We start from the raw sequence: 143365 nt of genomic DNA, 5'->3' as shown, positions 1-143365 counted from the left end.
CCCTTCCCACTCTGTGGCAATAAGGGGGTGTGAGCGGTGATATCCATCGTATTTTATCCATCGTATTTTATTAGTTGCAGTCAATGGCCAGCAAAATTTAAAAGAAAAAAAAAAGTACAATCAAGAAATACAATAATAAACGACAAACTAACAAAATATATCACATAATAATACAGCATTCACTCTGCCATTACTGTATTAATGCATTTGTTACCTTACGGGGTGAGCCTAAAACATTAGAAATTATACGGTAAGAAATTATAAAAGTAAAAATATATATCCCCTGACAATTTATCAATTAAAATATTTCTAATTTAAAAATACGTTTTAAAATAGGGAGTTATTTCTTTGTCTGGATTTGTCTTATTTTCATTGCAGCAACACAGAATTTGGCAACTGTACACGTAATGTAAGGTTTTAAATCCTGAAGTAGATAGTTCATATAAAAATTAACTGGATATCCAGGGAGTTTTCCTATTAGGGGCAAAATGTAAATTGACCTGATATCCCTATAAAATTTACAGTGTATCAGTACATGTAAATTGGTTTCTACTTCCTCTTCACCACCTGGGCAGATTCGCTCAGCTATGGGGACCTTGTTGTATCTGCCTTGGAGTAGCGCAGATGGGAGAATATTAAATCTGGCTTTAAAAAATGCGATTTTCAACTTAGGAAATGTTAAATTTAGGAGATATCTTGCTGGTTCCCCTACGCCCCTGTTTATCCAAATTCTGTTATGTTGTGGGAGCCTATTAAGTTCATTCTGGAACTCCATGTCCTTCAATCTTTGGATGACTATTTGTTTGGCTTGATCATAGCCTAATGATGTTAAGAATAGAGGAGAGAGTCCGTACGAAGCCAGCTTGGTGTGAGCGTGTGTTCAGGGCTTAATCAGTGACATTTTAGGTAGGGAACTTGTGATGCTGAGATTCTTTCGAGCTATGACCCTCAGCATCCCTTTTGGGCCCTCTGAGGCTGCTGGGATTGCCACTTCCCAACCCTTTGGAAGCCTTTTGAACTGGCATTCCGTCACCATCACCCTTGGCAACGTCGGAATGCAGAGAACACCTGGGCAGCCCATGAGCCAATCGGTGCTCTCTCCAGATGTAATGGTCTGTGGGAATGGCCTTGGGAGACAGGAGGGAGAGCCGCAGACTGTACAACCAGCATGTAAAAGATGCCTCAGCCCACAGGAGGAGGAGGTCATGGGAAGCGTTTCAGAAGGGACCCTCCCGAGTTTTCTGGAGAGTAAAAGGAAAGGAGGGGAGAAATATTTTCAGTCTTGCAAGATTCTGTTAATGGAACCTTACAATGAAGACAGAGCTGGTACTCCTGGGTGTGCTTCTAGTTTGGACTACCTCACAGGGCTAACAGCAGCCAACCAATGGGTCCATAGTATAGAAGGGCCATAGTGAAGACCCCACCTCCATTCAAAGAAAGAAAGAACCAGAAAATGGCTATCACGTGCATGGCATTCCATGCATGAGAACCAGGGTGGGCCGGGTGTTGGACTTAGAAGATGCCTCTTGCCTTCCGTGGTCCTCAGCCACAGAAACTCACTGGCTGACTTTGGACTAGCCAACCCAGTCTCTCAGCTTGACCTACCTCACAGGGTTGTTGTGGACATAAAAGAAACAGAGACTTCTCTTTTATTTATTATTTATTCGATTTATATAGCCGCCCATCTCAAACCAGTGACTCTTATTTGTTAAAGTTACATCCAGCCTTTCCTCCAGCAAGTAAAGAAGGTGTCCACAGCATTCCTTCCTCCATTTTTTACTCACAGCAACCGAGCGGTGGAATAGGTGAGGCGGAGAGAAAGAGTCGGGCTCAGAGAAAGAACAGGAAGACCAATCTGTGTACCGTGGTTAAATTTATGGTTGCTAAGGCTGGGAAAAAGGATTGAGAAATTTTAAGATTGCAAATGGTGGCAGAGAGGTAGCGGGTCATCTGTGATCTGTTGCATGGAATGGATGGTTGTTGCAAGAAGTCGAAATGGCTGTGTTTAAGAGGAGGTTTCTGCCTGCTTTGTTATATGGAAATTGAATGCAGTGGGAATGGGATACTTAAGAAGTGCGTGTGATGAAAATAAGAACGAAGGGCAGGAATAAAGGGGTGCTGAATGGATGGGCATTGAATGCAAAGCCAGTGGCCAGTAGAACAAACAGCATCATGCACTTTGGTCATGCAGAGCAGGGCTGGGGAATTCTGGGAGTTGAAGTCCACACAGCTTAGAGTTGCCAAGGTTGAGGAACCCTGGTGTAGAGAGATCTAATGGCAAAATAAACATATGAAGGAAAAGTGAATGACTTGGCCAGAAGACTGAAAAATGAGACAAACATGGTTGGATGGAGTTGATGAGATGCTGAAGAAGAGAGAAACGTAAAGGGCAAAAGGGAGTGTAGGAAGAAGTGGGTGGAAGCAAGGTTGGATTGAGAAAGATAATGGAGGGGCAGTCCCTCAGGGTAAATTGAAACCTCAGTTTAACAGACCACTTGGGGGAAGGGGTGCATGTCTGTTAAATTGCAGATTGTGTCATTTGCAGTTATTTCTTTCCTTTGCGTAATTCTGCTGTTACCAGTTAATGCTAATGGCTTCATTTGCATCAATGTGTGTTGTTTGCATATGCAAATGACTCATATCTCAAATCTTGATGTAATTTTGTATGTTTTATGTAATGACACTATTATACAGATGATGTAAAATTAATGCAAAATTAACATAACAACTAACTACTTCATCTGTCTGTTACTTTATGGAAGCGTCTGGAACGAAATTGGATCCATGGGCATCCAAAGTCTGCTTTGTGGGCTGTCTATTAAATTAAGGTTTTATTCTATTTCTTTTTCTGATCTCATATTCTAATTTCTTTGGCTTTGCAATCCGTACTTCTTTTTTTTCCACTTTGCTTAATGCTGCTTAGCCCAAAATGGAGTAGTATGATGGATATGGATATATGTAAATCCCTATAAAGTGGGATCAACTACAGTGAGCATCACAAGAAATAACAGAGTGTTTCCATTTGTCTAACCAATGAGACTGATGAGATAATCTTTTCTGTGTGAAGTATTAGCCATTCGCCTGTCTCAGAAAACCATAATCGTATATTGAAAGGCCTTGCGGAAGGTCCTTAGTAATAATAAAATATATTGCCTTTACATTAGCTAATGCTGCGTAAGAAAGATGCTTCCTATGACCATAAAATATTTGACGAGAGGAATCCAAGATCGGGGTGCAATTAATCCTGCATGCTAGGACAATGCCTGTGTAATATGGTTCCTGAGGGTTAGATTGGAAAGAAACTTGCAAGACACAGAGTGAAAAAAAGATGAAACCACAAAATTTAACAATTTATCACACATGAAATTAAATATGCATGGTTTGAATTGATCCAACCAGTTCAAACCAAAAGATTTTTGCTTTCCAATTTATGACCTGTCAAACACTGATTTGGCACTTCAGGGTGCAAGAAAGAGACACTGACAAGGGGTGAATTAGAATTTGCAATTTATTTATGCAATTTATCTGTCTCCACATTTAATGGGACTCTGGAATAGTACTAATACTCTTCCTTTGTTTCTTTTGTTAGATTTATATCCCACATTTTCTCCGGCCACTCTCAATAGCTTATTTATATGGGCATCACCCTTAATGTTACGCTCATAACATCAATCCCATGAGGTAGGTCAGGCTGAGAGGGAGGAACTGGCCCAGAGTCCCACAATCCCCCTTCCCCCTTCTAGACTTAATCCCTTCCCACTTACAGACTTAACCTCCATACCACTGATTCCTCAGCTCTTTAAAATTCAGTCATGCATATTTATTAATGCAATGTATATAATTCATACTAAAAACCTATTACAGGTACTTTTCGCTTAACAACCACAATTGAGACCGGAATTTTGGTTGCTAAGCAAAGGGGTCATTAAGTGAATCCGATCTGATTTTACAACCTTTTTGTGGTGGTCATTAAGTGAATCACCATGGTTGTTAAGTGAATCATGGTTCCCCATTGATTTTGCTTGCCAGAACTCAGCCGGGAAGGTCAAAAATGGTGATCACGTGACCACAGGATGCTGAGATGGTCATAAATGTGAATCAGTTGCCAAGCACCCAAATTGTGATCGTGTGACTGTGAGGATGCTGCGACGGTTGTAAGTGTGAGCACCAGTTGTAAGTCAGTTTTTTTCAACACTGTCATAAGTCTGAACCATCACTAAAAAATGGTCATTAAGGGAGGACTACCTGTATTCCCCAGCTTCCAAGCTGAAGTATCCCAAAATTTTCTCCCCAAGCATCTCTTGAAAAGGGGCTGATTCTACCCTCCAGCTGTGAATCCCAGTGGACCTCCAACTGACCTATTCCATGTTCAGGAGCTGGAGATGGCTTCTTTTTAGTGCATTGGAAGCATTGTGGGAGGAGAGCCATGTGGATCTACCAGTGTTTCTCAACCTTGGCAACTTTAAGATGTGTAGACTTCAACTCCCAGAATTCCCCATGCCAAGGTTGAGAAACACTAGTCTAAGGCAGCCAAAAATCAGAAGACATCTGGCAGCACCTTTCAGACTAACAAACGTTATGAAAAGGCATAAGCTTTTGTGAGTTACAGCTTCGTCAGATGCACGGAGTAGCTAATTTGAGATGGGACGGGGTTGGGGGAAGGAAGGACGATCACAGGGTGATTATGCAGGTTCCACGTGAGGGAGATAACAAGTGCCTTATCAATTAACAATTGTAGGGTGCTAAAACAATAGTGTGTGTTGGGATCTTCAGGTGATCTCAGATTTTTAGTGTATTAAAGTGAATTTTCTTGCTCAGAAAGAAAAAGACTCTGAGGTGGTGGGGAGCCACCTAAGAAGGTTGAGATGGTGGTGGGGAACACCATCTCCCTTCTGAAAAAGGCCCATCCACCGCAGAAGCCATTAGCTGAAAGCAACAATTGCATCCGCTCCAAATTCAAAATGTACCCACCAGCCCCCAAAGACTGGGGGTTGTCTTCCTCCTTTTGCATAGCCTCCTTGCTTTTCCACGGAAGGGCAAATTCTCTTCAGACAGGGAAGCAGTCCTTTTAATAGCTGTCCAGCAGGCAGAAATTCAACCAGTGTAGCTTCTCTTCAGCCTTTCTAGCCCATTTTTAAGTAGTTGCCAACCAGGAGAGGCTCCTGAGGTAAGGGAGATTTGTGCTTGAGTCAGACCAACTTGTACACTTTATGTACAAGTTAATTTTGAGAATAAAAGAAGTTTCTTTCTTTTCTTTTTTTTTGTTGCTTCTTGCCTGAGGGATCGATAAACCTTTCACAAACTGTTATCTATTTAAGTCCTGGCTCCAATAAAAGGAATGTAGGGAAAAAAAGAGGATTTATCCCCTTGATTGTAGTCAAAGAACTCAGTCCCAAAATAACAGCGCAGGCCTCTTTCGTGCATAATGATTTGCTGGGGAAAAGAGCTTAATTTAAAAGCTCATTGCAATTCAAACCCATCATCCCTTTTAATTGCAGAGCTAGTCTCAGTCCTGGCAATTGAGGTAGTTAAAAGGGCACCTCTGAGTATGTGTGAAGTTACGTTCCTCACCGCTGCTCAATTACCCTTGAGCTTTCCAACATCCAGGGAAGCTTAAACTCGATGTGCATGTGTGAATCATCCCTTTTGACCCTTATCTGCTTTAGGGGGCAGGCAAACACGCTTCCCCTCAAAACCTGTGGTGCAAAGTTTTGAGACTGCTCATTCATCAGGAGAAATTAAGAACCATGTACCTGGCTGCCAAGTTTCAATCCAAAACTCCCTGAAATAAACTCTCTCTTTAAAGTTTAGGTCCCCCAAAATTGGGACAGGGGATATTTGATTGATCGATTGATTGATTGAAAGAACTTACATGGCTGCCATTCATTCGTTCATTGATTGATTGATTGAAAGAACTTACATGGCTACCTATCATTCATTCATTCGTTCATTCATTCGTTGAAAGAACTTACATGGCTGCCTATCTCACACAGTGATCCTAGGGGGCTCATAACAACCAATAAAAGCAACAAGCTAAAAATAGAACAGACCCTTCCCACCAGGTACTAGACCACCTATACTATTCACCCCCTGACTTAACCCCATCCTAGCCCAATGTTTGGGGGAGGGTTCATATACAGGTGGTTCATATAAATATATTTTTACAGGCTGGTTTACAGGTTACTGGTGATTCATATCATTATATTTTAAGTTTTAAGGGAACTAGAATGTGGGTCTCCCCACTCCTAGTCCAGCACCTTCCCCACTACGCTTGATTGGCTCCTGAGCTGAGAGGGAGGGGCTGGCCCAAGTCAGCCAATGTAATGGTATGTGGGAAGGGCCTTGGGAGAAGAGGGGAAGAGATGCTGCCAAGGGAACAATCTGGTAAGAGAGGGCATGGCCCACAGCAGCATCATGGACAGAGAAAGAGACTCAGAAGGGACCTCCCTGCCTTCTCTGGCAAGCTCCCATGGGAATGCAGACGCATTGGCTGAGCCGCCGTCTGTTGTGCTGCCGCGAGTTGAGGCAAATTCTGCCCCAGCTGTTGCATTAGTTGTATCATGGCATTCTGCAGATTGGTCATCTGTGCATTCGCTTGCTGCTGGCATTGCAACAATGCTGCTGCCAGATGCTCGGCGGATAGTGGCGTTCCTTGAGGATTGGAGGCCATTCCTGAAATTCCTTTCTTTAGTAGAGAATATGAGACTTGCAAGATTGATGTCAGCCTTCCCAGGCAGACCAGATACAAAACATGACCAGATGAGCTAATTCTACTTCATTGTAAGGCTACATTAACAGAATCTTGCAAGTCTGAAAGTACAGATCTCCCACCGTCTCCTTTATAGTCTGAGAAATTAGGGAGAGCCCCTTCTGAATCTCTTCTCTTCCCATTATGCAGCTGGGGCTATGCCCTCTCTTATCTGATTGTTCCCCCAGCAGCATCTCTTCCCCCCAGCTCCCATGACCTTTCCCACATACCATTACAACCAATAAGCTTTTGTGGCTGAGGGGGGACTAGAACCTGGATCTCCTAGTCCAGCCTCTTCCCTACTACACCTGATTGGCTCTTGAGCTGAAAGGGAAGGACTGGCCCAAAGTCAGCCAGTGAGTTTCTGTGGCTGGCGGGGACTAGAACCTGGGTCTCCCAACTCCTAGTCCAGGACCTTCTACTTTAGACCACACTGTCTCTAGAGCTGAGAAGGAGGGACTGGCCCAGAGTTCCTCAGGGAGTTCCCTTCCCTGCTCCTAGTCCAGCACTTTCGCCACTACCCCACACTGTCTTTTGGACTGAGAGGGAGGAACTGGCTAAGTTCTCATAATATATTGAACCATGGTGACCTAACCCTATTTTAGTCTATCTTAAAGTAATGGCTGAGCCAAGCCAGTACAGGTAGTCCTCGACTTATGATGACAGTTGGGACCGGAACTTCTGTTGCTAAGCAAGGTGGCTGTTAAATGAGTCACACCTGATTTTATGACCTTTTTTGCCACAGACATTAAGCAAATCTGGCCTCCCCCTTTGACTTTTCTTGTTGGAAGCCAGCTGGGAAGGTTGCAAATGGTGATCATGTGACCCTGGGATGCTACAAATGTTGAAAATAAATGTCGGTTGTCAAGTGCCTGAATTTTGACCACATGACTGCAGGGATGCTGTGGGGATGGTCGTAAGTGTGAGGACTGATCACATATCACTTTCTCAGCGCCATCGTAACTTTGAACAGTTGCTGAATGAATGGTCATAAGTCAAGGACTACCTGTACTGCTGTTTCCTCATATTAGAGCCTAAGGAATTGCCTGTTGGGATCAGACTAAGTTCAATTTAGCCCAACATCCTATTTTGAGTTACTAGGTAGACATGATCTGGAAATCTACCAATATCTCCTCCTTTCTCACTTGGATTTAGCATCTGGAAAAACAAGGCAAAATGCTGCCTAAGGTCGAGTCATTTATTTATTTATTTATTTATCACATTTATGTAGCTGCCCATCTCATAGAACGTGACTCTGGGCAGTGTACAATAAAAACACATAATAAAAACTAACAATTAAAAAACATTCTACAATTAAAAATACCAATCAAACTTACTAGTGATAGAGTAGCAGAGAGAGTTAGTATCCTAGGCAATACAGCCATCTCAGTAATTCACCACTTCCTGGAGTCCCCCAAGCCTGATGACACAACCATGTTTTAAGGGACTTCCAGGAGGATGTCAAGGATGGAGCCAGTCTCATCTCGGGGGGGATGACGTTCCACAGACTGGGTGCCATGGCAGAAAAGGCCCATCTCCTGGGTCCTGCCTGTAACAGTATGTGGGAAAGACCTTGGGAGATGGGGTGAAGGGAAGCTGCCTAGGGAGTGGTCAGAGACAGTATAGCCCACAGCTGCGTAGTGGGAGGGGCAAGAGGCTCAGAAGGGACCCTCCCCAGTTTCTTGGGCTGAAAGGAGACAGCAGGAGAATTGTACTTTCAGACTTGCAAGATTGATGTCAGTCTTTACCAGGTAGACCAGAAAGAAAACACAACCAGATAAGCTAATAAACTTATTACATTAACAGAATTTTGTAAGTTTGAAAGTACATCTCTCCCCCCACCCCATTTCCTTTATAGCCCAAGAAACTAGGGAGGGTCCCTTCTGAGCTCTTGCCCATCCACTATCCAGCTGGGGGCTATGCTGACTTGTACCTGACCATTCCCTTGGCAGCATCTCTTCACCCCGTCTCCCAAGGTCTTTCCCACATACCATTACACACCAGATGAAACTCCTTCATAGGTGGGACCCGTAGCATGCCTCTTCTGTCAGACTTGATGGGACAGGCAGATGTAATCGAGTGGAGGCAGTCCCTCAAATAATACAAATTATAGCCAATGAATTTGTCTTTGCCTTTTAAAATAGTGCCAACTCAAAGAAATCACTGAGTTGCCGTGAGTTCCCTAAGTTAGGGATGCCAATCCAGTGAGTTCCAATTGCTGATGATGACTGTGCACAGTTTTTCAGTGCAGGGATTTTGAGTAGGGGGCATAAGTATATAGGATATTCCCTCCCCTCCCCACATCTTCCCTGTCCCTGTCCTGCTATCATTGCAAAAAGGCAGCAGCTGCTCCTGCAAAAGGAAAATCAATTACAATAATAGCTGCTTGGGGGAGGGGGTGAATAAAAATTGCCAAGTACCGACTGCTGAAAAATATTGATCATCCCGCAGGCAAATGTAATGAGAGTTACAATGAGCTAATGAATTCCGTCCTCGCCAGCATGGAAAAATTTGCTTCTCTTTTTAAACGGGTGGGGGTGAGAGAACAAGCCACTAAAAGATGAAAGGCTTTCCAAATTAGCTTTGATGTCTAGGGGGGAAAAAAAAACTCTCAGTAAATTGATGGAGGAGAGAATGAGACTAGCAGCGCTTGTTAAACGTAACAGCTAAATGGAAACGTCAAGTTCAGAGGCAGTCTACCCTGGCAGGCTGTTGCTGTAGAGTCCTTCAGCCTCAGGACCTCCTTGTATTCTTAAAAATGATTGAGGACCCCAGAGAACTTTGATTTATATGGGTTATATCTATCAATGTTTACTGTATTAGAAATTAAAGCTGAGTGTCATGTTCATCGTTTCAATGTTAAACGTACATTGTAATGTTTCGCATGTCATTTTGCTGATGCGTGTTTAGGTTGGGAGGGGAGGAGGATTCTGTCTCCTGGGATGGTATCTGTATTCAGCTGGATTGGAATGTGTTTGGGTTATTTCGTGTGTTCAAGGTTTTCTTCCCAGGACATCAGCAGAAATTGTCACCAGCACCTGCAGTGGGGAATTTGAAACGGTTTGGGCGAGGGGTGGGGTGACGTTCGCACCGAGGGTTTTTAGTTTGTATTTGGCATGCTTTTGCTCATTCTCAGCTTTCTCTGTATTTGCATAGTATTCTTTAATAAATCAGATATCATTAAGCCTCTACTTGTGAGTCTGGTTTTGTTAGGGTAGGCAATCATTACATAAAGCTGAGAATCTTAAAAAATTTACCGTTAGCCCCTTTCCGGATTTATCTTGTGAGGGAGTAGCGCTAGCGATGACCGAACCAAAACCCCAAACCGGGGAAAGCAAGGACACGAGCGATGGGGAACCCGACTTCACGGTGAGGAGAACGGAGAGGGTCCCTACTCGGGAACTATCTGAGGTACAGGAGATTTCGTGTTCCAGTCCGGAGGAAGAGGAGGTTGGAGGAAAAGGAGCCCCTGAGCCTACCGAAGAGTCGCCTGGTGAGCTGATCACCTGGGATGAAGCACAGGGACCCCTACCAGGGACGTCCAAGACGTCTTGGAAGCAGCGGTACCCGATGTCCCCAATCGTTGTGAGGCAGGACGGGGGAGGGAAAGAGGATTCTCAAACCCTGAAAGGATAAGACTATTGGAGGCCAAATTTGAGTCGATGGAATATATGTTAAAGAAATTGTCAATGGACTGGGGGCCCCGGGAGAGGGGGAGAGGAGAATCAAGCACCAGGTATTCATCCCCTTCTCCTCCTCCTCGATCGGCGGAAAGAGGAAGGAGACGGCACAGGGCTGAGCCAAAATCTCACAGAGTGAGAATTTTGAGGTCCCCTCTTCGAGAGCGGAGATCTCCAGTATCCAAAAGAAAGACCGACCGCCCAGATGTGGCGAGGGGCCCGCCTGGAGCAGGGGTTAAAGACTTTACAGTCAAATTTGACAGGGATCCAACTAAGCTGTCATTCTTTCTTACCAATGCAAGTAGTTACATGGATGAATTCAGACCGTTTTTCCGTTCTGAAAGGGCCAAGATAAATGCCATTGCCACCAAGCTAAAGGGGCGGGCTGCTGACTGGTTTGTCCAGTTAAATGAGGCAGACGCTCCTGAGCTGGAGGATTTCGAAGAATTCCTGTGGGCATTAAAGTTGCACTTTGTAGACCCATTAGCCAAAGAAAGGGCGAAGAGGGCTCTAAAGGAACTCAGCCAGGGGCAACGGTCCATAGCCGACTATGCCCTGGAATTTAAGGCTTTGGCTGGAAAGGTTGAGGACTGGTCCCAGGCCACCTTAGTAGAGCTGTTTAAGGACGGGCTGAACATGGAGGTCCTGCGGTGGTCGTTGGGGAGAGATGACCCAGATACTTTGTATGAATGGATACAGTTGGCAGGGAAGGCTGAACATGCCCATGAGACTTTCGCACACAGTAGGAAGGCGTTGAGACACGCAGCACTCAGCAAGGGATCCCGACCCACTGCCATGACTGGGAAACCCGGGCAACGTGTCTGGGAGGAGGAGAGGGAGCGCTGTTATGCCAAAGGGCAGTGCCTTCGGTGCGGGAAGGAGGGCCACAGGGTGGCTGCTTGCCCAAAACCCAGGCCAGACGATCGGTCCAGAAAAGCGGTGGGCAAATCGCCCTCGCTGCCCAGGAAAATGAAGACAGCCAAGGCAGAAACCGAAGTGGAGGAGGTTCCCTACTTCGGGGGAGAGGAGGAAAACGATCTAAAAGAGCCGGCGGGAAATGCCAGCCACCTGCTCTGAAAAGCGCCTGTGGGCAGGTGGTGGATGACGGGCGCGAAGATGTTTTGGTGAGTGCAAATTGTCCCACGCTGAATGTGAAAGTGAAGTTAGGCTCCCGCACTAAGTCCGTTGAGGTTTGGGCTTTAATCGACTTGGGGTGTTCAAGATGTTTAATGCATCCCGACGTGGTGGCTGCTTTGGACTTACCCAGCTTCCCATTGCAGCGGCCCATGATTTTCACCCAGCTGGATGGTTCAACGGCGGGAGGGAAACTGGTGACTCATTTCACAGGAACGGTGGCGTTGCAATTGGGCAGCCACCATGAGGGGTTACAATTTGTGGTAGCACCTGTGGGTCATCCCCTCGTCATCTTGGGGATTCCCTGGCTAGTCCAGCAAAACCCCTACATAAATTGGGAACACAAGACTTCGACTTTTTCCGATGGCTTTTACCAAGCTCCTGCAGCGGAACAAGTTCCGTCTGCTGTGGTGGGGAGGGCTGCGGCAGCAACCCTGCATTTCAATGTGAAACCACTGGAGGGCTTGCCGGAGAAATACCAGGACTTTGCGGATGTGTTTGGTGAGATGGAAGCGGACCAGCTCCCGCCCCATCGAAAAACTGACTGTGCGATAGAGTTGGTCCCCAACGCTCAACTGCCCAAGTCGAAGATTTACGCCATGACTCAGAAGGACCTTGCGGCATTGAGGGAGTTTGTGGATAAAAACTTGGCCAGGGGATTTATCGAACCAGCAAATTCGCCAGTTGGCGCCCCCGTGCTGTTCCGGGGTAAGAAGGATGGGACACTGAGACTCTGTACCGATTACCACAGATTAAATGCGGTCTCAATATCAAACAAGTATCCTCTGCCATTAATAAAAGACATGTTGGCACATCTGGCAAAGGGGAAGATCTTCTCTAAGCTAGATTTGCAGGAAGCCTATTTCCGCATCCGCATATGGGAGGGGGATGAATGGAAAACTGCTTTCAATTGTCCACTGGGTTCTTTCCAATATAAAGTCTTACCTTTTGGATTGGCGGGGGCACCAGGGGTGTTTATGCAATTAATCAATGAAGTGTTACATGAACATTTGTTTAAAGGTGTACTGGTGTATTTGGATGATGTGTTGATTTATACTGAAACTGAAGAGGAGCACGAACGCCTGGTGAGACAGGTGCTTAGCAAACTGAGAAACGCTGAACTGTTTGCCAAACTTTCCAAGTGTGAGTTCCATAAGACTCAACTTGACTACCTGGGTTATAGGATCTCTGACAGGGGCATTGAGATGGACCCTGGGAAAATTCAGGCTATTTTGGGGTGGGAGCGCCCACGCACCCGGAGACAACTCCAAAGTTTCCTTGGATTTAGCAATTATTATCGCCAGTTCATCCAGGGGTTTGCTGAAATTGCATTGCCCTTAACTGATTTGTTACGTACCAAGGGGTTGGGGGACACGCGCAAAGTAAAGAACCCGGGGGCACTGCTGAATTGGACAACTGACTGCCAGGTGGCTTTCGACAAACTCAAAAGCCTGTTCACTGCTGAACCGATTTTGCAGCACTCTGATCCCGCTAGACCGTTTGTAGTTCAGGTAGACAGTTCTGATTTTTCAATTGGAGTGCTTTTATTGCAAGCAGGTGCTGACAGTCACTTGAAGCCTTGTGCTTATTTGTCTTGGAAGTTTTCCGAAACTGAGCGGAGGTGGCATGTCTGGGAAAAAGAGGCTTTTGCAGTCAAGGCTGCTTTGGAAGCGTGGCGGCACCTCCTAGAAGGGGCTAAATGCCCTTTTGAAGTGTGGACTGACCATAAGAATTTAGAAGTGCTCCGAACACCCCGCAAACTCAGTCCTAAGCAGATTCGCTGGGCTCAGTTTTTTAGTCGCTTTGATTTTCAATTGAAGTTTGTCCCGGGAAAGAAGAACTTCCTAGCTGATGCGCTTTCTCGCCTACCCCAAGATTCGGTCCAAGCCCCTGAAATTGTGGGCACAGTGTGGACGGAGCCCCAACTGGGGTTGCAGGCTGTCACACGCAGCCAAACCCGTGTGCAACTGCCTCCAGCTTCGGTTTCACCGGCTGGGAGGAGGACGCCAGTTCCCTCTCAATTGCAACAACACTTTCTCCAGGAACTGAAATCCGATACTTGGTTGCAGGAAAATAGAGACAATGTTACTTTTGCTTGGAAGCAAAACTGCTTCTATGTGCCTGACAACTTGCGAAGGGAAATTTTAACCAGGTCTCACGATGATAAAGTAGCTGGTCATTTTGGGTTTGTAAAAACATTGCACCTGGTACGGCGCCAGTTTTGGTGGCCTACCCTGAGACGTGATGTGAAAACCTATGTTGCTTCTTGCCCTGTCTGTGCCATGTCAAAACGGAAGGGGGGTAAGCCACAGGGGCTTTTACAGCCAGTTGCGAGCCTATCCCATCCATGGGAGGAGGTTTCTATGGATTTTATCATGGACCTATCTCCTAGTCAGAAAAAGACTGTGATTTGGGTCATCAAGGATTATTTTTCCAAACAAGCCCATTTCATTCCATGTGCTTCTATTCTTTCCGCCCCACAATTGGCACACCTTTTCCTAATACACCTCTACCGGATTCACGGTAGCCCCTCCCGCTTGGTCACGGACCGTGGGACACAGTTCACTTCCCACTTTTGGAAATCATTTTTGAAACTGGTTGGCACCAAACAGGCATTGTCCACTGCTTCGCATCCGGAGACTGACGGATCTACAGAGGTTTTAAATTCGACCCTTGAACAATATTTAGGTCATTTGTCAACTATCAGCAAGATAATTGGGTTGATCTGCTACCTTTTGCTGAGGTGGCTTACAACAATGCTGTCCATCAGAGCACAGGGCACACCCCTTTTCGGGTGGTTTCTGGGTGAGATTTTGTACCCATTCCTGAGTTGCCACAACCTTCTACACAGCCCTGTTCTGCTTCTGATTGGGCTGCTCAGCTGGCTGACTCATGGCCGGTGATTCAGCAGGCATTGGCTGATGCCCAGTCTGCTTATAAATTGCACGCAGATAAGCGGAGAGCCCTTCAACCTGATTTTAAAATTGGTGATCAGGTCTACTGTCCTAACTGCCAGGAAACACGCTGAGACAAGGAACTGGTCTTAAAGGCTAGAAACCTAAAGAAAGAAGCCCAATTTTCATGCTGCTGAATTTTGCATCCATATTTTTCAGATTTTTACAACACATTCACAAAAATCGTGGCCGAGACCGAACCAAAGAGGGCTGCGACCATGTGACTTTGTTCAGAAACTTTCCTTATTTTGTGGTGGCTTCTTCTGATGTATTAATTTTCTTGTGCTTGAGTTTCATGCATTTTGCCACATGTTCTCATTCCTTTACTAGCTATCTTTATGTTTCATTTTTCCTTCCACATGCTTTCGTGCACCCGAATCCTAAATCTTTGTGTTGGATGGAGAAAAGACAGGGACATACAAACTGCAGCTTGCAGAAGGACGGAGAAAAGCTTAAGATTTAGCATCGCTCATCAACAGCCACTATAGATGGGAGGGTGATGTCCTGTAATAACCGTGGATGTTGCTGAAGTGAAGGATGTATCTGTGCAACCACTAGTGTTTCTCAACCTTGGCAACTCTAAGCTGCGTGGACTTCAACTCCCAGAATTGGCTGGCTAGGGAATTCTGGGAGTTGAAGTCCACGCAGCTTAAAGTTCCTAAGGTTGAGAAACACTGAACCAGACTATTTCTCCAAAGATAAAATTTCCCGACCCACCCCCTTTGCTGCTGCTGCTTCTAAATCATCCAGATTGTTTGCAGTTTGTTGAGATGGCCTTTATTTGTTACCAGGTAAGACAGAAGGGAGGAGAGATGGGGAGGCTGTTTCTGTCTCCACTTCTCAGGGCTGCATGGACATCTTGATGGAATACATATGGAACGGCAGGATTTTAATTTATTCAGAAGGATGAAGGCCATCGGAGTTTTGTCCCAACTGAACAGCAGCCGTGATGTTTGTCCTGCAGTGGCAAAATACAGAGGTGTGAATCCAAGGACCACGATGCTAAAGGCAAACTCGTAGGGAGCGTTTAGTATTTCAGATCATCCCTTTTTTGGGAAAGAGCTAGAGAAATGGGTCTTTGCAATTGGCTACCCCCAGCAGAGCAGCTGTGCTGGGAATGGACCTGCCATCCCTAAATATAGGTAGTCCTCGTTTAGCAACTGCCTCGTTTAGCAACTGTTCGCAGTTACAACAGTGGTGAAAAAGTAATTTTATGGCCAGTCCTCACATTTACGACCTTTGCAGGTCTGTACAGCAAAGAAAAGCTGAAGTAAGATCATAAGCACAGTTGCGGTTTCGCTTAGTAGCCGCTTCACTTAACAACCAATTTGCTGGTCCCAATTGTGGTTGCTAAACGAGGACTACCTGTAGGTCCTATGATAGTATCTCAGCTGCTCCAATGTGTCAACCAGCCTTCAAAGGTTGGAGAACCTGTTCTGGGTGTATTGTGTTACATTCCTCCATCTTGTTCCCCTCTGGTCCTCTCTACCCTCACCAGACATGTATGATCCTGGTACGATTCTCCAACATCCTGATATGTATAATCCCTCTCCTTATTTCCCCACCTTCCCCATCTCTCTGGGGATGTCACCCTCTTCCCTACTTTCGGATAGCTTGCTTGAACCTTCCCTAATGGATCAGCAGAATGAGTTAAATGCAATACATTTCCTTCCTTCCTTCCTTCTGCCATCCAATTAACCATAAGGGTTGAAGCTGCTGGAGTGGGAGCCAACTATTCTCAAGTCTCAAGCCAGGCAGAACTGTTTTCAGCAGATTGGTCTGACTCTGAAGTCCTTCTCCATCACAGGGCCAGCCCTATGGAGCAGCCTCCCTGCCCTGAGATTTGGAGGGCCCCAATCTTCTTGTCCTTCCGGAAGACTTGGTTTGTCCTCCAGGTGCTGGGCTGGGATGTCAGAAGAGCCCAATACAGGTGTGGCTTGTGTGGTTGAGCCTGTTATACAGTGCATTGGTGTTGGCCCTTCGAGGTAGCCCGGACAGGAAATCAAAACCAGGAGTACTAGCTCTATGCTTATTGTAAGGCTACAGTAACAGAACCTTGCGAGCCTGAAAGCCCTTCGCCCCTCCTTAGTTTTTACTTTCCAGAGAACTAGGGAAGGTCCCTTCTGAGATGCTTTCTCTACCTCCCTTTCTTCTGTGGTCTGAGATATCTCTCGTCTGAGTGGTGCCTTGGCTGCGGCTGTTCCTCCTGTCTCCCAAGGTTATTCTCACAGTCCATTACACTTGGCTGTTGTATTATGATTATTTTAATTCTGATTTTGCTTGATTTATAGAGGTTTTTATTAGTGTTGTTGCTTGCTGTGAGTCGCCCAGAGAGCCAATGTAAAATGAGCATTTTAAAAATAAAATAAACAGCCCAATCAGGGGTGTCTGCAGCAAAGCAGGATGAGCTATGACAAACCCCTCCTGCAGTGATCTCATTCTGCAAGGCCTTCCTTTACATACCTGTTTTGTGACACTGCTGCAGGGCGGGGCTTGCAGAGGGACATCACAGCCCATGCTCTGATGCAAAAGCACATCTTGTTCCTTGCTTGCCAGCAAAAAACAGGCCAGACTGCCAATATGGAATGTGCTTTGTTTAGCTGGGTTTTTCAGGAGTGATGTCCTCAGGAGGCTTGGCCCAGAATAGAGGCTGGGGTCCCTACCCAGGGACTCCTGGGGAACATGTGCTACATTGCACTAAGGCAGTGTTTCTCAACCGTGGCAGCTTGAAGATGTGTGGACTTCAACTTCCAGAATTCCCCAGCCAGCAAGACTGACTGGGGAATTCTGGGAGTTGATGTCCACACACCTTCAAGCTGCCAAGGTTGAGAAACACTGTACTAAGGCAACATGGAGGTGACCTTCAGGATGGAGAAGGAAAGAGTGAGCTTTTAAGAGGTGATTTTCAGATACACAGTCCTGAGAAAGAGGTAGGTGTGAGAAAGAAACTCAAAATAACCCCACCTTGATTTTTTTTTACCTTAAGATGGGACAGAGAGAAACACAGACAGGCTTTCAAGATTTTATTAATCTGCCCTACAACAACGAAAGGCAATCCTGGAATCCCTACTGGGTCTTGCTTCTTGACTGGCCTACCTCACAGGGCTGACAATTGCCCTCTGAAGTTTGCGCCTGCTGATCAGGGGGCAGAGCTACAGTGTAGGGGCACATTCCCCCCCGAATGGTTAGCAAAGGAAGAGTTCCTTGTGAGTAACTGAAGGGCAAGTAAAAGGAGGTGTAGACCTCATCTCAGATGCCCAAGGTGCCCTCAATGGACGAAGCAGCAGGGAGATGTTCTCCCAGGAGAAAGATGGCAAAGTGCAAGGCTGCATGATGACTGCTACGTGAATGTCAGCCTGCTTCCCGCCACGTTCCTCGAAGTCAAAATACTGGGATGACATTTGGCACAGATGCATAGGACACATTCAGCATTTCCAAACAATAGAACGGCACTCGATCCCTGCTCTGATTTCATGAAGGGGAAGGAAAGTGTAAAATGCATTACCGGGCAATAAATATTAATATACACAGTAATACTGTGCAATATTTTATTACTGACAACCTTATGGGTTAGAATCTTACTTTGTTTCAATGCCAAATTCTTTAGAAATGGGGATTTCCGCACATTTTTACCCTGAACCGGAACGTACGTGGAATCATTGAACAAAAAGATGTTGGTTGATAAAGAGGATTTGGGTTAAATATTAGAAGGAATTTCTTTGTGATGTGAAGGGTTGCAGCTGTGTGAATAGTATGAACTCTTTGAAGTAGGAAGTGGTGGAATCTTTTTCCTTGAAGATCTTTAACCAGAGACTGGATGGCTGCCAATCAAAAGGCTGTGGCATCAAATGTCCTGGGTCAGCAGAGGGCTGGACTAGATGACCTTTGAGTTCCATTCTCACTGCGTGATTGTATACACACACACAACGTTGGCTGTTGGAGCTCCTAGTGTATCTTTCTACCTGCCACGAACCCTTCTGTTTTATTTAAACGTGGGCAAATAAAAGCTAGCGGAAACCGATTGCCATTTGGAGAATTAACGTCCGTGGAGAAAACCGTGAAGGACAGCATATTTCAGCTTTTCTGGTGTTTACCTTGAAAGCATCCCAAATTGTTTTTCAGACATTGTGATGGCAGAGATCCAAAAGTCATGGAGGGAAGAAGCCTGAAGGGGGATGAAACCAGAGAGGCACTTTCAGAGCTTCCTAAATATCTCAAGGGTGGGTGAATAAATCAGAAAGATGGCAAGCTCTGCAGGTTCTGGGAGGAGGGAGCAGATCCAAAATTTCTGATCCATGAAACTGAATGTGTGGTCCTGAGCCAACCTCTGTTTTCAGCCAACCTCACAGAAGTGTTTGGAAGACATGGAGTGAAGCTGAGACTCATCTAGCTTCAGTTTCCTGAGTATAATAATTGTTTTGATGGATCCAACTTGTGGCGCCTCCCTGAATAGGTGCAGTCTACTTCAGAATACCAGATTCTAGGGCAAAAAAAGTGAAAAAGGGTATTGCTACTGTATCCTGTTCATGGATTTCCCGATTGCCCAGTGCAGGGACACCCACATGTGCGCATGTCAAAAAAGTCAAGACAGCAGCTTGCTGTCACATGTACAAAAAAGGTGGAGCTCCAATAAGTCGGTGGTGGCTGCCATTTTACTGCCCGCGCCCCGTCCTGCTGCCCCTGTCTTGATGTGTGGTGCACAGTGCAAATGATTTAAAATAAAGGACCTGCACGACGCAATGTCTTTTACAACTGGTTTGGAGAGGAGATAATTCCAAAGAAGCTGAATTTATGTTTGACAATCTTAGCGATAGCCTTGCCCACAAAGATGCAAGCTTCCTTTCGCAGTGAGAACTAGAGTTGCGTTTATTTTTTTAAAGGCGCATGCAGGTTCTTCTTCTTTTTTTTCCTGCAGTACGAAATAGTTACAAGTTAATGTTTTTAAAAGATTGTTTTTGTCCTTCCGATATTTTTAGTGCCACTTTGAACAGCTCCTGTTTGGAGGAAGGGAAGTACGTAGGCTAGAACCTTCCTTAATCAAGGAGGTGCTCGGTGCTGCTTCACTGATGAGTGCTCATCAAGCTGGGAAGCATTAACAAGGGGGCGGTTCTGTGTTCTGCTTGATTAGGAGTGAGTGGGCGGCAAATTCGATAAACAAACAAACAAACGTAAGTGAGACCAAGGCTGTTCCATGTTTTTATAAAGGGTTGGTAGAAGAGAATGGAGGAAATGCTCATACAGGTAGTCCTCGCTTAACAACCATTCGTCTAGTGACAGTTCGGACTTACAACAGTGCTGGAAAAGTTTACTTACAACCAGTCCTCATACTTACAACCATCGCAGCGTCCATGTGGTCATGTGATCACAGTTGGGCGCTTGGCAACCGGTTTGCATTTATGACTGTCACAGTGTCCCATGGTCACGTGATTGCCATTTTTGACCTTCCTGGCCGGCTTCTGGCAAGCAAAATCAATGGGGAACTATGTGATTCACTTAATGACTATATGGTTTGCTTAATGCCTGCAGTGATTCACTTAATGACCTCTGCAAAAAAGGTCATAAAATTGGGTTGGATTCGCTTAATGACCACCTCGCTTAGCAACCAAAATTCCAATCCTAATTGTGGTTGTTAAGTGAGGACTACCTGTACTATTTTTAGATAATGCACAACTGGGTGATATAGTTAGTATCTTCTCCAGTGAAATGAACAATTGGAATATCCAGTTTTGGGAAATCAATGGGTCCAAGTTTTAAGAAATGTAAAACATACCTCTCATGATTTAACAATGAAGTTAAGTCATCAGAAAATCCTGTTTTGTATTTATTGTACTCCTCAAAGAATATTTTAAAAAGGATGGATATTAAATGACATTCCTGGCATTTCAAAAAAACTCTTTGACTCATGTGATTTGGTCTTGTCTAGCTATTGTTCCCTTTTGGTTTCAGGCTTAATATGGTGCCTAAAGATGTAAAGGCAATGTTGCATTACACTCCTAAATATGGAATTTAAGATTTGATGAAGAACTTGGTGCACAGGAAAGAGAATTATTATATATAGATGGAAAGAAATGTATTCTCCTTGTGTTAAATAATGGATTCAAAATAGGTTTTTGTTACGAAGTTTTGATGTGTTTTTATATTCTAAAAATGAGAAGGTGAGAGCATTTTTCTATATGGTCTTGATTTAATGATGAACTTAAGGATCGAATTAATCTTAAACTGATATTCTATGCCTCTTATTTTTCTCTTTTTCCTAATTACCTGTCCCCTTTATGCTCACTTTAATCACTTTAACATCTTTAGGGTTTTTGTTTCCTGTACAGTTGCTGATGTATCATTTTTGTTTATTATACATCATTTTCAGAGGTTCTTGTAGACCAGTGTTTGTCAACCTTGGCAGCTTTAAGATGCTGGCTGGGGAATTCTGGGAGTTGAAGTCCACCCATCTTAAAGTTGCCAAGGTTGGCAAACACTGTTGGAGACAGATTGCTTCTGGACAGCATTTGGTGGGTGAAGTGGCCCTGTCTGTGTTTCCTTGTTCTCTATTGTGCTGCTCTGAAAGTTTATTCATAACTCTATTTATTTCAAGTCTTCATTTTTTATTAATTTATTTTGCTTACCCTGAATTGGAAACTTACAATGGAGGTTTTTACTATGTTACTGTAAACTGTTTCAACTGGCAGGAAATCTGAGTAGGTTAGAGCATTACAATAGATCATATCCTCACACATTTGATAAATATAGACATCAATAACCAAAAGGCAGAAGCAAGGTTAAAGAGGATCTTAACTTTATTTTTACCTTTATTTTCTCTTCCAAACTTAAGACCTGAACGCATCGACTTCCAGTGACAAAAACAGGGATTAAGAAAAAATCTACTGGCCTGATGAGCTTTTCATCAATGGAGCAGGTGGTCTTGAAAAATGTCTGGCTCTTTTAGAGGATTTTAAGCACAGGCTAGGTAGCCACTGTAGGAGATATTGTGGCACTACATGCCCTACAGTGGCAGGGGGCTGGACTGGATGATCTCTGAGGTATCTTTCAACCTGATGATATCATAAGGCTGAGTAACTAATGCCTGGCGCAAGCCTCAAGGGGGAAGCAAAAAGAGTCGCCCCCCCTGCCAAAAAAAAAAAAAAAAGACATAATGTTGGAACAGCAGCCCTGGGAGTTTGCCTTAACAAAAAATTAGCAACAAGGCCAAGTAAGCTATTAAGCAAATTCTCAGGATGGATCGTTGATCTGCCCAGTGGCTGACAGTTAATTAAGGAGATCGATTGCAGCCGGGTTCAAGCAATGGATCCCCCTTCAGTTTTCCTGGCACCATCAAATAGGCCAGGGAAGCACTGTGCAAACAACTAATCATGACTCAGGTTTATCCAGAATATATTGGTGGGGAGAGGGAAGTAGGGCTCCTGGGGTGAGCGAGTGCTGCCTGTCTAGCAGAAGAATTCATGTCAGCAGAAATGAATCCTTCACCCCCTCCAAGCTGCAATGTGCAGTGTATCCTTAACCTTTAGGATCGCGGCATCCTAAAGTGAGACTGATGAGGTATCCTCCTCCAGGAACTGAATGGAAAGAACCGGGGCCAGGAGAGAGTGTCTCCTGGAGAGATTCCTGCCTTCATGTCTCTGGTGTATGGAGACAGAGAGCATCATTCCTCAACTTCTGTCATCTGAAGGGAAGTTGTTATTTTATTTATTTATTCAATTCCTATAGCTGCCCATCTCAGCAAGTGACTCTGAGTGGCTATTATGGAAGTAAGTGATGCTGCAGAAAATAGAAAGAAAGGCATCTTTGACTCAAGTTTGGTTCCTGCTCTCTCTATGCAACTTTCTGGGCAAAGGTGACTTACCGTTTAGGTCTGGTGGTCACCCATCCAAGAGCTAGCCAGGCTTAACTCTGCTCAGCTTCTAAAGCTAGACAAGCTCAGCCTTGCTGAGACATTCCCTGCACTAGTATCTAACCCAGGGAGGGAAGAACTTACACACACACACCCACACCCACATATCTATGGGCAATAATAAATAAGTTGTGGTTGGATGGAGTTGTGAATATTGTGAAAAAAGAGGCAATACGTTTAAAGAAAAAAAATGTATGAAGTAGTATATGGAGGTGGGAGAAAAGGACAGGGTTTCTGGGATAGAAAGGAATAGACAATTAGAGTGTTCAGAGTTGCTATAAACTACCTTTAGCTCACTTCCTTTTCTTTAGTTCAGAACTTTTGTTTTGGGGGAGGGGGCTTCAGAGTTCTTACTTTGTTGATGGACATTGCATAACACACACACACACACACATCCAGGGAATAGTGTGACAGGCAGGTTAAGGATGCTCAGCTTAAGCTGTGGTTTTGTCTAGGTGCCTGATTGAAAGCACATGGGCAGCTTAAAGGGCATTTTGGCAAAGGGGTCTGCTCTTCTCTAGAAGTGCCTCCCTTCAGGGAGAGGTTTGTTTATTATACATCATACATGTGATGATAGGGGAGCTCCATCTTTGCCCTACAGCTAAATTATAGGATCAAAGGATCTAGCAGGTTGCTTTACTTTTCAGCTGGCAATGTGGGTCCCCCTGGGATCAGAGAGAAACTTTAAAAGGGCTGGATGCATTGATTTTCACAGCCATACCCCCAAGCTTAAAACCTAACCAAGCTTAGCATGTTACAAGAATCCCACTGCTAGGTTTGCACCTGATCTTGTTAACGTCTTGTGAACATAGCTGTGAAATCACTACAATAGGCATCCTGGATGAGAAGATCGGCAGAGACCCTTGCATTTGGGTAATTTTCCCCATGCTTGCTGTTTTTGAACTGCGTCTAGTTTCGTGATTTGGAGAAATAATTTGGCAAGCACAATTTATCCCTGTCATAAATGGCAATTTTACCTGCAGAGACCTGGGTTCGAAGCATGCGGACATGGTCAGCGGAACCTGTGCCGGTACGAGCTGTGTGTTCTGAGCAACGTCTGAGGAACAGAATAATTCAGAGCTCAGATCAATGGCTTGAAACCTGCCCCTGCCACAGTACATGGAGCCCTGGGTTTAACTTCACGTACTCCTAAACCTAATTTCCACCATGCTCTGCAAAAAAAGAATTCAGATCTGTGGCTAGAGCAAAGCATTGCAAGCCTGCTGCATGGGAATAAATAAATGAAAGATTTTTAAAGAGCAAGAAAAGGGTTATCAAAAAGAAAACGAGGCTCCCAAGCCACTTTTGGCTCCAGTTCTGACCACTGCTTGCTTTAGCCCCATCTGTCATTGACCTGTGTCCCAACTGATTTTGCTTGCCAGAAGCTGGCCGGGAAGATCACAAATGGCAATCCCATGATGATGGGATGCTGCAACAGTCATAAATGCAAACCAGTTGTCAAGCACCCAAATTGTGATCATGTGACTGCGGGGACACTGCAATGGTCGTAAGTGCAGGGACTGGTCGTAAGTTGGTTTTTTCAGCACTGTCGTAAGTCCAAACTGTCACTAAACGAATGGTTGTTAAGCAAGGACTACCTGTATTAATTTCAGCTGCTAAATGGATACAAGCCTGTGACAAGTAGCTTCTGAACTGAACATCTGAAATGCTACTAACTTCTTCCTCGGAGTTGTGACCTGCCCAGCGTTAACCTTGCAAGCCAAGCATTGAAGGAAGCTCACCAAGAGCGTTATGGCTATATTTCACAGCCCGGTGGCTACACTGGGCTGCCAAGAGGAACTGTCAAGTTAGCCCAAAGTTCTCAGCACACAGCAGGGAGAAAACATTACACTGGGTGCAACGAAAACCTTCAAAATCTCCAATATGTGTGGTGATACAGTCCAAGCACTGCTCCTTTTGATATGCAAAAAGGGTGGGGCTGAATGCATCCAGCCCAAAGCAACTTGGCTGCTAAATCTCAAGGAACTTGGTGTGCCAGCATCCTCTCCCAGCCACGGACTGGCTGTTTTCAGGTCTGGGGTAGAGATGGAGAAATCTAGGATCAGAGATTACAGCAGGGAACATCTTGCATGGTGCAAACCAATACAGAGGCTGATGTTCGGTCATGCAGAAGAGAAAACCACAGGGAAATATGACAGCTGTCTTGTGTTTATCGTGTAGCAGACAGGACAACATTGTTCAGAGTTGTTCCAGAAGACAGGAAAGCAATGCGTTTCAATTTACAAGGCAACAGATTGGTTGGACATCAGGAAAAAATTCCTACAGGAAAGAGGTGTTTAATAATGAAACAGACTGTCTTAGGCGGTGGTGGATATTCCTTCGCTGGAAAGATTTATTTGCGGCTGGACGGCCCTCCATCAGAAATACAGTACTTTAGTAACAGATGGCTGCACTGGCAGAGTGTTGGACTAGATGATCTCTAGAGGTCCTTCCAACCCTATGACCCTATTTGCACAGATCTGAGGATGGGTAAGGCCTTTTGCTAGGCCACAGCTCTAAACCAAGGCGAAACACTGCTGTCCCCACCCCTGCAGCACTTTCTAAAGCTTGCTTCTTTGTAATTTTGAATCCAAGGTATGTATATCTGTGTGCATATACTATATAGATGTAAAGATTCTCCGACGCCAGCTCTGAGGTGGAATACACAACAAAGGAGAAATGACAGTTATTAAACTAAAAGCATTATCTAAGGATCTTGGCTTTCAAGCAGGATGCGGAGCCCAGAGACTCTGGGTTATTAAACTACACTTTAAATCAAATGGGTTTTCCTTTGGGGCTATAATCTGGACAGCTTGGCTGTTTTGTTTTAAAATGTGGCTGAGGAAGCGTCTGTGCGTGTCGGGGGACGCAGTTCCTTGGAGGGGATGGAATTGTCCAGGGCAACCTGTCCAAGTTTCTCTGTCCCACCTTATCCAAAACAGATCAAGGTGGGTTTATTTTGAGTTTCTCTTGCTTCCCTTTCTGCACTCTCGCTCGTTCCTTCCCTGTTTGCAAGGTTAGCTCTACCTTCCTTCACAATAACCATCTAAGCCCCATCAGATTTCCTGTCTGAGGCAGCCGCTGCCCTCTGCCTGATGGTTGAGCCCACCGTTTTTAACTCTTGCTCCTTCTTAGAAGCTGGACTGCAATGGCTATCTTTGCACCCCTTTCCTCTCCTTCTTAGGTCTGAATTCCTCCCTCCCTCCAGTCCATCCCCATTTTTTCCTCCTCATCCTCCTCCTTTCCCATGGGGACACACATCATGTGCAGGAAACTAGGTCAAGGGCTTCCAACTGTCCCCCCATTTTCTGCTTGCAGGAGAGAGGAGAGGATTTTGAGACGAGCCTGGTGCTGAGTCGCAGCAGGTAAATTACCCCCACCCCCTCCTTCTATATTCCTGCAGCAGGGGAGCCTTCTCAGTGGACTCTCAACCAGGGCAAGGTGCCATGGTTATCCTGCCTCAATTACCTTAAGACCTCACTTTAAAAAGTGCAAAGCAAAGCGGATGCTTCAGGCATCCTCCTCCTTATTCACAAGGACCTGAGTCCAGCAGCATCTTAGAAAATTAAAAATGGGTGAGCTGCAGCCCAATATTTCATTTACCCAGTGGGTGGTGGGGGTGGTTTTTCTTAAGTATTCGTCCTGCTTAGCTTGCACCGCGCTTGCCTGGTCCTTACCATCAAGCTTATCCATGCATGATGCAACAAAGGTTGTTAAAAAAGCTGGCTTGTTGCAGAGCCTCACACCAATTTGGGCTGAGTGTCTGGCTCAAGGTCACCCAGCTGGCTTCTGCAACTAAAGAAGAAACTAGAACTTGGGTCTTCCTGCTTCTAGTCCAACATCTTCAGCACTAAACCATACTGTCTAAAACCATCCATCCACCCTCACCCACCTACAAAAATAAATTTGGAATGGGTGGGAAGTAATCTCATGGGGTTCCCTGCTACTAACCGTGTATTGGAAGTGGCCAGAACACTCCCAGCAGTCATTATTTTAAAACTAGAAAATCCCCCTTACCCACCTATGGCAACCCTTATGTGAGAGAACCTGCAATTCCCTCCCCCCCAAATGTGCCCAAATTAAGGGGTGATCCTTCATTGAGCCCCTCAAATTGTTTCCAACAGGGACTGAGGTGCCTCTAGAAGGCTAATTAATAAATGAATTAGCTGTCTCCAACTATTCAAACAACTGATATTGCGAGTACAATGCCTCTAAACATTGGTAAAGCTTCGTTCAAGGAGAGATGCAAGAGGACAAGGCTAAAAACAGGAATATCCAAAAATTAAACAACCAAATTAAAAGGGAAGAGTATTTGCACTGATTTTTACATTTGAAAGCAAAACAGGTGGGTGGTGAGAGTCAATCTGTGGATTTCTTATCGCCTTCATTTTAAAAGGGAGTTCTACCAATCGAGGGGAAATTTATCTCTCCATCTCAGAGCTGCTATTGCAAGTCAAGTCAATACCAAGCTACCTGGATAAATAGTTTGAAGAGCTCTAAGGCAGCATCTACTATTCCCACAAAGACACAGCTCAGCAAAGAGCTTTGCATGTGGAATGTCCTAAGTTCAGTTCCTGGAGCCTTCAGGTGAAGAGGGAGGAAGCGGGAATTCTGAGTCAGGCTCACCATCCGTTTCACAAGAAGACAAGGCAGACGAGTTGCCCAGTCAGATACATGGCAGCTTCCAACTTTCCTGGGTCTGACAAAGCTATGCTGCAGGATCCTCACAGAAGCCCTAAGTGAAAAAGTTGGTCCTGCCATTCCGCTGCAATGGAAGGCAAGAGATGGAATTCTTAGCCACATAATACTGAGATCCACGCCTTGATAAAATAAAAATAGTAAAACCCTGATAAGACTGAGTGGCTTTGGGTTTTGGGTCCTGCTGGTTCCAGAACTATGCCGCCTTTGGCGCTGGATGGGGTTGTATGGCCCCAGACAGGCCTGGTGTGCAATCTGGGGGTCCTCCTGGACCCACAACTCCTGCTTGAAGAGGAGGTAAGAGTTGTGGCTAAGAGGAGCTTTGCACAGCTTTGTGTTGTGTGCCAGTTGCCAATAGCCCATTCTTAGATTGGGGGGCTCTGCTCACAGTCACTCATGCCCTGGTCACATCCCGACTGGATTACTGTAACGTACTCTGCGTGGGGCTGCCCTTGAAGAGTATTTGGAAGCTTCAGCTGGTGCAAAATGCAGTGGCATGGGCAGTTATGTGGATTTCCAGAACAGCTCATGTCACACCACTGCTCTTGGTGGGCCCAAGGAGGTGGGCCTTCTCTGCCGTGGCGCCTGCCTTATGGAACAGTCTCTCCCCCCAAGTGATGTCCTCTCCATCCCTACTGATTTTCTGGAAGTCCCTGGCCTGGGGGTCTCAGGGGACCAGCGCAATATTGAGGCGGCTCCCTTGCTGATCTAATCTGTTTTATGCTTTTTAAAATTTTTAAATTTGATTGTTTTTGACATGTCCACTGTTCTTTATATTTTTTGCTGTACACCGCCCAGAGTCGCTTCTTGTGAGATGGGTGGCCATACAAATCGGATAAATAAATAATAAATAAAAAATGGGCACTGGGCTGGGATGGTGGGGAACAGGCAGCTACTGCCCAAAAAGGGAACTTGCTGCTTTGATCAAGAGCTGGTGGGGTTTCGTTCATCGCTCTGGGGGCCCAAAGGAGAGCCCGTTGTCTGGCTTTTTCATGCACAGTTAGGAAATGAAGGGGGACAAGAAAGCTGGCCTTGCTAAGCAGAAGGAACAGCTGTAGTTCAAAGCAAATGGTATTATGTTGCCCATGCCAGATGTCTTTGCAAATACTGCAACCTGCCAATTTGGGACAGTTCAGCCCTGAAAAGGGTAGAGTCGTCATGTGGGAGAACAAGCTGAGGACCAGGGGTTTCCTGCTCCCCCAAAGGGCCTGCTAAGCACAACTTTCTGCCTCCTTTCTTCCTCCCATGCAAAGCATCAAAGCTGAATTCACTTTCCACACAGTTAAGAGAAATCCCTGCCTTTTCTTCAGTTTGCAAAAATAGAGCCAATCGTTCCTGGGCAACGATGTATGGATACAGATTGTGCTTGGCTGGACCCACCCTGTTTCCAGCCACATGTTGCTGGGAAAATTCAGCCACAGGCCATATGTTAAAAGAAAATTTATCTGCCATTTCTCCATGGAGGAATACTGCCCCTGAACATGTAGGCTACACTGTCTGTTGTCATTTTAGGCACTATTAGTAAGATCACAAAAATCAGCTCACTGGATAAATTATCACCATCTAGAATTACCCACTCAGTACTTCTAAGAAGTCTGTAAATAGGTCTGAAAAGCTACACACCACTCCTTTTATCTGTGACCCGGTGATTGGTGTTCTGAGATGGACTGTTCCTGAAGGTGAAAATTTCACTTAATTGTCACTCCACCTAAGCCCAGCATCCTGTCTCCCGTGGTGTTCAGCAGATGCTGTGGAAAGCTTCCAAACAGCGTGCAACAGTAGGGGCCTTTGCTAGGAGACTGACAATACCATTAAAGGGAAAAAAAGGGAGAACAGCATCAAACACTTAATGGAGTTAACAGTTGTTGGTGGTGGTGGTTTCTCAAAAATGTATTACAGAAAAGGAAAGGACCATTTGGCTGAAGACAGAAGCAGAGGTTTTTCTCTAAAGGAAGTAAAAGAAAGAAAGATAATACAACGAAAGTACATTTGCTACATGACAAACGCATCCTGAGGCTGGTGCTGGAATTTGCAACTGTACAGGACCCAAAGCAGAAGAATCCTGACTAGACATCCTGTTGGCTAAAGGTTTTGTTATGATATATTGCGCATAGATTGGTAGAACGATGGATAGACCAGCACTTCGGACCAATAAAAACTCCACAAGTCTTCTGCGTGAAGAGTAGCACGTCAGTTAAAAAGACCCGATGAAAATTCTTTCTTATTACGCCAGCTTACCACTGCAGGGAGTGTTTTCCCACCCTTTTCAAATGAGGAAAGCAGGAGGAAATACGATCCTCCCCGTCTCCCCCTTGTCTTCGGCGGGGTCTCAAGGACAGGAGGCCTCTTTGCTCAGCCCAGCTGCACAGGTGGTTCTTCACGCCAGTTTGCTGTCCCCCTCCCTGGCCAAGTACAATGCACGGGATGCGGGTGGCTTCGTTAAAGCCCAGAGTTGTCTTCAGTCCCCAGAAGTCCCCAAGTACAGAAGGAGTTCTGAAGCAGCACCTTGGTTTCCAACCGGAAGAAAGGGGATGATGGTGTCGTGAGGAGTATCTACGGTTGCTCTGTTTGAGGAATGAAAGGACTTTGTAGGGCGGAAGGAAGCTGCTCTGTACAAGAAAAAGGGCCACCTCTTTTCCCTGCCAGATTATTCTCCTTCCATACTGTCCGCTGTCACCTGTAAAGCTGTGTTGCTGTTGTTTTTTGCAGGGCTCCTCCCAACCCAACCGTACAAACTGGAGACTTCCGTGTCTGGCCCTGCAGTCAGAGATGTTTATGAGTGGGCATCTCTGCAACTGCAGACGTTCCTTTTGCACACTGTCATGAAGGAAATGGCTCTGCATGTCCAAGGTGAGTCCTGGCCGGCTTGTCTCTTCCTCTGCTTCTAGCCAGGCTTTGGAAGCAGTTCTATTTGGCTGTGGTGATGATGCTGCTGGAGAAGTCGAAGAGGCTCTTGTTGATCTTCCGCAGGGTGCGGACTTCCTCTTCCAGTTCCGTCACCTGGATTTTCAGTTGCTCTTGGTCCCCCATCAAGTTCTACGGAGACAAGATAAACCACGGTAAGAATGGAATCTGGAAAGGGGGCACAGGTGACCTACCTTTCATCTACCTTAGTCCTTCTCCATCTCAGCAACTTTAAGATGGGTGGACTTCAATTCCCAGAATTCCCTTCCCAACCCCCTGGGGGTTGAAGTCCACCCAACTTAAAAGTTGCTGAGATGGAGAAGGACCGACCTACTTGCAGTAAGATTAAGCTCTGGAAGAACTGAGTCAACCGTGTCACTTTAAGGCCAGGAAAATTACCAGCCTGTTAAGACTAAAAACGACTTCTCTTGTGTGGCTGAGGGAGGAGAAAGCAATTATTTATACTGTTTTGGACCTTCTTCTTTACTGCAACCAATTTGGGGGGTGGCGCGAGAAAGACAGATTGGGAGAAGTCTCTTAATAAATTCAGTGATGAACCTTCCTCTAATCACATTGTCTATTTGGCATTTTGTTTTATTAAGGTGCTTTGGGACTCCTAAGGGACAATAAAGCAGGTGAGCAAGTTTCGCTCCCACCCACCCAGATCCCTGTCCAATGTGGGCAAAGCATCTGTTAGGATGAATGGCTTTTCCCAATGTACTTGAATGTTCTTTCTTAAAAGAGGTATTGCAAACCAGGTTGGCCAAGTATCCTGGGTCCCAACACTTCCGCAGGGTTGCAGGTAGGAGGGAGGATGACTTAATCTATCGTTGGGACACGGCGCCTCACCTTTTCTCTCGTTGAGCACATCTGCAAGTATAAGCGCTCTGCTTTCTCCAAGTAACTCTCCCCCGAGCCCTGTGGAAGACAGGAAAACAGAGTGAAGGCATCAAGAGAAAAACCCCTTAGAGCTGCTTCAACTGAGTAATGCCAAAGGGAGGTTTAAGTCAAAGCTGCACACCTGTTTAACAATGAAGCTGTACTTCAGCCTGGAGAAAGGAACAAGCGATCTTTAAGTAGTTCTTGACAAAAGTGTGACACTAAGGAGTGGATAATCTCTTAATGGAACAGCCCTGGACTGCTGGTTTTAGAATTCAAGAAAAGAAAGGAACATCAACCATGATAAAAGACACACATGGGTTTTAAGAACGGCTTCACTTCTTCAGAATGGACTCACAGGATAAGTGGACTGGACAAAACAGACCATGCTAAGGCTAGCTTTTATCAGGGTGAACCCACCTCCTCAGATTTTATCAAACTCACCACTGCCCATCAGAATGCCTGCAGCAGCATTGTGGGAACACAAAGGAATTCTTGTGCTCTCATGCAGCATGGGGCAATCGTGACTGATATCAAAAAAGCTAAACCTGGTGAGTACCTGGGTGGGAGATTGTAATGCGGTAAACGATAAGCACCAACAGTCTTAGTTAAAAGCACCTTGTGTGCTTGACCATTAGAAATCAACAAGACTACCGTACTAGATTGGGGCAGGGAGCACAAGGAAGTCACCAGAGATAAGTCAGAGACTCAGATGTTGGATGAATCCCTTGTGAGGCCATGAAGGCAGAACTGAGCACCATGCTCACAGTCGCAGGAATAAGGAACATGAGAAGTTGTGTTCCTTCAATTCAGCGAACAACCTGCTATCTTAGTACTGTGAATGCCTGATTGCTGGCTTCCATTGGGGTGGCTCCTGTCCCTTCCTACCTGGTTCTCATAAGCACAGACATCTGTGAGCAGCAAAGGGAAGAGTTGTATCCTACCCAGAACACTGGGGTTTCAACAGAATGGAGTATCTGTAGCTCAGGGTTGAACTGCTGGGTTCTTGGTGCTCTCTGAGCATGGTTGTTTTCTTGCAGATGTTTCTCTACCAGGCTAGGTAACATCAGTGTGAAGGAGAGTGGTGTTTGCAGATGATGACGTTACTTAGCCTGATAAAGAAATGTCTGCTGAAAGGACCACACTGACACACACTTTATTATACCACCTCTGACAATTTTACAAAAAGAGGGAATCTTGAGTGGGGGGATCTCATCCAGCGGGGCAAAGCTCTTAAGCTTTGGATCACTCTTCCTGCTGCTAAACCCAAACAGCTATTGCCCAATTTATGGATAATTTGAATTAATCCATCTCCTAACTTGCAAATGGGAGGGGTCAAGAAGGAAAGAGGCTGGCCTTCGAGCCCTCTTCCAAATTTGCTGCAGAGACCAAAGATACTCAACTTGCTGGGAGAAGGAGAGAAGACCGCCCCCCCCACTTTGCACCCCCCAGTGAATGACAGTAATTCATTAAGAACTCCAGACACGCAACCTTGAGAGCTGCTGTTCTAGTTTAGAAGTAGACATGGTGGTGATAAAAGGCGACAGGAGATCTTTATCTTGCAGGCTGGTTCCTGGGATCTGCAGAAGCAATCTGGCCCTCCAGCCACAACACCCCACCTCCCCTTAGAAAATCCAGCAATTGTTAATATTGCTGTGTCTCCTGAGATAAAGGCAGAATGCCACTGAGGTCTCTCTTATGAGCGACAGACAGCACAAGGCTCTTAAGTGCAATCAACACTTTATAGCCAAGCAGCAGCAGACAGAAGTCTCGGTTGTTGTTTTTTTTAAAGAGGCCAGAATTTACCCCCTGCTTTCCAAAACCTTTCCCTGCTCCCTGGGCCATGGGGCTCAATCATGGGATTGCCTTGAAAAGGGCTTCAGTGATTGGCATGTAGTCTGGGAATTTATTAGCAAAGTTGTTTACTGCAGTAGGCGAAAAGCCCACCTTTTCTAGCTCCTTGTTCCCTCTTGCTCAGAGAGATTTACAATGAATCCCATCTCACACTCCCCTCCTGGACCCACATTAATACACCCCTCAAGCAGACACCCCTCATGACTCAGCCTTACATTAAACACGTACAAAAAACATCCCGCAATAACAGCACTTTATAAAGTCATTAAGTTGTGCCCAAGAAACTTTGTCTTGGATGTACAATTGGAATCTTTTGGAAAATACCCACATTGCCTTTCCTGGAAACTATATTTGAATCACCTCGCTATTCTCGGTGAAACATGCATCTTTGCTTGTCTGACAAATTTGGGGAAATCTCAGGGAACCCCCTGCAAGCTCATCTGGTAAGTTATTGTCAAGGATAAAATACGATTCTTGATCAATTTAGCTGGCTGTGACTTACTTTTAAAAAGCAACAGACCATTTCTGAGCCCTCTCTGCTTGGTTCTTTAATAATTGTGGTCAACTGGAAACTGTACGTGATGTAATTCTTCAGCCCAGCCTGGAGAGATTTTAGTCGTCTACAAGCTGCATCTTCACCAAGTTGTTATAGGGGTTGGTTGAAAGCTTTGGAAAGGGGCCATTTCCTTTTTCCTGGGGGCAGCCCATTGATTGGATGCTTGTCCACTTAGTTTTAGAGTCTCTAGTACAGTGTTTCTCAACCTTGGCAACTTTAAGACGTGTGGACTTCAACTCCCAGAATTCTCCAGCCAGCAAGGGGATGGCTGAGGAATTCTGGGAGTTGAAGTCCACACGTCTTAAAGTTGCCAAGGTTGAGAAACACTAGTATCTCCCTCTCAGAATCTAGCAGCCTGCCCTGCTCTGCATGCTGAATCTTAATCCTGTTAGTCACAATTCTCCTTTGCCATCACATCAGAGACTGCTCAACAGACCTCTCTTACCTCCCTGTGAAATGGTCTAATTCTACTTCAGAGGTGTCTACCTAGCATTTTGAGGCAGCAAGTCTCGCAAATTAATCGCTGTCTGTGCAACAAAAGGCTCTTTTGTCTCTCCCTAAACTACAATCCATAGATTTGATTTTATGAGCTCCCCTCCCCCCAATTTGTGTTATATGAGAGGAAAAAAGATTCCCCACCTACTTCCTCCCACACCATGCGTAATTGTATCATAAATAAATCATAATAATGCATACATTTATGCATAAACTTATTTATAGGCTGCCTTAATTCAACCTATAATCCTCTAAAAAGCTAGCCTTTTCTTTCCTGCTGCTCTCCCGAAATGCTGGGCTTCAGTTCCCCATCATCCCCAGCTCTGTGGGCTGGGGATGAAGAGAGCTGAAGGGTAACACATCGGGGGACACCAAGGACCGCAAGAGAGAGATTCCACCATGCTTTCTGTCAGTCCTATGCCTCTTGATATTGAAAGTACAGCTGCCACTCCCCTTGCCTGCAAGGCACGTGCCCTCTTCTATGAAATACTCTACTCACCCCACCTTTCAGTCCCCCAAACAGTCTCTTTTCCTTTCTGAAAACATCATATTGCTGCCATTAGATGTGGAGTGAGAGAAGCATTATTTAATTGGAGTTATCACTTATGAAGGCAGAGGAAGGCTGGGAAGTGGGGGGGAAGTCCCTACATTTCCGAAAAGAAGACATTTTAATATCAGGCTTGAGCACACAGCAGATAGGGGTGGTGATACCATTATCTCTTTGGGAACCACAGGCAATCTGGATGTTCTGAGACAACACCTCCTTCTTTCCAACGAGATGCCCCCATGTATCCAGGACTTGGGATGTAGGGATGGACTAAAGGGCCATCCTGAATTTCTCCAGGTTGGAAGGTCACCCAGTTGCAACACCTAGCATCTAGGTATGCTCTGGAGATGGCTGATGGGCCCCCACACAGCCACCCAGATGCCACCCGGGACTGGGCATTGAGAAAGCACCTGGGTGACATTTTAAGGACTTAGTTGCTTCTGGTCTGTCTCGTGCCACAATGAAATGTGCTGTTACTTAGCAGTGTTCCTCAACCTTGGCAACTTTAGGATGTGTGGACTTCAACTCCCAGAGCATGCATCTTCAAGTTACCAAGATGGAGAAGCACTGAGCTAGAGCATTGCATGTTGCTGAAGATCTGGGCAGCAAAGGGACTTTTCCCCTTCACAAAAGCTTATCTGTATGCTAAGATCATTACTGAAGGTCCTCCCAAGGGAAACCTTTTTCCAGTGGAGCACCTCTCTTAGGGGCCTCTTTGCTCTGATGACCCAAATATATAAGGCAAAGGTATTTTTCTCCACTTAACTTTGAAGCTGACATAGGGGTCTATGCCACATCTGTTGGCACCCTTAAAGAAGCAGCTTCTTTCGCTGGGCTCACACTGTAGCCATGTGATCCCAGGAAAATGCACATTTGAGTTATGGAGGCGCCAACGCCCACAGAGACACAACCCTGCTCCATCCTATGGGCATCTCCTAGATTCAAAGGTGAATTCTTCCTGGGATCATGTGGCACCATGAGTGTTCAGGAAGAGACAGTTTCTTCAAGGAGCCACCAACAGGTGTAGCATGCACACCCATACACCATCCCCAAGCACCTTTTTGACTTCAGACCCAAAGTGCTGCATATCCCTAACTGAACACTTCAAACTGGCTTGACGGCCCTTGTGCCCTCCACCCGTGCTCATGAGAGCTAGCTCTGTCAATCTCATGGGGGAAGGCGAGAGATAGGCGAGAGAGATAAGATGGAGGTGTCCTTGAAGGGGAGGACAGGCAGATGAGTCAACAAGAGGCCTATGCAGTTAGTGATACGGAACAGAGCCAGGCAAAGAAGTGGCGGCTGTCCCCTCTCCATGACGGTTCTTTCCTCCTTCACCCTCAAGCTCAAGAGGAAGAAATCTAGTCCAGCACTGCTTCCTAGCGGGCAGATTCAATCAAGGGCCACGCCACAGAGCAGTGGTGGCAAGGAGAGAGATATTGTACAATGTCACAAACTCGTATAATCCGGCATCAGGAGTCTCACAGCAGCCAGCTGGAGGCCTCTGTGAAGCCCACAAGAAGGGCACAGGAGCATCAGCCCCAGCCACAGCCCCAGAGCTCTCCGCTATGGATTCACCCAATCCCTCTCTAAAGACATATGCAAAAATGAGAGACAAATCTCACAAAAGTGAGTACAGAATTGTGGAGCCTGTTTTTTAAAATCCTAAATAGATATAATATGTACGTAGTACTAACAGCATACTTTGTTCCACCCCACCTCGTCTCATTTTCAAAGCCTGCTCTCCAGAAAGCCCGCAGCATCGATTTCAAGATCAAGATAATGCCAAATTTGTTGTTTAACACTAGAGACCCTGCTTTCCCACACAGCCATGGGCTGTCGATGCTATCGCTTCCGCTCTGGACAAGCAAATCTGATGCTCTGCCATTTTTCTGATTCTGTATTGGTGGTGAAACTCCCACTCTGCCTGCAGCATTTGTTGATACAGAATGACAAAACAAATACATACATCAGGGATTTTCAAGCTGTGTTTTACTAAGGGCAAAAACAAAACAAAACCCTTCACTCAAATGCAGCCAATTTTCTATCACTAGTACTTTGTCTTTTGATCAGGGGGAATTTTTTTGCTTTAACTAACAGGTTCTGTGTCCTTTAAAAGTTTGAAAACCCCTGCCATAAATAATCTCTTCATTCACTGCAACTCCACCAGAAGGGTGGTTAAGTGAAACATAAATATAGGATACCAACTCTTTATTTATTTTAATCCTGCCTTTATTATTTTTATAAATAACTCAAGGTGGTGAACATACCTCATACTCCTTCCTCCACTTATTTTCCCCACAATAGCAACCCTGTGAGGTGGGTTGGGCTGAGAGAGAGGGACTGGCCCAAGGTCACCCAGCCGGCTTTTATGCCTAAGGCGGAACTAGAACTCTCAGACTCCTGGTTTCTAGCCCAGCACCTTAACTACTAGACCAAACTGGCTTTGTTGATCCTCACCCCATCTTTTCTCTCTGTCATGAACAGAGCGAGTGCTGAGAAATAGAGCTGGAAAATGATGGATTACAGTTGCTTGGAATAAAGAATGGAAGAAAACAGACTTCTTCCTGATCTCTTTCTGTCTACTGTGACAAGATCCAAGAGATCCTGTTTAAGCACCCTTTGGAAAATGTGGATGAAGGTGAAAGTTGCCCCGTGTTCTATCCCTACTATCTCATACTCGGGGTAAATTGCCTTTGAACGTGGAGACTCTATTAGGATAATAATTTTTGATAATGCAATGTAAGAACCACCTTGCTGCATCTGATCTAGCCCAGCACTAAGATACCCTAAGTGGTAGGTCAAATAAATTCTAGGGAATTCCCAAGTATACCATGGAGACAATTATTTTCCCCTTGCAGAAACCCTGTTTGCTGAAAGTGAAAGTCCTGCTTATTTATCAGAGCTCTGGATTAAACTGTTTCCTCCTTTGTGACACCTAATTTCCATTTACAGCTCACCCCAAAGCAAGCACCGGTGATTTGAGTGTGTGGTTGCCAAATTCAATTCTGAACATTTATGATCCTTCCCAGCGCAGCGCGCACAGTTCATTTCAAATCCCAAGAAACACAGGTGTGGTGGTGAAGTTTCAGCTTATTACTGCTTTAGTACCCATCAAAAGGATATAACTCATACAGATGCTCACCAGCCCCTTCCTTCATCAGAGGAAGAACTAGACCAGAATATTCAGCTAGGCCTGTTTAAGATCGGCATCACATCATCAGGGACTAGCCATCTGCTGAGGCTGCTCCTGCTTTGGCTGGAAGAATAAATGTCTCACATACTCCACATACGGCTGGCCAACTCAGGAGACGCATCTCAAGCACCTCTCACCAATTCCTTCTGCTTCATTTCCATACCTTCTGATGCAGCCCCAGACACAGGGTCAGCCCCTCACTGGCAGAATTTTCCACACTCTCTGTGCTATGGAGATGCCGGCTGAATTTTGGCAGTGGGACGCGGGGCTTGCTGTCCGGATTCAGCATGTTGGCAGGTGCCAGGGTTATGAAAGCATTTGTGATCGGACCTACAGGAGCAAAAGGCACCATTACATGCAACGTACTTACACAGCTCATACGAACAGCTTTTTGTGGAACATAAAACCTTATGTGATAATAAAGGGTCAGCCTAAGACTCCCCAAGAGACTGTTGTTGCTGTTGCAGAAGACTCACATGGCTGCCCCTGTGGAAAGAGCTCATTAGCACAACTCAACATCCTTCCATAAACCGGACTCATAAGCATCTCTTACAAAGGGAGCTGCTTACAGGGAAGGCTTAATTTGCTTGGCCAACCTAGCGATCTTGGCTGATCTTAAAGAAAGAAAGGAAAAAAAAAAAGCTGAGCACACTCAGCCCTACTAAGTACTTGGGTAGAGAAAGACATTCTAAACATCTGTGCATGGAAGTTGCTGCCATTATGCAATTAGGCTTTAAAGGAAGGTTAAACGTCTGACCAACCTAAAACCAAATTTATTTAGGCTCAGACCTAAATATTTGATGGGAGACTTACAGGAAACCCCAGAAATGTCAGGTAGACCACCAAGTTGGAAAAAACAACCAACCAACCGAAAGAAGTCAGCGGCAAGCTGCCAAGAAAATGTCTGTGTCCGTGTAATCAAGAGGAATCAAGCTTGACTCCGAGTTTTTACTTCTCTTTAGCTCCAAAAGGATCCTCCCTGAGGATCTTCCTCACCACTTGTTACCCAGCTCTTTTAACGCAGGCCTTCCCGCATGCACAGCAGGTATTTCATGGCCCCTGGAGCTGAATTCAGCTGCAGATATCCAGACTTGGATGTCAGTATAAAGAGACCTGTCTGTCTATTCAAGCTCAGGACTCACAAGATGCAGTTCAATATTCGGTCATGGATTTCAAGGCACAAGAGGGAAGCCGTTAGTAGACAGCTTGACTTGTCAGGCAGAAAATGACTAAGCTCTGAAAAGGCTCAGAGTACAGCCTCGTGGGTACGGTGTTGGAAATATGGCCTCGAGATACACACTGAGAGAACAGGTATGCTTATTCACGTAAATCTCTTCCTATCTGCTCCCAGCCTTTCGGGAGGGAAGCTTTATGAATGTCTGAAAATGTCCTGTATCGCTGTCTTGGTATTTACTGTTGTGTATTTGTTGTTGCTCTTCAGCAAAGGATCGTTACCTTGTCGTGGTGCTGGAGCTTGAGCACCTCAATGATGCCATGAGCTAAACCGTGAAGGGCCACCCAAGACGGGAAGGTCATGACAGAGAGGTCTGACTAAATGCGATCCCTGGGGAAGGTAATGGCAACCCACCCCAGTATTCTTGCCGTGAAAACTAAATGGATCAGTACAACCAGAGATATGTCGGTATACCATCGGCAGATGAGACTCCCAGGTCAGAAGATGGTCGAAATGCTATTGGGGAGGAACAGAGGATGAGTTCAACTAGCCCTAGACATGACGATGCAGCTAGCTCAAAGCCGAAAGGACGGCTAGTGGCCGACGGTGCTGGTGGTGAACGGCGAATCCGATGTTCTAAGGATCAACACACCATTGGAACCTGGAAGGTAAGATTTATGAGCCAGGGCAAATTGGATGTGGTTATTGGGGAGATGTCAAGATTAAAGATAGACATTTTGGGCGTCATGAACTGAAATGGACTGGAATGGGCCACTTCACATCAAATGACCACCAGATCTACTACTGTGGACAAGAGGAGCACAGAAGAAATGGAGTAGCCTTCATAATTAATAGTAAAGTGGCTAAAGCAGTGCTTGGATACAATGCAAAAAACGATAGAATGATCTCGATTCGAATTCAGGGCAAGCCATCTAACATCACAGTGATCCAAATATACGCCCCAACCACAGATGCTGAAGAAGCTGAAGTAGATCAGTGCTATGAGGATCTGCAGCACCTACTGGACAGCACGCCTAAAAGAGATGCTATTTTCATCACAGGAGACTGGAACGCTAAGGTGGGCAGTCAGATGACACCTGGAATTACAGGTAAGCATGGCCTGGGAGAACAAAACGGAGCAGGACACAGGCTGATAGAATTTTGCCAAGACAACTCACTCTGCGTAACAAACACTCTCTTCCAACAACCTAAGAGATGGCTTTATACGTGGACTTCACCAGATGGACAACACCGAAATCAGATTGACTACATCCTTTGCAGCCAAAGGTGGCGGACGTCTATACAGTCAGTAAAAACAAGACCTGGAGCTGACTGTAGTTCAGATCACGAACTTCTTCTTGCACAATTTAGGATCAGACTAAAGAGATTAGGGAAGACCCACAGATCAGCTAGATATGAGCTCGCTAATATTCCTAAGGAATATGCAGTGGAGGTGAAGAATAGATTTAAGGGAGTGGACTTAGTAGATAGGGTCCTGGAAGAACTATGGACAGAAGTTGGCAACATTGCCCAGGAGGCGGCAACAAAATACATCCCAAAGAAAGAGAAAACCAAGACGACAAAATGCCTGTCTGCTGAGACACTAGAAGTAGCCCAAGAAAGAAGGAAAGCAAAAGGCAACAGTGATAGGGGAGATATGCCCAATTAAATGCAAAATTCCAGAGGTTAGCCAGAAGAGATAAGGAATTATTTTTAAACAAGCAACGCGTGGAAGTGGAAGAAGACAATAGAATAGGAAGGACAAGAGACCTCTTCCAGAAAATTAGAAACATTGGAGGTAAATTCCAGGCCAAAATGGGTATGATCAAAAACAAAGATGGCAAGGACCTAACAGAAGAAGAAGAGATCAAGAAAAGGTGGCAAGAATATACGGAAGACCTGTATAGGAAGGATAACAATATCAGGGATAGCTTTGACGGTGTGGTCAGTGAGCTAGAGCCAGACATCCTGAAGAGTGGGGTTGAATGGGCCCTAAGAAGCATTGCTAATAACAAGGCAGCAGGAGACGACGGCATCCCAGCTGAACTGTTCAAAATCTTGCAAGATGATGCTGTCAAGGTAATGCATGCTATATGCCAGCAAATTTGGAAAACACACGAATGGCCATCAGACTGGAAAAAATCAACTTATATCCCCATACCAAAAAAGGGAAACACTAAAGAATGTTCAAACTATCGAACAGTGGCACTCATTTCACATGCCAGTAAGGTAATGCTCAAGGTCCTGCAAGGTAGACTTCAGCAATTCATGGAGCGAGAATTGCCAGATGTACAAGCTGGGTTTAGAAAAGGCAGAGGAACTCGGGACCAAATTGCCAATATCCGATGGATAATGGAAAAAGCCAGGGAGTTTCAGAAAAACATCTATTTCTGTTTTATTGACTATTCTAAAGCCTTTGACTGTGTGGACCATAACAAATTGTGGCAAGTTCTTAGTGGTATGGGGGTACCAAGTCATCTTGTCTGCCTCCTGAGGAATCTGTATAACGACCAAGTAGCAACAGTAAGAACAGACCATGGAACAGACTGGTTTAAGATTGGGAAAGGAGTACGGCAGGGCTGTATACTCTCACCCTACCTATTCAACTTGTACGCAGAACACATCATGTGACAAGCTGGGCTTGAGGAATCCAAGGCTGGAGTTAAAATCGCTGGAAGAAACATTAACCATCTCAGATATGCAGATGATACCACTTTGATGGCTGAAAGCGAAGAGGAACTGAGGAGCCTTATGATGAAGGTGAAAGAAGAAAGTGCAAAAGCTGGTTTGCAGCTAAACCTCAAAAAAACCAAGATTATGGCAACCAGCTTGATTGATAACTGGCACACAGAGGGAGAAAATGTAGAAGCAGTGAAAGACTTTGTATTTCTCGGTGCGAAGATTACTGCAGATGCTGACTGCAGTCAGGAAATCAGAAGATGCTTAATCCTTGGGAGAAGAGCAATGACAAATCTCGATAAAATAGTTAAGAGCAGAGACATCACACTGACAACAAAGGCCCACATAGTTAAAGCAATGGTGTTCCCCGTAGTAACATATGGCTGCGAGAGCTGGACCATAAGGAAGGCTGAGCGAAGGAAGATCGATGCTTTTGAACTGTGGTGTTGGAGAAAAATTCTGAGAGTGCCTTGGACTGCAAGAAGATCAAACCAGTCCATCCTCCAGGAAATAAAGCCAGACTGCTCACTTGAGGGAATGATATTAAAGGCCAAACTGAAATACTTTGGCCACATAATGAGAAGACAGGACACCCTGGAGAAGATGCTGATGCTAGGGAGAGTGGAAGGCAAAAGGAAGAGGGGCCGACCAAGGGCAAGATGGATGGATGATATTCTAGAGGTGACGGAATCGTCCCTGAGGGAGCTGGGGGTGTTGACGACCGACAGGAAGCTCTGGCGTGGGCTGGTCCATGAAGTCACGAAGAGTCGGAAGCGACTAAACGAATAAACAACAAAAGCTCAGTGGAGGGAATGATATTAAAGGCAAAACTGAAATACTTTGGCCACATAATGAGAAGACAGGACATCCTGGAGAAGATGCTGATGCTAGGGAGAGTGGAGGGCAAAAGGAAGAGGGGCCGACCAAAGGCAAGATGGATGGATGATATTCTAGAGGTGATGGATTTGTCCCTGGGGGAGCTGGGGGTGTTGACGACCGACAGGAAGCTCTGGCGTGGGCTGGTCCATGAAGTCACGAAGAGTCGGAAGCGACTAAACGAATAAACAACAACAATTTGTTGTTGCTACTGCAATTAAAACAAAACAAAAACTGTTGTGCTACATTGCTCTTACACATTACCTTGGGTTAAACAATGTGCTGTTGCTGTTTTAATTTTAGCTAACGCAGTGTTTCTCAACCTTAGCAACTTTAAGATGTGTGGACTTCAACTCTCAGAATTCCCCAGCCAGCCAGAACAGCTGGCTGGGGAATTCTGGGAGTTGAAGTCCACACATCTTAAAGTTGCTAAGGTTGAGAAACACTGAGCTAATGGGTGAATTTATCCATTATGGTTTCTCACTATGGACCCCTACAGGACACATGTGTGATAAATACTACATCAAGCTCTTATTTTTTTAAAGCTGCATGATGGATTGAAGGAGGAAAGAGGGAGAGGGCTGTTTAACCCGTGTTTTGGGGACATTTACATGCAGGCCAAGACAACTCATCCAAGTACTGTACTGTGGACTAAAGCACTCACTCTTCCCCATGTTGACTTGAGGATGATGGGAGCTGTATTCCAGCATACTGTACCTGGAAGGGTCCAGAGTGGGGTTGGCTGCCTTGCAGCGTGAGTCCGAAGAGCCGTCCTTTGCGTTATCACGACAGGCTATGCAGCTAACGAGCTTGACCGTCATCCTGTAGGGGCCAGGGTCATCAAAGAGGCAGCCCCTCTCAATACATTAGGATAATTTCTCTATTTATTTATTGCAGTTATAGTCCACCTTCTCTCTAAGAGGTCTTCCCTATTTTTATCTCCACAGCAACCTTGCAAGAGAGCTCCACGGTCAAATATAAGGATCCGAAACGGGCTCTTCCCGATTCAAGTCATGCTCCCCTTTTATGTGGAAGCCAAAAATAGCTCTGCACCAAGTTCTCCATCTGTCAGCCTGCCTCTCCTTTTAACCAGGTGCTGGAACAATTGCTCAGTTCAGACTGGGCTGTCAGGAAGTGGCACGCTTTCAAAATCGTTGCAAATTGAATGTCTTTTCCCCTTTACTGTGGAAGAGCAAGATTAAAAGACACTCCTGCTGCTAACAAGATGACTAGGTGGTACACTTATCCCTACAACTATTTGTGCCTGCCCAATTCTGCAACTGAATTTTGAGGCCGGAGCGTACGCTGGCAAAGCAGACGAGCCAATTATATAAGTAGTAATGGGTTCTACAGTCTCTGCCCAGATTGATGTCCCAAATTGCACTGGTTGAGCAATCCAAATCCAGGACTCCCTCCTGCGTGTATGTGTATTATTTTCTTCCCAATTTACTGGTCAAGTTAGGTATCCAAAACTAGCCAGAGGAAAGATCCTCTGCGATCTCTCTGGGGCACCTGGATGTAATACTGAATTATGGTCTTGCTATCGTCCCCTGAGCCAGCCATCCATCACTGTGACTTTTGTAACTGCCCACGGTAATGATGCATCCCCCCCCTTCACCAGAGTTAATGAGTGCTTTAATTACTGCATTTACCCACACAGCTGTTGGCTGCTGTCAGCTTCTCCCTTAGCCTTAATTCACACTCACTCTCACATGCACGTGCACACAAGGCAAACTAGTGATAGGGAAGATCCAGGAATGGCTTGTTGGATGAGCAAACCGGGGTTAGTATTGAATGGATACAGTCCTGAGAAGATCACAGTCATTTGTCAAGCAAGCAGTTACTTTGCTTCTGCCTGCCCCACCTCCCTTCCAGCCAGCAAGTGGAACAAACACCAGGCTGAACCCCATTCCAAGGAAAATGTCTGAGGATGCCAGTCCAAATTGCTGGTTCATTGCTGGTTGAAAACTGCCGATCTATCATCTCCCATCTCGATTGTCTTTTCTCAAGGTAAACCACATCCAGCTCCTTTAATCACTCCTCATCGGGCTTAATTTTCCTGGTTGCCTTCCTTCTCTGAATCTGTTCCAATTTCTTGAATCTTTTGTAAAATGTGGGGCCCAGAACTCTGAATGGTCAAAGTGGGGTCTGACCAAGTCAAAAGGAAGTGGAATGATTATTTCTCATGATTTGGAAATTAAACTTTTGCTGATGCATCCTGAAACTGCATTTGAATTTTTTGCAGCTCATGTTATACTCTCCTTAAGCACATCTATTGGACTGATATTTATGAGCTGATAATCTGACAAAACCACCTTCTTGTCAAACCATAAAATATTATTTTGCCAAACATTCTTATCAATGTATATTTTTCTGTGATCTGTTTCCATAAAGCAATGCTCCCAACCTCTGCAATATCTACGCAGTGCCTTTAATAACTTTTGTATCGCTTTCCTGAGGTCTGCCTATATAAATCTCCAGAGCCAGATGGATCACATCCCAGGGTACTGATGGAACTTGTGGAGATGATTGCTAAACCTCTTTTGGTAAATTCTGAAACCTCCTGGAGGCCATAGAAGACTGGAAGAGAGCGGAAGGAGGAAGACAGGTCTAAACTAGGCAAGGTGTTCAAGCAGCAAAGACGGATTGCTTGAAAAAGACATCATGTTTGGTAAAGTTGAGGGCCAGTGGAAAAGAGGAAGACCTTCAATGCAATAGACTGATACAATTACCACAACAATGGATGCCAACATTGGAACAGTCAGGCATATGGCGCAAGACCAAACAGCATTTCGTTCTGTTATACATAGGGTTGCCATGAGCCGTAAAGGACTCGACGGCAACTAACAACATGTTTAGGAGCCCTTGGCTAAGCACAGTACAATTAAGAAGAACCTCCATGGATATTTTCCACACAAATTATGCCAGACTAACTTCATCTCCTTCTTTGATAGTTACTAGTTTAGTAGAGAATGCTGCAGACACAGAATACCTGGATCTCAGCAAAGCCTTTCACTGAGTGCCTTATGATATACTCCTTCGTAAAATGGGCTGGATGGTACTACCTGTAGATGGGTACAGTTAGCTGAATGACTGCATGAAAGAGTCTTCACTAATGGCTCCATTTCAGCTTGGAGAGAGGTATCAAGTGGCATGCTCTAGGGCTTTGCCTTGGATCCTGTGCAGTTAAACAATTTTATCAATGACTTGGATGACAAAGTTTAGCAAGCACTTATAAAGTTTACAGATGACAAAAAAACTGCAAAGGGTAGCCAATGTTTTAGATGAAAGAGAGAGGATGTTAAAAGATCTAGAAAGCAATGGGCTGAAATGAACAGGATGGAATTTAACATGGAGAACTGCATCTACAGCTGAACAGGAAACATGTAAGGCACATAGGATGGGAAGACCTGACTAAGCGGTAGTATGTGTGAAAGGGATTTGGGTGTTTTTGTTTACCATAAATTAAATGTGAGCCACTAGTGGGATAGCTAAAAAGGCAATGCCTATCTTTGCTTTAACAGGAACACATTAACAGGAACACAGAGTCCAAATCATGGGAAATAACTATTTCCTTCTACTCTGTTTTGGTTAAGATATGTTTTGGAGAACTGTACCCAATTCTGGGCAACACAGTTCAACAGGACAGTGACAAACTGGAGCAAGTTCAGAGGAGGGCCACCAAGATGGAGAAGGATCCGGAAACCAAGAGCTTTGAGGAACAATTAAAGGATCTGGGTAGGTTTAGCCTACAGAAAAGACTAAGAGGAGATATGACAGCAGTCTTAAAATATCTCTCACATCAAAGAGGGAGTGGACTTATTCTCTGTTGCCCCAGCAGGCAGGATCAGAACTAACAGGTTATAACCACAAGGAAGAAGATTGAGGCTAGACACCAGGAGGAACTTCCTGGCTATGAGCTGTCAGCCAGTGAAACATGCTGCCACATTCCATGGTGAATTCTTCTTCACTAGAGGTCTTCAAACAGAGGCTGGTTGTCTGTCAGAGATGTTGTGTTCGATTTTGCACTGAGCCGGAGGTGGACTAGATCAGTGCTTCTCAACCTCAGCAAGTTGTGTGGACTGGCTGAGGAATTCTGGGAGTTGAAGTCCACACATTTTAAAGTTGCTGAGATTGAGAAACACTGGACTAGACCATCACTCTGTGGTCATTCCAACTCTGATTCTATGACTTTAAGAATTAACAAATAACTTATTACTGTAATACCCCCAATTTTATAGCCCTTCCTGGCTCTGAGTTCTACTGATAGGGTGACACTGAATACCAGGGTAGATTCAGAGTAAGGATGTTGTCTCTTAATTTACCTGTAGGGTTCTCTTCTTCCCACAATCTTTTCTCTTCCACTTGCCTGTGAACAAATGCTTTTTATTGGAGATTTTCTGTATCTGATTCACTAATATTCTTTTCTACTCCATTCCAGCCTCGGGTCCCCAAAATATAATTCTCATCAATCCTGAGCACCGTGCTTGAGGAAGGTAGCAACTGTAGTCCCAACATCTGAGAATCACTGGGACTTTGCCAGGCTCAAGGCTTCCATTTTACTCCACAGGCATGCAAAAAAGTTTGAAAATGCTTGCCCTATTCACTCTAGTGGTATTTTCACATCTTCATCTGGAATAGCTTCCCCACTGAGATCCATATGGCTCTCATCCTGACAATACTAAAGAAGTCTCTGAAGAGCTGGCAGTTTCCCCAAGCCTTGGGTTAGGGTGAGTGTTGAGCCCCTTATAGGATTTTATCTATTAGTATCACTGAATGCCTTCTTCTGGATGCACATCATTCTTTTCTTATTCTTACTATTTTTAATGTTGTACGCCTCCTAGTGTCTTCATGGAGTTAGGCAGCCTTCTAAGCTCAATAATTTATTGTAAACCGCCCAGAGTCCCCCATGAGGGGGAGATGGGCGGTGAATAAATTTATAAATCAATAAAATAAATCAATAACAAATAACAAATGAATAAATCAGGAGTGCCTACCACCTTCAGAAGCTGAGAAAATGCAATGCTGAGGACCTATCCTAATTTTTATGCAAATTGCCTATTTGGAAAGAGAAAAATCCAGAGCACTGACTTCAGAACAGGGACCACTGGGAGACTTTTCTGCATTCTAGTACACCTATACCCTGGAAGTGATTGAACTTCTCAGAAAAGTGAGAGAATTACCTATCCCTAGATAAGAGCAATGACTCATCCAGAAAATCAGCGGACAGGCTTCCATGTGGTGAGCGTTTTGAACGTACAGAAAATCGGGCCTATTTAATTCAGTAATTTTCCATGGCCTTAGTTTCAGTGCAAGAAAATGAATCTAAATGTTCGCCCAAAATTGAACATAGGGCATGGTGGCTATTGGTTGTATACTGGTTAAAGTTCAGATTTTTTTCCCCTTACAGGGTTGCTACCGCTAGTCTTAGCTGACAATTACCTTTCACTAGGGACAAAGGTGGTAGAGCAGAAATTCAGAACATCTGGGTGCCTGCAGATTCCTTATTAACTTCATTCGTATTACGTTCAGGCCAAAAAGTCGGTGTTACAAAGATGGGATGATGCTGAATGATCAATCTGAAGTCAACTCATTCCCTCAATACCCCAGAAGTATGCAAGACATAGGCTCCTGAGAACCTGCACAGTGTCTATGCATCCTTATTTCTTCTAGCTTCAGGCAAGGATTTATTGGTGCCAGGCAGAACATCCTTCCATCCATGCTATTATTTTGCAGGTATGCCAATATTTCCCAGTCTCAGTGCATTTGCCTTTGTGACTCTGGGGAATCAATTCAATTCAACATGCCCTATTTTACTACAACTTTTATAAGAATCTTTGAAAGGACATCATAACCCCTCTTTTACCAAGTGTACTTGGGGAGAATGGATGGTTTTTACATCCACCTTTTTACCTTCAGACTCAAATCATGAAATCACTTACATAGTAGCCAAATTTATTGTTGCAGCAGTTAAAACGAGGCAACAGTTAACATCAAATCTAACCTAGCAATCTTTTCTCTTTCCTTTCCTTTTATCCGATTTCATTTGGCTGTTTCTACTGCTCATCTCGGATCATAAATTAAGAATTTGATTTGATGTGAATCTAAATGACTTTTTTTTCCCTACAAGCAAATGCTTAAACCCAGCCCATGCGTATTAAACAAACCTTAAGATAGATCCGTTGGGAGCCTGGTGGAAGAAAGATACTATCAGATCTGGCAGTGTATTAAAATGACAAGCCTTACAGCTAAGCTTTGAGCCTTGTTATTAGGACTGTCTGGGTCTTTTTTTCTGCTAAGAGGGTTTTTTGGCTCCTGTCCTGCAAGAACAGCCTCTAAGCTGATGCTGTAGAAGGCTGGGGGGCATTTAGGAATATGGAACAGACGCAGCCAAGCGGTTCTTTGAGGGGTGGGGTGCGAGGGATTTCCAAGAAGGCACAAAGATCGCCAAGGAAAGAGGTATCACTGCCTGAGCTGTCACTGACAGCTTATCTCATGTTCTGCTAGGCTGAGATAAAGGATGTTAATGGTGTACTTCCCAAGGGTAGTGACAACAGCACGCAATTGCCAGCCAGTGGAAGATTCTTCAGCAGCAAGCAGAGAGGAGGAAAGTCATTAGACACTGCAAGAGGGAAAGAGTCTTGTTATAAACCACGGAAAGTGAAGCTTCCCTGACCCCACTAAATTAAAAAAAAAAAAAAAAAAATCCCAGAGAGGCAGTTAACCAGCTGGGTCCAGAACAGCTTTGTACTCCAGCGAAACCTCACAGCTAGTTTGGAGGTTCCTGCCTGGATGAAAGGTCAGTGAGGGAGCGACCCATCCCAGCTGTTAGGAGGCTGTACTCAGCCGAAGTAAAGCTAATAAATAAGGGTGGTGGGAGAGACTAGTAAAGTAATTCACCGAAGGTACAAGCAGTGATCGGACAGGCTAGGACAAAAGTACAAATTCAATTTATGTAACTGCAGCAGCCATCCAATGTACCTTTTCATCTTTCTGAATCAGAAAATGAATGGAAGTTCCATTAGGCACCAAGTTCGTTATCCGTTTCTGAGCTGAAGGATGTCCCTTCAGCATAAAAGCAGCTGTGAGCTGGAATGAAGGCTATGGATTCTCAAAAAGAAGGGAAACATCCTAAATATTTATTTGTGAAATAATCCCCTATTTTTGGACTCTTAATTTAAATATTCCCTCTGAATGGTTAATTATCGCAGGTGATCACCACGGATCTTTTCTCCACCATGGATTTTATCTGACCTCTAATTTAAAGCCCCCATTTGCATCGACTGCAATTATATTAACAGTGAGTTGTGCAGAGGCTTCTTTTTTTTCATTTATTTTTCACCTACTTGCCAATCAAAATAACTACCCTATGGGCAATTGCCTTGACCTCCAGGATTTGTTCTGTGCCCTGGTTTCTGTTCTGATGCTTTTATGGAGATTTTGTAAATGTACTTCCACTTCCTTCATTTGTAACTTACCTTAGAAGTGTTTGAATCTAAGAATGGTGAACATAAATTTACTAGAGCAAATCAGAAAAATGTTCTCCACGTCAGATATATAAAAACCTCTATCATGCTTACAGAATTTTGTCATTTTTTATATGGAGGGAAAAAAGCTTCAAATGCTCAATTTGCACAGACAGTATTATTAGTCCTAGATCATTTTGTCTCCCCACCCCACACCCCAGCTCTTCACTCTACTACATACTCAAGAGATGGACCAGAACACTGCATATAATTATTACTGACTTCAACTTGGGGAGGATGAAAGTTGGGGGGGGGAGCTTTGAGCAGGATCTCCTTACTGGATTAGCTCACCACAACAGAATGCTGGACTAAAGAGGTGTTTGGTTTGCTTCAGCAGCTAGGACAGTCCTATGACAAACATGTCCCTGTCTGATTTATCCACTATTTATTCTAACCCTCTCCAGTGCAGATTCTTCTGGACTGAATTTGCACAGAACCCCCAAATGGTCAAGGCAAGGGGAGGTGCAACGTTTCAGAAAGAAGGGAATCTTTCAAAGGGAATCCTTCAAAAGAAGGAAATCCTTCAAAAAGAAGTGAATTACCCAGAATCATGGACCTCAGCAACTTCTGCCTCACTACCTACTTTCAATTTGATGGACAAATATACCAACAAGTCAAAGGAACACCTATGGGATCTCCACTCAGGACTCATAGCAGAGACTGTAATGCAGCGTCTAGAAAAGATAGCACTCTCATGCATACAACCAAAAGTATGGATCCGTTATGGAGATGACACCTTTGTCATAATAAAAAAGGAAGAAGACACATGAAACCATCAACATCATCTTCAATGGAATAACATTCACAAGGGAGGAAGAAAACAACAACACTGGACATCCCTTCTTGGACATCCTCATCAGTAGAGGAAATGATGGCAAATTAGAAACTGCAAGTCTACTGGAGAACAGCCCACACCAACCAACTGCTCCATTACCAAAGCAACAACCCAACCTCTCACAAGAGGAGCTGTGTAAGAACATTATTCAGAGGAGCACAAACACACTGCAGCAACCCACAACACCAGAAAAAAGGAACAGGCTGCCTATACAGCATCTTCCAACAAAATGGGTACCCATGCAACCTTATCAAAAAGTGCCTGACCACTCAACCCACTACAGCACAACCAGCACAAGCTATGAAAAGGATAACACTGCCATACGTCAGAAACATCTCAGAAACCACCAACAGACTGTTACAACCACACAGCATCACTGTAGTACACAAACCAACCAAAGCCCCCCAAAGCATCTTAAGTAACCCAAAAGACCCAGTAGCCCAAGAAGAAAAAACAGGACTCATCTACAACATACAGTGTAAGGACTGTAGCAGCCACTATGTAGGACAGGCAGTCAGAAGACTAGCAGAGCACATCCACGAACAGCAGCCGGCAGTCAGGAGACACAATGAAAACTCTTTTAATCTCACAACACATGGACAGCCTCAACCATACTTTCAACTGGGAAACTGTGAGCACCCTAGACCAAGCTAAATCTAAAAAACGCTAGGGAATTCCTGGAAGCTTGGCACTTAGTCAGCCATCAACAGGCACACAGAGGTAAAATTTACATACCATTCAAGAGACAATTAAAAAGCTAAAAAAGAAACAAAAAGACCAGAACACCTCCTTGCCAGCAATCAACACCAGAAGTGTTGCCAGAAATGTCTGCAAGAAAACCACCAAGCCCAGAGAGCACCAAGGATTCCCCAAGTTTCTTCTCCTTGCTCTGTTCACACCTTTAAAGGGCACGTCAAGGTAGAACAAGAGAGTACCAGCCTAGAAATGGAGAGACGGTGAGTTCTAGTCTTTCCTTAGGCATGGAACCAGCTGGGTAACTTTGGGCCAGTTCCAGGAAGAAGGCAATGGCAAACCACTTCTGAAAAATATTGCCAAGGAAGTTTTATTTATTCATTTATTTATTTATCAAATTTGTCACCGCCCATCTCCTCCCACCAGAGGGACTCTGGGCTGGCACGGACTTGTTCTTGTGGTCATCAGGGAGCACACACCAGACACAAACAAAACATACGTTCACTCAAGACGGCCGCCCTAAACTGGGTGGCAGGCTAATGTGTAGGGAAATATATCATCACTATTTATCTGTTAAAGTACCCGTTTGGTGTAGTGGTGAAAGGCACTGGGATAGAAACCAGGAGGGCACGAGTTCTGCCAGGAGTCAAGGAAGGGGGGAAAAAAACAGAACAAAAGCATACAGAAGCAGCAAGATCAGAAGTTCCAGATGTTTGCAGTGGACTCCTGGCCAGGAGATGGGTCTTGTTAACCACCTCAAACCCAGAAGCATTCCAAAACTACACCCTTGTTATGTGGGCAGGCTTTTTTTTTTTTTTTAAAGTCTTACAACCTCCAGCATGAGAAAGTGCCTCTTCTACAAGCAGAACTTTCCCTTTAGCAGCTTACCTTGGATGTGTAGCCAACAACCAAGCCCCTCAGCACAATGAAGCATTTATGGTATCAAGTCAGATTATGGCATTTAAGATCCAGCCAAGCAAATGTTATGTCCCTTTTGCTAACTCAAGTGTTTCAAGCATTGCTTAGGCCATTCTAAAGAGCCAAAACAAAGAAGATTTGTAAATCGTGTTGCATTGCTAATGAACTGAAAAACAGTGGGCTTAGACGGGAAGTTCATTAAGGTTTTATACAGCAATAGAGCTTTGATGCAAAGTAATGGCGGCTTGGACGATATCTCTCTCCTCACCCCCACCCCCCAACACCAAAGTGGAGAAAATTCCCCAAGGAAAATTTCCAAATAAGTTCACCAAGAATTTCTCAAAATTATCTTCAGGGGAACCAGGGAAGTTAATAATCTGGGTTTTTACAAAAGCTTTCCTTTTTTGAGCCTTACAACTGGTACAAATACATTTGAACCTGGTAGGGTAGCTGAGACAAATGAGCCAGTCATTGGCAAGGTTACATACATGCTGTGTTGAAAGCAATAAAAACTGCAAACCCGATTATTCGTATTCTGTAACCTACACTGATGACCCAAACAGCCTTCCCCCCTTGGGAGATTTCATCAGGCTATGCTCACATCTTTTCAAGCACTGACTGCATTTAAAGACTATAAATTTGCTTCTTAAAAGCAACATAGGGAGGAATGAAGCTGATTAGCTTGTCTGTTTAGCATGTCTTTTTAAAAAAAGGTGACTTGCAACTTGCAACTTGAAAACTGATATATTTGAGAAGTCCAAATTTTCTGGTAAGCAATCATTTCAGCTAATTATGCAACTGAACCCATACGCTTTGTTTATGATTCAAAGGGAGACTCTGAAGATGAAGAACTACATTTCTGTATGATCCTGATTCAATAATAGGTCAAAAGACTAAGCTACTTCTATATTAATATTACATTAATAATCTATGGATCTTTCTATCATTCTTTCTAAGCTTTAATCTTTCATTTTAATCACGATTAGGTATAACTTTTCTCCATGCTACCACAGATTATTTGTATTTTGGTTACTAATGTCACCATAACCTTGTCCTCATGTATAACAAAATGTACTCTTGGCTACTATTTTTCCCCAAATATTTTCTCTATAATCAAGAGGGCAGAGTACCTCCACTTGCCAGAAATTCCCCAGTTCCAACTATCAGGAACTATTAGGTCTGCCTGCGCTCTCAATGACAATATGAGATATTTGAGCCGAAAAGCTTCAGCAGAACTTCCCATTTTAAAAGCACAGAAGCTTAACTTCCCCTTCTTTTCCAACACCACCTCTTTCTGGGTTCGCAAGGGCCTAATGTTCCCCTCCCCTCCCCTCCCCCAGGTAAGTTAGGCATCCATACACGCACGTACAGACCTTTGTAATTCACTGTGCGGAGACACTGTTTGCTTTGGATATCCCAGAGCCGCACTGTTTCGTCATGTGAGCCAGACAGCACCAGGCTTCCATCACTGGAGACAGAGAGACATGTCACCTGATTCCTATGGAAAGAACAAGAAAGGGACTTGACTTGAGATTCTTCAATGTTTTCTCAAGTGGTGATGACACCACTTTCTTATAGAGAAAGTGGTGTCATCAAAACAGGATTTGGGTCCAAATGTCCATACTCCTGCTCAGCAGAATGAGGGGAGGGTCCTAGTTCATCAACAACTAAGGTAAAGTGAAAAAAATATCACATTACATTCTGAAGAGCTCCCCACTTCCTGTAAGGCCATACAGGAAGTCCTCGTCTAAGACTGCCTCATTTAGCTACTGCTTGCAGTTACGACAGTGATGAAAAAGTAACTTTACGATCAATCCTTGCATTTTTGTCTTTCACCGGTCTATAAAGCAAAGGAAAGCTGAAGTAAGATTGTAAGCTCAGTCACAGTTTCACTTAGCAACCACTTCACTTAAAGACTAAGTTGCCGGTCCCAATTGTAAACAAGGACTACCTGTAGTCTAAAATTACTTACCCTTGATTTGATTTATCAATGTCATTAATATTTTTATTAAGAAATAGAAGCGGATGAAATAGTGCTCGAGGTGTCTGTGTTCCCACATTCCACCCCTCCCCAACAAAGTCCTTTTAACCCTTTGGATGGTACTTGCCATGGAGAGGGGTCTCTCACTCAGGGATACCCACTCATGGAATCTCTGAGTCTCCCAAAAGGTCACTGCTATCACACGCACCATATTCTATCCCACCTTGCTCTTATTTCTCAGACAAAGATGGAACAGAGATCAGCTCTAATTCCTCATCAAGGTAGAAGGGAACAGCAGCCCAGGCTGATGATATTCATAAACTGGGGTTGAACCAGCACCCCAAGGACTGCCATTTTTTCAGGTGGCAGTACCCCCCAAGCAATCTCACCCAATGGTGTGTGTGTCCAAGGAGAGATTATGGCATTCTCATCTCAAGTCTCACAAGAACCCATCTGAGACTCTTAACATCCTGAAAAATGTCAGCCTTTTGGTTTTTATTTGGGGTCCTGCAATCTTGGGATATGACAGACATTCTGGTGCTATACTGTTCATCCCCACAGTAGCCGTAAGTGGCTTGGGCACAGGAAGCCATGATGGTCCAGGCTAAGCATCAGTTCTTGCCAGCTCAGGACAAATAACATAAAAAATAATATACTCACCTATGTCCTTTGAAGATCTTCCCATTCTCCTGCTCGGACTGAAAGCCTCTTTCTCTTTGCACAGGCTGAGAGAAGGGGGGAAATTATATTTTAATGCCATCCTGGATAATTAAACAGGAATGTAAGACGGGGGAAGCTACCTCCTCCCAGATTAATAGTCCACTATATATCGCCTGGGATGGGAAGGGCAATAGCTCTTCCTGGGGGTGGCTGGTGATGTAGAGTTCTCTCTACTGAATGGAGATTTCCCACTTGGATTCCATATTTATATTTATTTATTATTTTAGTATTGTAGCTGTTGACTTGGTGATTTTATGATGTTGAGGTTTTAAGGTGAATTTTATTGTAAACCGCCCAGAGTCCCCCTTTTAGGGGGAGACGGGTGGTGATAGAAATGTGAATAATAAATAATAAATAAATATTCCTTATAGTCTGCTCAGGCAGCAGTACTTTGGTACAGAGAGACCTTCCCTCTTATCTGTTACCTAATCCTTTTAAACTGGAGGTACTCAGGATTCATATTTTGCACTGGACTATGGTTGCTCCAGAAGGAAGCAGGGGCTTCTTGTTGAAATTCACACCCAGCTCTTTGGCATAGGAGGGACTGTAACTTTAAGGCTGCCTACCAACATTGCTTTCCTTCCTGAAAATCAATTATTCCACCAGGTAGGAGAATAAAACTGTTCTGTCAAGAGAGAATTAAGGGTCCCCGGAAAACGGAAAATACCAGGCTATGGAAGAACCAATGACCATTAAAAACAAAACAAAACAAAAACAGGAGGTGGTTTTTTCCTTGTGCTGGTGAGCTGATCTGCAGGAACACAAAGTCCAAAAGATAACAGTGCTACACTCCAGTCACATTTTAATGAGATATAGTGTATTAGTTAATTATGGTTTTCTTTCTTTTCAGAGTCACACAGTTTGAGTTGGGTGGGCATATAGACACTTCAATAAATAACTAATAAATGGGAAGAAAACATGGGCCATACAGATCTGGGCAGATGACATTCTGTTCCTGAGGTTACAGATTGACCAGACCCACAAAATGTGGCATTTTGGGGTCATGATGTAAGGAAGGACTTTCTAACTCTTTCCTTATCATGAAAACCTTTTGTGGGCTGCTGTGTAAATCAGTAGCTGCCAATGCACTGCTCATGAGCACCAAGATGCAGGCGAATGACTGTAAGGTTGCCTCAGGACCTTAGAAATCATTAATATTTTTAAAGATTTTTTTTTAAATGCTCCAAATCTGGCAAAGTATGTGGGATTGCACTCCTCACCTCAAGTACAGGTAGGCCTCGCTTAACAACCATTTGTTTACTGACAGTTTGGACTTACAACAGTGCTGAAAACCTGACTTACAACCAGTCCTCACACTTACGATTGTTGCATTAGCCCGCAGTCATGTGATCACAATTTGGACATTTGGCAACTGGTTCGCATTTATGAATGTCACAGTGTCACGTGGTCACGGGATTGCCATTTTTGACCTTCCCGGCCAGCTTCTGGTAAGCAAAATCAGTGGGGAACCATGTGATTTGCTTAACAACCATGTGGTTTGCTTAACGACCGCCACAAAAAGGGTAGTAAAATTTGGTCAGATTCGGTTAATGACTGCTTCACTTAGCAACCAACATTCCGGTCCCAATCTGTGATTGTTAAGTGAAGAGTACTGTATCATGAGATTTCAAGCAAGAAGAGGAAAAATTCACAGGGTTTGGTAATCCTGTGAGGTTTTGGCCATTTGTTAATTTAATTTTTAATTTTTTAAAAAAACATTTTTGCATCCATGCACAGCAATGCCTGTCCTGAAGGTCAAAAGGTTTCTGTAGAACATAAAGATCCTAATAAGGCTCAGATTCCACACCCTGCACTGCACAAAGCACTTGGGATACTTGTTAGGTACTGCACAGAATGGGACCTACCCAGGAGCAGAGGTCAACCTGGAAGATGGAGCCATCCATCCCGCCACAGAACATGTGGTATTCAGCGAGGTCAAGGGTCACTGACATGATGCTCACATCAAAGACGACAGAGAGGAGAAGGTTCCCAGAAGAGATCTCCCACAGCTGAGGAAGGGAAAAGGTGCAGATTAACCAAGTTTTTAGCTATAATGACACAAAATAAAGCCTGGTACCAGTCTATGAATATGATACACATTACATATTTTATTTATTTATTTATCAAATTTATGACCACCACCCCCATCTCCCCCCGGGGAGGGACTCTAGGCGGTTTACAATATGTAAATAGCAGTACAGTGGGGCTTTTACATAAAGACAGAAAACTTGTTTTTCAGAGATTCTAGAACAGGATTTGGGAAGTAAGAACAAAAGGAGATGAATTCTTATGAGTGCATTTTCTCCAGCCTGGCACTTACCCATGCTCTGTTCCTTTCTCTGAGATTAAGCTCACGTGTTAAGCACAGAGTTTTCTGCTGTTCTTTGTCCAAGCTCCTGCCTTATAATCCAGACAGAGTTTTATGTACCCCAACCTCAGGGAAACAGCTGCAGCAAATCTTGGGGCATCTGCTGATATTTTCCACAATATAGCTTGATTTTATTGTAAACCACCCAGAGTCCCTCTTCTGGGGGAGATGGGCGGTAATTAAATTTGAATAATCAATCAATCAATCAATCAATCAATCCATAATACTGCTTCCAAACTGAGTATTATTATCTGCACCCTTACCTTGGCTGTTTGGTCCAAAGAGGCTGTGGCAGCTCTGGCCATGGGACCACCAACACCACAGCAGAGATCTGTGACGGGAAGGCTGTGCCGTGACCACACGTGGCGGGGCTCAGGGCTTTGGGCATGCTCCACCTGTAGCACGCTAAGAAACGAATTGGTTTTAACACAACAAGGATAGATTCTGAGCTGCTCTCTCCCTGCAAATATACACACCATTTAGCCACTGAAGCAATAATGCTAAAAACGTGCGTTAGGGAATTCAGGTGGAAATCAATTGACCAGATAATTAGAGGCTGCTCATTTTATCTGCATCTTCGTTTTAATGAAGTCTAAATCTGTAGGCTCTTCTTCCAGTTGTCTCTTCCTTCCACAGACATTTTAGAGCAGGGTTTCTCAACCAGGGTTCCGTGGCACCCTCGGGCTCTGCGAGAGGTCACTAGGGGTTCCCTGGGCAATCACAGTTTATTTAAAAAATTATTTCAAATTCAGGCAACTTCACATTAAAGAGGCAAGTTTAAATTTTTAATTTAGGAACACTGTTAATGCATCTATACAGGCCTACACATGCAACAAATATAATAATTTTGTAACTTCTGGCCTATATTTGAGCCTGAATGTGCAGGGGTTCCCCGAGGCCTGGAAAATATTTCAAGGGTTTCTTCAGGGTCAAAAGGTTGAGAAAGGATGCTTTAGATCATTATGTCCACATCCAACTAAAGGAAGGAAGGAATGTTTGCCAGCTTCCTGTGGACACTGAATAATCTCAGAATACACTGGGATGTTTGGGAGAATTTTTCCCACCCACAAGAGTCTTTTTTTCCTCACCTTTTGTACTCTACTCAGTTGACGGTTTTACATTATGCTTTTTAGACTAGGCGAGCAGCCTTAATTGCATCTATGACACACACAGCACTCCCCACTAACAGTAAGGACAAGACCAGCCAGAATGCCACAACTGCAACTGAAGCCTGTCTTTACCCCAAGCATGTGCACAGTGTCCTATGTTAGCTAGCATGTCTAACCAAGAGACTATTTGACAAGCTAACATCCTGTTGTCCATGCCCTACCAATTAGGAGGAATATGCAATACGCACACACTCAAAAAGATTGTGTCCTCAAGTTAGTGTCAACTCTTAGCAACCACATAGATTTTCTCCATGACTCAATAAGAGGTAAGAAGTTTACAGAACAAAAGCCAAATATGAATCAGCATATAGATATGATGGGTGCAATGAGAGTTGGCAAGAATTGAAAGATATGCAGAGGCATCTAATTTAGTTAGGTTTCCTTTCATCTTTGCATATCTCCTGCCTTTAATTTCTCTGGCTCACTATTTGTCACATTTTTTTAATTTGCAGGAATAGCACAACACTGAGTCAGAGGACCATTAAGGTCGGCAGCTCAGCAGCTCAAAACCCGAGAGCGTGAGCTACGTGACAGAGTGAGTTCCTGTCAACTTGTCCCAGCTCCTGCTAACCTAGCAGTTTGAAAGCATGCAAACGCAAGTAGATAAATAGGTACCACTTCGGTGGGAAAATAACAGGGACATGAAAGGAGCCCCCTTGGGCGCCCCCTGGGCAACAGTGATGTCACCAGCAAATCCTTTCAATACAGAAGCGCCTTGGTAGGTGCTTCTGACACGAAAACACACACACACACACACACAGGTACATGCTGAAGTGTGTTTTTCTTTTGCAAATCTTGGGGTACTGCTATTTTCCACAATATCAACCCACAGTATTTTTTCAAGAAACAAACTATGGCTTAACACAATGTGCAGCTTAGTCAGTGGGAAAGTTTAAGGCAGGGCAACAAGAGATGATGATGATGATGATGATGATGATAACTAAAGAGAGCATTCTGCAGAGGTAACTCCTAAATCCTGGCCAACGCAACTCTCTCCCCAAGTATCAGTATAAAACTGACATTCTTATTTGTCTTTTTGCAGAATGTAAACTTTGATTCTACATACGGCCTTATCATTTAAACTAACCAGGGGATAATCTGATTTTGCTGAATCCAATTTAGAGATACCTTTAAAAATAATTAAATAAATATTAATAATTAAATAACCAGTAATTCAAAATAATTCTCAACAAATATAATGTAAGGCTTAAGAAAACCCTTCTGTTAATACCCACACAATCGTGTTGCTTCACGAAGCAAGCTATGCATTATTTCCCTTGGTCATAAACACCCCTTTCCAAGTTTCTGAGACAGAAGAGCTGCTGTTCTCAGGGCTGGGTAACTAGGACATCCTTTGGCTGCAGGTATTTGTGAAGGTGGCCTTGCAAACAGAGGACCTCTTTCTGCACCAAAGAGGAACACAGCTCCTTTACAGGTCAGGATGCTCTCAATATGTTAATGTTAGTGCCCAACAGAATATTCTCATGCAGGAGCACTGATACATGCAGTCATGCTGATCCTGTGGGCAGACTCAGGAAGTGGGAGAGCATTTCAGTTCATACCTGTAATGGTTGCCTAATCCCAAATACTCAGTCTCACAAGCTCGGGCTTAAAGATAACTGATTTATTAAAGGAATAGTATGCAAATACAGAGAAAGCTGAGAATGAGCAAAAGCGTGCCAAATACAAACTTAAAAGCCTTGCCTTCAGTCCAGTCCCGCCCTCAGCACTCGTCAGCACGCACCCCCTCCCAGGTGCTAGCAACCTTTACACGCGCCTGGGAAAGTAACCTTGAGTAGGATTGCAAACCCAAACATACATTCCAAAGTTCCAAAACAAAGCAGAGCGCCCAAATGGAAATTACCAGGAATGAGCAAGCCAGGAATACACGGGAAAACGGATTGACATGTGAAACGTTACGATGTTAACAGAACATTGAAACGGGGAACATGACAATACCTGTAAAGACTCCACACTATTACAAGACAGTCTTTGGCCCCAGAGAGAAAGTGGCTGTTGTCGTCTGTGAAGGCCAAGCACGTTAAGTCCTGATAATGTCGATTCAGGATAGCAAGTAGATTCCCACTAGATACCTGCAGCAAGAAAAGAGGGGGAGGAGAAATAAAAAGATGAGATGGCAGGCCTGGAATGTCTCCTGCAAGTGGGCAGATTTCATACAAACAGTGCGTAGCACAGAAAGCCAAAAGACTCATCACAGTAATGTTTCTATTAGGGTCGATTAACATGCCATAAAATTATAGGGTCAGATCTGGAAGCGGCTTTGATGTCATCTCTCCAACCTACTTTGCAAGAGAAGATCCACAAGGCAGGATGCGGGGACAGCGGCTCTGACAGACGGTCACTGGGAGCAAACGTTTTTCATCGATCGAGTGCTTTACTGCCCAATTTTGCAGGAGCTCCAGCCTGACAAAGAACCTCAGAGATTCAAATGCTCGTTTATTACTTTGTGAAGTAACAAATTTAACACAGGAAACTTGTTTTCAGGCCTGTTTGGGTAAACCTGTGATAAAGTGGCAAGCTGTAGCTATCCAACATATCAGCTGCCACATTACGAATCAATTTATAGTACTGTACACTAATTGGCTCTTCAGGAACTTCAGATAGACACTGATTTATTTTTGTGGGAGGGTCAGATTGGCGCCAACGTTACTACTCTTCTCTCCAAATTTTATTTCTTAAAATAGTGAGCTTGCTTCTATAGGAATGAAGCCGCTTGTGGACCGATTTATTTGCCTGAGCCCTTTTGTGTATTCCTGGCTTGCTCATTCCTGCAAGAAAACACAAGATGGGCAGCAAGCTGATCTTCATGGCTGAGTTTTTTCATTAAAGAACCTCTGAGAAATTCCTGAGGATCACTATACTTTCTGTTATGAGGGCTGCCCACCATCCTGATCCATTTGGAAAGGTTAAGCAATTTACAACAACATCCACAGAGGAAAAAAAAGAACCGTTTGAACTCTTAAAACCGATTTGCCTTACTCTTTTCCATTCCAAAACCAGGTCACTTCAATGTTAATGAGGTTTAACTCTGCTTCTGCATAATTCTGGACAAATTCTTGTTGACTGACAGGCTACCCTGAATCAGGAATCGTAAGACTCTAATTGCAAACCATTATACTTCGTAAACCACAGTTCGTGCTAACAATTAATTCATGGAAGCACAGCCATAAAGACGATGTGGCATTAGAGAAATTAACGGAGTGGTCTTGCCAGCTGCTTTTTGTCTAGCAGCTTCCTGCCAAATAGAAATCACTCAAAATGGCTCGGCTTAAAATAATGGCTAACAACTTAACAGACATGATACAAATGGTGAAAAAGGCAGGGGAAACAGAAATAATAAAATCTAATGGACTATAGCAGGAGTGTTAGGAGGCAAATTCTGGGGACACTGCCTTCTATGAACCTTCAGAAGATTAGGTGGTAGAGCTGTAGCCCTCAACCATCCAACCTTGCCTATCCTGAACAAAATGGTTCTCCAGGTTTCCACTTACTCCAAAATTTAATGATTCTGAATGGAAACAGCTCCTGGCCTAGGAATACAGGGCAAGGAGAGGTAGACTCTCCTCTCCTTTTGATGCAGCCATCTGGAAGGCCTGCTGTTGGAAGCAAGTGAAGGAGGGAAAAACATGATAGCGCTTGTTTGCCAAGGAAAGGTGGGAGGGTCTTGCCTCAGGTGCAGCGAAGTGGGAAGGCTGGTGGGGTAGAACCGTCTCCCCCCTCTCTGATGCGTCTGGGCAGGATGGATGCTAATTGTTCTGAAGCTCTGAAGATGGCAAAAGAGCTAAATTGTCAGAGAGGGAGCTGTCAAGAAACCGTAGTGAATGGCGCAGGGTGTTATCCTGTGCCTTGTTTGCAGGCTTCCCCAAAACATGAATCTGGTTGTTGTTGGAAACAGGTATCCTGGGGCAGCCCATCAAGTGGTTGGTTTGAATGTACTGTTGTCACCAGATGTAGTTTTATTTCTGTAAGCTGCCTGGAGTCACCGTGAATGAATTGGGCAGCCATATAAACTTCTTTAATCAATAATAAATAAAGAAATAATCTTTGTACAGGAGGGCCACTGTTGTACTCCTCTGTGTAGGCTGGCATGAAGTCTGAAGTCGGGAGGGAAAAAAAAGCTCTTTCAACTTCATCTCCACCCTTAGAGCCTTCTGTGTCACAGAAGAAGAAAAAGAAAGAAAGCAAACAATCTTAAGTGATGTCAATCTTGCATGAACTGCTCTGGGAGCCCTGTAGGCAGTGTGTGGAGTAAAAATGCTTTAAATAAATAAATGCTTTGTTTTGTTTTGGGTTTGGAACTGCAAGCCTTGGCCTGGATAGTAAATTATTATTGAGTCAATAAACTATAGTTGGTAGTCTGAAGTGAACATTGGGTGGATTTCCACCACTCAAGTCTTGCTGTAAATATAACTGTGATAACAAATCAAGGGATATGGAGCCATAATAATCATAAAATTTGGGGATGTGACATGAGGAAGAGCCAGTGCAGAGACCCTCACAAGACAGCCAGAGGCAGAATATACTGGAAGAGGATGAAAGGAAGCCTGACATTGTTTTCGTTACCTTCTCTTCACTCAAGATGGATCTGAATTTGAAAGCACTCTAGATATTGCTGTTATAAAAACAACATTTACACTTTTTTCACAGTGGATGGAAGCCTGTGCTACTCTCATTAACCCTGGGTGAGAGGCTGTAGAAGAGAGAGTAGTATTTGGTGCAGACTGCCAGACAGACAGACAGACAGACAGAGAGAGGGAGGGAGGGAGAAGTCATCAGCAATCCTGGGACAGCTCTGCATTTCTTCATCTTCTCTTGCCCACCCCGTATCAAGATAGAAAAAAAGAAAAGAATGGAAATATACCTTTCAAAAACAGTCTGTGTAGCAAAGGAAGAAAGATGTACTCAAGTGGAGCAGAATCTTGAATGGGGTAATAAAATGTGCAATTAAATTTATGGGATAGAAAAGTATAAGAGGAGAACATAAGAAGCTGTTGTATGCCAAGGATTATCTACCAGTCTGATAGCAACTCTCCAGCACGAAGGGGAGAAAAACCCCTCCCTCTTATCAGGTCTTCTCTACGTAAAAGAGAAGTGGGGGCTTTCAAAGGCCCTTTGCAGTTGTCACACCATCCCTTTCTCTACAATTTTTCCCAAGAAGTGGAGGCTGAAGAGAAGTTGACTGCTGTCTAATACTGAAAGATCCAGGGCAGGCCTTTTGAGGAGGGGGCAAACCAGCAACCCTTTCAAGACCACAGACTCAAAAACCTCACAGATAACATCAAAATGGCATTGTTTCTAATCTCATTGGATCTTGTCCGCCGGGCACGGAGTGAATAAGTGCAATTTTTATCACTAGACTATCACATTTTGTATTCATAGGTCTTCCTGCCTGTGTCAGGGGAAAACTTCTTGATGGCAAGATCCATACAACAGTGGAACAGTCCTCTTACAGTGGTTGTAGATTCTCCATTCCTGGAGGTTTTAAGAGGCTGGACTTCTTGAGGATAGTTTAATTAGTCTTACTGCACAATGCAGAGAGTTGGACTACATGATCCTTGTTGTGGTCCCTTCCAACCTTACAATTCTATTTTGATTTCTCTGCCCATTGCTTCCCATTTATTTCCTGGGGCTCCTCAGAAAGTGAAGGGACCAGCCAGAATTAGCAGGTGGGGAAAGGCCAATCATGAGCAATCCTATATACTGCTCTGCCAGACACGGTGTTTCAGAAGTTGACATGGTGTTCAATAGCATTATCTCCACAGGAAGCTCCAGAGAGGGTTAAAAAAATATTAGCAGCTCAAGCATCTGAAGGCCAGTCAAGTGATGATGGAGAAAAGCTGCTCTAGAAAGTTCTAGACCAGTAAGAGGAATAGATTTCAAATAAACTAGGAGCAACATCTTAATTAGTGGCCTGGTTCTACCTCGTTTTACTTCTGAAATAGGCCAGTCTGACCACTCCAGGAATAGTCCATCATTTTCTGGAAGTTACTCTTCCAAAACAGAAATTGCTGGATTCTGGAACTTTCTGGACCATATTGGAAAGTTCCAGGACTAGAACATGGAATTCCACACACAATTCTTCTTACTGGGTTGTGATTTTCTAACAGCAGAGTAGAATGCCTCAAGAGGTGATGGTCTCTTTTTGGCTTATCCAGTCTCTTTTAGGGACCTACTATATTTCCAGTTGTTGCACTGAATTAATGATTATGGATTTGGTTAGATGGATTTTAATATACTTTCCATTCCATGGCTTTTTTAAAAAACACACTCCACCACAAATTTTCAAATTCTTTGACTCATATAAGGCCTGATTTTATATTTCTCCTTGACATTAAGGGATGCAGAGCCAACAACAAAGGAAGCTTACTGTTTGCAGCTTCTGGGTTTGCAGAGAGAAAATCCAGACAGAAGAGAGATTGGGGAAGAGCAGTGAACCTTGTTGAGAGGTATTAAGTCAGAGAAAATTGCTATAAAGGGTGTGTGTGTGTGGGGGGGGAAATGGCATTATTAACTCCCATTTAAAGGAAAATGCCCATAGCTGAGCAGCAAAACCATCAAACCTGGTATCCTTCTGAACCAGTTCTGGAGACTGGGCTTGGTGTTGCAATGGTCCTCCTCCATTACCAGGGTCAGTTCCATTTGGTGTTGGTGGGGTGTGTGAAAGGTCTACTCTAGGCCCCTGCTTTGCTCTTAACATCTCCATGAAGCCACTGGGTAAGGTCATCTGTTGGCATGGGGTCAAGTAACATCAGCATACTGATGATACAGTTATACCCCTTTGCCTATACCAGTGTTTCTCAACCTTGGCAATAAGATGCGCAGACTTCAACTCCCAGCACAGCTGGCTGGGGAATTCTAGGAGGGAAGTCCACGCATCTTAAAGTTGCTGAGGTTGAGAAACACTGGCCCATACTGACCAAGTGATGCTAGTGCCTGGAACCTGTGGGGGTCCGAGTAGGGAAAAACAAGCTCTGTCTCAACTGCAACAAGACTGAAAGGCTGTGAAATCTGGGTCCCTCAGGAATTGGTTCAGGGAATTTTCCACCCTAGCTCTGGGTGGGATTGCATTTCCCTACTGGTATGCAATTTGGGGTGCCGCCTGGACTTCCTTCTCCTCCTTCTATTATTCCATTGTGATTCTGGGTAGTTTGAAGAGCAGCTGGCAACTACATTCAGGAGGGCTTTTGTCCATCTTATTGCATCAATTGCACCTGCTTCTGGATCAGGAGGCCCTGTTCATGGTCCCTCGTGCCCTAGTTACCTCTCAGCTGGATTTCTGGAATGCACTCTATATGGGGCTGCCTTTGAAAACCTCTGGGAAATGCTGCTAGTTCAGAATGCAGTGATGTGCGTAGTAATGGACATCCTTCAGTATGCCTCTTATAATACCACTACTGTGTGAGCTGCACTGGTTCCCAGCAGGCTTCCAGGTATAATTCAAGGTGATGGTGATGTTAATAATAGGGAAGGACTTGAAAGGTGGACAAAAATGCCAAATCCAGTCTAAACATCTGGCAGAATGTGGTATCAACCATATTACTGAACACCAGCTTACATCCTGAGACAATACTTTTAATATTATTAAACAACATCTGCCTATCCCAGGTCCTTGAGTCCCCAGGCTATCACCTATAAAGCTATACATGGCACAGAGTTGGCATGCTCCAGGCAATGCCTCCTAATGTGGCTAAGTAGGTGTGCTTTCTCTGTTATCACGTTGACCCTTTGGAATGCCCCCCGCCCAAGGTTGGGATGGCCCTGACTCTTACGCAGTTCGAAAACATGCAAATGTGAGTAGATCAATAGGTACCGCTTCGGCGGGAAGGTAACGGCGTTCCGTGAGTCATGCTGGCCACATGACCTGGAAGTGTCCTATGGACAACGCCGGCTCTAAAGGCTTAGAAACGGAGATGAGCACCGCCCCCTAGAGTCGGATACGACTGGACTTTACGTCAAGGGAAACCTTTACCTTTACCTATTTTGGTTCTACACAGTATTTATTTTCTTCTTTGATTCTGATTTTCTCTTTGATTTTTATTGGTGTGTGCCACTTAGAGTCAAACTGGGAGAGCAGCAGCTTTATAAATCTTTTAAACAAACAAACAAACATCTGTATAAAAGTCTGACTCAGCAAATCTGTTTACCAAGTCCTGGCTATTGGCTACTCAACAGAATTAAATGTATGGTTCCAATTTTAATCACTGACTCTTGGTTTTGATAATTTCCCATTAAAATGCATCTAAGAGAAAGATGGAGACTACCACAGGCATGAGAAAACAACTGTAGTGATAGTGGGAAGAGAAGGATAACCTACTTTTAGTATGTAGCACTACCACCCCATCCTACTTTTACACTAATTGGATAAAAACAAGGGAACATGACTTGCCTGAGTTTCTATTGTTCCCTATAATGGGACACTCAACATTCTAGGACTAAACAAAATATTATATCCTATGCTCAAAAAGAAACTCTAAAATGTGGGAAGTTTTGTTCTGGGCTTGAAATTTGAAATACTCAAAATGTTTAATACCCTCCAAGGAAGAACATATACTGTTGCAGCAGCATGAGCAGGCAGGAAACAGCATCCTCCACTGTTCAGTCAATCAGTTTTCACTTGCTCCCCTGGAAGGCAGACCAGGTGTTGGACAGGTCTGGACTATTAACTGTCTGTTGAATCTTGCTCCATCTTGGTTAGAACTGCTAGACATCTACCGAGGGAGGTGTCATATTTGATCACTAATGGTCCCCTTCTTCAGGAGTTCACTTGTTGAAGACAGCAGTGGTTCACCATATATGAAGAAACCTATCTCTCAAGCCCTCCATACTTGATAGCTATAAGGCAGTATCCAACTTGCCGTTCTTGAACAGGGTAGTTGGACAGGGAATGGGTATGTAACTCCAGGACCTACTGGATGCCAATGATTTATCTAGATTAATTTTAACCAAATTTCAGGGCAGGGCATGCCCTGGTGGATGATCTGTTGAAGAGACATGACAGTAGGAATGGTCCCTCCTTGTGCTCCTGCTGTAGATCTCTCAGTAGCTTCTGATACCACTGATTACAGCAGAGCTTTCCAAACGTTTCACGTTGACACACCACCACACTGCAGGTGCGGCTGCATCACCGGAAGTCATGTGGAACCAGCTGTTCGACCCCATTACACATACTGCGCATGCGTAGTACCTGTATGATCCCTTGACCACGCGACACACCTACACACTGCAACCAACACACTAATGTGTTGCGACACAAAGTTTGGAAAGCTCTGGATGACAGCATTGTTCTGGACCACCTAAGGGAGTTGAAGGTTGGAGGTATAGCTTTGTCATGGATCTGCTTCTTTCTAGATGGTTGGTCTAAGATGGTAGTTTTGGGAGAGCAGTGCTCTTCCCCACAGCCCTTGGATTGTCAGGTGCCACGAGACTATTCTGTCCCCAATACATCTATAAAAAACTGCTGGGAGAGATGGTTGGAGAACGTGGAGATGGTACCATTTTTACGAAGATGACTTTCTGATCTACTCATTTCCATCATCCTCAGATGTGTGAGTCTCATAGTGTGCTGTTGCCAAGTTGGACTGCAAGCTTAACAAACTGAAGGATTGCTACTCAGCATCAGTTCTGCCTGATTGTGGGGAAGGGTGCCTGCCCTGGATAAAGCTGTACACCTTCTGAAGAGCAGGTCCATAGTTTGGGGGTGTTTCTCTGCTTAGCACTCTCCCTGTGTATTTAGTTGCGTATGATGGCAAGAGGTGCCTTCTATCAGCTGCATTTAATTTATGAACTTCGCTCTTTCTTGGATAGGGCTAACCTCCGCAAAATATTCAACAAAGCTTCTTGTGATACTTGTATTAATTAAATGGTAAAATACGGGCCACTTAAGGTATTGATTTTTAATTGGCTAGGTGACTGCACCTAGAGAGTATTTCCCCTAAATGGTTTCACATCAGACTGGAGAATAGTATCAAGTGGAGTGAAACAGGGTACTTTCTTAGGCACTGTGCTGTTTAACATTTTTATTAGTGATTTGGATACAAGAGTTGAGGGACTGATCAGACTTGCAGAAGACACAAAACTAAGGGAGTGGCTTATACTTTAAGAGAGAAGGAGAATATTAAAAAAGAATTAGGTTTTAACAGTACAGTAGGTTGAAATGAATATGATGAAATTTAACAGGGAGAAATGTAAAGTCCTGAATTTGACAAGAAAAAATGGAAGGCTCTAGGATGGGAGGGACTTGGCTGAGTAGTACTGTATGTGAAAAGGAACTGGGCTTTCTAGTAGATGGCAAATTGAACATGAGCCAACAAAATGAAAGAAGCTGCTAAAAAAGCAAAAGCTATTTTGGGAAGTATTACCAGGAACACATAATCCAGATTGTGGAAAATTACAGTCCCTCTCTACTTTTTTATTTATTTGTTTATTTACCATCCCGCCTTTATTATTTGTATAAATAACTCAAGGCGGTGAACATACCTAATACTCCTTCCTCCTCCTATTTTCCCCACAGCAACAACCCTGTGAGGTGAGTTGGGCTGAGAGAGAGGGACTGGCCCAAGGTCACCCAGCCGGCTTTCGTGCCTAACTTGCCATAATCAGACCCCGCATAGAATCTGCTGTCCAGTTCCAGGCATTGCAGTCTGAAAAAGACATTAACGAAGTGGAGTGTGTTCAGAGAGGGACCACCAAGAGGGTGAGGGAACTGGAAACTAAGTCTTATGAAGAATGGTTGCAGGGACTAAGTATGTTTAGCCTGCAAATGAGAAGACAGAGGACAGGCATGGCAGCAGTCTTCTGAAACTAAAAGGAATGTGAATAAAGAAGGAAATAAAGGAAGAAACAGACTTATTCTTTTATTGTCCAGCAGAGCATAGCCAATGAGTTGAAACTACAGGGAAGTAGATTCAGGCTGGATATTAGGAGAATTCCATGACAGTAAGAGCAGTTAACCAATGGAACAGATTGCCTCATGAAGTAGCACGGTCCTGTTTACCAGAGACCTTCAAACAGAGGTGGATGACCACCTGTCCAAGATACTTTAGCAGATCCTACACCAAGTGGATTGGACTAGACGACTTCGGCGTTCTCTTGAACTCCATGACCTGGCCTCTCTGATCCATGCTGTAGTCACCTCCTAAACAGATTACTGTAACAGTTTTCATTTGGGGTTGTCTTTGAAGGAAATTCAAAAGCTGCAGTAGGTCCAGAATGCAGCAGCCAGGCTTCTGTCAATGTTCCTGCCTGGGGGCACGTGACACCAGTCCTGGGTCAGCTTCACTGGCTATGAAATCCACCCACCCCCTTATCTATTTATTTAGCAATGCTTATATCCCACACCATCTTGGTTATTATTAACAAGCAAGTTAATAATACCATAATAGTAAATAGATAACAATAAGGTAACCAAACAATTCCTATGATGGGTGCCCAGCAAATCAACTCAGGCCAAAGGCTTGTTGACATTGTATAGATTTTATCTGTCTGTGAAATGCAAGGAGGGTAGAAGCTGCACGTACCTCCAAGGGAAGGGTGTTCCAGAGAGTGGAAGCCAATATAAAGAAGGCCTGACATCTTGTCTGTATCCCATGGTTTGGGACCTGACTGCTTAAAGGAAGCACTTTCCTGTTATATTATCAACCAGGAGTGGGGCTCATTAACTATAGATCAAGGCCTTCCCTGTGATGGCTCCAGTGCTATGGATTTTCCCCTCTCCAATGTACATTCTTGGCCCTCTCTGATTGCTTTTAAATGCAATTTGAAAAACTACCTTTATAAGCTGGCTTTTCCTTCTTGATACAGTTTACGCTTCATATCACTTTTGATGGCTTTTAAGAATGGTGTTACAAGGTTTAATCGTTATTTATTGACTCATCTATTCGTTGTTAACTGGAGTTGTTAATTGTCATGATCTGACTTTGCTGGAAGTGAGTGGGTTCAAGACAGATGAACAGGACTCAAATGCCTCCTTCTACGCAAAACCAAACTAAAAGGACCACAGGTGCTAAGGAGGAAGTGGAAAGCAATCCAAATGAGCACAGCTCAAAACAGCCATTTTAAAAACCCTTCTCTCTTACCTATGAAACAAAATGGGAACCCAAATTGACAGGAAGCAGGGTGATGGTAGTTCCCGCCCTCTTGGGGCAAAGTCCTGATCTCACTGCATTAAAGAACACTGCCAGTAACTCATTATGTATGGTTAAAGGTCTTTGACTTTAGCCGGTGTACCCTAACGGAGGGGAGAACAGTAGTCTAACTCTTCCACTGGTTTTTCAGCTTCTTAAACTTTCAGCCAGCTTTTCTTTGGTAGCCAAAAAAATCAGCCTGTGTTCCACTCCAATGTTACCAACTCCCTTACCTCCCAGAGGTAGATGCTCTCAGCAATTCCTGCCAAGATGTAGAGACCATTGGGAGCAGCTGTCAGGCAAGTCACTGGACCCGGGCATATTATCTTCTGCTGGAGTTGATCCTAGAGAAACAGAAAAAAGAATGCAGATGAGCAAGGATACACTTGACCTGAAAAGGGTCTCAGCAGGGATCAGAGTGAGTGAGGCATACCTGACACACATCTCAAGCAAGGGAGAGGACAGAGTGTGTGCCAGGCTTCAGAGAGAGAAATTGCAGCTCAGTGGTAGAAGACATATGCTTTGCATGCAGAATATTCCAGATTCAATCACCCAGTAAAGAAAGGACCAGGCAGAAGGTGACAGAAAGCCCTCTCTGTCTGATATGTAGACAATTTAAGATCAACACGTACGATTAGGATGCTGTAGCAAGACTAGAGACATCCAGAATAACCCATCTGTTTCCCATTTACAGCATAGGCTTGTAGATGCCTTTAGGAAGTCCACAAATGGGACACTAAGTCAATGGCTCTCTCATGCTGTTGCTCCTCTGCAATTGGAGAGAAATTATTTTTAACCTGAGAGCTGCAATGTTAATCCAAATACAGTCATTACCATTGATAGAAATTCTCCTTCCCCACAAATTTAACTCTCCTCTATTTAAAACCATCCAAGCCAGTGGCCATTCTTGCATTAGAAGGAAATCTGTTTTCTAAGTTACACCCTATGCAAAGTCCTTTATGAATTTCTTGCTGAACAAGCCCCTAAGTAATCAAGCTCCAGTATTATGAGGAGCAAAATATCTCCGAACTCGCTTCCTGCTCTTTATGCCTGTCAGACTGAATGCCAGGAACATATTCAGCCTGAATGAGCGCTCCCACAAATAAGTCGCATTACAAATGTCCTGTGCCTTCCATGCAACCTAAGATTGTTAACTCTAAATCCACATATCAACATTCCAGATTTGGGTGATGGACCATTTAAAGAGGGAGAGATAAATCCGCAGAAGATAAATCTTGTGACTCTTAGTTATCAGAGATAAATGTAGCTTCTGAGCAGGACATTGGGATCTCTTGATCTCTTGAGATCCAGCAAAGCAATTTTTATATTCGTAAAAGGCACAACGGAATGTTAGCATTATCTGACCCTGTCCTCATCCACGTGCAAAACTATTCCATGTTCCAATTTGAGGAGAAAGTTTTTAGCATTTTAAAATGAAAGGTTATTTTCATGAGCTGCATTAAATACATATTCCACATTGGGACAAATGTGCATTTATTTATCTTTAAAATGGATGGAGACCCAGAAGTGCATTAAAGCTTATGTCTGTATTGTGATAGAACAGATGCTAATCTTAAATAAGCTAAGGAACATGCGTGTCTGTATGAACAGAAGAGAATATCTGTAGCTCAGGGCTGAACTGTGGAGTCCTTGGTGCTCTCTGAGCTTGGTTGTTTGCTTGCAGACGTTTCATTACCCAACTAGGTAACATCATGGTTACCTAGTTGGGTAATGGTTACCTATTCTAAAACACCATCAGACTCATGAGCAGGAATTCAAAGATATCTGATTTATTATAGTGTGCAGGATCACAGAGAAAGCTGAGAATGATGAAAGTGCGCCAAATTCAAACTAAAAACCCTCAGTGCAAATGAAACCCCTCCCCCCGTAGAATCTTCCCAGGCTCACAATCCCAGGTGCTCCTAACGGTTTCTGATGGTCTGCGGGAAAAGGCCTTGAACAGATAACATAACCCAAACACATTCCATTGTACTGATTTCACATACAGAGCTTGGTACAAGGTCTCACAGCAGCCCTCACTTTTTTTTTCCCTAGCATTTTTCCTGCAGGTGCAGGGTCTGCTTTTTCGGATCAGCTGAATGTTGATCCATTGGTTGCACAGGAATTGATTGACCGGCTTATCACCTAAGCCTGACATCAAGGGCTAAAAGAGAGTGACTGGCCCAAAGTCACCCAGCCAGCTTTCATGCCTAAAGTGGGACTAGAACTCACAGTCTCCTGGTTGAGGGGAAGGGGAAAAGGGTTAAATCTGTTCATATTTGATTCCTCTCCATCCCCTACCATTTCCCCCCGTATTATTACAGGTATGTTGCAACAGATCACCCTCAAGAAAAGTAGATGTGAGCCAAAGAAAGAAAGAAATGCTATCCCTGCTTTAAGGCATTCACTTGCCACTCCTATAACAAACAGAAGGTGAAGATTTTTGTCCTGGATAACAACTATAAGCCCCATTCTTCTGGCTCTAACAAAATCCTGCCTGAGGGGACTAAACAGCGGAGGTGGAAGAGACTTTTTACTGGGATGAGACAGAGACCTTGCCTATGTTTCTTTTTCAGGAGGTGCTTCTTGCGGGGGGGGGGACCTCTTTCTTGAGGAAAGGCCTTTTGGAACGTCTGGACTTCAGTTTCCATCCTCCTACTCTGTGGACCATACTATTTAGGACCAATGAGACTTTCCACAAGACAGGAACCCCCATTTCAAGCTTTAAAGTGTAGCACAAAACTCAGCACCACGTGGCTTTCTAGATACTGTTAGAGAGTCTACTGCCTTATGCTTTAGAGCAGTGCTTCCCAACCTGGACAATGTTAACATTTTGAGGACTCAAGAAGAACATCTCTTTTTGAGACTTTCTGATTATTTCAGAGAATATTTAAGTAGCTGACAGTGGGAATGGATAAAATGAGGGGGGGAAAGGAAAAAAGATAATCCAAACAAAAGAAAAAATACTGGTAGCACCTTGTGAAAAGCCATGCAATTAGTTCGTAATTAACTATGAGGGAGTTTTAACATACTAATAAAATAACCCAATTATAGTTCAAGTATTGTATCAACTCAGATGAAACATACCTTCTGCAAAATTGTGCCTGACCAGATAGGCAGACTTCATCTTCCAGAAAGTTCCCCGGTGAACATGCTGGCTGGGGAATTCTGGGAGTTTAAATCTACACATTTGACAGGGCATCCAGATTGGGGGCTGACATAACCCCATCAGAAAGAATTAACAGACCTCAAAACATAAAAATGAATACCAGCAGCAAATCTGTTTATGTAAAGAAAAGTTTTGTCTGTCAACAGAAGGATAAAAGAGTTAGCCTAGGCTTCCATGACCAGGAGTACCAAAGCCTACAGGCAATCTTTGGGAAGGTGCTCTTATATTCTTACCAAATGTACCTCAGCAAGACAGAGAACAGCCTCTTTTAAGCATCTTAAAATCTGGGCAGATGCACACAGAACAATACAGAATTTGAACAGGATCATAATCATTACTTACTGCCCACCACAGGCAGCCAAATACATAAGTGATGCTACCATGTGCTTGTGTCTTACAAAATAGGTGAAAGGCTTGTTAATTGAGGGCTATATTCATTTGGAAGTAATCAGTGTTAAGCTTATGATGGGCAGGGCTGAAAAAAGGATGTCATGAGGTCAAAGCCAAACATTGGCTGTGGACAATAAATTCTCCGCCTGATAGACCGTTTTTTCCCCTGCCTGACACTCTTCTATTCATAAATAATTCAATAAATTATGACTTGATGAACCATGAGTTAAGGTATTGTATGAAGATACACCCTGTTGTTCTGGAGTTGGATGGCACTGAAATAAATAAATAAACCTCTTTTCCCCAAACTTCAGACTAAGCGGAGAGAGACTGAAACCAGACTGAAGGGACTCAGAGAGACTCAAAACCAGACTGAAGGAAGCATGTGATTACAGATTGTCCACCTCTCTTGGTAAGGGGAAGGTTGCAATTCAGCGTTTCTGCTTTGCAGGTAGAAAGTTCAAATCCCTGGTCTTGCCCAGCAGAACTGCGAAAGACTCCTACCTGAAAACCTGGATAGCTGTTCACAGAGCACTTTAGACAATAACGAGCTAGGTAGATTAACGACCAGATTCTATTTCAAGGGTTTCTTATGAGATCAGTATGTCTGGAACATGTACTATGGAAGCACAACTTCTACATATATGCACAAAATACTGAGACTCTGAATCTTGAGGGACATTCTCATAATGTCAGAAACATTTCTAGGAATAGCTACATTAGGAGGCACATGAGGAGGGGAATGATTATTGGAATCTTATGTGGGCCATAGTACTAAGAAGCTTGAACTGGGAGGGTGCTAAGAAAAGAGGTTCTTATTGAAAAAAGCTTGTCAGTGATTCATTTTGAAAACACTTGCACAAGGGGAGGAATTCCCAAAGGGAATGTACAGTTGGACATTTCTAAAAAGACTTTTGTTCTTGGAGAAGCTCTCTGTTGAGAACAAAGATCCCTATGGAGAGAAGTCATGGGATGGTGGAACAACTTCCCAAAGAGATAGATTTCCTTATGGGATAATTCTACACCACGAACCCACTGGCAGCTCTTAACAAGATTTCTATGCAAAGCTTGTACCTCGGACACCCAGGTTCAAATCGACCCTCATCCACCAACACTCTTCGCTGACTTTGGATCAGTCACTCTCTCTCGGTCCAACCTACTAGACAAGGTTGTATTGTAGGAAAAAAGGATAAACTATTATATAGGGAAATGACCACCATCTTGAACTCTTGAGGGAAAGGCAAACTATAAAATTAATGAATATAAATATAGGTGGATATACATATTGCATGCGTGTGCATACACGCGCATACACACACGTATGTATAATACATGCACATGTGTATACTGCTCACTCCCATCCTCCGCTTTACCTTCCTCTGGAGCTCCCAGGCTCCCACACAGGCCTTGCCGAGCTGCGCCCCGAGGAGGTGCTCCCCGCCTAGCAGCGTCAGCCCACGAGGGGCGCAGCAGCCCCCGCGGTAGCCGGCCACCGATGTCCCGGAGCCCACTTCCCACACAGAGCAGCAGCCGCTGCCAGACGAATTCGAAGAGGAGCCGCCGCTACCGGGTCCCAAAGAGGTCTCGCCCGCCGCCGCCACCAGCGCCACCTCCACAGGGCCCCCCACGCCCCCGCCGGCGACCGCCATCTTGTCCGACCCGCCAGACCGCGCCGGCACGCCTCCTCCACCTCAATCGTGCGCACGCGCAACAGGAAGACGCGATCTCGAAGAATCAAGTTGCTGATCATAGAGACGGACATATCAGATAAAACTTCCGCTCTTGACAATTGTAGATCTAAGTAGCTGAGAACAAGACCTTTCCTGCCTGATTGGGGAAGACTATTGCAATAAAAATTTAGTGTACAACAGTAACAAATATTGTGTGTTGTACACCAGGGCTCCTCAACCTTGGCGACTCTAAGCTGTGTGGACTTCAACTCCCAGAATTCCCCAGCCAGCCAGCTTTGCTGGGTGAGGAATTCTGGGAGTTGAAGTCCGCACAGCTTAGAGTTGCCAAGGTTGAAGATTATAAACTCAGGCTGGAACAACAGATATGTTAAACTTTTACAGCGAAATGTTTCCTTCTCTATCCTCTTCTGCCGCATTGATGTGAGTTCAGATAGAGAACGTGGAAGCAGAACATTGCAAATTGTGGTTTATCGTGTAGCTGTCAGATCAACATATTCAGAAGCTCTCATTCTTTTTCCAGTGTTGTATCATGGGCGGGTATCCCAAAAACTGAAAAAATTAGGGTGTCAGTGAATCTGAATCAAAATGCTTTATATTTGTTTTTAACTTTTTGATCAAAGTGTAGGTTTCCCAAAATACGTTCATAGGTCAAGTGTTGTTTTACCTAACATTGAATATGACAACCTAGGCATTCACATTCAATAATATAAATAAAATTGCAGAGCCTGAAGGCAATGTAAAGTTTGGCCTAGCCACCTCTGTTGATCACAGCCGGGATAATGCTACAATTTTTACAGTGTAGAATTAAATCATGTATCAATCTCTCTCACACACACAATACAATACTTCTTAGGGTAACATTTCCTAGAGATGAGTGCTGGCAAGCATGATCTTCCAGGCTGAGTTGGAATTAAGGTGAGCATTTAGGCTAGCCAACAATCTTATCTGATAGAAAGAAGAGGGTTACATGGCAAGGTTTTGTAATGCACTCTCTGTCAGCAACATGCTGCAGTACCATAAGAGCATTGGTGTCATTAATGCCTTCAGTCTCATTTTAAAAGCAGAGAATTCACTTTGCTTCACTCACTATTTAAGCTAAAAACTGACCCTACCTCCCATCATTTTATAACTTGCTACCAGAAAACATTTGTTTATTAGGTGGTTTTCAAAATGCCAAAAACAAACAACTCCACTTACTATAAAGACCTCTGAGCTCTCAGGTAACTGGTTTATTGGTTATTACCTTATTAACCTTTGTAAACTTATAGCAGTACAAAAATATTTTTTTTCTTTGAATTAGAATGCATTTCACAAGATTACATTAGAAGAAAGACGCAATTCACCCCATCCTCCAAGCAACAATTTTAGTTGCACTAAATTCCAGCAAAAAGAACCATCAAAAAACAAACAAAGACATTTGTTGGCATTAAAGTAACTGAAGGTGTGGTAAGAGTGGGTGAGATGTTTAAACACAGGAAAATTATTAGATTATTAAATATTACATGTAACAGTCAGTGCAGCAGACAATAAACTTAAGAGAACAGTGCAAGGCAAGTGCAGTGGTGCGTATGGCCCTCATCTTATTATAAGGTGCATCATTAGATGATAGAGGTTGTACAAAGCTCTGTTTTAGGGGGAGTCTTAAAGTGGAGAGTACAGAATACTTCAACCATTGTTGACTTTTGTTGACCAGGCCTACAACCAAAAGCGAGCAATAGCTTGGGGGGATGGCGGCAGCAGCAGTTAATCTTATTAATTTCCAATCCCATGGAAATCTCACCCACGCCAGCCCCTCCGAAGTAAACATGGATTGCACTAGTCCACAGCTTGCTTGAAGTGCACTCCCACCCCCAGCAAGCAGATGATTCGGATCATTTGTATTCTGCATACGGAGGCTAATGGGGAGACTCTGCAGTGGGGTCTTATGCCTAACAAAAAGGGGGGGAAAAGCAGGAAATTTGTCTGAGGCGTCCTTGCCTGTTCTTAGGTAATGGAGTCACTGGTAGTTGGCTATCAGCATGGCGTTTCCTATGGGCTCCAAGTATTATGTACGTTTGCCTATTGGATAATTAAGGGGGTCAGTAAGTGGAAAGACGTTCAGCTCCATCTACTGCTGTTTACACAAGGGCTATAAAAGCTGGGCTGCAATGTCTTTGCTGGGGAAGCCTCCTATCGCTAATCAGTCTGTCCAAGAGAAGGGAGTGGTTGAGCTGAAGCTGGCAAACATGCAACAGCGCATCCACCACCACTCCTGATTTGCCCCCTCACCAACTGTGCACTGCCTAGACTCAAGGTTAAGTTTATTTGGCATCAGACACAGATCAGCACCCTTTGGATGATGGTGGTTCATGCAAAAGCCCCATCACCCATGCTCAACCCTCTCTTCCCAGACAGAAACAGTTAGCCAAGACGATACAGAGAACATAGATTTTCTTTTTAGAAAAAGTTTGCAGGTCTGTAAACAGGTGGGTGGGAAGAAAGTCCACCTGCGCTCCAGAACAGTTTCCCCACGTGGACTAGTCTGTCTCATTGTCCTCATCCGTTATGCTCTGCCCATTCACAGCCAGTGAGTCATAAGGGCCCTGAGACAGGTCTTCAAAGTCATGGCTAGTGGCCGGAGAGATGATGTCTGGACTGGTGTCACAGGACTCCGTGGTCTGCTCTGAGGTAGCAATGGTTGTGGCAGTACTTTTTGGGATCGGATCAAAGTCATCATCTTCAAGGATGGGAGATTCGTGCACATCTGGAAAGGGGAAAGGGAGCAGGATTTGTTGCAGAATATCAGGAAGGCAGGAAAAAGCATTGGATGTACTGACTTTGTTCAGCCTTTAGTACCAGCCTGCCAACAGAACAAAACTGTTTGCTAGCCCTTAATCTCAGCCCCCATTCAACACATGTCCTGGCATACTTAACAGGACAGCTGTTAAAGTTACTAAGATAATGAATGTGAAGCAGTCTATCGTACAGAAACTATAACTAGACTTTTACATTTAATGTTCATAAAAACAGACAATAAATGCAGTATTGAAACAAACGGTCCAAAAATTTAAAAGACTTGGAACAAGAAAAGCATCTTTGACTGGAAATAAAAAGTACCAGTAAACCTCTCTGGGTGAACACTTGGGATACTATCAAGCCTCACTGTACTCAGTTCATTTAATTACTCCTTATAAAAGAGTAGCAGCGGATTCCTAAACTGAGCAGCCAGGTGGATGTGATGATCTCCCAGCTCCCTCTCTGAGTATTGTTTCTGAGCAAGCTATGAAATTATTGGGCCATCCAGCCCACGCTTAACTAGCTTCTTAGTCAGTACCTCATAGAGTACAAATGCTTTGCTGAAATAAAGATATAAATCCACAGCATCCCGATAATCTACCAGGGAAGTATATATTAAATATTATATTTAACAATAATTAACTGCAAGAAAAATTGGCTTACACAGTACCAACCCCCTTTCTTGTAACCTGGTTTTTTAATCCAAAATTTTTGTTAAGCAGGCCATGGTGGCTTGGTTCACACATTAAGCCCTAAAAAGTGGGTGTGCACATCACAGTAAGCCAAAAACATGTAAACCCCATTAAGACTTAGTGTTAAGCATGGACCAAGTCATGCTGTCTTGGATACTGTTAAATGGCATTAAGGTATATTGTTCATTATTCAGCAATATCACCATTGGGAAAACTTGTACTGAAGATAAGCCTACTTACTGCTAAACGCTTCTGGGTACTGTTTTGCTAGCTTTCCTTTCAGTGTTCTGCAAGAAAGAGAAAAGAACTAACTACAACACAGTTGCTGCAAAGGGAGGGAAAACAGGGGCGGGCTATCTCTTAATAGTACAAGGAAAAGAAAGCAGTGTGCAAGCTTTTTTCAGAAGAGATACGCTGCAGCTCCCCTTCAATCTGTATGGACTTTCCCAAGATCCTCTGTTCTAAAGAAGGCTCAGAAGCTGACTGTTAAGTTTTTGATGAAAATTTCAGAGCCATTGAGGAGCTAATGGGGCAAGAGGAGGGCTTGATGACCAAAGGAGTGATACATGTACCTGATCCTCCGGAAAATGCTATCCAAATCCTTCTTCATCTCCACCAATGTCCGGGTGTGGTGGAGGAAGCGTTCGTTCATCTGCTGCATTCGGACACCCGATAGGTTGTTAAAGTTGAGTAGCATCTCATTGGTTTTCTCAAATCGGTCAAGCCTGAACAGAAAGGCAACTGGTCGGATTAGACTGGCACAAATAATGCTGTGAACATGCCCAGGATCCTCTCACAAAAGCACTAGTGTTTGGGGATTCATCCCATTTCACTACTGGCACAGCAATATGGGTTACTCCAGGAATGTGCAACCTTTAGGGCCTCACTTGGCCTTGTGAGGCCTATCAGGGCCCTACCCCAGCTTGTGGGTGGTGCCATGACAAATACAAAATTACACTGAATTAAGCTACATTAAGTAAAAAGGATCAGGGCAAACTAAATTGGATTAAATACAATGTAAACAGGATTTCATGAGATTAATTAAATTGTAAAAAATACATTAAGTAAACATAGTATTCTTAAGTAAAGGTAAAGGTTTCCCTTGACATTAAGTCCAGTCGTGTCCGACCCTAGGGGACAGTGCTCATCTCCGTTTCAAAGCCGAAGAGCCGGCGTTTGTCCGTAAACACTTCCATGGTCATGGCCGGCATGACTAAATGGAACGCCGTTACCTGCCCGCCGAAGCTGTACCTATTAATCTACTCACATTTGCATGTTTTTGAACTGCTAGGTTGGCAGGAGCTGGGACTAGCAGCGGGAGCTCACCCCGTCACGCGGATTCGAACTGCTGACCTTCTGATCGGCAAGCTCAGCAGCTCAGTGGTTTAACCCGCAGCACCACCGCGTCTCTCCCTCCCTCTGTCATATTAAAAAAAAAACTTTGGGTTTTGGGTCTGGGGATTGCACGCAAGAGCTCAGGGGGAGGCTCAGCACTAGGACTACTTCTGGGTGTGCACCTCCTGTTTGACCTTTTCCTCCAGGCATCCTCCTGAGAGGAGCAGGAATTCTCCTTGGAGGCACGTCCTCTCCTTGAGTTCCAAATAAGGAATCTAATTGCTCCAGCTGTGTGACTTTGGGCTGGCGCCTTTCTCTCAGCCCAGCCCACCTCACAGGGTTGTTGTTGTGTGGAAAATAGGAGGCGAGAGCATTATGGATGCCATCTTGCATTGTACAAAACAAAGGCAGGATGTAAATAAAACAAACAAACAAGCAAACAAGTAACCAAGCAAGCCTTCCTTGATGTTTCTAGTACTTAGGAAATGGATCGGGCCAACCTTTATCCTCCAGAATCCCAAAGTTTCTCCCTTCGCCAAGCATCTGCTGCATCATCCCGAGAGCTTTTCTTTTTTTGCATCACTACTCCCATGGGAGGGGCAACAGTTCAGAGGAAGAGCACATGCTAGTCTTTGATTTGGTAGAAGCTGCTTCCTATATGGGACCTATGGACTGGGCTGTTTATGTTATATTGGAACGTGGGTTTGTTTCTAAAAGGTTTTCAGTAAGTGAGCACCTACTGGTTTGATAACTGGCAGGATAGAAAACGAAGGAAAAGACATACCCAGGATGTCCTAGCCTCCTTTCTCTCCAGATGAGAACATCAAGAGAAAAGGATAAGTAATGCAAGAAGTGAATTATCAGCTGGCAAAGGGGGAAAGATTAATGACAGAGAGGAAAGTTTGCTAGGGTCAGAGAAATATAAAGCTGTGAAAAAAATGTATACCACTCACATGTTCTTCTGAGCCAGGATGATGGCGTTTACATCTTCTGAGTTCACCATGCTGAGCACACGGCTGCAGAAGACGTCCGAGGCAGTAGGTTCCATCTTAGACAGGGACTGTAATCTGCCATACATCAGGGCGACAAGAGGGATATGAGATGTGTAAGAAGACTTCCTAGGTTTTAGGAAGTAGGTTTAGAGAGGTGATATAGCCCCTCATGATCTGAGAGACAAACTAGCATTTATGAGAAAGAAGGAAAGCACTCCCCTGAGAAAATAACACCAGTGAGGAACTCAAGCTATACAGTGCTGCAAAAGGGGAAGGAGAACAAGCCTTTTCCGAGATACTAACTTAACCAGCGACCTCTCAAGAACGCACATTTTTTCCATGCCATAAATATATTTATTGATGCAGGACCTTACTGGGAAAATACCAGTAAAATGTGTGCATTCTTGCCCCATTGGTAGATATCTTCATGGGTGAGAAATGCAAATGCTGCTTTCCAGACTGGCCCACCTCACCCACTCCATGCTAAGAGACTTCTCTTCCCATTATCTGAGCTATGAGGTTTTGCTCCTGTAATAAGTAGGAAGATCATTTTCCACAGCCAGTTAGAACACCTGAATGTTGAAATATTTTCCGTCTCCTAAAACAGACCTTTTTAAGACCATCCCTCTGCTCAGTACAGGAAATACCTCACCCCTCATTAAAGCATCGACAGCACATGACTGTCCAGCTTTTGTTTTAACACCTTCAGTGAAAGGGAGCCCAGATCTTCTCCGGGTAAATTGCTGCACTGTTGAACTGTTCTTGCTATTCACAAGATTTTCCCAAGATTCATTTGGAATGCAGTTTCCTACAACTTAAAGTCATTGTTGCCTGGCCTGCATTCTGGAACAAGGGCAAATCTTGACCTTCTTAGAATCCCAACATTAGAAAGGGTCAGTTTGGCCACTGAGTCCAATCTGTACCTTAGTGCAGGAATCCAAATGAAAGCATCCACAGCAGATAACTACTTAGTCTTGGCCTCAATATATCCAATGAAGGGTAGCCTACCATTCTGACTGGGTCACTGGTTCCACTGCCAAACTAATAATAATAACAATAACAATAAATGTATATGCTGCCCACCTCCCGGCGACTCTGGGTGGTTCTTATTGTTCTTACTCTTAGGAATTCTTCCTACATTCAATCAGAATCTGCCTTCTTGCAAAACATGATTCTGATTCCATATCCTGCACTCCAGTGTTTCTCAAGCTCAACAACTTGATGATGGGTGGACTTCAACTTCCAGAATTCCCCAGCCATCATAAAATTGCTCTAGGGCAATGGAAACCAGACCTTCCAGCTGTAATACAGCTTCACCAGCACCAGTCTACAACAGGTACAATCTCCAGTCAGCACTTGTGCAGAGAGTGGGGAGTCTAATCCAATTTGCACCCATACTCTTGGGGTGATGGGAATTGTAGACTAACTTATCCGAGAATTGAGAGATGGGGGAAGTTGCCTTCCTGGGTCAGAACCCAAACTCAAGGAGGCTCCGCCCCCTCCCCGTCAGACCCCTCCCCTCCCCACGCGCAGGTATCCTCGCCCCCAGAGCAGGTATGGCCACGCCTACTGCCCCTACCTGAGGGAGTGAACCAGCCAACGGATCACATGTCGGACGCTAAGGGGGATCCGCCAGCGTGAGCGAAGACCGAGAGCGAGCGAGGAGGGGGACACCGAAAAAGTTTCCCTCTCTTAGAAGCACCACGAAACGTTTCCCCCTGCCATTGACTCAGAGCAGCGCGCTAACTTCCGGGTTGGGCTGGGTCACGTAATGCGTGACCTCGCCGGCGTTTTGCGTGCCGTACGTTCGACTGGAGGGCGGGTTTCCTTGGAAACAGAGGAACCAGTCGCGCTCCTCCGCCAGCCCCGCCCTTCCTCTGCTTTCATTGGATAAAATGTTGCCAGCGGGACCCGCCCCCGAACGTCCAGCCGGCTGAGTTCTGAAAGGGGAGACTGAAGGCTGGGAGGGCCCTGTAAAAGTGGCAGCAGGAGAAGAGTACCTCTGGGAATGGGTAGAGTGTATTTCTCCGTCGACAGCAAGGTAGGCAGTACTCAGCCTCAGGGTTTCTCCCTTCCAACCAGCTACGTCGATCATGATTTTTCTACGCATGTGCAAAATGCATTCCGGGCAATAAATTACAGAAGCCAAGATTTGGGCTTACAGTACGCTGAATGCATTTCTCATCACCACATGCAAAAAAGGGGTCCTTGGCCTGTGCAAGGTTTCTGGGAATGCTCTGAGTGCAGCAAGAGGGCATGAAGTACAGTATATTTTCGCTGCAGAGGGCAAGGCAACCTCAAGGTGTTTTTCCCAGGATTTCAAAGAAGGATTTGTTTTCCTACCAAATAGAACTCGTAGAAATGTGCAGAGTGCATCCCCTGAATATAGTGGGGTAAACACACCTAGTTTGTAGGGTTTCTGGGCATGTACAGAATCTAGGCTTCTTTTCAGGGAGCAGGGTGGCTGCGACTGTCCTGCAGAACCTTGAAATGTATTCCTCCAGCAGTCAGACCTGCCTCAGGCATGACTGTGTTTGCTCAAAAGTAACCCAAGGCTTGTTTTCTAAGCAGTAAAAATACTCTGTCGAAGATCTGGTAGGTGTGCATGTATTTATTTATTTATTTGTCATATTTTTATTACTGCCCATTTCCCCCACTAGGTAAGGGTGTCCATTAGATTTTCTGTCTGGTATATTATCTCTAGTGAATCTTGCAGCAGGGTTCATACTTTATACATAGTAAGCTGTGGTTTTGTTAACAGCACACTAAGCCATACAATCAAATTGCATTGTGGCAGATGTGTCATACACATGCTATGTGTAAATCCAGCTGCTGTGTCACCACTCATCTACTAAATCTGATCTTCAGCAAAGGGTCTCCTTTTACTGCCCCCTTCAAGAAAGAGCCTTCTTCCTGATGATGCCCCAGTTCTGGAATGTTCTCCCTGAAGACATTTGCTTGGTGACTAACTCACTCATTGCCTTTGCAGTGAGAAAACCATTTATTTTCCTTGTAACTTGCGGTATTTATCCCACTGGCTATTTTATGCCACTATTATAATTCACAGCTTTGGGGAGTATTATTTTGGGGGGGGTGTTTTCATTTTAACTTTTATTATTTTTGTAACCCGTTCCTAGGAATATCACTGAAGTATATCCTAGAAGTATCATTGAAGTATAAAAATACTTACAATCAGTCAATAAATACAGAGAGTTCTTACATCTACAAATGCTTGGCTTTGGCCAGGCTGAATTCACTTTTTCATAGTCCATGCATGTATTTTTAAATTTACACAGTGAGAGTAGTCATAGAGTTGGACTCTGTTAACAGTTAATGCTTAACTTTAGGCTGTGCTGAGTAATCCTGAGTGTGCATTCTAGCTGGCTGGGTATTAAAATATTTCCTTTCAAGATTGGAACAAAAGTTAATCTTGTCAAGTATGGTCCCCAAGGCATGAAAACAATCTCCCCTCCCTTTAACTAGTTATCCTACAGCTATTACTTGGAAGTACAATGCCTCTGAGTGGGAAGACTCTATTGTGGGCCATAGTTAGCAATCTGAAATAAAGATTGGGTTGCTGGAGATACTTAGTATCTAATTAAGAACTATGCGATTTACCATTTTTCTCACTGTGTACATGATTTTTACCATTGTTTTGAATGTTAATAATTAAAATCATCTTTGAGATATAAAAACAACCATTAGTCAACTCAATACCAAGAATTTTTTGACCCAGAGAAGACTGGTTTCTCTCCTCTTTGTTTTCTTTTCCCAACATGGAATCCTTCTGCCTTCCCTATTGCTCATTGTCCAGATTTGGGTAGAATTCATGGAGCTGCCTTCACAACAACCCTGTAAGGTAGGCAGATAGGACCATTCCATCAGATCTGGCAGGAGAGGCATGTTATTGGTCCCATCTACTGAGGAATGTCATCTGGCAGGATCCAGAAGAGAGCCTTTTCTGCTTGGCACCTGCCCTTTGGAACATCATTCCCCCAGAACTTAGGTTGGCCCTGACCCTTCTGGGCTTTAGGAAGGGCCTGAAAACATGGCTGTGCCACTGTGCTTTGGGTCCAGTGGTAGCGGTCAGCCTTTCCAATGGTTATACAGGTTGTCCTTGTTTAGTGACTGCCTCATTTAGCAACTGTTCAAAGTTACAACAGGAATGAAAAAGTAACTTTGCAACCAATCCTCACATTTACACCCTTCGCAGGTTTGTAAAGCCAAGGAAAGCTGAAGTCAGATCGTAAGCACAGTCATGGTTTCACTTAGTGATCACTTTGCTTAACAACTGAGTTGCCGGTCCCAATTATGGTCGCTAAACGAGGACTACCTGCATTAAATGGGATGTATTGCTTGTATTCACCTGCTGTGATTATGTTTTGTGTTTAGTTGATTTTTTAATAGTGGCTTTAGTATGGTTGTATGTTTGTTGTTTTTATTCATATTTTTATTCTCACTATTGTTTTTAATTGCTGTGAGCTGCCCAGAATCACATATGAGATGGGTCGCTATACAAATTGAATAAATAAAACAAAATACCTTCCCACAGTTAATTTAGTTTTCATAAGACATAAAGCTGCAATTGAAAAAGAAAGCCATCCCTGCCCTTCATTGTCCTTTTCCCAGTTCTGTTTCCTAAAACTCTTAAGATTGTAAGTTGAGTGGGGGTGATTGATTTTAAAAGAGTTCTGTGTTGCTTCTGTCCTACTTTTCCAGGGAATGTATTCATAGTGGCTGCTGAAATGATGATAAAAGTACTTGTAAATAAAACAAAAATGCAACTAGATCAGAAACAAAAAGGGACATATTATAGATCCGAGCAGAATAGGACAAAATTAAGCACGAAAATAAAATATTTAACCCAGAGCTTAAAAGTAGCAATGCTTTAGCATGATTCTTCTCATTCTTTGATCTGACCAAGGTAGGGTCAGATGGATAATGGACTTTTCCCTAGAATTTCTTGGTTTTACTCCATGCACGTTCCTGTCCCTTTAATAGGCGTAGGTGGTAGAAGGAATGGAAGGCTGTGACTATCAGTCTTTGAATAACAGCTGGGAGGGCCAATAGCATTGATTTCCTGTGGGGACTGGAGGCACTCTGGGGAACTGAGGGGGCGGGGCTGAAACTCGATAATTCCTGAGTCCAGGTGAGTATTGAAGGGGGGGGGGAAATGCTATAAGAACGTCAGAATTAATCAGTGCAGTTGCTGGGTGGAGGTGATGAGTGGAAAGAACAGCTGCTCAGTGTTTGCAAAATGTGGGCAAGGATCCTATTTTGCTTTCCCCTTCCCACTTTTAAACTTTTGGGTCTCTTTAGGGTGGGGGATATAGCTGGTTTCTTAAGTTGGAAGTCTTAACAGTCCTTCTGTGCATGGAGAAAGACAGGGAAGGGGGAAAGAACATCTGGAGCTGGCACTGGGAATGCTCAGTTTTAATTTTTTCCTCCTTTGGGTTATCAGGTTAAAATCTGACCCCAGGAGGTTGGCCACGGAAGTGTGGGGGGTTGTTATTTAAGGCCAGCCCATATTACTTCTCTTCTGCTTTGCCCCGGAAGCTTCTTCTAAATCGGTAGGGATCTTCCTTCCTTTTTCGTTTTCTTTGGTGTGAAAGTCTGCCTCTTCGCCCTTCCCATTTTATTAATTGCCAGGCCAAATAAACACAAGAGTTGTGGGGAAGCTGGTTTGAGTGGACAAAAGTCAAGTTGGTGCAGCTGGTCCCAGCAGACTGCTGCTGCTGTAAGTCTCCCCATTCTCAAGATGTAAGAGATTCTGGGTTGCTTTGGCAAAGTCAATCTGGCAGCACCTTTTCCAACTCACAAATTTTATTAAAAGGCTGATGAAAGCCGATGCTTTTTAATAAAGGTGCTAGTTGGAAAAGGTGCCACCGGATTCCTGGTTTTTTTTGCCCCATCCCCTAACATGGCTGTTGTCCTATAGTAGTGTTTCTCAACCTCGGCCACTTTCAGATGTGTGGACCTCAACTTCCAGAATTCCCCAGGCTGGGGAATTCTGGGAGTTGAGGTCCACACATCTGAAAGTGGCCGAGGTTGAGAAACACTGCCCTATGTTGTCTACAAGAAGCGCTGAGTTTCTTTGGCTGTAGCAATATCAATACTGGTATTACAGCTTTTGATTTCAGTAAGGCTTTTCAGTGCTGGGTACATGCCCCGTTAGCTTATTTTGCTGCTGTGATCCCAGGTGTGTGTCCCCCGACATCAGCCCCATTTCCTATGGGAATCTGATGCTAGCTAGTTTGCAATCTAAGCTAGTTTGTAGTTTTTTGCAACTTTTCACTGAGACTCAGGGAGGCTTGGGTTCATTAGCATTTACTTCACAGTCAGCCTGCCACTGGATCTAGCTCTTAACCCGTTCTGGGCTGCGTGTGTAGAGAAGTGTGTGAGTATAGTACAAAAAAATAATAGGGTCATATTATTAAATGATGAGATGAAATGTAACTGTGCCAGCGAGAGTGTGCAAAGTGCTAATTCTTACAGTACAAGGTGAGTTAGTGATATTGGTCTCTTTGTGTAAAAATTTAGAGGTGTACAACTAGGGTCCCAGAAGTGCAGAGCCCACAAATTGTAATTCTTAATGTGAAAGAACGTGTCGGGATGAAGCAATAGTTAATGGCATCTGGATGCCACACCTGAACTTGGGTTAAGTAGTATGGGAAAAGTAGAGCTTAGACACTTGTATAGATTAGAAACTTATAGCTTTGAGCACTGAAGAACAAAGTGGGGGGGGGGAGAAGGCATGCATTCCACTCACTGCCGTTAGAAATGTTTGGGTGAAGACTGCATCTCAAGGTCAGGGCCTGGCACTGTTTGGAATGAAGAAACGCCTGAAAACGAAAGGGAATTTCACAGTTAATTACAGAAAAAAGTAGGAAGTAGGAGAGTGACTGGAATGTTTTTAAGGGAAGCTTTGGGCATGAAAAATCATCCATGGCTTCGAAAGAGTTTGGAACCATATCCTAATAAAAGAACTTTCCATATATCCTATATGCCACGTACTGGGCATTACTGTTAGGATTAAAAGGACCAAGAACCTCACAGAAGGAAGAAATTATATACATGGGAGAGTGATCATATTCACTGTTTTTAATACTTCTGTGTTAATTAACTGTATGTGCAGTGGATTTCATTGTTGAGGCCCTGTTGGGATTAAGTGTGGCTGTTGTCCAAACAATTTGCCTGCATTTGGCTTAGCCATTCTTTTGCAGCCTGGTGCCCACAACATTGACTGGATTTCAACTGTTGTAGTTCTCAACCCTTGGCCACATTGAGGAGCTAAGATCCAACACACATGGAGGCCAACATGTTAGGGAAGGGAGAGGGAGCACATTGATTAGATGAGGCCATTTTGTGGGTTTCTCCATGGCAGGTAGTGTGATTTCCTGAATGATCCTCCTGACACTAATTCAGTGGTGATGCCTTCCATGCAGCATTTTCTGAATGTGATGTGTTTCCATTGCTTTCGTTGTGAAATCAGGTGACCTCCTTCTTCTGTCTTGCAAAAATATTTTGCGAGCTGCTAGTCCACATGATACCACAGCTAGGTCATGTGCTGGATTAAAATGTTTGCCTTTCCTGGAAAATGATGCTCACCACAAATAAAAGGCAGCTTACCATCTTGCTTTTTTTCTCTCCTCTGCTTAGAAAAAACTGAGTCATGACAATGCATGACTCGTCAGGCAGGTTTTATTGTCCTGTTCTTGAGCAATGAGCTAAGTTGTTTCTTATATTAGAGTTCCCTCACATCTTGCTTAGCAGGGGTGAGCCACTGATATTCAGTTGTATGAATAAGACCCAACCATTAGTTGTTAAGATGAGCTGCCAGAAAACGAATAAGTCTGTAATGTCTGTCTGTATTATTTGCTTAGGGTTTAAACATGGTGGTTCTATAGAGCTGTAATAGGTGCCAATAGGTCCCTAGCCTTTTTCTGTCACTTGTCCCTGTTATCTGGAATTAGAAATCTTCTATCTCCAGATAGTTGGAAAAAATGTATTTTGGGGCTATTGATACAGCTCTCCTTTATTCCTTAAGACACCCCAGATAGTTACCATGACTAAATCTTGTAACAGGGAGTTCCATAAGCTTAATGACATGTTGTGGAAAACACTTCCTGTTGTTTGCAACCTTAATCCTGTTGACAGTGGAGTTTCCTTGACTGAGGAGATGGAAGATCAGTGTGGAGGGTTCTTCACTGTGGTGAGCTGGAAGGAATCTCTGTATTTGTGTTTGAATGTTTGTAGATTTAAGAGGCATAGAGACATGTCTCAGGGTGGAGTTGTTGAGTTTCCAAGTCTCACCCCTGGAAATTTATTTATTTAGTAGACTCGTTTCCTGCCTTTCGTACAGGAGCTCAAGACGGCATACATAGTGTGTTCCCTTCTCCTATTTTGTCCTCACAACAACCCTGTGAAGTAGGTTGGGGTGAGTTAATGAGTGGGCCGGAATCACCTAGGGAGCTTCAGTGGCTGAGGGGGGATTTGGATGTGGGTCTCCCCCATACAGCACCTTAACTACTAGAAGCAATCTGTGAAATTGGTTGAATTAATATGACAGACTGAAACACCTCTTTAAGGGAATCCTGGTTTGTGGTGCTGGAAGCTCTGCTCCCTGTTGACTAGAAACAGAAGTTCCAACTACTTCTCAGTCTCAAAACTTGTTTGCTCTTAGCCTAGCCCACCTCGCAGGGCCATGGTGAAAATGAATGCTTAGATAAAATGAGGACGGGGTGCACTCCCTTTCCTCCAGAGTCATGGCACGAAGGCTAAAAATCGTATAAATATAAAAACTACAGATGTTTTTAGCCTTGTTAGACCAGCAGAACCACTGGCATTTTGCTCCTATAGCTGATTTGCACCAGGTCTCCATCTATGCAGACCCATTTCCCCAGGGATCTGTTTCTCCTTTCACTGATGGTGATTTTCAAAGCCTCATGTACTTAAAGCTAAGTTAAGGGCACATGGACCCTTAACTCTGAAATGGAGCCTTTTAAAATCAGTTTTAGCCCCTCCGCTTAAAGTTATCTCAGACTAGTGTTGGAAGAACAGCAAGCTCAGAAGGTTGATGATGAGATTATTTCTCTGGTAGAAAATAGTTTCACTTTAAGAAACTTGCTGTTTTGTAAAATTAGTAGCACAATGAATGAACGCAGGAGGAGTAAAGAGGGGCAGCTGGATTGGATCATAATCTCTGCTAGGCAACTTTTTTCGGATCCTTCCTAGAAAGGGTGAGATTACTGACCTGCTCAACTTTTCAGACATTCTGAAATCAGCATGTTAGTGGTTTCAGCAGCGTTATCTACTTGCCAAATGAAGTTTGAGTTCCTTTGAATTTAATATTTATATTTATACAAGTAAAGCATTAAGTGTATACAGGCTCACCTATCAAGCTCCACTGAATTAATCTCTGCTTGTTTTTGAGTAGATATGCCTAGGGCTGTATCATAAGCCCACTGTTTTTTTGTTTTTTAATGTTCCAAGATTTCAGTTCAACTGGTTTTGCTTATTGAAATAGTCCAGGGTTTTTCAAACTTGGCAACTTTAAGATGTGTGGACTTCAACTCCCAGAATTCATGCTGGGAGTTGCTGGCTGGAGCATGCTGGCTAGGGAATTCTGGGAGCTGAAGTCCACACATCTTAAAGTTGCCAAGTTTGAAAAACAGCGAAATAGACTCATTAAAATGATATACCTCATATACAATTCTCACAGTGTGTACATGTGTATATGTATGAAACATTGAAATGTTAGCCAAGTAAACATGCTTTGTCAGATCTCTGTTTGGGTTCTGGAATACTTGCTAGATTTATGGGTTTTCTGGAAAACCCACGTCATTCATTCTGCCTTATGTTTTATTTGGGGTTAAAAGAATGGATGAAATGTTCTGTGCAAAGCACTTTGGTCAAAAGCACCCCATAAAAGCTAACCAACAACAGATTTGGAGTTCGGAGGAGTTGCTGAGGTCACTGTAATTTCAACTCCTTCAGGATAATTGTAGTATGTTTATTTTTCCACAGTGTGATGAGGGAGGAAACAGAGAAGATCTACTGTATTAGTTTAAAGCTTCTGCAGCAGTATACAAAGTTTCTTATTTTCCTTCCAAAGAAGTATTGTTTCTGGTGTCAGTAATTTCAATATCTTTCACAACTGAAATGTCAAACCAGGATTGATTTTAATATTTGTTTGGAAACATCAGCAGCTACCAAATGGTTTGGATTTTAAGGAATGCTTGCCTTGAAGCTCAATCTCTTCTTTCTTTTCTACGTAGCTTTTAAAGCTATGAGTTGCTTGCCTCCCTTTCTCCCTCTCTCATATTCTTCCTCCCTCCCTCTCCCATTTCCTAAATTTCCTCCCTCCCTCCCTCACTGTAATCTATATGGACCCCTGGAGCTTGATAGCAATAAAAACAATAAAAGTGATATTAACACCGAAAGCAAGACCATAATATAGAACCACACAGGGCTGTGATTATAAGCTATGCCTCCCATGTTTCCTCTTTTGTGACAGCTTTTAGATCGTGGCTGCTTGGGGTACAATCTGTTTTCTTATCATTATTTTATACAGTACCACACTTATTCATTTATGCAGAAATAATATATTATGCTGCTATTGTGTTCTTTGTTAATGCTATGCTCCATTGGTTACCCCACGTGGGCCAAAGAGCACATCTGAAACCTACTTGTAATGGAATTTGGGTCATGGAAGGGATGGCTATCTATCAAAGGAGTTTCTCAACTTATGGAACTCCTGGTCACAAGATGTGGCAATAAATGCTGGTTGACACAGATTTTAATAGGATGAGTGAACTTCACAGAAGAGGAGATAGATGCATTGTTGGCAATTAACCATGATGGCTAAATGAATACTGCAGGCTCAGTGTTAGTCTATCTGCTGGAGAGCAACTGCAAGAGAAGGCAGTTTTTCCTTATCTCTGGAGCCAGGCTAGTACTTAGGTAGTTGATCGCATTTGATGACACTCCTCTCCACCTGAGGGTTGGCAGACAGAATTTTCAGATGTAAAGTGAAGAATGGCCTTTTCTTCCCATAACTTTAGCCAGTTTATGTAGTTTTCTAAGTGATTCTCACCCTTTTGGATTAACATATTAATATTAATATTAATTAATTAATACTAATATTTTTAAATGTCTCACTGTATTTTCATTGTTCTCATTAAAGGAACATAACTTGTTTTTCTTTTTTCTTTTTTTGGTAGCTGTTTGACTGCTTTTTTTTTTTTTTTAGTAAAGCAGGAAGAAAAAATACTTTATATAAAATAAAAACATTCTGCAGTGTGGATTCCCTGAAATGTGAAAGAGGCTGTTGAGCTGGGAGTCCAGTAGGGCTGTTCTTCATTTTGGGTCCTTTTAGAAAGGACTGGGACTTTGTGGCATATGTTTTGAATTTTTTTTTAATCCGTTTAGTTGTGTACAATTCTCTCTGGACAAGTCCCTGCAGTTTTCTTGGCAAAGTTTTTCGGAAGGGGTTTGCCATTACCTCCTTCCTAGGGCTGAGAGAAAGTGACTGGCCCAAGGTCACCCAGCTGGCTTTGTGCCTAAGGCGGGACTAGAACTCATGGTCTCTCGATTTCTAGGCTAATGCCTTAACCACTACACCAAACTGGCTCATGTTTTGAATAGTTATTGGTACAGTGTTTGTATTCTATTCCTTTCATAAATAAGGGAGGGAACCATCCATGCACGCTAGGAATGGGAGGCTAATTTTCTGAAACAGGAGCAAAGAATCAACAGAATCAGGACAAGGTGTCCTCTTGACTTCCTTCTCTCTCCAACCTTCTGCTCCTTGCAGCTCAGCTGATCAGTAGCGCGCTGGCGCCATGGCTTCTGGAGGGGAAGACCTGGATGACTGGGCGGGCACCAGTCTGGTCAACCTGACAGCACCTGAAATGGCCGCCACCCAGACCTCCATGATTGACAGCGGGGAAGATTTTGAAGTCCTGGATAATACAGAAGATGGGGATTTAAATGGTCTCCCCCCACTGGAGGATGTCCCCACCAGCCAGGCCAAAGAAGACAACCAAGCAACGGAAGTGGAGCATCCTGCCAAGGAAGAGTCAGAGGCAACCCAGGAATGGCTTGATGTTTTAGGTGGGACCATAGCTTTTATTTTATTTATTTATCAAATTTCATCACCGCCCATCTCCCCAAAAGAGGGGCTTTTATCCACCTCCCTGCTGTTCTTCTAGTCCCCAACATTCCTTGAGTCCCTTTCTAAGTGGTGATGATGGTGATGAACTGTGATTGCATTTATGTCTCACCTTTATTCCACCCCCCCAAATCAACTGGCATGTATTGCATGTTCCTTGGGCAGGTACCACTAGGTTTATATCAAACTCCTCCCCTGTGGATGGGGTGGGATGGGACCACCACTCTCAGAATTCTCAGCCAAGGGGCCAGGAACCCTGGGAATTGCAGTCTTAATAGATCTGAAGGACATCTCTCCATTCTACATTTTTGTTGGAGTACAGCTTCCATCATCCACAGTCAGTATAGCTCTAAGTTGGAGACAGGTCTTCTAACAAGTTCCTCTTCTCTCGATCCCATCTCCAGGGAGCGGCCTACTGAAGAAGAAAGTCATCATATCAGGCCAAGGTCAAGAGAGCCGGCCCGTCAAGGGCCAGGATGTGACCATCCGGCTTAAAGTGATGCTGGAAGATGGGATGGTGGTGGAGGAGGACCCCAGTCTCACTTTCACGCTGGGGGATTGTGATGTCATCCAGGTGCATATGTGTCTTGACCCATCATTGTCATGACTAGCAACAAGCATTCCCAACTGTCCCACCAACTGATGGAAAGAATGAGGACTAGAACATTACTTTCGATTTGGTTAGACATTTAAAGGCAAGCAAGATGGAATGGCAGGTTGGAATCACTTGGCTGATAGCTGTTGGTGACCTGTGCCTGGAAAGGTGGAAAGGTGGAAAGGTGGCCCTCACCCACACTGTTACTATATAGCCTTCATAGAAGAACTAGAGTTCAGGGTTAGGGATTCTGTGCAGATTCCTGTTGAAAAGAAATTGGGAGCAGGTGTCCTGAGTTGTTATAAGCAGCAAATAAACAGGAAGCAAGGGAAAACATCTAACTGGCTGACAGATACTCTAGGCTCCAAGTCTTTAGCCTCTTTGAAAAGTCCCTTCTCTGCCTTGGATTTAGGAAACTAACAAGAGGAAAGGTGGCGAGCAAATAATCAATCTGGGTGACCTTCAGTGTTCCTTATTAACAGTTTGGGACCAAAACAGCTTATTGGTCACCTTCTAGATATATCTCCCTGGGTAATTCATGCCATGTGGGATATGCTTTGGTTCTCTCCCCCCTCTGAAGTTGGGTAGGGGGCCACAGGGGGCACAGATCTTTTGGTAGCTGCACCACATCTGCCTTTTAAAGATCTGCCTTGGCTCCTGGTTATTTCAGCAACTGGTAAAAACTGTCTGGCTCTTTCAAACTGACATTGGGTTGTTTTGTTTTTTGTTACTATGGTCCCCCTTTTTTTATTCTTGACTCAGTTCAGTCTCAGGGGTGACACTGAAGGTTGGGTGGTTTTTTAAAAAAAAATTAATGGACAGCAATGCGTGACATGTTGCTTTAAAATGTTTGATGCTGGCTTAGTTGGGTGTTAGCTTCTTTTTAAAGAAAGCAGGTTATAATTTTTACAAATATGTTTAAACACTGAAGTCTAACCTGAGTTTTCATATAAGAAGTTGAAAAGGGTCTGTTATCTAGAGACACTGGGGACCTTTAGCATCTTGTATTGGTGGTCTATAGCTAGCTATGGATGCATCTCTTAAATGTTGGCTAATCCATTGTCTTCCCTCTAATGGGGTTTATGAATGATCATTTCTCTTCCCTACAGCAGCACCTTACCACCCAAATTATTTTCCTTTCCCTCCTCCTTCCTCTTCACAGGCCCTGGATCTCTGCGTACAGCTGATGGACATGGGGGAGATGGCACTTATCACTTCAGATGGGAAATATTGCTTCGGCCCACAGGGGAGGTATGTGAGGAAGTGGAAAGAAGCTGGGGTTTTTGGCAGGGGTGGGGTAGCTTGCTTATTTATTTATTTATCTATCCAGTTGGTATAGCTGCCCATCTCAAACCAGTGACTCTGGGTGGCAAACAATAATAAAAACAGTTAAAACAGTTAAACACAATACAAAAGAAATTAAACAAATAGCAGCCAAGAGATATTATAATCCATTGGTGTCAACACAGCCAGGAAACGGGGCCCTTCACACATTCGGGACCCCAGGCCTGGGCATGTAGCCAGGTCTTCAAGGCCTTCTGAAAAGCCAGCAGGGTCAGGACCATTCCAGTCTGAGGAGGGAGGACGTTCCAAAGGGCAGGCACTACGGCAGAAAATGGATGTCTCCTGGTCCCTGCCAACTGACATTCCTTGGCTGACAGCAGCAGTTAGCTATGATAGCTATAGGGAATGTCCATTCAGAGGAAGCCTCTCTGAATTTCCAGCTGGTGGACAGAAAATTCAGAAAGGTTATTGGTTCTGCTCATGGGGTTCCTTGAAACAGTTGAAGTTTTGTTTGGCTGCTAAAAGTTGGGCTAGGTGGATCTCTAATCCACTTGCACTGTTCTAAGAGGCATTAAATAGATCTTCTCATGGCCACCTCATGCTTAGAAGCAGCCCACTTCAGAAAACAGGAGCATTAGGAGGCATCAGGGACAGGTCTTTGGACTCTACCTGTTGAATTTCCTGGAGGTACTTGGTTGGACACAGGATGCTGGGTGATGAGCCTGTGGACATAACCTAGCCAGTGATTCTTGGGTGCTTTCAGCCATGAAAGTCAGGAATGGAGCCATGGCTGCAGCAACTGACCTATGAAATACTGGGAAGAAATCCTTCATTGAATCCTCTGATACCCAATCCTTTCTAACTAAATTACAATTTCCTATGAAGTCCAGGATAGGACACTGTTTGTTTGTTTGTTTATTACTGCACTTTACAACTGGAGCCAAATGTAGTTTCCAATTCTGTTGAGTAAACTGGCATTAAAATCCAGGTACCTGCTTTTTACTGTACATTAAGCCAGCCAGGATGTTGTCACCAATGGAGGCCTGTAAAGGGTAGAAGAGATATGGAGAAGCTTGAAGAGAGATGCTGGCTCTCCACACTATAATACAGTCTGTGCAAAGATTTGAAGAACAAAATGTGATTCGGAATGTGCTTGGACATGTATGTAGCCCCTGCTGAGAAAGTTGTAAAGCAGATGGCATTTTTTCCCAAGCGTCCATCCATGGTTGCCCTCAGCAGCTGACATGTGAACCTGGGGAAAGATGTAGCTGCTTTAAGGTGCTCCTGACAGATACTCTGTGTGCGCCCACATGTTCTCTGAAACACATTTTGCCTTTTGAATCCATAAACTTGCACAGCCTTAGAAGACTGGTCTGGTCTGTGGTATGAGGCATAGGGTTCATTGGAAAGAACTAGTGGTTTGACCACTCTAGGCAACTGAATGTTGGGTTTATTGAACTTTGATATGATCCGGGACGGCAGTCCATAGGTCAGACTTTCTTAACTTTTTGACCCTGGAGGAGCCCTTGAAATATTTTTCAGGCCTCGGGGAACCCCTGCACATTCAGGCTCAGATATAGGCCAGAAGTTACAAAATTATTCTATTTGTTTCAGGGACAGGCCCATATATATGCCTTAACAGTGTTCTTTGTCATGAGTACTGATGGCAAGCAGGAGGGGGCCTCTATCCAGGGGGGAAAATGCATGCGTAGTACTGAGGAGTAAAGCAGCCATTCAAAGAGACACAGATCAGACCCGCCTTAACTTTGGGGTTTATCCGTCTGGGTTTTTCCCACGCTTCTTCAGTTTGTTAGGATTTTCTGTCTTATGTAGCAGTAATAAACGCTAGAGACCTATTCCTCGTCTCAGCGTGGTTCCTGACTGTTAGGACATTCTTAAACTAAAAATAAAGAACGAAACCTACCTCTTTAATGTGAAGTTGCCCAAATTTGAAATAATTTTTAAAATAAATCGTGATCTCCCCAGGAACCCCTAGTGACCTCTCATGGAACTAGGCCACAGAACCCTGCTTGAGAAACCCTGGCCTAGGTACTCTGAATGAAGCTGTTGATCTCTTCCGAGCAGGAGTCCTGACATCCCTCCTGATGCCTCCTTAACTCTCGAGGTGGAGTTGCTGGCAGCCCAGGATGCTCCTGATTTGGAACTCCTTAGTGGGAAAGAGAAAATCTCGTTGGCTAACCGGAAGAGGGAGCGCGGCAATTTCCACTACCAGCGAGCAGATTACGTTCTGGCTGCCAACTCCTATGACGTTGCTCTCAAAGTCATCAACTCTAATTCTAAAGGTACCTGATTCCTCCCCACCCGCTGCCTCGCCCAGTGAAGAAGCCTGGCCTCCATCCAGTGCTCAGTATGGGAGAGTGATTTGTTTTCTACCAAGTGCTGCTCAATAGCTGAGAACTAGCAACTTAATCCTTATTTTAAAAAATGCCCCTTGAACTCTGTAAGACACAGTAGGTGTTAATATAAATATGTAGCAGGTAAAGCCTCAAATGGAGATGTATTCCTGGTGATGGTCTGGATATGTCCTTGGAATATTCTGGGCAACATGATGGAAGTGGTATGTCATTGACTTCTTCTGGGATTTCTTTTTTTCAATTTCCCAGTCTAGCCCACATCCCTAGATTTCCAAGTGGTCCCATCCACGTACTACCCCCAGCCAAGTGTGCTTAGCTTTTTGAGATGAGCCAAGGTTGGCTAGGTGGTGCTGCCTAGTTGGGCAAATACAGAACACTGTATTAAAAGAAATTAAAAGTGCCACATAAGTATCTCCCATTTGCTTCTGAACACTTTGAAAGTTATTTGTTTGTTTGTTAATTAAGGTGGTGGAGGTTGCAAGATAGAAGCAGGAGATTGTCCAGTTCAATATCTTAATAACTTTAAGCAAAATTGTAAAATATTGCTCTATCCACTAGGACAGACATCTCCAACCTGACACCTCTCTGATACATTGGATTTCTGCTCCATAATTCCCACCCAGCATGGAGGGCATCGGGCTAGAGAAGGCTGCCCTCTGGATAGCTCTGCCCCCTGTCCTGAACCACAGCTTTTCCCCAGTCCTAACTCTGCTCTTTTTTCCCTGCAGTGGATTTCAGTGAGGAAGAAGAGGCAGAGCTGGTGGAAGTGAAGATGAAATGCTTGAATAATTTAGCAGCTTCCCAGCTTAAGCTGGACCATTACGAGGCTGCCTTGCGATCCTGCAATCAAGTGTTGGAGCAGCAGCCAGATAACATCAAGGCTCTGTTCCGGAAGGGAAAGGTAACAAGGTGTTTGGGGCCAGGGGACTGTCAAAGTGGGCAGTCTCTGGGTCTGATGATTGGGAGATGGAACTGCCAGTCAAAGGCTGGCAGCACTTGGCACCTCCTCCCAAGTTATATTCTAATAGGACAGTGTTTCTCAACCTTGGCAACTGTAAGATGTGTGGACTTCAACTCCCAGAATTCCTCAGCCAGCATAGCTGGCTGGGGAATTCTGGGAGTTGAAGTCCACATATCCTACAGTTGTCAAGGTTGAGAAACACCGTAGTAGTAGGAGGAACCTTGGAGTGAGGGATCTGCAGGTGGAAGAACAGATCTGAGTGAGGCTGGGAGAGAGTTAGGAATAATTTTAGGGCCTGAGTAGACTAGTATTGGAGGGATATAGATTATTTGTAGAAATAAGGGAACCTATTTTAGGTTTTTATATTAACCAGGCTTCTCTGCTATCCTGTATCTTCCCCATAGCCTACTCAGTTATGTTAGGGTAAAGGTAAAGGTTTCCCTTGACGTAAAGTCCAGTCGTGTCCGACTCTAGGGGGCGGTGCTCATCTCCGTTTCTAAGCCTTAGAGCTGGTGTTGTCCGTAGACATTTTCCGGGTCATGTGGCCAGCATGACGACACGGAACGCCGTTACCTTCCCGCCAAAGCGGTACCTATTGATCTACTCACATTTGCATGTTTTTGAACTGCTAGGTGAGCAGGAGCTGGGACTAGCAACGGGAGCTCACCCTGCCGCGCGGTTTCGAACCGCCGACCTTCCGATCGGCAGTTCAGCGGTTTAACCCGCAGCGCCACCGCATCCCTACTCAGTTATGTTACCTTAAAGAATTTCTAAACCCTCAAAGGGAATTAGTGGTGGCAACAGAATAAAAGACACCCCCCCCCCAACTAGGCAGGCAGGCAACATTGATTAAGTCAGATGTTTCCTGACTGGGAACTTTTTCAGCTAATGGATCCAATTAATAGATTCAGGCAGCAGTCTTGTGGACTATTTCCTAGGAGTAAGTTCAGAGCAGGGCTAATGTCTGAATAAACATGCTCTCTGAATCTGCATGTATGCATGCATGGATGGATGGATAGATAGATAGATCACTGTGATACAGGGAGGACAAGCATACTTCTTTCTCTTGAGATAAAGAAAGTGTGGCAAGAAGTATAATTTTTGAAGAGGAATTTTGACTGAGATAGAGGCCCAGAGAAACAGGGAGCTCCTCCTTTCTTTTTTTCAAATACGCATTTTCATAAACATGGTGAGCTGTATTTCACAAGAGGCTTTCCTGCCTGTATAGGGGAGAAATCATCTCAAATGTACAGTGGTGCTTAAAAGTTTGTGTACTTTTGAATTTTCAATATTTCTGCATAAATATGACCCAAAACTTGATCTGTTCTCCACACAGGTCCTAAAACAAGAAAAAGAGAACCCAGTTAAACAAATGAATCAAAAACATTATACTTGTTCATTGATCTATTGAGGAAAATGATCCAATGCTACATATTTGAGTGTGGCAAAAGTATGTGAGACTTGTATGGAGAACAGATCATGTTTTAAGTTGTATTTATGCAGAAATATTGAAAATTCAAAAGGGTTCACAAATTTTTAAGCACCACTGTACTTGCTGTTTTCTGCTTAGGAAAAAAATGGAATTGGTCAAAACTTTTTGATGGATTTCATCAGTTAAATATTGTGTCCTATTAATTTATGGGAATCACTTCTGATAATTTTCCAGGGAAGTAAACTCACTTTTTAAGAGGCAAACAGAGGCTTTCAAAAGACCTGCGTTAAACCAGAAATTGCCCAGTTCTTTTCTCTCTCTGCTCTTCTAGGTTCTGGCTCAGCAAGGGGAATACAGTGGGGCCATTCCAATCTTGAAGGCTGCTCTGAAGTTGGAACCAGCAAATAAGGTAAGCATTGGAATCTGACCTGTAACTGGGGCAGAGAAAACAAACAGTGGTCTGTGAGCACCAAACTGTCCCTGGGCACCTTCCTTCAAGGCTGCCAAGCTTCTTACCTTACCTGCCTATGTTTCTTTAATTTTTTTTTCTTGCTTTATTTAATGAAACAGAGCAAAGAGAAAAAGACAAAACAATAACAAAAAGAAAAAAGAAACCAAGTACAATAATAATTTTATTATTATTAGATTTATATCCCCCCTTCATTTTGTACAACTCAAGGCATGTATGTAGTGCCTCCTATTTTCCCCCAACAACCACCCCATGAGATGGGTTGGGTGACTGGTTGAAAATAACCCAGGGAGCTTCCATGCCTAAGGGAGGACTTGAACTCACAACCTTGACCATTATACCAAACTGATTTTTCATGTATATATTTTTTCTCATTCATAAACACACACACACACACACATATAATACAACAATTTTTATTAAAGTGACCGTGTTTTGTTGTAATTGTCCATACGTAATCTGCATTTGTAAGCAGCTCATTGATAAGCTGCAAATAACAATCAGGTCTTCAATCCACAGAGTAATTAGAGCCATGAATTTATCTTTCCAGTATTATGGATTAGTCTCTTAGCAATTAAAAGGCCATGGAGAATCCATTTTTGTTGGCCAGCCATCAATTTCCACGTAATAGGTATAAAGTTAAAAGGATATGATCATCCAAAAATATTAAGCCATGACTCAAAAATTAAATATATGTAATTACTTATTCCCAGAATATAATCCATTTAGGACATTGCAGAAAATGGTTTTTTAATGAAATGGAACTTTGCCTTTATTTCTTAAATGTCTTTCAATTGAAAATAATCATTGATGGGAATGTGGCAAGTCACTAGTATCGTTATTTACATAAGAATGCCTCTGGGTACCACACATCCCCCATTGGCATTCTTTCTAAAAAAAATGGGGGTGGCTGCAGCCCAGTGGCTTTTTTGGAAGAGGGTCCATCTATCCCAAAAAAGGGAGGAAGATCAACTGGATGATAGAGGACAATAGAAGAGAATCTCTGTAGCTCAGGGCTGAACTGTGGAGTCCTTGGTGCTCTCTGAGCTTGGTTGTTTTCCTGCAGACATTTCACTACCCAGCTAGGCAACATCATCAGTGCTAGTGGGTGTGGAGTTTGCTCCCTGTTTATATACAGTAGCTTGCCCTGCACAACCAAGCTCAGAGACAACCAAGGAGTGATAGAGGACACTTTGAAGGCCTGAAAGTGGGGAAGATCCTTATCCATATGCCCTCTTACAAATGGTTGTTCTGTGACCATCTTTTGGAATAAGGCCTGTGAGCAGCTGTGATGGGCAAGGAAAATTTCAGAAATGCCCCCCAAAGTTGGGGGCCCGTGAAATGGGATTCCTTTGGGGATGGTAGCCAAAATCTGGCTCAGATGAACCTCTCCTGTTCAGAGGCTGCCTACCTATGAAGAACAGGCTGCAAGGAATGTTACAGCCCTCCCCAAGATGATTTTCTAGAATTGTGTTGGCCAACTTTGCAGCAGACTAGATGGGCCAATGCAGTCGCATTCTTCTTGCCTTCTTAATGGTGCGCCAAATCATATCGGCCTCTTTTCCATCGGCCTCCAGACCATTCACACGGAGCTCTCGAAGCTGGCAAAGAAGCATGCTGACCAAAAGAGCATTGAGACAGAGATGTACCGCAAGATGCTGGGGAACCCTAAGTCCAACACCCCCCCAGCGAAGTGCAAAGATAAGTCCTCCCGGGTAGGTGGCATGGAAGAAGTACCCACTGGGCTGGAGGTGGGGAGAAAAGGGGAAATTGATTGGATCTCTTGCATACTATGGCTATCTTATGAGCATAGAAAGCAAGCGGGACGTTTTGCAGGCCATTGTGTCTCTGACCCTTTGAACTGACGCAGTGGCCTACAGAATTTGCCACGTGCTTTCTATGTTCATTTTAAGATGTTGCTTTCTACCTTCAAAGCTTGAACAGGTTAAGGCCTGTTTGTCTAAGGCAGTGTTTTTCCAACTTGGCGACTTTAAGATGTGTGGAATTCAACTCCCAGAATTCTCCAGCCAGCATGCTGGCAGGAGAATTCTGGGAGTTGAAGTCCACACATCCTAAAGTTGCCAAGTTGGAAAAACACTGGTCTAAGGGAATGTCGATCTGATTATTCAGAACGACAAGAGAAGCCTCTAGAATGACATTTCTGTTTCCAAAGGTACCCATCAGATATGCAGAAAACAATTTTCTAATCTGTCTTTGAATTGTGTAATGTGGTCCCATATCACCTCCCACTCTCTCATTTTCAGAAAAGTTGTTGAAACACATCTCTTTAATATGCTTAATTGTTTGCAATACTTTAGGATAGTCTCATTACTGGCTTTATTTCTCTTTTGGATTTTTTTTCTTTCCAATCGAATAGAATAATGGAAAGGAATTATAGGTAGTCTTCACTTAGTGACTACAACTGAGACTGGCAACTCCATCATGGGACCGCGATGGACTTACGACATCACTTCTCATTTGGTTGTTAAGCAAGTCACTGCGGGTCATTAAGTGAGACAACACGTGACCGCAATTAGCAATTTTACTGCTGGCTTCTCCATTGACTTTGCTTGTCAGAAGCCAGTTGTGAAGCACGCAAATGGTGATCACATGACCATGGGGCACTGCAACAGTCATAAAAGCCCACTGGTTGTGAAGTGCCCAAATGTCGATCATGTGACCGTGGGGATGTTGCGATGGTCATAAATGCGAGGACTGGTTGTAAAGTTACTTTTTCAGCGCTGTCGTAACTTCGAACGGTCCCTAAACATGGCGATCATTCAGCGAGGTCTACAGTACCTGTAAAGGGGGATTAGGACTCTGTCCCTCTGTCAGTCCATCAGAATGATAACTTTGGGGGTGAGGGGAGAAGCTGGTAAGAAAAAGATGGGGTTTCAAAATGGGCTGGATCAGGCTAGAGGCTGTGGAGGGGAAAAAAACCAGAAAAATATCCCAATGCATCCCCATGGGAGAGGCAGTGGGGCAGAGTGTCTTCAACTCCTCCATTGTAAGCTCTCTCTTTTCCCAGTCCTGGGACTCTGAGTGGTGCTGTTACTAAGGGGTCAGAAAGCATTTGCGAAATGTTCCCAACCTTGTTTCAGTGCTTGTCCCACTGTGATTACAGGGTTTGCTAGGCAGAGCCCGTTCCAGGCGTGACCTGCCTCATTATTGGAAGAATGAAGTGAGAGGGTGGTGTTGGGGAAAACCAAGTTTGCGAGTCTGAACTATGGAGCAGAAAAACGGGGGGGAAATGTAGGGAGCCGCGTAAAGGGTGTGATTTCAGTGGTCTTGATTGGGCTCCATAAGATATGCCAGTTCCTGGGTAAGGTGTCTTCTGTTCTGGCTTTTGGCAGTCACCTTGTTTTACCTTGTTCTCCTCCCCAGACCATCCCTTGGAAGTGGCTGTTTGGGGCCACTGCTGTAGCGCTGGGGGGCGTAGCCCTGTCGGTCGTCATAGCCGCCAGAAACTAAGGCCAGCCTGCGGGTGATGACTTTTGAGGGATCAGGCCTGGAGACTCGGCCCTTCCTTCCTCCCAGCTCCTGCCCCTCTTCCTCCACCTGGCCCCTCAAGGACCGGTATACGACTTTGGACTGGTGTACCCCTCTGGACTGTAGGTTGACTGAGTTGGGTGGGGACAGCAGACTTGGCTCTCCTGCCCAGAAAGACTTCCCAGCCTCCAGAGTTGATCGGAACATCCACGAACCCTCTGCAGGAGATGCCTGAGGTGGCAAAGGAGACCTTTGCGCTCTCCGGGTCTGCAGAGGTGAGAAGAAACCCAGAGGGTCTGGGAGCATTTTGTGGGAGAGGGCAGGGAAATGGGCCTTGGCTGGATGCTCCATTCACTTCTCACTCTCTCGCTTTCTCTCTGTCTCTCTAGCTTGGGTGGGTTTTCTTCTCCTTGCACTTTAGGTGGCCCAGCAAAGGTCAGTCGAAATGAAGGAAGAGGTATTGCTGGTGACCACCTGGCTGGGGGAAGAAACCAGGGGCTGCAGTGAGTTGCCTTGGCTTTAGAACAGACTAGGAGGAGATGCTTAGAGGCTGTTTAGGACTGGCCTTAGGCTGTGTGTGAGAGGCCCAGGACTGTTGATGTGCTCCTCTATGCTCAGGATTGGTTGGGGCACGTTGGATGGATCTTGGTATGATCCAACAGCCTCCCACAAAAGCTTCCTTGCAGGACCCCAGGAGTCCTCTGGACTCCATTTTGGCTCGCCCAGCTCTTTGAAAACATGCCTGCCGGGAATGGGTCTGGGTAAGCATCACCTGGATTGCTTTCTTTTAATTGTCTTCGGGAAGCCAAGTCAGGAGCCAAGGGACCTCTCCATCTTTGCTCAAAATCAGCTTTTAAAACTTGACTGGTGGCTTTTCCGTGACTTTCTCTCCTTCTTACGCCACCAACCTTATGTTAGTAGCAGCGGGAGCCACCTGAACCCACTTCTGCTTCTCTTCGGTACAGTTTTTCACTCTCTATATACATTTTAAACTGTGAACCGCTGCAACATCGTGTTCTAATAAAGTGACATCTCTCAGCAGTTTTCCAAGTGTTTCTTTTATTCCCAAAGCAACTGAGGGCTGTGGGGGTGGGGTGGAGCGAGTATGGAAAATGCAAGGCTTCTCAACCTGTCAGGTGCAACCCCTGGGGGAGTTGGTGAGTAACTTGGTGGAGGAGGCTATGAAGTCAAAGCCTAGAGCAAGTTTTGATAGCGCTCCCACTTTTAACAGTATTAAGGCAGCAAATGTATTGCAAAGTTCGAGAATCCATATGATACATAAGGATTTAATTGTTGAATTAGTTCTTGCCTGGTCCATACCTCAATGCAGTGTTTCTCAACCTTGGAAACTTTAAGATGTGTGGACTTCAACTCCCAGATTTCTCTACCCAGCATGGCTGGCTGGAGAATTCTGGGAATTGAAGTCCACACATCTTAAAGTTCCCAAGGTTGAGAAACACTGCCCCAATGGAATCGTTACTTATCCACTTATCATTCATCTGCTTCATTCATCTTTAGGAAGTCATAGTACTGTAAAGTTTGAGAATCCTAAAGTAATGAAACGTGGACAGGGAGGTAAGAGAAGGAAGGAACAGCTCTTGGGATCTTCTCAGCCTCCCCCAACCTAGCACCCTCTGTCTGGGCAGGGACTGACCACTCCCAGGATGGGGGAATCCTTAAACCGAGAGCCACTCTGTGTGCGCATCTTAAAGGGAGAGAGGGAAAAACTCTGCCACTGAAAAACCAGATTCCTTGTGCTCACCACTGGGCTGGCCTGCATTACTGTTTCCTGCAGGGTTTTTTATTTTCCCCCATTTGATTTAGAGCAGTGTTTCTCAATCTCAACAACTTGAAGATGTGTGGACTTCAACTCCCAGAATTCCCCAGCCAGTATGCTGGGAGTTGAAGTCTGTGTATCTCAAAGTTGAGATTAAGAACTACTGGTTTAGAGGTTCCTTTGCTATTATCTTCCCCACAAATTTGTGAAGACCCTTTGAAAAAGCGCATGATGGAGTCGATCTGTGTGGTTTCCAAGCACTGGCATTCACATCCATGAACACAGAGGCTTAACCTGTGAAAGGTCTTATAGGAAGTCTGAAGTTGTCCAACAAATCCACTCCTCCTCCTCGAAAGCTAGCTAAGCCACCATCCTGTATTTTGGTAGCAGATCCCACAACTTAATGAAAGTCATGCCGGAGCTCCTGCAAAACCATCCAAGCAGAGATTTGCACCCAGTCCTGTAAGGCAACCTATCACCTTGTCTGCTATAGTAAAGTTTTACTAGCACTCACAAGGAAACGGTTTAAAGGCCTTTCTTAATCTGGTACAAATATAGTTGAGCTACCTCAAACAGAGGCGCCTGAAAGTTTCTATAAATATAGATGACCTACCAGATCAGATGCCTCTACCCACTCAGATGCTTCCAGAAAACTGACAAGCAGGAAACAATTGTTCAGTTTTACTTTGGGATGAAGTAGCTGCTATTGATATATTTAGAGGCAGCCCAAAGCAAAGGGGAGCAACTTTCGCCCTCTCACGTACCACATGGGCAATGGGTGGGAAGGTGTACTTATGTGTATACACTCAAACATGGGCACATGTGCGCTCACGTGCCCGCATGCGCTCATTCCCACTTCCATCTCGGTGGGGAATTGAGGGCTTAAACCTTTTCTTGGGCACAGAAATTGGCAGAGTGTGAAGTGTGCAATTTAAATGGGGGTGGTCTGTTCAACCACCCTTTCAGTGCACTCTTCTTTTAAATCGCTCATAGCAAGCATTTCTTTCAAATTACATCATCAGAAGCCCACTAATGACTCTCAAGACTGGAGCATAAGAGCCCCAAAGACAGTGCACATAATAAATTCCCCCCGTTTCCACATCCTTGGCAGAATTGCAACACTGAGCAAGCCTGCACAAAACTTCCCAGTGGGCTGTTTAGCCTAGCATACCCACTAAGGAATCCACTGGCCACCTGCCTCTTCAATGGTGACCCAAGAAGATGCTTCTGTAAACTCGCAAGTTATTCTTCCCCACATCCTCAAGCATCTGCCATAGACTGCCTTTGGATGAGGATCCAGGCACTGCTTAGTAGATTTGACATTTTCTGGATTTTAAAATAAACCACAGGTAGTCCTCATTTAGTGACAATTGGGACTGGCAACTTGGTCATTAAGTGAAGCCATCACTAAGTGAAACCAACTGTGCTTATGATCTTACTTCAGCTTTCCTTTTCTTAACAGACCTGCAAAGATCATAAAAGTAAGGATTGGTCACAAAGTTACTTTTTTATCACTGTTGTAACTGGTCACTAAATGAGTCAGTCACTAGAGGAGGACTACCTGTACATTGGCCATAAACTGACCATCTCCCCATCTTCCTCCCAACTGCCAGTAATTGAGCAGAATGAGCCTGATTGCATTAGGAGGAACCACTGACACAGCAAGACGCTAACACAGCTGCAGTAGCCTGTGTGAGGTTTGAGCAAGTGGGTAACCAGCTCTACAGAATGCCAATTTCCGAACAGAAGAGGCAAACTACGTAACTTAGTTTGCTGCTTCCCCTCCTCACAGCCTTCCACAAGGTGAGAATGTGATTATTCCCGAGGGTCATTGGGAATTACTTGTATACAGCAGTGTTTCTCAACCTTGGCAACTTTCAAGGTGTGTGGACTTCAACTCCCAGAATTCCCCAGCCAGCTTGCCCAGGTTGAGAAATACGGGTATATAGCAGTGATCCCACTTTTTACAATTCTAGTTCCTTAGTTGCTCTTTAAACACTTTATCCTGATTTTGTATCCTCTTTAAATACATAAACTCTGTAAGCCACTTAAGAATCCGGTTTCAGGCAGACCGATGAATTTTTAAAAATCAAAGGAAGTTTATTCTTTAAAAAACTTGACAAAGTTATACAATGTTCACCTTTGTGTCCTTATACAGAACTCCTGTGCTTGCTCGGTCACACTTTATCATAACTTAAAGAGTTCAACTGTCCATCTACAGCAGAGCCCAACCCACTCCTCCCTTCGCAGTCTTTCCTGCACATCCTCTGGAACCTTAGTTCAACCCACAGCGCTGGAGCAACGTAACACAACATGCAGAAATCCATCCACGTGTAAATTGAAAGAGGCTTTATTGTGCGCAAGGAACGAAGGAAGAGAGTCAAGGCTCGGCTGCCCAGCCCCGGAGAGCCTTTCCAGCCAGCCACTGAGCCTGCTCATTTGCATAGGGGGATTGTAAGCGCGGTGCTCAGGCGTCCTTGGGCTTCTCCTCTGCGCCGAGACTCGAATCGGCGGCTGGCTTTACATCGATGGGGATGGCTTGCGGCGCGGACGCGGCCGAGGCCAGGCGCGTGGCTTCAATGCACAGCTGCCCGTCCGGGTTCAGAGAGCACGTGACGGCCTGCAGGTCCACATCGGGCGGCAGCAGAGTCTCCCGTCGCAACTCTTGGTGTTCCACCCAGCAGCCGCCGTCTTTGCCGTCGCTCTCCCGTTGGCGCTTGGCGGTCACCGTGATCTTCCTCCCCTCCAGGTTCACCGTCATCTCCTCGGGCGTAAAGCCGGCCACGTCCAGCGAGAAGCGGTACTGCCCCTCCGGCTGGCCCGTCTCCGCCGGCGCTTCCTTCTGGCCCCCGCGCTCCCAGGCGGGGAGCGGCGACGCCTGGAAGAAGGCGCGGCTCATCCTCTCCATCTCCTGGAATTGCCTCTCCACGTCGTGCATCACGCGGTCCACGAAGCTGGGGCTGGACGGCCACAGGAGCCTGCACGCCGGCTGCGGCTCGCTGAGCCAGACCGGGCCCAGGGACAGCGGCCAACGCCGCAGCGGGAGCATCCGAAGCAGGACGCGAGAGTAGCTCGCCATTGTGTCAGCGTGGGCAAAGCTAGCGAGGACAACCTCCCGAGAGCTCGCTGCGTTTCTGGGTAGCTTGGCGGGCCCCGCCGCCTTTTATAGCCCGCCCAGGGCCCGCCTCCTCAGGCTGATAAGCAGCGCAGTGGACGGTCTTGGTTGGGTTTCAAAGGTGACGCAACGGCGTGTAAGATGTTTCCAAACACGTCTGGAAAGGAGGCGGTGGTTCCAGGGTCGCCGAGAAAAGAGGGCCGCTTCGCGAAGAGGTTCAGTCCTGGCAATGCCAGCCCCACTTGCTCCTCAGATTAGCCTCAAGGGCAAACTAGGCAAAATGCATTAGCGCTCTAGCAGCTTCTAGAAAGGTCTTGTCTCGTCAGGAGACAGGCTGCTCAGCTCTCTTTCACACACGTGCAAGCTACACGTGTTTGCAGAGGTGGCTAGCCTTGGGGTGGTGCTAATATTTCCAGGAGCTGGCCCACTGCTTTTGGGAAGGGGGCCCAGAAAAACACCGCCAGTGTGGCCTCTCTTTCAACCCCTGGCCATTCCCCTCTTCGCCCATTCCAGCTGTTCTGTACAACAACCCTGTGGAGGAGAGTCAGCACTGCTTTCTTTGAGGGAACGCTAAAAAGAAAAGGCTTCCCATCCCCATAGAAGTGTGGATGGATGGGGGAGGGGAGTTAAGTCTCCTATGCACAGAGATTGGCAGCTGGAAGGGAGGCAAACAATTTAAATAGGGTGAGCAAAGGTCTGGAGTCTTAATTTGGCCTTCTGAAGAGGCAGCAAACTCACAATAACATCACAGGAGCAGGTGGATTTAAGGATTAGAAAGCCTTGGAGAGACCTTCTTCCCATCTTTAAAATCACTGCAAAAGAAAACAACAACAAATGATTCTTTTTTTGCTGCCATAATTTTAACAATGTGTTTTTTGCCCATTATTCAGGGTTTTCAGGAGGAAGCGGATTGCCTTACCCATAACTGGCAGGTAGGTAAGGCAAAATTGTGTGAAAATGGGCCATTTTGCCACCTAATTTTAGTGACACGCTCTCAAAGTGCTGGGGTGGCCCTTACAGAGATAGGAGGGGACACCTAATGCCCCAAGGCTGTGGGTTGCTGCTCCTTGCTGGTTAAGGAGAGATCAGCTGCAATATGTCACCCTGTCTGCCCACCTTTCCTTTTTAAATTGCATCCACAACAGGGCATCAAACAACTGAGCATGACCCAGTCAGGAGCCCGGGCACACTGCAGAAGAAGATGCTGAAAATCATTTCTCTCTGGGCTTCCTTGTCCTCAGCAATATTGTGATTGATTGATTGATTGATTGATTGATTGATTATGTGCCATCAAGTCGTTTTCGACTCCTGGCAACCACAGAGATAGATTTTCTTCAAGACGATCTATCAATATTGTGACATTGAGGCTAACCGCAAATGAAGCTCCTGAGCACAGTGAGCTTTCCAGGTGAGAGAGCATTTTCTTTTTTTTTGCCAGGATGGTTAAAGTAATTGTGGTAGGTTTATTTATTCTATATTTATAATTAAGCATAGTGCAGTTATAGAATGATGCTCAGATGCCGCGATGTGTCTATACCTACAAAGATCAGAATCACGCAATCGGTGGCATTCCCTGTGACTCTCTGGGGACGACAGTTGGACCTTGAAGATGCTGGATTGGAAGAGTATTGACACTTCTAATGACACTCTTCTAGTGTGTGGTAGACCCTTGGCCTGGTAATTGGTTCAAGCACCATCAGGAGATCTTACAAATAATTGGGTGTGTATATCCCCATACCAGAAAAGGGAAACACTAAAGAATGTTCAAACTATCCAACAGTGGCACTCATTTCACATGCCACTAAGGTAATGCTCAAGATCCTGCAAGGTAGACTTCAGCAATTCATGGAGCGAGAACTGCCAGATGTACAAGCTGGGTTTAGAAAAGGCAGAGGAACTCGGGACCAAATTGCCAATATCCGCTGGATAATGGAAAAAGCCAGGGAGTTTCAGAAAAACATCTATTTCTGTTTTATTGACTATTCTAAAGCCTTTGACTGTGTGGACCATAACAAATTGTGGCAAGTTCTTAGTGGTATGGGGATACCAAGTCATCTTGTCTGCCTCCTGAAGAATCTGTATAACGACCAAGTAGCAACAGTAAGAACAGACCACGGAACAACGGACTGGTTTAAGATTGGGAAAGGAGTACGGCAGGGCTGTATACTCTCACCCTACCTATTCAACTTGTACGCAGAACACATCATGCAACATGCTGGGCTTGAGGAATCCAAGGCTGGAGTTAAAATCGCTGGAAGAAACAACAATCTCAGATATGCAGATGATACCACTTTGATGGCTGAAAGTGAAGAGGAACTGAAGAGCCTTATGAAGAAGGTGAAAGAAGAAAGTGCAAAAGCTGGCTTGCAGCTAAACCTCAAAAAAACCAAGATTATGGCAACCAGCTTGATTGATAACTGGCAAATAGAGGGAGAAAATGTAGAAGCAGTGAAAGACTTTGTATTTCTCGGTGCGAAGATTACTGCAGATGCTGACTGCAGTCAGGAAATCAGAAGACGCTTAATCCTTGAGAGAAGAGCAATGACAAATCTCGATAAAATAGTTAAGAGCAGAGACATCACACTGACAACAAAGGTCCGCATAGTTAAAGCAATGGTGTTCCCCGTAGTAACATATGGCTGCGAGAGCTGGACCATAAGGAAGGCTGAGAGAAGGAAGATCAATGCTTTTGAGCTGTGGTGTTGGAGGAAAATTCTGAGAGTGCCTTGGATTGCAAGAAGATCAAACCAGTCCATCCTCCAGGAAATCAAGCCAGACTGCTCACTTGAGGGAATGATATTAAAGGCAAAACTGAAATATTTTGGCCACATAATGAGAAGACAGGACACCCTGGAGAAGATGCTGATGCTAGGGAGAGTGGAGGGCAAAAGGAAGAGGGGCCGACCAAGGGCAAGGTGGATGGATGATATTCTAGAGGTGACGGACTCATCCCTGGGGGAGCTGGGGGTGTTGACGACCGACAGGAAGCTCTGGCGTGGGCTGGTCCATGAAGTCACGAAGAGTCGGAAGCGACTAAACGAATAACAATTATCGTGTAATGGCACTGGGTGACATGATTTCTAAATCATAGCTGATGTCTAATGTGTCATCTGGACCCAGCCAATTATGGTTAAGTCAATAAATCTTGTTAAACAAATCATGACTTAATGCTTAACATTATTTGAGGGACCACCTCATCCCAATTACATCTTTGTCTCATCAGACCCAGCAGAAAGGGTATGTCACGGGTCCCATCTACCAAGGAGTGTCATCTGGCAGGACCCAGGAGGAGATCCTTATCTGCTGCAGTGCCCACCCTTTGGAACATTATCCCACTGAGGTCAGGTTGGCCCCAACCCTGTTGACCTTCTGGAAGGGCCGTCTGGAAGACCTGGCTTTGCCATCTGGCTTGGGGATCTAGTCTTGTTGTCGGAGGGCCTGCTAAATGGTTGTATTTCCAGGAAAATGAATGGCACTTCTGCAGATTATGCTTTTTATGTTTTATTGGTTATTTTGGGTTGTTTTTTGTATTGGGGGGGATTCTTAACTCTGTAAGCCACCCAGAGTCACAATAGTGAGATGGGTGGCTATATAAATTCAACAAACGAACGAACAAACAAATATTTGCCTAATGGTGGTTTAATAAGCCCTAGTTGGCTGGCTTTGCATAGTGAGGAAACTTGCTGACCCAAAGATTAAAAAGCGATTTTCTAATTTTCTTGATGACTAATATCAAATCTTCAACTTTAGGTTGTGAGTTCTCTTGAAAAAACTAGGCAGAGGGAGAAAGTGCTGGAACCTCTTACACTTAGTTGCATCATTCAGGAATTTAGGCCTGTTTCCAGGTAGCAGAGGAACTGGTTCTGTATGTCTTTTTCTCAGCCTCCACCAGGTGGCAAAGTTGTTAAAAAAAATTAAGTCATTTAAAATCACGGCAGGTTACAGAACTGAACGTAATTATGGATTGCCTCTGGGCGTGCTTAAACAGTCCATTTACAGTGGAGATAACACTGGGATTATTTATAACTAGTGAGGCAACCTATTCCAAGTTGATTAAAACCCTAGGCTTCTATCATGGAATCAATCAGGCTTCTCCAAGAATCAAAATCCTGAGTGAGGAGTAAGCAGGGCAGTTGTATTCTTCCAGATGTTTAGAGTTACAGATTCCCTTCATCCCTCACTTGGATGGCCAGTGGTCAAAGACTGGAATGGTATTATTTGAATTAATGAATTACCAGTATTTCCACGTTGTTCTTCTCCAAAACAGCTCCAAGTGGTGTGCAACAGGAACAGTTAAAAACATCAAAGCCGCAGCAATTAAAATATATTATAACAAAACTAATTAGTGGAAGTAGATCATGAAAGAAAACCTAACATCCCCCAAATGTTCCCTTCCAAAGCCAGGTTTTCACCTCATTTTGGAAACACAGCAGGGAAGAGGTGCCACCATTGAGAAGGTCCTGTTTGTCACATTGTGTTCAGAATGTACAAAAACCTTAAATTTTCATGCTTGCTGAAACTGTAGAATATTTCACTGGGATTTTAAGATTCATGTACATGTATAAAGGAAGGAGAAGCATCTAGTGAGCTACGTTAAGAAAAACGTTACTTGTGCTGAGAAATATCAAACATCAAAGCCGCAGCAATTAAAATATAACAAAACTAATTAGTGGAAGTAGATCATGAAAGAAAACCTAACATCCCCCAAATGTTCCCTTCCAAAGCCAGGTTCTCAGTTGTGCTGAATAATTTTGGCTCCTGTTAGTTATTGTACTTGTGGAGCTTAAGATGGCCGAATTACCTTTCTTGTGCTGTTTAGCTATTGCATAAAGGAGTGAGTCAGCCATATTACTCATCTTACAGTTTTAAGAGATGCTCAACACTTGAGTTTCTGCAGAGCAGAAAAGAATCAAACTCATTTTTAAAACTGACCAGCAGACCTGGAGAAAGACCTAGTCTTAAATTGATATTCCCATTTTACAGATGAGAAGCACTGAGGCTGAGAAATGATTAGAACAAAGAAGATAAATGTTTATATTTGTTTACTTGCATTTTCAGGAAATGGATAGCCCTTGGTGAAGTACAACTTCTGCTTAATCATACAGAGATTTCCCAGTTTACATTCAGACAATCTCCAATATTCATCTTAGACCTAGTATCCAAACTTGTGGAATAAATCTACTTCTCAATTTACCCTTCAAGGAAATGTCATCCATTGATAACTGTCCAGTACTGTATAATCTATGTTGGCAAAGGAAGTATGTTGGTCTGAATAAATGGGACAATTCTCATTTTTCTAGCTAAACAAAACCCCTTTTCAACTCCTTTCCATCCTATTTATAAGGACTTTCTTATCAAGTTCTTATCCCGTAAATTGAATTCTTAGACATTGGGACTGGCTGATTCAGTAGGTAAAGCTGTTCACAAAGCTGATGAACTTTTTTTTAAAAAAAGAAGAAAAACTGGCAACCTTAACTGAGCAGCAAAAATATAAATACAGGACTGAGAACCAATCTTTCCAAAACCCTTTTACCAGGAGTGACCAACTTGTCCACATCACTTTATCCCACCTTTAATTATTCTACATTCCAAATTTTCCATAACAATTCTGGTAAATGAATAAAATTCTGCACTAGCCCTGCTACACTCCCCACCCCACCTCCCAGTTCATCTGAGAACTGATTGTCCACCAGGACGTATAATTCCATATTTAAAATATTTATTAGCAGTGCACATTTCTCCATGATTTCCAGCAATTTAGTTTTTAAAAAGTCTCTTCCATCCAGCCTCCTTCATCCTTGAGCCCGATTGTCTTCTGTGGGTGTGGACTCTTCAGCCGCTGGTTGAGCTTCATTTCTCACCCTGTTGACTGCAATGGGCACCGTCCTCATGGCCGAATCTGCCACGGGAGCTTCAATGCGGAGCTGTCCATCGTGGGAGATGAAGCAACTGAGACGATCTCGGTCCACGCTCTGTGGCACGTCCCACACCCTCCGGAAGAGCTCATAGCGGAAAGGGCCGTTGGGCTTCTCTGTGGCCTTCCTGCCCGTCAGAACCACCTTCTCCCCAACCAGCTTCACCACCAGTTCCTGGGGGTCAAATCCAGCCATGTCTTGAGTCACTGCAAATGTGTGGTCGGTGTTTGCTGCCTCAAAGCTGTGGATGGTCTCATGACTGGCCGTGCTACTGGCCGTGGGCTGCCAGTTGCTGGTCAGGCGCTCCCACATAGAATCCATCTCCCGCTCCAGCTCCTCGAAGAGCGAACTGGTCCTGGGCCATAAACCTCGGCTTCGTAGGGGACTCTGAGGTGCTGCAAGGTGCAGTCGGCACAGCATCTTGGTTTTGAGGGGCTCCTCTTCTCAATAAGCTGAGCCTGGTGTGTGTCTCTATGCTGGAGAGCTGCTGTATGTTCTGTCTCTAGGACTCAGCTTCCTTTTATACAAGCCTCCGCCTCACTGGAATATTTTTGCCCTGATGCTTCCTGTGGTAAAGAATTCAACTGAGCGCTTAGGCACTTCATTACAATTACTCAGCCACCCAAACTGGTACCATGAGACAACCCCCCCAATTTCCAGCTCTGGCCTCATTTCTTTGGCCTGTGCCTGGTTTATAATTAGGATGGGCTTTCACGCTCACTCTTTCCAAAATAGAATCTGGGCTCATTCAAGCTAGACCGGGAACAGCTGCTCCCAGTAAACCACCACGCAATGTCGCTTAAGAACTAAGGCCTTTAAAGACTAATCTGGTTTTTCCCACACTTAATATTTTTCCTTAGGTATAAAGTGGATTGGTGTTTCATTTTTATAACCCAAAGACTGGCTTTAGAGAGTAACCCCTCCCCAAATCCAGGCCTTTGCAGATGCATTATAATCAGAAACCCTAGAATTTCATGGTGAAGGCACTTGTTTGGAGAAGCCTGTCAGAGGGTAGGAATTTTACCTAGGGCCAAACTAGACAGGGTCTATCCTTTTAAAAATATTTTAAGCAAGGAGATTTTTCCTTGCTGGAAAACAATTCAAAATAACAGAGTAGACAAAAAGCAAAAATAGCTGTGTTGGTTGTAAGGAAGGTGTCCAAACCTGTATGAAAAAAATAACACTTCAAGACAAAGGAAAAGATCTCAAAATAAGAGAAAATGACTCACTTTACGTTATTTCACAGGCTCCAAATTAAATATTAGCAGAATCTTAGGACTGTGATACTTCATATATTACATTTAGCCACAATGTGGCTTGCTCGATTGTGATTTCATGTGTATCCATCCTCTGTGGCCTGTAAACCATGCTTTATGGCTGAATGTAACGTGTGATCACAGGTAATGATGGCTTATTTCACTAATCAGGATTAACTAAACCATAACTTAGTGTGATTTGTGTACCCATTGTGTTTTGTAAACCATGCTGTACTATATTGCTTAATATGATGTATAAATCAGCCTTGTGTGGCGTAGAGGGGTAGGCGGCAGTATTGCAACCAAAACTCTCCCCATGACCTGAGTTCGATCCCAGTGGAAGCTGGATTCCCGGGTAGCCGGCTCAGGTCGACTCAGCCTTCCGTCCTTCCGAGGTCGGTAAAATGAGTACCCGGCTTGCTGGGGAAGGTGACGACTGGGGAAGGCAATGGCAAACCACCCCGCTATAGTCTGCCAAGAAAACGTCACGAAAGCGGCATCCCTCCAGAGGGTCAGCCATGACTTGGTGCTTGCACAGGGGATCTTTCACCTTTCACTTTCATGATGTATGAACTGGGACTTATTCAGTAAACTGCACTTAAATAACCACAGGTTTGCACAGTGAGTGAATCTAGTCAGCAGAGGTGAGAAATAGGTACTTAAAGCACAAAAATATGTGACCTTTTCTTGCCAGTGATGACATTTGGCTGTTGAATGATGCACTGGGAACCACACTAAAAAGAAAAAGAAAAAACTAGGCAGAGTCTGGAGGGGTGTTTTTCAACCTCGGCAACTTTAAGCTGTGTGGACTTCAACTCCCAGAACTCCTCAGCCAGAAAAATACAGCTGAATTCTGGGGGGGGAAGGATTGTAATAGTAATAAAGTTTGATAACGGAACCAAGTTCTGAGGGAAATAGTAACTCTCCTTCATTACATGTTCTCAAATGGAATCTCAAGATGGGGATTCCCAGTTTGGATCTCTGTCTCTTCCACGTGCAGGAGCTGACAGCTGCTAGAAGAGTTAAAATTGCCAAGGTTGAGAAACACTGGTCTAGAAGCCCTGGAGGGAGGTGGGTGATAAATCTTATCAATAAGCATGGTTCCCCACCCTCCCATGTATTTAATGTTTCTTCCCTCCGTTGTCACATTAAAAAAATATTGGAGGACTCCAGATGTCAGCCGGAAATCTTGCAGAAGGGTCAGGTTGTATACACCTGTCTTAAAGAAAGCTGGGTTAGCAGAATTACAAGCATATCCCTCTTCTCATCAGCAACCTCTCAGAGGATATGCCGTTTGGTTCCAGATACCAACTGACATCACAGGAGAGACTCGGTGTGAAGCATGAATACAACTCATAGCATAGGAATACACACACCCCAGCGTCACTGCGTGCTTCTGGAATATTTTTAAGCAGCTGTATTCATCTTGCAGGATGTAGGACAGGGCTGCCAGTCCCCCAGCACTCTTAAAATAGAGGCTGACGCAGAGCCCACAAAAGAGTCCCATCCCTACCGGAAGGAACAAAGGTCACCAAGGCATTTCCGCAACAGCTGTCACAGCCTCTTCTTCTATGTGCTACAGAAGCACCGCGAAGCCACTAGCACGGTGTTTCTCAACCTTGGCAACGTTAAAATGGGTGGACTTCAACTCCCAGAATTCCCTAGCCAGTCCATCTTAACGTTGCCAAGGTTGAGAAACACTGAGCTAGCAAGAACCCTCACAGGCTGGAAAGTGGCACTTCTAAGGGTGCCCCTTCTTGGTAGGAGCTGGGAAGAATCAAAATCAGTTGCAGCCAAGTGGCTGTTGGGCTTCCTACAGCAGGCACGATCAAAGAACTAGAAATCACACAGGCTATTATACGGAATTATTTATTTATTTATCTATTATTCAAATTTTGCTACCGCCCATCTCCCCCAAAAGGAGTTTTAATGCAAGAATGAGGGCTAGAGTTCCAGTGGCATCCATGGTGTGTGCATGTGTGTGTGTGTGAAAATAGGCAAGATGGTCACAACGTTGTGATGAATGTCCTACCACTTCGTACACATGTATGATGTTAATGACTGCACAAAAAAGGTGGGGCTTGGATCATACAGCCACCTTGCTGCTTTTGACTCTCCCCGGCTGCTGTTTTAAGGTACAGAATCATGGAAACTGCAAAAAGGATTTTCAGCCGTTTATTAGCGTGGAGCCTCTTTGTATATTTTGAATCTCTTCTTCCTGAATTTTTCTGCAACCTGGTTTGAGCTGCCATTATCAGAGAAGCCACTAACAAACTCTGCCACCTGTTGATGCTTCATGTCTACATTTCTCACCATCTCTCACAGTAACAGAAAACCTTTTAAACCAAGTTTTAAATGAAACCCAGCATTATAATTCCATAGTATATCCATAAACTAGAGCAGAGGTCCTTAAGCTTTTTGCATTTTTAATTTTGGGGTCAAGGGTTACAATGTGTAGGATGCCTCTGGGGTGCAGTATTTCTACATTTTAGAACTGCATTAAACATTGTTCTTACTATGGCAGTAAATACATCATGGTGTATATGGTATTAATGCTTTGGTGTAATTTTAATTGCTAGTTTTGTACTTGTTAATTTTGATTGTAGATGGACTGTGCCCAGGTGAGGGTATAAATAGCATCTTTGTTTGTCTGCATTGAAGCTTAACCTATTTTATCTTCTGCCAGAAATTGGTGGGAAATTACACTGCCTTTATTCAGAAGTTTTAAGTTTGCACCACAAAAAAAAAATCAATAATTTTAGGATTCACAATAAAGGTATGTGAATTATGCCCCCACCCCTCCAAAACTTTGGATTAGAGCAGCATTTCCCAATCTCAGCAAATTTAAGACATGTGGACTTCCATTCCCAGAACTCTCCAGCCAGCTTTCTGGGGGGAAAAGACTCTTACTTCAAAACATGGTGAGCCTGCTCTTCTGATAATTCATTCTGTGATAGTTATAATGGAGGAGGATTGTGGCAGATTGGCTTAATAAAATGGGTAAACCTAGTCTTCCCCAAACAGTGGTTCGTTGGGGATTTTTTTTTTTTTTTTTGCTTAGCATGTGTACAAACCAGGAAAAAGATAAAGGGAAAATATCTCTTGAGCTGCACTCAGCTTCGGGTGACTCCATGGACATGTCCATGTTGTTTTCCTAACAGTATAGAAGTGGATTGCCATTTCTGGTAGATGACTTTGTTTCCTGGTTGTGTGGGCTAGAAATCGAAACTGGCAGAACTGCTTGTCAAGTTCCCAAACCTCCACATTCCTAGACTGATAAACGCTGCAAGGGAACAGCAATACTGGTAGCACGTCAGCAACACCCAAAAGTATCTCATGGAATACTCAGCATTATTTATTTGCTTCATATCCTGTTTTACATTTAGGACCTCAAAGTAGTGTACACAATGCTTCCTCCTCTAGGTTGGACAGAGGTGGCTAGGCCAAAATCCTCCAGGGAGCTTCCATGGTTGAAGTTGGACTAAAACCTGGGTCTCTGTTCCAAATCCAGCACCTTAGCCACTAAACATAGGCAAAATGGCACTGCCTCCCTCTCAAAATAATAGAAATAGAAAACCTGGCATATATTCTGCGTGTTGGCAGACGCTGTAGAAAACATTTAATGCACCCATTTGGGATAGGATCAGCAATATACCTCACAATTCATATCAGTGCTTTTCAAGCTTGGCAACTTTCAGATGCTGGCTGGGGAAATTCTGGGAGTTGAAGTACACACATCTGAAAGTCGCCAAGGTTGAAAAACACTGATTTATATAAACTGGTTGCGTGCGCACATACACCTGATCTTTTGCAAAAGCACTGAATGTGCATTTAACAACAGGTCTGGTGGTCTTCCAGACGACCAATATACCAATGTACGGTATATAAGGAGCCCATGTACTGCCTGAACTGTACTTTGTGAAAAATAGGTCAAGGATTATACACGCTTATGCCTCTGCAGAAACCAGATGTCCAGTTTCTCCTGTAGTCCAAGCTAATATGGCGAGGGAGGACAGGGCTCAGTGACCACAGCAGCTTCAACCAAAGAAAGCTTGGCAGATGCCAGCTCCTGACTATGTCATCACCAAGATTGTGACGGGAGTGTCATAGATGGTTCATATGCCAAAATTTGCACTAGGAAAAGAACAGATAATACTGCCTTAACTGGCTGTATTAGCTCTTGACTGGAACAGCCAAGGAGAAATGTAGGCTCCTTCCAGAACTAAAAACTCCAATATGAGACTATATCCTCTAAAAATGATTTGTATCATCTTTTGCTGCAGCTGGTGGAACACAAGAAGGTCGTCTTAAGAGGCAGAAGCACGGTGATCTGAATTTCTGGCCCTTAGTTTCATGAAATTACCTTTGGGAAGGATCAGGCAAACTGTTGAATATACAAATATGAAAAATGAAGCTTTATTGCAAAATTCCAAAACAAACAAATCATTATGAAATAGCTTGTCAATGCAACAGCAGCACAGAAAAGGAAGAGCAGCTTCGGCACAAAAGTTGTAATTTCTCAGCCAGGAAAGAAGTCATCGAAAATCCTAATTACTCTAGAAAGAGGACAAAGTTATAGGTAGATTCATTTATTATGCAACATTGCAAGGTCTTTTTAAAGGGAAATATAGAAGGCAATAGGACTTTGCATCATTTGGGGAACAGCAAATATATAATATCCATGTGACAGCCCATTTGATCTAGTGGTTAAGGCATCAGGCTAGAAACCAGGAGACGTGAGTTCTAGTCCCATCTTGGGCACGAAGCCAGCTGGGTGACCTTGGGCCAGTCACTTTCTCTCAGCCCTGGGAAAGAGGCAATGGCAAACCACTTCTGAAAAAAACTTGCCAAGAAAACTGCAAGGACTTGTCTAGGCAGTCTCTGAGAATCAGACATGAATGTTTGTGTGTGTGTATAATGAATGAATATATGAATATATATATATATATATATATATAGCGGGATAAAAATTAAATAAATATCCACGTGCATTGCATGCAGAAAGCTCTTGGTTCTAGGTGGAAATCTCAGGTTGCTGGGAAGGACTTTACAGTGTCTAAGTATGTACAGAATTGCCCTATTATGTAAAGCTGAGACCACCTGCAGCATTGGGAACATATTTCCCAATACATGGACGTGGGACAGCTACAGGAAAAAAAAAAAAAACATCGCTTTTGATTAGAAGTAGACTGTGGGGGTGTCCCAAACTACTTGTGCTAAAGGGGAAAACTGGAATGTTTAAAATGCCATGGGAGTCAAAGGTTGGCCAAAGGGGTGGATGGATGCATTGAGTTTGGGTTCTTTCAACATCTTATTTTTGTGCATTGTAAGCCGACCAGAGTCACAAGTATCCATAAAACTTAGTTAAAAACATACCTTTCCTCCCAGGCTCCAGACCAAACATCCTTACAGCTCATCCTGCATCCTAGCCCAATGCTTGGGGGAAGAGCCAAGTCTTCACAGCCCTCTGGAAGGTTAAGAAGGTGGGGTCCCTCTGATCTCCAGTGGGAGGCTGTTTCAGAGGACTGGGGTGTCCATCAAAAAGGCACACCTCTGAGGTCCCATCAGATGGCAACATTTAAGGGAGGGGACCTGGAGCACACCCACCCTATTGTAGTTGGATGGGTGGATACTCCCAGGGAGAGGTGGTCCCACAAGTAACCTGGCCCTGTGCCATGAAGGGCTTTAAAGGTGATAGCCAGCACCTTGAATTGCACCTGAAAAGCAACTGGAAGCCAGTGCAGCTCACACAGCAGTGGTGTTACTTTGGTGAAATGTGGGGTACCCAAAACTGCATGTGCTGCTGCATTCTGGACCAGTTGTAGCTTCCGGATGGTCTTCAAGGGCAGCCCCATGTAGAGCGCATTGCATTAATCCAAACAGGTGGTGACTAAGACATGGGTGACTGTGAAAATATGAAAATATGGTCTCTGTTCAAGAAATAAAAGGATTGGATACTTGTCAGATCTGTAACCCACTCTTCCTCCAGGAATTCAAGGTTGGATAGCACTGTTCCCTCTTCCAGGTCTTCTACTCCCAAAGCACCCTCTGAGCTGAGAGATGGTGACTGGCTCACAGTAACCCCAAGAGGTCCCCATGGACGAAGGTGGCCTTTCATTAGAGCAAGCAAAGAGAGAATCCTTACCAGGGCAACTCGCTTCTGTCCAATGGTCTTGGGAGTCACTGCTATCAACTCTGTCACTCCCCTGGATGGATCTTGCCACGGTTTCTGTACTTTCGAAGTTCTTTCTGCGGCAGCAGCCATTGCTTGTCAGAAGACAGCGTTCTGGGTGCTCACTTCCATCCCCAGATGTTCGCAATGCTGCTCTTCCCTCTCCAGTGTCTCCAGGCTGGGGTGTTTCTGCTGCACTGCCCTCTCCATGTTGGCCCTGCTGTAAGAGTTGAACCACATATGGGTCAGAAGATAACCACAAGTTCTTCTGTGCTTGGAGGGGATGATCAGGTTGAGGCATGGCTGGGTTCTCCTGTAGTGCAGAGTTTACCTATGGTTCATTTAATGCCTCATAGCCAGCTGTGCTCACATGGCGCAGGAAGCCAAAATCAAACCATCTAAATGATGGCTTAGTGCCCTGTGGAGTGGGCTCTCCTTTGCAGGAGGTATTTTGTTAGAAGCCAGGAATACCTTACCTTACTCCAGTCCTCTGGCTGGATTCACACATGCTAAACTAGGCTAAAAAGAGATTGTGTGGTTTGTGGTTCAATGTGTTATGAGAACCAGGTCATTGTCCTAGCATTGGTATGAAGTAGGCCATCCCCTTATGATTTGATTCTTCTTTGGGCCTAGCACGAACATAAGAATTATGTCATGGTATCCTGCATTAGAGTTTAGCATGTTGTGTGAATCCAACCTATGGAGATGGGATTACTGAAGCGTGTGTGTGTGCATGTGTGAGACAGACAGCACGCAAATTGAAAGAATCTCAAGACAGCTCCAAATCACAAAATATTTGAGGATTCTTGGAAGAGATTACAAAGTTTGCCAAAATCTCATGTAATTTTTTGATACCTGCACCTAAAATCACACAAAGTGCCCAGAAATGAAAAAGACTGGCAACCCCTGACTTAGTGTGTGTTGTATCCCACCATTGTGATTTGGAAGTCACAATTCAAAATTTCAGATGTTGTGAGAACCCAGCCAATTAACATCTGTTCCATAAACGGTGGTTGTGCAGAGTATGAGCCCAACATCTGCTAAGCCAAGACAATATACTTTAAAAAAAATACCGGTGAAATTGGGTCTTCCTTCAGCATCAGCAAACTGTCTTTCTCCTCATATTCCAGATCAATCTCTGTGTCATTCTGTGACTTGTACTCCTCACTGTCAGTTTCTGACTTGGTGGGCTGGTAGAAAAGAAATATATTTACAAGACCAGCATGGAATGATTCCCCTTCTTCACAAAAAGTTCAAATCACTCTTGATTACAAAAGCAAGCAGAGTATAGTGACTAAGTAGGAAGATGTGGAGTCCTTGGTGCTCTCTGATCTTGGTTGTTTGCTTGCAGACGTTTCATTACTCAACTAGGTAACATCAACCCTGAGCTACAGATATTCTCTTCTGTTAGTAACAGCATCTTAAAACTGCCACCAATTCATAAACAAGCCAAGTTATTGAGATGCAGAGAGCCAGTCTGGCCTAGCGGTTAAGGTGCTGGGCTAGAAACCAGGAGTCTGTGAGTTCTAGTCCTGCCTTAGGCATGAAAGCTGGCTGGGTGACCTTGGGCCAGTCCCTCCCTCTCAGCCCAAGAGCCAATCAGGCATGGTAGGAGAGTTCTAGTCCTGCCTTAGGCATGGAAGCTGGCTAGGTGACCTTGGGCCAGTCCCTTTCTCTCAGCTCAATTTGGTGCAATCTAGACTAGCCTCCTTGTGGTGCACCCCGGGCAACGTGACTTGTCGTGGCTAAATAGTCTACACATCTGGCTGCTGGACCTCACAAGGATTTCCCAGCAAGAAAAAGCAGCATGAACACCGAACTGCTATGACTTACAATTTAAAAAAAATTGAGATGCAAAAGGTATGAACATTAAATTCATAAGCACACCATCATATTATAAGCAGCAGACACACACACGTGATATATAATATACACATATATATGTGTATTTATTTATTTCTCTCCAAGAAGAAAATAAGAGGTCTCAGTCTGGATTCAAACATTCTGCTATGCCAGGGTTTGCTAAAGAAATCACAGTTGGCTGATCTGTACACAGTGCTAAGCCAAAACATAAAGACCATGTTAAATCTCGGGGTAATTTATAATCGTGACATGAATTAGATACTTGAACATGGGACTGTCCCAGAAAATTGGGACTATTTGGCTGGGCTTGCACATTATACCAACTCATAGGTTGCTTAATCATAGTTTACTGAACTGACCCAATTGGCTGAGCGTACACCACCAGCAAAATAAACTGACCACATGGGAGACTCCCACGTGGACACTGGAAGCAAAGGATGCTGGGCAGCAGGGCTCTTTGGCTGGAGCCAGTAGGACTTTTGGGGTCACAGTACCTCATAGTTGAGATCCTCTGGATCATCATCATCTGGAAGTTCTTTCAGAAGTGTTTCTATCCAGCAGTGGTGCTCCTCCAGAGCAAGATCATCCTGCTTCCTTTTGTTCCCTTTCCTAGAAGGACTGACAGGCGATTTCAACATCTCTGCAAGGGAAGAAAAAGGCCCTGTGGGGCTGGCAAACGCAGTGTTGATTTCTGCAGCCCAGCACTCGTGTTTCTCAACCTTGGCAACTTTAAGATGCATGGACTTTAACTCCCAGAATTCCCCAGCCAGCCATGAATTCTGGGAGTTGAAGTCCACGCATCTTAAAGTTGCCAAGGTTGAGAAACACTATCCTAAAGGAAGGCCAAGGGAAGAACCTACGGGATGAAATCACACTGGATCAAAAACAGCTGGACAGAGACTCCATTTGCTACTCCACCCACCCAGAAGAGCCTGGCCCAGCAGGGGATGCAAACTGGCAATCTTTGCCTTTGTTATGTGGTAGAAAAACTCACCTTTAGAGAAAGCCAAAAGACTGCAGAGTTCCAAATTTCAGTATCTTTATTAAGCCATAGGAAATACAGCAATCACTAGGCTCCCAACCAACAATGCCAGGAGCCCTGATTTCAAGGCACCCCCAGATCCTATATAGGTTCCATTACAGGACATCTTATTCTAAGGCTAACTAAGAAATTGTTTTACGATCATCAAGTTAAGGAAGTAGGAAATATCATCTCTGAAAGCCTGTTTGAAGAAGGGAAATTGCAACATAGGCAATAGCTTATCAAAGGCATGGATACCAAGAAAATCACCCATCCATGTTCTTTTAACAGTGTGACTCTTCTTATACTAGGAAAAACCTGCATTTATCTTTATCCTTCAGTACAGGTAGTCCTCACTTAACAGTTGGGAATGGAATTTCAGTTGCTAAGCAAAGCAGTCATTAAGCAAATCCAATCCAATTTTACCTTTTGTGGCAGTTGTTAAGCAAACCATGTGGTTGTTAAGTGAATCACATGGTTCCCCATCGATTTTGCTTGCCAGAAGCCAGCTGGGAAGGTCGAAAATGGCAATCATGTGACTGTGGGACGCTGTGACAGTCGTAAATGGAAACTGGTTGCCAAGCACCGGAATCATTATCATGTGGCTGCGAGGATGCTGCAACTGTCGTGTGAGGACTGATCACAAACAGTTTTTTCAGCATTGTTGTAAATCTGAACCATTGCTAAACAAACGGTTGTCAAGCAAGGACTACCTGTACAGCATAAGTGGAGGATATCTGACACACTTTTCAAAGCTTCCTTTAGACATGGAGAGGATGTTACACAGTAAAGAATGCAGGTCTTGACAGTGTCAATTAGCTGCAGCAGGGATTTGGCCCTTCTTCCCACCATATTGCTCTAGCAGCCACAGGTCTTCTGGAAAAGGTGGCCCAGGCAAGGCCAGGCCCCTCTTTCATTTCTCAGCCCACTGATTCAAATTCAAATGTATAGTTTAATTATGGTTAATTAAATACAGGTAGTTCTCATTTAGCAAACATTCGCAATTATGACTGTGATAAAAAAGTAACTTTGCCACCAATCCTTGCATTTACGACCTTTGCAGGTCTGTACAGCAAAGGAAAGCTGAGGTAAAATCGTAAGCAGAGTTGGGGTTTCACTTAGCGACCACTTTATTAATAACCAAGTTGCCTGTCACTAAACAAGGACCTGTAAAACACAGCACAGTTAAAACACAGAAGCAAGGTCCAAGAATAAAAACAGTGTAACAGTTAAATAAAAGCTAAAACTAAAAAAATGAAAAAGAAAAAAATAACAATACAAAATAAAATAGAATAAAGATATAATAAAGAAAAAAAAAGATTACATAATGTGGTCCCTCTAAGATCAGGACATCTTCTGTTTTCTGCTGGAAATCATTGCAGGTAGAACCTTGAGTAGGATCCAAATCTGCAAGGAATGAATGAATCACCTCTTCCGCTTAACAGGCTAGCCCACTGGTCCTTCCCTGCCTTACCTTCAAGAACAACACTCTGGCACATGGTAGTTAAAAAGCCAAGGGCCACCTGAAGTCGGGACGGGGTGAAGGCAAAGAGGATGCGAGCTACGATGCCCAGGCGCTTCTTGGCATGCCTAACTGTTCTGCCTGGAGAATGGAGGCGTTCCTCGTGGCTGTCAATAGCTCCCATGGGAAACAGGCAACGAAGCCAGGAACATACCTTGTGTAGCCACTGTAGCTGAACAACAAGGAAGCAGGAGTGAGTGAGTATACACCAGTCGTCCTAGGTGACCTTGAGAGAAAGATGCCCAACCCTCAAATTGGGCAAGATTCTGGAGAATTAGGCCAAGGAGGTATTTTTGATCCCAGGATCCTCGTCAAGCAGATATATTTGCAAATTCCCCAAGCCACACAGCCCTTCCACAGTCCTTATCCTGAGCATTCAGCAATCACGGCTATGCCATCTGAAGAATCAAGGTACAATTTTGCTAATCCTAATAATGCCCCACGAGGGAGTCCTGCTTGATCAGACAAAACATACATCTAGGAGGACATCTGGTTGCCCATAAGTACCTCTGGGAAGTCCACAACCAGCATGCGACAGCAACAGCCTTTCTGTGAGACTCCATTAACTTGGCATTCAGGGATCAATGGCTGTGTTCAAACTCTGCTTATCCAGGCTTTATTAAATAAAGCATGTCGCCTGGCTTCACAGCATGCTAGACCGTAAAACACGTTTTACAAATGACCGTAGCTGCATTCACAAATCATCACCCAGCAAAACAATATTATCATTTTGCAAAAGGTGCAAAGCCAAACAATTTGACTTTTTGTCTAATGGGTTTAAAAAACAAGCCATTTCTGCAAGTGGAAGGGATAAAGATCCAAATTAAAACATCTTGGGAACCTACATCTGAGAACAAGCAATGAAGGAGAGTTACCATTTCCCTCAGAATTTGGTACCATTATCAAACTTTAATAGTATTACAATCCTTTTCCACCCAGAATTCAGCTGGACCTTTCTGTAATTGAGGCTTCCTTTAACAACTTAAATCAGTGTTTCCCTTAACTTAAATCAGTGTTTCTCAACCTTGGCAACTTTATGATGTGTGGACTTCAGCTCCCAGAATTCCCCAGCCAGCATGCTGAAGTCCACACATCATAAAGTTGCCAAGGTTGAGAAACACTGACCTAAATCTATTATTCTGTCCTGCATTTGAGTGAAAGTGAAAGGTCCCCTGTGCAAGCACTGAGTCATGTCTGACCCTTTGGGGGAACGCCACTTTCATGATGTTTTCTTGGCAGACTATATTGGGGTGGTTTGCCATTGCCTTCCCCAGTCGTCACCTTCCCCAGCAAGCCGGGTACTCATTTTACCGACCTCGGAAGGATGGAAAGTCGAGTCGACCTGAGCCGGCTACCCAGAGAGAATCCAGCTTCTGCTGGGATTGAACTCGGGTCGTGGGGAGAGTTTTGGTTGCAATACTGCCGCCTACCACTCTGCACCACACGAGGCTCTGTCCTGCATTTGGGACAATAAAAAACAAGTCTTGGTGGTCTTCTTTGTAACATCCATTCAAAAAGTATCCCATTTCTCCTTTCCCCAATAATTCCCCATTTGCAAATGGAAAGAGCAGTTACAACCCAATATAAGGACTAGTACTCATGTTTTAAGTTCAAGGGAGCCATGGTGATCAAAGCACTTGTGAATTATGAAAGCCAGTTAGCACAGGAAGTAACAAATCTGGTTTCTCTCCATCTCTCATTTTAAATTCAGTTCCTCTATGGAAGGAAAAGTTGGATTTTGAAGTAGCAAGACAGGAAGAGTACTTGGTGTTGGAGAAGACTCCCAAGAATGCTGTGGACAGACAAGAAAACTGATGGATCATGGAACACATCAACCCAGAGTTCTCACTCCAGGCACAAATGACCAGGCTTAAATTATTCTACTTCATTATGTGAAGACCCAGCTCTCTGGAAGAGGCTCTAATGCTGGGCAAGGTAGAAGGCAAGAGAAGAGGAAGATGACCAGCAGCAAGGGGAATGGACTCAGTTACAGTGGCGATGAGTGCACTGTTAGGGGCAGATCATCTGGAGAAGATGTATCTATGTGGTCACTAAGAGTGGACAATGACTTGATGCCATGTGATCAATCAAGTTTCCAATCTGTTTTACATTTCTTAAAATTACCATCAGCTCTAGCATACCTTGTAAAAGACCCTACCCCAACTAGGGCACCCTACTTTCTATTTTCAGAATTCCCCTGCCAGCATGGCCACTGTTAAGAATTGTGGGAGTTGAAGTCCGCACACCTGGAACATGCCCAGCTTGGGGAAAGCAGGATAATCTAAAGGGCATGGAAGAACAGGCCCTTCTGCCAAGGGCCCAGCTTCCGGTGACAGATACAAACATCCAAGAATCCCCGGAACAAAAACCAGTCATCCTCTATTTGCTCTCCAGAGCTATGAAAGACTGGCCAAAAACGCTAACCTGACCTGAGATGTTTCTTGCCCAGGATTGCAACCTCTCCCCACTTTTCAAGGCAGTTATATTCCCCCTCCCCCAAAACCCAAGGGATTGCCAACTTACCAGATACCTCAGCAGGCGGAACCTGGCTATTATTTTAAAACATACTTTCCAAGAGGCATCTGGGCTTTCTTGGATGGTAGATACATCCTAGGGTGGGGGGGAAGTGCAGAAAGAAAGAAATCAGCTGCTGACACATTAAGACATATAAGCAGCTTGCAAGCAATCAGGTCTGATGAGCACCTGCTAACTGGGGGGCAACGGGCCACTGCAAACCATTTTCAGCTCAAAACATCCCAGGTGCTCTGAATAGTTCAGAGGGTCCCGCCCCCCCAAAGGAGAATATAAAAGTTCTCCCTCTAATCTACACACTCCCCAATGTGCACTCTGTATATGCTCAAGAAATACTGTTCACTGGGGAGAGAGAGTGCATTCCACTGACCAACATCTCAGGGCTAATTCTCATCTTAAACTTAAAAAGTTATAATCAGCTGATTTTTATCAGCTGTGCTATTATAACTGACCTGATAAGATTTAAATATAACCGTACAATTTTAATAACTAAACTAAACTATGTTTCTAGCCCCTAACATTTACAACAAGGTTAGCTTCCAATGAATCTGGTCATAATCTGGAACTAAACAGCTTCTCCTGTGATCAGAAGGGGGCACTTTAGAAATAGTTCCTAACTGTAACCCAATCTTAACAACAACCCCGAATGGTTCTTGAGGTATCTACCTGCTACTTAATTTGTATTTTTTGCACATGCCACATAATTCCTTTTTAAAAAAACTTTTTTTCCCCCAGGCAGAGAGGGTTTTAAATAGCACCAGATTAAGAGTCTTCTTGCTGAAGAAAACAAGACTTTCTTTAGTATGTTATAAGGCTTCAGACTTCAGCTGGAAGGATGCAAGTTTTATTTTATTAGCTTATTAGAATGTATCCCTCCTACATTCCCCACAACAACCCTGCAAAAGAGGGTTGGGCTGAAACAGGGGACTATGTGCCAGTCACACACTAAGTAGCCACCATGATTGAATAGAGGAGCCTTGAACCTGGGTCTCCCTGTTCCTAATCCAGCACCTCCAAAGTTTCCCAGGTTGCTTCTGTGGCTGAGGAGGAACAGAACCGGGGTCTCCCCACTCCTAGTCCAGCCCCTTCCCCACACCTGATTGGCTCTTGGGCTGAGAGGGGGGGACTAACCCAAATTCAGCCAATGAACTTCTGAGGCTGAAGGGGGATCAGAACCTGGGTCTTCCCACTCTCACTCCAGCACTATCCTGAGCTGAGAGGGAGGGACTGGCTCAAGGTCCCCCACATCTGGCTGAGGAGGGATGAGAATTTAAGCTTTCTTGCTCCTAATTTAACACCTTCCCGACAGTGGCTCTTGGGCTGAGAGAGAAGCATTGGCCCCACGTCCTTCTGTTGGGCTTCCAGGGCTTGGGGGGACTTTAACTTGGATCTTCCCACTCCTTCCTGTCCAGTACCTTCCCCGTTACACCTCCTGGCTTTCAGGCTGAGAGGGAAGGACTGACCCAACATTTCCCAACGTTATATAATCTTTTCCCTTTCAACGCAAACACCTTTCAGACCACACCATTATTTGCCACACCTCTCACAAACATGCTGCTCTCCTCCCCAACATCATCATACCTGGGGAAAATAATTTCTTCTCTGCTGCTCCATCACAACTGAGGGGAAAAAAAAGCAAAGCTGAGCCTTTCAGTTAGGTTTAAATAGGTCCAGCCACAGGTGCAACCCTTCCAGCCTTAATTAGCCATCTCCCAGCTTCACTCCTCACCAAAAGCCACTTTTGATCCTGATCCTCAAGGTACTTAAGGATGTGGTGCAAATAAGGGTTGGGGGTGCACTAGATACTAAATTCTGAAATGCTGACCCATGTTAGACTCACCAACCATAGTATGCTGTGTGAGTGCAGCTGGTAGATCTTGAACTAGCTTAGTTAACCTGTGCAAAACGAGAAGTGCCTTGCTTTCAGAAATGCCCAACCTGCAGTGGATGCAGGGAAGGGTGGTTTTATTCTGATAGTCTGCAATCCTGATGCAACCCCTTGGCTGTTGCATTTATGAGGTTTGGGCAGTGGGATATTATTTGGCTAGAGCAAGGTGTGGGAAAGAATCAGGGCTTGGAGGGGCAGCATCTAAGCCTTTGCTAGCTTATTGCCTGCTGATGCTGGAACCAGTTGGCAGTGGTTGTATGCAGGTTGATTAATTGCCTGCTTGTAAGTAAAGGGCTGGTCTAGACTTCAAGCTGCTGTATGTTTACTTTGGAATGAAGCCCATGGAACTCAGTGGAATTCTCTTAGATGTGCAGCATCATATCCAGAAGCAAAACACAGCAGTGACCACATAGAAGACCAAAGGCAGTGCGTATGTTTGCATGACATCCTTTGTGTGTGCTTTTGAGTCAGTTTTTGACTCCAGTCCCTGCAGTTTTCTTGGCAAGATTTTGGAAGTGGTTTGTTATTGCCCCCTTCCTAGGGCTGAGAGAGAGGGACTGGCCCAAGGTCACCCAGCCGGCTTTGTGCTTAAGGCAGGACCGGATCTCACAGTCTCCCCATTTCTAGCCTGGTCCTTGACCGCTTACCTGTGGTTTACTCAATCAACCCAAGTCTCTGAGTTCACACATAATACTCTAAACCCTGACTTAACTGTACCAGCTGCATTGGCTGACTATTCTAGGTTAAAGGCAGTTGGCTTGTTCAGAGCTGAATATATTCTCTGAAAAAAAGGTGAAGAATCCTTTTGGTCAAACTCAACTCCTGCTTTGGGAAACAGTAGTTTGCAACTTTGGGTTTTTTTTTTTTTGGCATAATTTTAATTCCACTTCTCAGTCTTGCCTGAGATCCCCCGGCGTCATCCCACCCAGTACTAACCAGATAGTAGCCTCATCCTGCTTAGTTTCTGCACCCAGATGACATCAGCCAGGGGCTTCCACTTGCTGAGGTCTTATAGGAATAGAGCCATTGAAAAACAATAGGAGAGAACACTGTTCCTCATCAAACCCTCATTTGTTCATTATTCATTAATTACACTGATTAATAAATGTAAGGAATGTCCAGCTTTCAAGACTCTGGACAGTTTACAATATTAAGAACCAATAAAAGCATCCCTTTATTAATCAGATTTATAGGCTGACTAACTCATGGTGACTATGGGTGGCATGTGAGATCAAAACAGGCATACAATGCAAACCGAAGGAGGTGTCAACCTGAGATGAATATACCAACACATCAATACAATTCCCACATAGGACACCCTTCCCTAACCTAACACCTCAAGAAAAAGCCTGATCTTCAAGGGCCATTTAAACCCCAACAAAGGCAAAAAAGGGGCAACAAAACCCAATAATCATTGTGACAGTGTTGAATCTGTCCTTTATATGATAGACATGCATCTGTCGCAACTGCAGGGAATTCTCGTCAAGGGGGCATTTTGATGCACCAACGTTCTAGAACTCCGGAGTTGGAAGTGGGTATTGAGTCTGTCCCTGCTTAGTGCCGGAGTCCAACCGAAAGCATCCCAATGGAATATTGGAACCTCTGCAGAACACATCAAGTGGAGGGGGTGGTGATCACCTCTCTGCTCTTACACCTAGCACTTTTTCTCCCCTTGCTGTTCACTTGGAATCTGCTTTCCGGGATCTTAAGATAGTTGTCCTGGGTCCTGCCCTCTGAGATGGCAAAGAATACATCCTGCCTTTCTTCTGGGTAGGGGACGCGGTGGCGCTGCGGGTTAAACCGCTGAGCTGTCGATCGGAAGGTCGGCGGTTCGAAACCGCGCGGCGGGGTGAGCGCCCGTTGCTCGTCCCAGCTCCTGCACACCAAGCAGTTCGAAAACATGCAAATGTGAGTAGATTAATTGGTACCGCTTCGGCGGGAAGGTAACGGCGTTCCGTGAGTCGTGCTGGCCACATGACCCGGAAGTGTCTATGACAACGCCGGCTCCAAGGCTTTGAAACGGAGATGAGCACCGCCCCCTAGAGTCGGACACGACTGGACTTTACGTCAAGGGAAACCTTTACCTTTACCTTACCTTCTTCTGGGTGACAACCCTCCAGTCAGGGGAGTCTGCAGGGTGTGGTCAAAAAGGGGATGATGGCAACCTCAAGAGTGCAACACAAGCTCTGTTTGTTTTGCACATGCAAGCACACACATAAAACAGGCGGAGCTTCGATTGCACTACTGGGGCCACCATCATCATTTTGTCACCATAGCCAGTGGACACCACTGCTTCCTGTGCAGGAAGAGTGCTCTCAGACAGCCTATCTTTTAAAAAAAGCTTAATTCACCTGTAATGGGCTGTGAGAATAACCTTGAGGGAGAGGAGGAAAAGCCACAGCCTAAACCATGGTCTGATAAGAGAAATCTGAGCCTGAAGCAGGAATGTAATTTGAGAAAGCGTCTCTGAAGGGACCCTCCCCAGTTCTCTGGAATGTAAAGGCAGGGGAGGGGGGAAGCACTTTCAGGCTTGCAAGATGCCCTTATAATAAAGGTAGTCTTAGTATTCTTGGTTTTGGTGTCCTTGGTCTGGACTACCTTGAAAGGCTGACATTACCCCTCCATCTCTCCTTGTACGATTTATTTCTCAGTGTCCAGAACAAGTTCTTACTCATTTGAGTAGCTGTCCCTCCTCCTCCTCCTCCTCCTCCTCACAAGATCTGGTTTAGCTTTGAATTGGTATTTTGGTTAGGAATATTTCCTAACCTTTAAGGATAATCCACCTTCCTGTTACATAAAACCATTATTCTACAGCTTGCACTTTGGAACAATAGAAAACAGGTTGTGTTTTGTGACCTTTTGTGTGATATCCCTTTCGGTATTTGAGAAAACGTTTCACATCCCTGCTCAACTTTGCTCAAGTTGATTTTCTGGTGAAAAGAAGGTGGGGGTGGGGCCACAGATCCTTTTCTAATATCTCCTGCTCCTGAAAGGCTCATGCTGACTCACCTGTTCTTTGCTGGTGTCTCATCTGGTCGTCTGTGCCATGTTTCACAATGCGCTTGTTGCTCTCTTTGCATCTTCTTGTTCCTGTCTCCAGGGGTCAAAAACAGTCCTTGTCAAAGACCATTTGCTTAAGCAGCCCTTATAGGTGATTTCACTAAGAAGACATAAATGATGCATCTTGGCAGTTGCAGCATAGGGTGACATGACTCCCTTACTTGCCACAGGTAACCCCCATCTGCAGAGGATGCATCCTTTCTAAATTAGAAACATCAGGTACAACTCAGCGCTTGGAAATATTCATTGGCTGCACACGTCATTAGAGCAAGGAGATTTGAAGCGAAGTGTATAAAAAGAGGCTGAGCTTCACAGAGAGAGGGCCAAATGGGCTGTGGAGCAGTCTGGTGACTCAAGAGAGATGGCTGAAAGTGATTTGTAATTTTCCAAGGGAAAATGTCCCTCCAGAGCCGCGCAGGACCCATCAGCAGCTCTCCCACAAAGCAAAATTCTGGGGATTTTTTCAGGTATATGGTGACTCCAGATCGTATCCCTGAATTCATCATTCCTTCCTTGGGTCTTCTTGAAGAGCATCGGCGTTTGGGCAAGGCAACGGCTTTGGCACAGATGCCCCAGGAGTTTGAGGTGACGAGGAGCAAAATCAAGGACTGTAATTGTGTCCCACAAGGTTCCTTTCTGACCTGCTACTCCAGCGTCGAGGTAGACCTGGGAGTGAATGATATACCTGCTGACTCTGTCACCCGAGCTGCTTTGTCTCTGCCCCATTTGCCCAAAATCATCACTCCCTATGGCTTTGTGTCCCTTGGGCAAAGTCCTCATGTGAGCAAGGAAGAGGCCCTGTTTTTCCAGTTCGGTTTAGCTTCCTCGAGGGATCCGAACACAAAGAGACATGTGGACCCACAAGGAGGCCACCAATTCCACAGGGATGGTGACAACATGCAGGCAGCTTGCACAAATATCAGCCTGAGGGACCATTGTCCTTATCATGCTCAGGTGGTTAGCAGAACCCCCCTCTCTGGAGGCAGGTACGGACTGAAGCTTTCAGATGCCGGGGAACCACAAGGTAGGGATGCGTTTCCCAAATCATCAGGATTCGTAGTGACAGCCTGCTCTGGTCTTGATTGCTCCAGTCTGTCTTTGCAGAAGCCCCAAAAGACTCTATTCCAAAAGGTCCTGAAGAAACACTGTGCTCATCTCAAGAATCTCAAAGGGGTGAAAATTTCTTCTCAGGATCCAACAGCAGATACTACTTTGCATCCCAAGGACTCCAAAACCTGGGATATGTTTCCAAATCTTTGAATGCTTCTGAAGACCTAAGTTGGATGTAACATTTCAAAATGCAGTGTGATTTGAAAATGTGCTTGCTGTGCTCAATAAAATTTATCCTCTTTTTCTCTCGTAGGCAGTCTCTGAAACTGTTTTAAATAGATCAGCTTGATGCGAAGGAACAGCCAGGTGGGACAGCTTAATTGTCATCTGAAATTAAATGAAGAAATTGAAAAAGGGGTGTCTTTGGTCCCACCTTCCCTAATCTCAGGGATATTATATTTAGGATTTTCACCCACACTGAATCCATAGGACTTTTCCGAACTGAATCTTGGCAAAAGTCAAAGAAGTTTTTAATAGTGAAATTTGGAATCGGTGTAAAGTTTTTGGTTGGGAAGTTAAGCTGGATTTCAGCACAACAGAGCAATTTCTTTGGTGGAACTGACAAATCCTCTACAGAGAGGACTAGTAGCTTGTAGCTCTCCTCTGTTTAATTTTGTGGAGCCCTTCAAAAGCCCTTTGCAAGTGAGGCAGGCAGGCAAGAAGGTAGGTTGGTTGGTTGGTTGGTTGGTTGGTTGGTTGGTTGATGGAAATGGGAAGGAAAGAACAGAGAAAGATTGATTCTGTGCAGAATCAAAGCAACAGCAAGTCTTTTCTCCCAGTTGAAGAGATTGTTTGCTGCCCAGGCAAATTATTTCCTCCATACATACTTCCTTTGTGTTTTATTTATTTATGAATTAGATTTCTATCCCCCGTCCTCTTTTTCGGCACTCAAGGCACCATTCCCTCCTCCCATTTGTCTCCCCAACAAGAGTCCTGTGAGGTAGATTGGCATGAGAGAGACTGTCTCAAGGTCATCCATGGTTGACGGTGGGCTAGAACTTTATTTATTAAATTGGTGCACCCACCCCCCAACTTGCATCTCCTAGGTGTCCATCCACTGCTTTAGCCATTAGACTACCCAGCTCCCTTTTAATCAGAGAGCAGACGCTGATTATGGCTCCCCCACTCCCAATTGCAAGACAGCCACCATTTCCCATCTTTTCTGAAAGATTCTGTAGCTTTTATATTATCCCAATAATAACTTCTGACTTAGTTGGCAGCATGTGGACAGGAAGCCAGATCCAATCTTGCTCAACAGCTAAATCAATATTATAGATGAGACTGTAAGGATGGGGGATCTTCTTAACCACACGTTGTATCTATGGCTTGTAGATCTTAACCATGGCTCTCCGTGCGTGGATGGGGAGGGGTTTTTGGCTACTGGATTGCAGAGGGTTGGGATGAGAACTGTGTTTGCATCAATTGTGTAATTATATGTTTATCTACTTATATAAATATGGTATTACAAGTGTTTCTTTATGGATAGAGATGTCCTTCCTTAAGAATGGGATTTTTATTCTTGTGCCATTTGTGCCTGATGGTGACTAAAAGGCTATACAAATCAGGGGAAGTGGGGTAGCACCTTTTCCAGTGAACAAATATTATTAAAAGGCATTGGCTTTCATGCAGCCACTCCACTTCTTGTTATTTTTGGCTACCCTAGAGCGGCCTTTCTCAACCTTTTGACCCTGGAGGAACCTTTGAAGTATTTTTTAGGTCTCAGGGACCGCCTGCACATTCAGGCTCAAATATAAGCCAGAAGTTACAAAATGATTATATTTGTTTCATGTGTAGGCCTGTATATATGCACTAACAGTGTTCTTAAAATGAAAATAAAGAATGAAACTTACAGTACCTCTTTGATGTGAAGTTGCCTGAATTTGAAATAATTTTTTAAATAAATTGTGATCCCGTCCCACCCGGTCAGGCACAGAGGGCATGCTACGGACCCTGTCCATAAGAGAGTGCCAGTTGGCAGGGTCCAGGAGGATGGCCTTCTCTGCCATGGCACCCGCCCTGTGGAACAGCTTACCCCCAGAGGTAAGACAGGCCCCCACTCTCCCGGCCTTCCGGAAGGGGGTGAAAACATGGCTATGCCATCTCACTTGGGATGGGAGGGGGGATAGTCAATCTTGGGGGTGGCTGGTACTGTGATTGTGCCAAGTACAAAATTATTCCCATCTTGAATTTTACATTTTATATCTGGTATTTTTATATTTTTATTGCTATTTATGTATATTTATATTGTATTGATTTTATACTGTACTGTTTTTACTGATCGTTGTTTTATTATCTGTAAGCCACCTAGTTGTTGGGTACGAGATGGGCAGCAGAGAAATCTGATAATTAAATAAATCTCCCAGGGAACCCCTAGTGACGTCTCGCAGAACCCTAGGGTTCCACACAACCCTGGTTGAGAAACCCTGCCCTAAACCAATGTTTTTCAAACTTAGCAACTTTAACCCATGTGGACCAACTTCCAGAATTCCCCAGCCAGTGTGCTGGCTGGGGAATTCTGGGAGTTGAAGTCCACATGGGTTAAAGTTGTCAAGGTTGAGAAACACTGGGCTATAGAGTTCGTGCCTGTGATGTAATTCTTTTGGGGTCTTCCCTTAACATATATGCATGCTTAAACTGTCCTTAATGAACATTCTATATATGACTGATGTACCATTGTAATGTTTGCTCCTGTCTCATTCGGTTGCGAGAGACCATTGACTCACTGCAACTTACTAGCTTTAAAACATGATTGCTTGGAATCCTCCTCGGTTCCTGAGGCCAGAATGGGGTGGAAAACTCACCCAGGAAAGCGATAAGAAATTAATGTAACAGCAAAGGAAGATTGGGACAGAAAGCATTGCAGATCCATTCCTTGAAAAGCAAGATAGTAGCCTTGATACAGAAGTTGTATCACAGTTCTGTTATTTTAACGAACTGTCTTGTACTTTGTTGCAGGAACAGAGAGAGAAGGAAACACAGCAACCTTCTACCTTGAATCATCTGCTTTCTTTCAAGGCATAATTGCGGCTCTGGAAGAAATCAAGAGGATGGCTCGCTTTCTCTCTCTCCCTGCCCCAGCTAAAGCAAAGCCAGTGGTTCCAACTCAGAGCTAAGATTGAGATGGGAATACTTTTACTAGTTAGCATTTGCATTAAAACAGTGTAGCTGTCAGCCTCACAAGGTAGACCAGACAGAAAACACAACCAGATGAGCTAATTCTACTTTATCGTAAGGTTACATTAACAGAATCTTGCAAGTCTGAAAGTATTTCTCTCCCCCACCCCAACCATCCCCTTTACAGCCCCACAGCTAGGGAGGGCCTCTTCTGAGCCTCTTGCCCTGCCCACATTCCTGCTGCGGGCTCAGCTGCTTTTCTCTGACTGTTCTCTTGGTTGCGTCTCATTGCCTGTCTGTCTCCCAAGGTCATTCCCACATACCATTCGAATCGAATTATCCATTCAGTCATATCCGACCCTTGGCGATTATAAGCCAGTTCTCTCCATGATTTCCTATCTTGTACAGCTTCTTTCAATTGCTTTATATTTTGGCCTGTGTCTACATCCAACCAGTGCATTCTTTGGTGTCCTCGTTGTCTTTTGCCACTGACCGTTCCAAGCATAATGTCTTTCTCCAACAATGTTGATCTCATGACATGACCGAAGTAACTTAGTCTAAGTTTTGTTGTTATTCCTTCTAGTGACATGTCCAGATTTATGTGCTTCAACACTTCTTTATTTGTTATCTTTGCAGTCCAAGGGATGTGCAAGAGCCTCCTCCTGTGCATACAATTACAGTACATACCATTTCAGTAGAGTAATGGTGAAGGTGTTGGATTAAAACCAGGAAGACTCAGGTTAAAAATCCACATTCAACCATGGAAGCTGACTAGGTGGCTTTGGACTATCTCTGAATCCAACCTACCTCACAGGGATGTTGTTGACATTGTTGTGAATAAATGGAGGAGGGAATGCTATGTATAGTGTTTCGGCTTCTGGAGGAAAGGTGAGATATAACTCTAACAAATAATAATAATAATTTCAAGCCACCCACTCCAAAAAACTATTTAACAATAAACAGTGGCATGCCAACCAAGATCTGATTTCCTGCTGGATCTGCACATGTTAGAGTGTTATGGAAACCCAGCCATTGTTTGCAATATTTTGTGAATCAGATCGTCAGGTTAACTATAGGATGTTTTATTTGTTTGGGCATAACAAGTTATGCCAACACAACCATTATATTTTGTTAACCTAAGTTTAGAATTTAGTGTGTTGTGTGAACCCAGTACACCGTAGAGAGGGGGAGACATTTACATCCAGGCATTCTCTTTTCATATTCTACACTCTACACAATTGGGGCACAGAGGGGGGGGAATAAGAAATAATATCAATAACTCAGAGTGGAAACAGAAGGAGGTTTCTTTCTTTAAAAAAGAAGGCATGAGATGTGACAGTCTAGAATCCTGGATTAGAAGCTGGAAATCTGCATCTGGCCAATGAACTAGAGCAGTGTTTCTCAACCTCAGCAAGTTTAAGATGGGTGGACTTCAGCTCCCAGAATTCCCCAGTCAGGGAATTCTGGGAGTTGGAGTCCACCCATCTTAAACTTGTTGAGGTTGGGAAACACTGAATTAGAGGTTTCCCACCTTTGCTCTAACTCATGCAGAGATGGAGTGGGCACCCTCCTTTGTGGGTGGTGTTCTTTAAGGTCAAAGCAGCTTTCTATTCCTTTCCAAATCAGGGTTTTTAAAATGTGTTTGCAACGGAACACAAGAGTTGCTAAAATAGCTTGTTTTATTCTGCCCCCTCTCTCCAGAAATATTGCTTATGAATTCAAGCTGATTAATGAATGTATTCTTTTGTCCCAATGGATCTGCCCTCAGTCCCTCTGTTCCCTTTGCTGGTTTGAGATGAGATATTCTTCATTCTGCCCTGTAAAAAGAAGTATAAATGACCAACGGGCCAGACAGAGATACTGCTCTTTACGGATGAAAGGGCCATTGTTGTCAAGAGGAATCTGTGTGTCCTTCTGGAGGACAGGAAGAGAAAAAGCAGAATGAATCAGACCCTTATCAGTGATGACAGCTTGCTTGTGGTGTGCGCTGGAGGCCTGATGGAATCCTGCCTTTCAGTTGGTTAAAACCCTTCTGTCCAACTTATCTCCAGAGGGATGGAAAAACCTCACACTCAATTTGATTTTTCCCAAAATAGCTTGATCTAACTGCAACTGAGTCAGAGGCTCTTTCCTTGGATCCTGTTTTAAATCAGAAGCCGATTCAGGGAAGCAGCCTGCATTCACTCGACATGCTAGCCATAATGTGATTTGGTTTCCAAATCTGTGGTTCAGGCCCAAAAATATGGTCTCCGTATGGCTACGAGGCCATGACACCAGCTGTGGGTAAGCACGCATCCTCATGTCCCCCTTGTGGTTGAACAAAGACACCTCGCTAACCATTTTTAAGGGCTGGAAAATCTGAATTCCCAGATCCAGGTTCCAGAAAATCCGAGTTTCCAGATCCATTGCTATTCGTATTTTAGATTTTGAAATCTTACGCTGGGTGTTGTTGTTGTTGTTTATTCGTTTAGTCGCTTCCGACTCTTCGTGACTTCATGGACCAGCCCACGCCAGAGCTTCCTGTCGGTCGTCAACACCCCCAGCTCCCCCAGGGACGAGTCCGTCACCTCTAGAATATCATCCATCCACCTTGCCCTTGGTCGGCCCCTCTTCCTTTTGCCCTCCACTCTCCCTAGCATCAGCATCTTCTCCAGGGTGTCCTGTCTTCTCATTATGTGGCCAAAGTATTTCAGTTTTGCCTTTAATATCATTCCCTCAAGTGAGCAGTCTGGCTTTATTTCCTGGAGGATGGACTGGTTGGATCTTCTGGCAGTCCAAGGCACTCTCAGAATTTTCCTCCAACTCCACAGTTCAAAAGCATCGATCTTCCTTCTCTCAGCCTTCCTTATGGTCCAGCTCTCGCAGCCGTATGTTACTACAGGGAACACCATTGCTTTAACTATGCGGGCCTTTGTTGTCAGTGTGATGTCTCTGCTCTTGACTATTTTACTGAGATTTGTCATTGCTCTTCTCCCAAGGATTAAGCGTCTTCTGATTTCCTGACTGCAGTCAGCATCTGCAGTAATCTTTGCGCCTAGGAATACAAAGTCTTTCACTGCTTCTACATTTTCTCCCTCTATGTGCCAGTTATCAATCAAGCTGGTTGCCATAATCTTGGTTTTTTTGAGGTTTAGCTGCAAACCAGCTTTTGCACTTTCTTCTTTCACTGCTGGGTATGCAGTGCTTATTCCTCTTTAGCTGCTTTCTGACAGCTACCAATGGAATTGCTTAACCCAGTGTTTCTCAACCTTGGCAACTTTAATATCTGTGGACTTCAACTCCCCGAATTCTGGGAGTTGAAATCCATACATTGTCACGCTGCCAAGGCTGAGAAACATTGGCTTAACCTCTGTATATCCCAGAAGGTGAAATGCAAACACATTGTCCGCTTCAACACAGATTTTAAAAGCATGTAGAGTGCATCCCAGAAATCTGCCCCTCCGCCCTCAGAAGAGTCTCCCAAAAATTAAGTGCTTTTTTGCATCTGAAAGCCAATTCATAGGATGTGTAAGCAACCCTCTCCTCATGTATCCCTCATTCTGTTCTACCTCTAATGCTAGAATTTTTTGAAAAATCTATCGTCAGGGCAATTTTCTTTTTAGGTATCTGATGTATTCCTCCCCTTTCAAAGCCAACAGCTGTCATTACATAAAGTGCAGTGAGTTCAGTGAATTAAATTCTGCGTTGTCCGAAGACCTGTAAGTTAAATTCTCCACTGTTTCTTAGGATTGAGTCTACAGGTAGTCCTCACTTAACAACCATTTGTTTAGTGATGGTTCAGACTTACGTTGGTGCTGGAAAAAACCAACTTACGACCGGTACTCACACCTATGACCATCATAGCATCCCTGCGGTCATGTAATCACAATTTGGGCACTTGACAACTGGTTTGCATTTATGACTGTCGCAGTGTCACATGGTCATGTGATCGCCATTTTCAACCTTCCCGGCCAGCTTCTGGCAAGTAAAATCAATGGGGAACCATGTGATTCACTTAACAACCACATGGTTTGCTTAATGCCCATGGTGATTTGCTTAATGACAAATCTGATTTTACAACCTGCAAAAAAGGTTGTAAAATCAGGTCAGATTCATTTAATGACCGCTTCACTTAACAACTGAAATTCCAATTCCAATTGTGGTCATTAAGCAAGGACTACCTGTATTGTGTGAAACAAGTTCTTCATTGGACGTTCTCAAGCTCTAGAAAGGAAAGAGGGAAATTTATCTATTGTAAGTTTAATTTTTTAAAACCACCTTCCTCTGCCTCTCCCTGCTTTAATAATGGACGTAAAAACAACACAAAACAGGGCTTTGATTGCGTCGTTGTGGCCACTGTCCAGACTTTTTTGACCTCCCTGTGGACACTCCTAATAACACAATGCAGAGCCTTGGAAAGCTGTAAAAGAAAAAAGAAACCCTTTAGTTTCCTGTAAGCTAAAAAGCTGCAAATACTGTGTTTTGTTTGTACAGGAGCTTTTCAAAAAGCTCCCTAATGATCTTTATCTGTGTCTTTTTCTGCTCGACAATAGCCTTTGGGAGGTTCAGGGACCAGGAGAAGTTGCTGTGCCA

The 143365-nt window shown here is 44.2% G+C and overlaps 5 protein-coding genes across 8 annotated transcripts; 1 reads left to right on the top strand and 4 right to left on the bottom strand.

Annotated features, from left to right (window-relative positions):
- Positions 1–29347: 29347 nt before the first annotated feature.
- Positions 29348–75872, bottom strand: WDR18 (WD repeat domain 18). The gene is made up of 10 exons (XM_063290827.1): positions 75560–75872; positions 70861–70971; positions 60444–60577; positions 57579–57720; positions 56813–56956; positions 54888–54952; positions 53620–53744; positions 37709–37875; positions 30871–30939; positions 29348–30153 (listed from the first exon to the last, which is right to left on the bottom strand). The coding sequence occupies exons 1-10, from the start codon at positions 75833–75835 to the stop codon at positions 30025–30027; spliced, it is 1362 nt and encodes a 453-aa protein (XP_063146897.1). The 5' UTR covers positions 75836–75872; the 3' UTR covers positions 29348–30024.
- Positions 75873–77086: 1214 nt separating this feature from the next.
- Positions 77087–83429, bottom strand: KXD1 (KxDL motif containing 1). Of its 2 annotated transcripts, XM_063290801.1 has the most exons (5): positions 83251–83429; positions 81633–81746; positions 79917–80069; positions 79585–79631; positions 77087–78620 (listed from the first exon to the last, which is right to left on the bottom strand). In XM_063290801.1, the coding sequence occupies exons 2-5, from the start codon at positions 81725–81727 to the stop codon at positions 78394–78396; spliced, it is 522 nt and encodes a 173-aa protein (XP_063146871.1). In that variant the 5' UTR covers positions 81728–81746; positions 83251–83429; the 3' UTR covers positions 77087–78393. The 2 variants fall into 2 exon arrangements, with proteins under 2 accessions (XP_063146871.1, XP_063146870.1); XM_063290800.1 differs by lacking the exon at positions 83251–83429 and having other exon boundaries at positions 81633–81891.
- Positions 83430–83577: 148 nt separating this feature from the next.
- FKBP8 (FKBP prolyl isomerase 8) lies at positions 83578–139061 on the top strand. Of its 3 annotated transcripts, XR_010066966.1 has the most exons (10): positions 83578–83712; positions 93487–93785; positions 94248–94417; positions 95601–95689; positions 97808–98025; positions 98826–98998; positions 100822–100899; positions 102537–102674; positions 104344–105315; positions 139046–139061. XR_010066966.1 is itself a non-coding variant. In XM_063290797.1 (9 exons), exons 2-9 carry the CDS (start codon positions 93515–93517, stop codon positions 104428–104430), a joined length of 1224 nt encoding a protein of 407 aa, XP_063146867.1. In that variant the 5' UTR covers positions 83578–83712; positions 93487–93514; the 3' UTR covers positions 104431–105492. The 3 variants fall into 3 exon arrangements, 2 of the variants coding, with proteins under 2 accessions (XP_063146867.1, XP_063146868.1); XM_063290797.1 differs by lacking the exon at positions 139046–139061 and having other exon boundaries at positions 104344–105492; XM_063290798.1 differs by lacking the exons at positions 83578–83712; positions 139046–139061 and adding an exon at positions 86761–86820 and having other exon boundaries at positions 104344–105492.
- Positions 108665–109363, bottom strand: LOC134488392 (heat shock protein 30C-like). The gene has a single exon (XM_063290799.1). The coding sequence runs from the start codon at positions 109302–109304 to the stop codon at positions 108693–108695; it is 612 nt and encodes a 203-aa protein (XP_063146869.1). The 5' UTR covers positions 109305–109363; the 3' UTR covers positions 108665–108692.
- On the bottom strand, positions 114369–115728 carry LOC134490844 (heat shock protein hsp-16.2-like). The gene has a single exon (XM_063294165.1). The coding sequence runs from the start codon at positions 115673–115675 to the stop codon at positions 115133–115135; it is 543 nt and encodes a 180-aa protein (XP_063150235.1). The 5' UTR covers positions 115676–115728; the 3' UTR covers positions 114369–115132.
- Positions 139062–143365: the final 4304 nt, after the last annotated feature.

The sequence above is a fragment of the Candoia aspera genome, chromosome 1, assembly GCF_035149785.1.
Source record: "Candoia aspera isolate rCanAsp1 chromosome 1, rCanAsp1.hap2, whole genome shotgun sequence".
Classification (NCBI taxonomy): domain Eukaryota; kingdom Metazoa; phylum Chordata; class Lepidosauria; order Squamata; family Boidae; genus Candoia; species Candoia aspera.
This window is presented reverse-complemented; position numbering and strand designations above follow the sequence as displayed.

Bases quoted from the DNA above. Each gene is read 5' to 3' on its own strand.
- WDR18 (XM_063290827.1), bottom strand. From the start codon at position 75,835: ATGGCGGTCGCCGGCGGGGGCGTGGGGGGCCCTGTGGAGGTGGCGCTG. The intron at 56,957-57,578 runs GTAAGGGTGCAG...TCCCTTCCTCAG, and splicing joins CTTTGGACCAAACAGCCAAG to CTGTGGGAGATCTCTTCTGG. The intron at 30,154-30,870 runs GTGAGGCGCCGT...TTGTCTCCGTAG, and splicing joins TGTGCTCAACGAGAGAAAAG to AACTTGATGGGGGACCAAGA.
- KXD1 (XM_063290800.1), bottom strand. From the start codon at position 81,757: ATGTATGGCAGATTACAGTCCCTGTCTAAGATGGAACCTACTGCCTCG. The intron at 80,070-81,632 runs GTGAGTGGTATA...CTTTCTGTTCAG, and splicing joins ATCCTGGCTCAGAAGAACAT to GCTTGACCGATTTGAGAAAA. The intron at 79,632-79,916 runs GTACATGTATCA...TCTTTCTTGCAG, and splicing joins AGCATTTTCCGGAGGATCAG to AACACTGAAAGGAAAGCTAG.
- FKBP8 (XM_063290797.1), top strand. From the start codon at position 93,515: ATGGCTTCTGGAGGGGAAGACCTGGATGACTGGGCGGGCACCAGTCTG. The intron at 95,690-97,807 runs GTATGTGAGGAA...TCTTCCGAGCAG, and splicing joins TGCTTCGGCCCACAGGGGAG to GAGTCCTGACATCCCTCCTG. The intron at 98,999-100,821 runs GTAACAAGGTGT...CTGCTCTTCTAG, and splicing joins CTCTGTTCCGGAAGGGAAAG to GTTCTGGCTCAGCAAGGGGA.
- LOC134488392 (XM_063290799.1), bottom strand. From the start codon at position 109,304: ATGGCGAGCTACTCTCGCGTCCTGCTTCGGATGCTCCCGCTGCGGCGT.
- LOC134490844 (XM_063294165.1), bottom strand. From the start codon at position 115,675: ATGCTGTGCCGACTGCACCTTGCAGCACCTCAGAGTCCCCTACGAAGC.